Source organism: Artibeus jamaicensis, unplaced genomic scaffold, assembly GCF_021234435.1.
Source record: "Artibeus jamaicensis isolate MK-2021 breed Jamaican fruit bat unplaced genomic scaffold, CSHL_Jam_final contig_233, whole genome shotgun sequence".
Lineage (NCBI taxonomy): Eukaryota > Metazoa > Chordata > Mammalia > Chiroptera > Phyllostomidae > Artibeus > Artibeus jamaicensis.
Window position 1 is genome coordinate 15,046,232 of NW_026521486.1, and position 141,570 is coordinate 15,187,801.

The 141,570-nt window shown below is 40.8% G+C and overlaps 2 protein-coding genes and 2 long non-coding RNA genes across 5 annotated transcripts; 1 reads left to right on the top strand and 3 right to left on the bottom strand.

Annotated features, from left to right (window-relative positions):
- Nucleotides 1-399: 399 nt before the first annotated feature.
- WASHC3 (WASH complex subunit 3) lies at nucleotides 400-45,497 on the top strand. 2 transcript variants are annotated; one of them, XM_037160347.2, is made up of 7 exons: nucleotides 400-558; nucleotides 1,124-1,222; nucleotides 7,909-7,974; nucleotides 9,724-9,831; nucleotides 13,537-13,644; nucleotides 32,852-32,916; nucleotides 39,426-45,497. In XM_037160347.2, exons 1-7 carry the CDS (start codon nucleotides 508-510, stop codon nucleotides 39,508-39,510), a joined length of 582 nt encoding a protein of 193 aa, XP_037016242.1. In that variant the 5' UTR covers nucleotides 400-507; the 3' UTR covers nucleotides 39,511-45,497. The 2 variants fall into 2 exon arrangements, with proteins under 2 accessions (XP_037016242.1, XP_037016241.1); XM_037160346.2 differs by having other exon boundaries at nucleotides 13,534-13,644; nucleotides 39,426-45,493.
- Nucleotides 13,639-49,980, bottom strand: LOC128626845 (uncharacterized). The gene is made up of 3 exons (XR_008390945.1): nucleotides 49,920-49,980; nucleotides 24,973-25,051; nucleotides 13,639-13,796 (listed from the first exon to the last, which is right to left on the bottom strand). It is a non-coding gene; the product is annotated as an uncharacterized LOC128626845 (long non-coding RNA).
- Nucleotides 49,981-80,266: 30,286 nt separating this feature from the next.
- Nucleotides 80,267-86,111, bottom strand: LOC128626846 (uncharacterized). Its single transcript, XR_008390946.1, has 4 exons — nucleotides 85,544-86,111; nucleotides 85,344-85,438; nucleotides 84,958-85,244; nucleotides 80,267-80,967 (listed from the first exon to the last, which is right to left on the bottom strand). It is a non-coding gene; the product is annotated as an uncharacterized LOC128626846 (long non-coding RNA).
- Nucleotides 86,112-102,209: 16,098 nt separating this feature from the next.
- On the bottom strand, nucleotides 102,210-140,979 carry DRAM1 (DNA damage regulated autophagy modulator 1). Its single transcript, XM_037160401.2, has 7 exons — nucleotides 140,453-140,979; nucleotides 124,309-124,376; nucleotides 122,403-122,545; nucleotides 114,239-114,416; nucleotides 109,122-109,180; nucleotides 105,376-105,468; nucleotides 102,210-104,375 (listed from the first exon to the last, which is right to left on the bottom strand). Exons 1-7 carry the CDS (start codon nucleotides 140,581-140,583, stop codon nucleotides 104,331-104,333), a joined length of 717 nt encoding a protein of 238 aa, XP_037016296.1. The 5' UTR covers nucleotides 140,584-140,979; the 3' UTR covers nucleotides 102,210-104,330.
- Nucleotides 140,980-141,570: the final 591 nt, after the last annotated feature.

Consider the following 141,570-nt stretch of genomic DNA (forward strand, 5'->3'; position numbering starts at 1 on the left):
AGTCTTATTTTCTCTTTCAGGACATAAAGCACGAAAGTCTTAACGAGATTCAATCTTTCTATTCCCCACGGGCCTAGCAGAGTATCTGGTATTTAGCAGTAGGAAAATATATGTATTTCATTAACAAATGACCTATTTGACTAACGCATGAGTTATTTATATAACAGACAGCTAACCAGGGATAACCGCAAACGGACCACAATTTTTTACTTTTCCTTTTTGCTACATTTGAAAGATTTTGCCGCTAGAACTGCAGCATCACTCGACTTTGCACCCCTTCGTCGGACTTTACAATCTGAAGCTAGAACTACCAATCCCAGAATGCTATGCGATGGGAGGGGCTCCTCGATAACCGCCGCGTGATTGGCGAGCAGAGGCATTTCCTTCCGGTAGGAAGGGCCCAAGAGGTGGGGACTTGGGGAGACTTCAAACGTTAATACGGAGTTGGATGAGCCCCATTGGGAAGGGGTTTGTGGGTGATCCCTGGGTACCCCGCCCGCGGAGGAGATGGATGAGGACGGGCTTCCTCTCATGGGGTCAGGCATAGACCTGACCAAGGTTTGTAAAAGAAGGATCTGGACTTCCGGTGAAATGGGAGGAGGATGGTGAAGGGACGCCGGTTTCCAGGGAGACCCGGTCTCCCCATCTCCTGCCCTGTCCCTGACCCGGGGCTTCTCTTCTGCGGTCCTCGGGTGGGAGAGCCTCACAGTTCCCCGTGAAAAGGGGACCTTCCAGAGCTGTTTAAAGGCTCAGTGTGCCTCTCTGAGCCTTCGCTTCCCGTGTCACGAGTCTGCCTGCTCAAGGGTGACTCACTGGCGACAGGGGCCGGTAGCTCCCTCTAACACTACCTCCTTTATTGGGCCCGGAAGTTTTTTTGTGTGTTTATGTGTATTGTGTTTCCCGGCAGTTCTTACTTGTGAATCTAGCGCCCGGTCTGGAACTTACGCAGCCTGTATCATCTTTGGACCCCCCATCCCTACCTCCACCCTTTAGGGAAACAAGTGCTCTTCAAAGTACTTCAAGGGACTCATCACACAGCAAAACACCCCTTGTTACTAATATCAAAGGGATTGTACACTGTATGTTCCTCCTGTACGAATTACGTATTTCTTTTACATAACAGGTGCCAGCTATTCAACAGAAAAGAACGGTGGCATTTCTAAACCAGTTTGTGGTGCACACTATACAGTTCCTCAACCGCTTTTCTACAGTTTGTGAGGAGGTAGGTCCTGTGATAGTGACTTAATGAGCAGCCTAGAAATCACTTAGCACGTTTGAAGGCAGCAAATGAGTAAAACAAGAATTACACAGTCCATTCCCATAACCATGATCTTGTCCCTCGTTTATTATGTTAACAAACTAAATCCTCCTTGATTCTGTTCCATCAATCCTGTACCCCACCTCTGCTGAATTTTCCAGAGGACTTTGTGAAATATTTCAGGAAGTCTTACTGTAATTAAAGAAAAGAAAAGGAATTCCAAAATATCACAGTTGAAAGCATTTTTTATTTTCAAATCAGCTGTTTGTCTTACCCCAAAGACTTACATTTTTAGGTACACATTATTTTAGTTTATATTAAAATTATGCATTCCTTGACCAAAAAAATGTTAAAGAAGGTAGCCTAGAAACAACATTGGCATCAAACATCGTTATGGAAATAAAAATACTGTCTGCAAAAAATGACTTGTGAAGTGAGGATTAAGTATTCAATTAAAGATTAAGTGTCAGATCCAAGGATCTCCATCTTTAAAAAAAATAAAGGCAAAAAGAAAGTGGGGAGAAAAATGGGTTGAAATTGGGCTTACGAAAGGAGAAAGGGGTAAGATGAGATAATTCACAGGTGAGCAAATTAGATAAACAGTATCCTGTTCATTCTGCATTGTATTTAATGTAAGTATAGCCTTAGCGAGTAGACTTTTTGTTAGATGTGTTATCATTAATAAAAATTGCATGGAGTCAAGAAAACTGTTTTCACTTGTAGATGCCAGGTGCTGTTTTTGACTAGTTATCAAATCTCTTCTGTCTTCTAAGCATAAAGGAAGTGAAATGATGGAGTAAGATACTCAATTCAACATATTCTATCTAACAGGCCCAAAGACTAGGAGCTTGCTTCCCTGGATTTTATCTTCCAGTGCTGCCTGTCTAAGTGGGATATGGCATTGAGTGACTAAAAAGCAGTTAGCCAAGGATTTACTCCTCCATTTTTTATGTCAGGGTAAGGTAGAGAAGTATCTGGAGAGAGGCTATTCCAGGATTGTTAGCACAGAGGAGCAAATACTCCATCCGTGTACTTCTCATCACCAGTTAAAAAATAAAACCAAGAACAACCAGCAAACACACCTATGAAAGCAACCTGATTGAGCTGCTCCGGGCCAGCGATAGTCCCTCACCTCTGTAGTGGTGCCTGATGATTTTCACTTCCTGAGGAGTGAGTGCCGTTTACAATAATCATCTCTTATTCAGTGACTATCAGAGCCTCGTGATTCATTCTTTTCTCCCTTTCTGTTCCTCTTCAACTTCCCCTCAACTGTTTTGAATATTTCACTATTCCCTAGTTCTTCCTTGAACTCTAGACACAAAACTGGAACAAAAAGTCATGAAATATAAATGTGTATTGCCTTTTTCTTCCTGATGATAATCTAGTTTGACTGTAACTCATTTTTTACAATCCATATTTCAGCAGTTTGGATATAGTTGCGGGCTGTTTGCTTGGTGTAATGACAAAAACTAATATTTATTGTGTGCTTATTCTGTGCTAGGCATTGTTGTAAATGCTTTATATGAATTTAATCATCATGGCCCAGCCTTTTGGTAGAGGTCCAGATTCCTCTTTTTTAGACATACACCAACCAAGATGTAGAGAGCTTTAAATCATTTGCTTAGTCATCCATTCACTCATTCAACATATATTTGAGTGCACAGTATTTATAGCTGCAGTAGCTGCTCTAATTTTCCCATACACAGCCAGAAGTAGCAAAGCTGGGATTCCAACTCTGATCTATCAACTGGAAAAAGCAAATATGTCTCACTGTTCTGTTATTTTTAACTGGAAGCAAACTGGGGTGGGGGAGGATCAGTTCTTTTTTTTATAGTTGTTGTTTTTGTTTACCACATAACCTGGTTTGAACTAAAGTGAAACTGTAGCAACTTCAGTCACTGCTAAACCAAACCTAACATTAAATTTCAAATAAATTGCTGGGGCACTCGTCATTACTAAACTGGTTTTTAGATTTCTCTCAAGAGTACTCTAAATAACAAAGAGAAAAGTAAAGAACCTGACTTTTTAAAAGCTTTCTGGATACCAGGCTACTTTGTAACTTTAATGACTGGAACCAGGATAGGAGAGAAGTTAGAACACAGAAAGGAAAGTAGTTGAATCAGACCCAACTTACAGAGTTACTTAGGGTCATCTCTTCTTCCTTCGTAAATCCCCAGTAAGCATTTCTGCTCTGGCCCTAATCAGCAAAATCTTACAGAGACTGAACATTTAAAGGGAGATGAGGGCACAGTGCAATACACTATGCGTATTGCAGAAAAAGCTCAGCAGAAATTGAACCTTACAGCGAATTGTAGAGTCAAAGGTACACTGTAAACAGGGCAGTCAGATGTGTTATTCTTAAACCTAGAATACTGGGTTTTTAATCATTTAAAAAACACTTTAAAATCTTAAGTACAGGCAGAAGTGCTTAGAATTTGCACATAACCTAAAAAACTACAGTGCTTCTACGTCTAATTTTTAAGCCTACCATTGAGTTTAATCTTCAAATAATGTTTTGCTTCAAATCCTTTTTACAGTCATATGTTTACAGCTGCTTTTACAATGGCTAGGCCTACATGTCAGTTGAAGCTTAATGAAACAAGTAGTACCTTCCCTTTCTGGATCCTAGGTCCATCCCTGTTGTCACATACGACAATATTTCTTCTGTTTTTATGCTGAGTAGTATTCCATTGTGTATGTGCGTGTGTATGTGTATATATGTATACACACCATATCTTCTTTATCCACTCATCCACTGATGGACTCTTACTTAGGTTGTTTCCATGTGTTGGCTGTTGTAAATAATACTGCAGTTAACATAGGGATGCATATATCTTTTCGAATTAATGTTTTTATATTCTTTGGATAAGTACCCAGAAGTGGAGTTGCTGGATCACATGGGTAGTTCTAGCCTTAATTTTTTAAGGAACCTCCATATTGTTTTTCATAGTTGCACCAGTTTACATTCCCACCACCAGTGGATGAGGGATCCCTTTTCTCCCCCTCCTCCCCAACACTTGCCATTTGTCTTTTGGATGATGGCCATTCTCACAGGTATGAGGTAATATCTTATTGTGGTTTTGATTTTAATTTCTCTAATGAGTGATGTTGAACATTTTTATGAGAAATTATAGATTTTTAAATTAAATTACATTTTTTTCAGATTTGTTCCCCCCTGATCTACAGGGGATACCTTCTAAGACCCCAGTGGGTACCTGAACCTGTGGATAATACTGAACCCTACTATGTTTTCCCTGCACATACATACTTTTGCACTTATAGGAAGCCATTGATAGCTTCTTGGCTTGCAGATTGCCAACATCACTGCTCTTGCCCTCTGGAGCCATTTGAACTGGAGTACGGATGACGTGAGCATAAGCACTGAGATATCGTGACAGTCAATATGATAAGGAGACAGCTGCTAACTGACGAGTGGTCAGGTCGCGTATCCAGCATGGATACGCCGGGCAGAGGGATGATTCACATCCTGGGAAGGACAGCACAAGATTTCCTCACACTGCGCAGAAGGGGGTGCAATTGAAAACTTAGGAATTGTTTGTTTCTGGAATTTTCCATTTAATATTTCAGACCATGGTTCACCATGGGTAACTAAAACCACAGGTAAGGGGGATAACTGTACTTCACAATTACAGTTATTAAATTACGTATCAAGGATGTTCAGATACATTATTATAAATTAAAATATACTGATGTTTATCATTGTCTTCCATGTCTTGCATGAATAAATCATATAATCTTGTTTTATTTTTTTTAAAAAGGTCACTTCATTTTGGTGACTTTTTGATAAAGTAGATGGAAGTAAGTAAAATAACTACCAAAGCCAAAGATTGACATACTACATGAATCTGCATCCAGAAAAACAAAATGAGAATTATTGCTTCAGAGAGTACAGTCATCCCTCAGTATCCACAGAGGATTTCTTCCAGGACCCGCACAGACCCCAGTATCTGGGGAGCCTCCAGTCCCTTATGCAAAATGGTGTTGTATTTGCAAGTAACCTGCAGACATCCTCCTTTATACTTTAAATGATCTCTGGATTACTTAAACTACCTAATGCCAGGTAAATGCTCTATAAATAATTGTTACACTGTATTGTTTAGGCAATAATGACAAGAACAAAAGTTGTTGTCATTTAGTACAGTACATATTTAGTACAGACACAAGCACTGTAGTCCTAACTAATACTTAGTGTCAGCAGCAGCACGACTTTTTTCTTCCTCAGTAATTTTGATTGTTGGTTGTTCGAATCTGAGGATGCAGAACCTGCAGACACGGAGTGCTAACTCTGCAAGCTTTTTGCCCAAGCCTCTTTAATCTTCCTTATCAAAAAGTAATTTTCCAAATGAACATTTTCATTCTTATTTCCTATTTACTAAGACTTGTATTTCAATCCTTAGCCTACCCCATATGAATCATTTGAGTGCTCATTGAAGGAAGGACTGTTTAGTTTTATGATCTAAGCCTAAAAAAATGTAATACCAATTTTTAAATATGAATCACTGACAACTCATTGAAAAGCAGTTTAGTTTTATGATCTAACCCTGAAAAGAATTCAATACCAATTTTTAAATAATTCCAGCTAAAAAAAATGTTTTAGGAAAACATTTGATCAGAAAAATGTAATTCCCTCTGTTTAGCACGGTATCATCTTCATCATAGTAAGAAATGGATTGGCCATTGATTAGCTTTGAATACTGAAAATTTTGTCTATGAACATTTTGGGAATGTCCATCTTTTTTAATTAATAAGCTTTGTTTTTGGAGCAGTCTCAGGTGCACAGCAACACTGAGCAGAAAGCACTGAGGTGCCCGTGCGTCCCCTGACCCCCCCGCCCCCACGTGCGCAGCCTTCCCTACTGCCGGCCCCCCGTCAGCGGGGGCGTGAACTCATCACCACCTGTGGCATCATGTTTTAACAGACCAGAATTCTTTCAGAACAATGTAAAATTCTTTTAAAAATAGTATCTGGACTTGCAGTGTTTGAGTTCAGAATAGTCTACCTGTTTGAAGACTTAGTTTTCTCAGCTTAAAAGTTGTCATAATAATAGTTCCTACTTCATACATTTAGTGTGAGATTTCAAATGATATATAAGTAAGTGCTCAAATGTTTACGATGGTGATTTTATGGCTTAGAATATATACTTATATAAAATATGTCAAAACATAAAGATTAATTTTTAATTCATTGTTTCTTTTTGTGTTCATTTACTGTCATAAAACCAATGTATGCATTTTAAAATAATTAGAAATTACATTCAGTTCACAAATAATTTCAGTGTAGGATTTCTGCAATTAATAAGCTTCTCTAGTGAACTAAAAGATTGACTCAACTGGCCAAACTTTAATTTTCATGATTTTCAGGAAAACACCTATAATTTGGAGAGGAATCTATCTGCATGATGTTTTATAAACCTGTATTGCACTTATATAAAAGCCACACTTATATAAAAGCCTTCTATGAACAAATCCTAGAAATCAAAGTTAAACTTAGCTTTGAGTGCTATCATATTTTATTTCTAAATTACAACTTTGTAGATACCAAGATGCTCATCTTAAAAAAAATAGTGTTTTGTGAAGAAGCACTAACTACTTTGTGCTGGCTTTCTGGTTGTTGTGGTTGTTGTTTTTCTCTCTTTCTAAATGTGGACAAAATGACCATTTCTTGGTGTGTTAAAATCTGCTTATGATTGGGGGTCTTGATAATGTCCCAGAAAGCAGCCAAAACAGCCTGCCTGCCCGTTGTGAACTGGCCAGCTGCTCTTGCACTGTGTCACTGAATATAGTGACGTGTAGGGTTAGGGGGCTGTGAGTAGATGTTCTCATAGATGGTGTTTGTGATGTGACTTTACTGTGGCGATGGTAGATGATGATAGATAGATGGATAGATAGATAGATAGATAGATAGATAGATAGATAGATAGATGATAGATAAATAGATAGATAATTGTACAAAGTAACTGGAGCATGGTAGGCCTTTGGTCTAGTTTATCTGAGATTTTGATGGTAGATTGAATCCTTTTACTTTTTTAGAACTCTAGTTTTTTTGTTTGTTCGTTTGTTTTAATTCTCACCAACATAAACTGCTCACTTTTCAACTTCATCTCCTTTTACTTTTCAAACTTGAAAAGTTTGAATTTAGGACTAATGCTATATACTTACATGTTTAAGTAACTTATAAAGGCAGATACTATTCCAGGCTACCTTGTGTTAATTTTTATTCTTGTTTTCTGTGAGGAATTTCTTCATTCATCAACAAATAATTATTAGGCTCCTATTAAGTATCAAGTACTGTTCTGGGTACTGGGGTTGCAGCAGTGAACAGAAACTGTCCCAGGATAAGTTTTCATTCTGATCCCCCATATTGATTATGGCTCTGATAATGAGTTTGATAAGACTAGAAATGCACTTCTTATCTGTGAATACAGTTTTATAAAAAAATGTGAAGCATGCTGATGAAAATAACAGAATACCTGAGTTCCTATTCCCATTCATGTAAACAAGAAAGTATAGTAGAAAATGACAAGTACTTAAACCATAGTTTTTATTATTTTCAGTTCTACCCTATTTATCCTAATATCCTAATAGTTTATTTTAATCAGAAGTTATTCTTTTGTTTCTAATGTTTTCCAGAAACTGGCAGACCTTTCCCTTCGTATCCAACAAATTGAAACAACACTCAACATTTTAGATGCAAAGGTTTGTATCTTAAATAATTCAGAATATCAACTTTGCTGTATACTCATCAACTGTCTCAGTTATACTTAACTTTAATTGCATTGGGGAATGAAATAAACTCAGCTCCTGTATCCTGAAGTAATAAAGTGTTTTTTACTTATTTTTTCTAAATTCATTATAATTAAAAAAAGGAAAGATACTCATGAACTTGAGTCTGTTTAAAAGTACTCATGGGATGAGGTTTCTTTCATTATCGTAGTCAAAAGCATAATATGAGTAACATGTTAACAAATCGAGCTGTTACATAGTTTACTTCATTTGATGGAAAATTATCAGTTATGTTAATAATAATTATGTGATAACAGTAAAAATTATATAACTTGAGATGTCTCCAGAGCAGAATTTGGAGTCAATACCAGCCATGTTGTATTTGCAAATATATTAAAAACTAATAAAATATATGCATTTTGAGGTCAGAAATTACAAAAGATAACTAGTAAAAATAGAATGTTGTTTTGATTTGAAAGCTTGCAGATTTGGGTTTTTTGCTTCTGTAGAATAATAAAGACACTAGTGTATTTTTGTGACTTTGTCCTTTTATCAAAAAAATTAACCTGAAAAAATACTAAGTATTTATGAGGAAGTAAAATGACAGATATCTTTAGCATAAGGATCAGGATGTCTAGTTTGTACTTTTACGTCTTCTTGTAGACTTCAGTCACTGTATTTCTCTCAGAACATTTCTCTGACTTAGAAAATTTACCTGGCCTTGAACATATTCAAGAAACTCTAGCTGCCATACCCACTTGGGCCCTGGCCACTGTGCTAAGTACTGTCGTCAGTCAACAGTCCCCAATGAAAATCACTGCTTCAGTTCTTCAGTTCTCATTACCAGTGGTTTTTCATTATTCTTTATTATGATTATGTGTCTTTTTTTTTTTCATATTTGGGGAATTCTTGAGTCAGAGCCCAAGGTCACAAGTAAAGTTCCTATATGGACAAGTTAACCTTAATTATTTCCATGGTCATAGAGTTAATCTCCAAAATTAACCAAACATTTGACAAATGTTCATCATTGATACCAAGATGAAATCAGAAAAGAGGGTTTGCATGGATCTTGTGGCTCCAACATGAAATGCTTGACCGCTGACAGCATGCCCGTTTTTTTGTGCAGGAACAATAACACGTTATAGTAACATTCAAAGATAAATGTTTAAAGAAAGAAAAGTGAGCTATGTCAGACATTAAAAGGTGAAGACAAAAGTTTTGTCATTTCTCAAATAATTGAAAGTTGAAATGTGCTACCGAGTACTTTTTTAACAATGTTTAGTAATGATCTTTGTACAGCGTCTTTGTGAGGTAAGGATTTTTTATCCCCACTCTACAGGTGAGAACATCAAGGCATAACAGAGATTTATACAAGGTCATATGGCTTATGACCTAACCCAGGCACCGACTCCAAAGCCTACGCTCTCATTTCTTACACTAGGATTTCTTGTATTTTCAAAGTAATTTTTGGTTTAAAAAAAAAGTTATAAGCTAAATTAGACTTGTAAAAAATTGTTCAAGAATATTTTATTTATTAATGACTTTTCCTTTTTAAATAGTTGGTAGCATGGAGAATTTCACACACCCAAAATGAGGTTTTATAAACTTGTTGCTACAGGCTTAAAAACATAGGAGAGCTATTTAAAACACACACCTGGAAACTTAGAGTGTTTAAGTACCTAATATCATCCTCACATACCGAAGTTAACTTTCTTTTCTCAGTTATCATCTATCCCAGGCCTAGATGATGTCACATGTGAAGTACGCCCCATAAGTGTCACCAGTATCACAAATGAATCGCGTGCTGAAACCACTTCAGAGCAATCACAGGTAAGTATTTAAGTTCCAAGAAACATGAGCAGATCTTTTGGTTGCATCAGACAGAGCAATGCAGCATATTGGATGGAAGAAGTTAAATAAAAGTATAAAACTTTGAATAGTAACATTTTAAAACCTTAAGGTAGGAAATGAAATTTGAAAGAAATTAGCTGGGTTTTTTTTTAATATTTTGAAGGGGTTCCCAAAGTTAATATTTTCTTTGCCTATGACAAAGCAACTTGATTTATACAGGACTAGGAAAAATCTTGAATATAATTATTTCCTTCAAGACCACTATGGACATTTTTTCTAAGTTCTCATAAGAAATGTTCTTTTTAAATGTTTAAAAACTTTCAAATATACACAATAATAAAATAGTACAAGGAATGTCCAAGTACCCATTACCCAGAGTCCCCGGTTAAGATTCTGCGGCCATTGCCTTCATCTCTGTTTCATCACGTGCTATAGTGAACCCCAGGCATCATGTCTTTTCATCCCTGTGTAACTCATGGCGCATCTGAAATGTTCTGACATTTTCTTGCATAAAAGCAGTGCCTTTGTCATGCACAATATAATTGACAAGTGATTCCATGGCATCATGTAACCTCTTGTTACTCAACCTTTGCTCCAAGGACCAGCAGCACGATCATCACCTGGGGGCTTGTTAGAAATATCAGGCTCCACCCCAGATTTGCTGAACCGGAATCTACATTTTAACAAGTTCCCTAGGTGATTAGTAGGTTCTTGAAATTTGAGAGATACTGATCAAAGAAATACCAGTTGTCTATGTTTTGGATTTTACATTTGGGTCTCAAGCCTTAATGTCCATTTATTCTCTGTATAAGTTTAAATTATGTATTTTTATTTCAAGAAATTAAAATTGAGAATAATCTCTAGCGCATCTTACTACAGATTATTAAACTTGGTGGTTAATTAATTAGAGATATTAAAATTCAATATAAAATCATCCCAAACTTGGTGTTCTACCAACTAATACCAAACAAGTATACTTCTATCTGTATGGGATTCTGCATTTGCACCTGGAGGTATTTTCACATGATATTTTTTAGATCATTATTGTGTTGACTATGGTGATAACGACTAACATGTAAAGGGTACTTATGTGAACCAGGCATACTTCTAAGTGCTTCTCATAAATCAACTCACTTAATCCTCATAACAGCCCTACAAAGTAAATTCTGTCATTGTTTCTACTTTACAAATGTGTCAGTTAAGGTACACAGAGAATAAGTAACTCGCTATGGGTCAAACAGCAAGTGTAAGAGCTAGAATTTTAACTCAGGCAATCTGGTGCCCAAAGTCATAGCTCTTAACCTGCAGCACTATCATCACCTCTATCACCTACGCTGAATTCATTAAATGTGTTTCACCCATGTGGTCCGAGGCACTGTAGGAGGAGCCATATATTTAGATAGATCAGAGATTTTTGTAATGAATTAGATGACCATTTACTTAACAATGAGATACTAGAAAATTTAACATCCATTTCATTAATATAGGAAATTCTATTGTGAGGGCCATTGGAATATGTATAATGTGCAAGAGACAATCCAGATGTTGAGTTTATAGGCCCTTTCTATTAAATATGGACTACCCCTGTTCTAAAACAAGACATAAAAATTTAAGAAGTGTTTGCACTCTTCCTAGAAGAGTGGATACTAGCTGTCATATTCTATAAAGTTTTAAGTGTATTTGTATAACTTGGAATATTAATTTTTCAGGTGTTACTATGCCATCTGTAATACACCTTTTAAAACTTATGCAGTTGTATTCGTCCTGCCTACATAAGGTCTCAGAAAAATTATTATGAGTGATCACAGCTAAATTTTCTAAAATTCAGAATAACCTGATATATCTCTGGCAATTTTATTTTAAAATTGCATATTAATTCATTTGGAGGATTTATGATGTTCTCTTGGTTTCCTGAGTTTTAAAATGGGGTAAAGTTGTATATTGATTAGTTTAATAAAATAACTGTTTATCATGTTCTTAATATCATATCAACTTACTTCTCCATTGTTATTAATTGGTATATTTTTGCAAAACATTTTGGAATGGACTTAAGTATTGCTTAATACAGCATTTCCATTGGCATTACAGTCAACTTATCAGATAAAGGATAATAATGCACTTTTTCTTAATCATCCATTCATTGTGATTTCTATATATGAGTCAAAGATCCAAGCTTTGCATACTGATTTTTCTGCAACTTTAATTTCATGGTTCAGATTTCATCATTACTCACAATAGAACATCCAATTGTGCAGATGCAGATAAAATGAAGGACAGTTGAGAGATATGATAGAGGATTTATTGGGTCATTCAAATAGCAAAGGTGTAAGACCTGACATAATTAAACCTTGTTGAGGTCTTGATTAGTAGGCAAAAGTTAATGGCTAAGTTTTGAGATCCAGAGGGCCTATATGTAATTATCATTTAGTCTGGTGTACTTTTGTATGAGCTTATTATTCATAACTTTTTAAAAAAAACATACTTGGGGCTTGTTTGCATTTTTCATTTATTAAATGTTTTAGGCTTTTTGTATTTATTTATTTTACAGATGAATATATACACACATACACGCACATACTCCTTTTTGTGCACTTAATGTGACAGTAGAAACCTGAAGGATTTTTTGAATGTTTCATTTGCTTCAGAGTGTTTGACAGATTTAATTTATATTTGAATTATCTGAGGAAAAACTGTAATACATAATTCAGATTTATATTTTTAAAGCTGAATATTTAAAGATATTTTTTGATTTGTCTACATTTCAGTATAGGTATGTGGACATGAAATTGATTTCATACTGTTGAGGAATTTGATGTTAATATACAGATAATGAGTGAGGATTCACAGAAATAAATGTGTTCTAAATGTTTAGTTTGATAGAGCAAGCAAGAACTGTATAGACAGTCCTAGCGTTGCACTTGGGGCAGGGCTGCAGTATGGACAGGTTTTGGTCAGCATAGCTCCGTACAGGTTTTGGTCAGCATAGCTCCGTGAGAGCCGTCTGCCCGAGGAAGGCATCTGTCTCCAAGAGACCGTTCCCCAGTATCCTTCACTGGGAGTAGTAGTTGGTATTTCATCTTAACCACTCTGTGGAGAACGTTACCATTAATAGTTCCTTCAGTGGCTGAAATACACAAAACCAGATCATTTTGTTTGAAAAATGAGTTTTTTCTTCCACAAATTCTCTAGGCATTGCTTTCTGAGATGTTAGAATGGCCGTATCAGTTTCGAAAAAGATTATTTTGTGAATGAGGACTTCAATTGTGTAGATGACACTTAGAAAATCGATTCACTGTGCATTAGAGTCGAACAGTAGACAAATTGAATAGTTTTATTAGCTTTATTAGAAGTTTTATTAAAATAATATGTCCACTGATAACTCATCTTTTTTATAGCTCCCTTGGGAAAGTAAAGCAGCATTCTAATTTTTTAATTCCATAAATATATTTGCATTTTTAAGGAACAAAATAGTGTTATTAAGTGTAGCTTCCTCTAAATCATATTTAAGTATTTATAAATATTTGGAATCATATATCTTATCATTAAACTTGGTATTTAAATTTAAAATATGATTTTTTCTGATATCTATTGCTTTAGAGTTGTTTTAAAAATCCCTTTAAAGTAACATGATGGACCCCTTTTGTGAATTGTCTAAAGATTTACACGAAATACTCTCTACAGCAGAACAGTTTACAAGACTCTGGACCACAGGAAAGTGAAGTAACAGCAGCAAATATCTTAACTGTAGCCAAGGATCCAAGATATGCCAGATATCTCAGAATGGTTCAAGTGGTAAGCTGATTTGGTCTGTCTTCTCTGTCCAGCAGCCTTGTTTGAAACTCTTATCCCTGGAGGTTTCATTGCGATTTTTCAGCCTGAAGAACTGCTAAACCAAGCGACCAATTTTCTACTCTCTTACTTCTTTCCTATGTTCAATCCATGCCCTGGAAAAAAGTAACCAAAAGTCAGACCTTTCTAATGAAAATTGTTCTCACACTTCGAACTAGAAGTTTAATATAGACTTACATAAATTTTCTTGCTTTATACAGTTATCATTGCAAATCTAGGATGTAGCAATGGAGGAATGAAAGTGGATTCTTCATATGGCTTTAGCTTAATTCCCATATGCTAGCACAAAAAATTTTTTGTATATTTTTATTCTGAATTTTGTCTATCAATGGTTCAGTTCTTTGAAAACAGCATAAATCACCCTTTATAGCCAGTGTGGCTCAGTTGGTTGGAGCATGGTCCCATAAACAGAAAACTCACAGGTTCGATCCCTGGTCAAGGCACATACAAGAGGCAACTGATTGATGCCTGATTGATGTTTCTCTCACGTCATTATTTCTGTCCCTCCATCTCTTCCTCCCTTCTCCTCTCTCCAAAATCAGTAAACATGTCTAAGAGCATAAATCTTTTAGCCATATAACATAATGATTTTCATTTATTATATGATTTTAGACTTTATATTTTTTCTAGGAAATCATTACATGGTATGATGCCATGGTATGATCTGCAGTTGTATATAACAGTAGAAGCTCATTTCTTTCCATTCCTGTAAAGGTCCTATTGCAGTGGATGAAGGAGCTGGCAGCCCACTGTTTTTCTGTTCATTAAAAAAGTGATGTTTTTGTACCGTTTCACTATCAGGCAAAGGAAGTGCCGATACTAAGCAAGAACAGTTCCCTTTTGCCATCGATGCATTCTTTACCAGCAAAGTAATTTAAACAAATAGTATATGGCAACCAGAAAGAGTGGCTTCACTCATTTAGAAGCTGCAGTGTTGACAGTGGGAGGAGAGAGTGTCAAAGCAGTGGGCTTGTCGCTTCCAGAACTCTGTCATTGGTCAAAACCCGGGACTCTGTCTAATCTGTAGAAAAAACTGAACCGGACTTTGGGACGAGAATATACCAGGTTCTTTTATTGTAAGAATAAAGCAGAGATGGTTTGGTATGAATCATGATAAATAAGTTTTTAAAACTAGAACCCAGGAAAGCTTGAGCTGAGCTTAAAATATGAGCCGTTAAAAACTGTGTTTGACTCTTTCAAACAAAAGAAGGGTTTCAGAGTGACTCTGGAAGCCTTTTGGTTTAGTCTCTTCTTGTATAATGCATGTAAAGTATGAAATAGGAGCATCGACTTCTATACAAATGCCTGGACATCTTTGATAAAAGATGGTATCTCAGGATAACTGTTACATTCTTAATGCATTTATTACTTCTGATTTTACAAAAATTTTTAAACTCTTATTTTTCTTTTCTGTTTAAATCCACTGTCCATTTATTCCACAAATATTTATTAAACACTTCGAGGTGCTATAGTAGGTATCACCTATATCTATTTAGACAGCTAAAGTTTCCAGACACCACTTAAAATTATTTTTATTAATTACTTAGACTGATTCCATTGTATTTCAGAATTACATATATCATATGTGTGTATAAATATAAATATATATATATATATTTAAACTACTCCTTAAATATCCATTCTTCTATTCGTATGGCTTTCTATCTCACTAGGAGTAAAAATCAAATTCCTTCACAGGCCCCTGAGATCCTGTACAATTTAGCTCTCCCCTGCTCCCTTTTTGATCTTTTATCTTTGCTTATTCAGCTCAGCTCTGCTAGCCTTCTTGACGTCCCTTGAGTAAATAAATGGACAGTCTCCTCTCTCGGGGCCTTTGTGTCAGCTGTTCTCTCTGCCTCAGACACTTCCCAGGTATCTTCGTGGTGTACACCTTCACTTCCTTCAGATCTTTACTCGTGTATTGCCTTCTCTCTGGCCTCATTCCTTTAACCCCTGCCTGCTTCACTGTGTTCATGTAACCTTCCAATAATATGTGAAATGCTACTAGTCCTACATACCATGTTTGTATACCTCCCTCCGCTGGAATATAAACTCTGATGGTGGAGGGTTATTCAGGGACTGCACCGTTCCCAGTTCCTGGAACAATACCTGACACGTAAGTGTTTACCAGTGAATGAACATGCCTATATTTTTCTCTACACAATTTTACCTTTCGCTGGGTTTTGGTGTAAATTTTTCTCTTTTACACTAACTCAGTGGTTTTTTGTCAAATACAAGTTCCTGGTCCCTACTCTACTAAATTAAAATCTCTGATGTTGGGACTTCGAGCTAGAGTACAAATATTTCTTTTAAATTCTGATTAGGAAGTGCTTAAAAATATTTCAACTTATATTAAACATCATTAAAAACTTTTATTTAGAAACATTTAAGAAAGAATAAGTAATTATTAATTTTTAAAGAAATCCTATAGAAGTACTTCAGCTTCAGCCCATTCTTTCTGCTTGGTATCCTGAGTATGAGCAGGGGCTTAGTTTCTTCTGCCTCAGCCTTTTCTTGTTTTTAGCCCAATTTTCCTGTTTTCAGTCCTTTACCTCCCCTCTGCTTTGTTACGGGTACTTCTAATTCCTCAGTGTTTCCAGGGTCCTGGAGGTACTGCTGCTTTGTGGCGTGTCCCTCTTCAGGCACAGAGACTTGGCTTGTCTGTGCTAAGTCATCAGTCGTTCTTTTATCTGCCTTTAATTTCCATGTTATTGTGGTTCATATATGCCTCTTAGTCATTCAAATTGGAGTTTGGGCCTTACTGTTCAGAGGTAGTTTTAAGGGGAGCAACATCTTTACACTGCCATCTTAAAACTGCAGGTTCATCCAAGTTAAATTTAATTTTATTGTTTTTAGTTTACTGTGCCAGCCTGGATCCCAGAACCTTATTACCCAACGTTTGTTTCCTACCACTGCCTGTCCTGAATTCCGTTCTTCGTACCAAACCACAAGTTCTTCCCGATATAAGCTCCATGCTTTTCCACCGCTGAATCTGAATTCCCTTTCTCTTAATTACTGCGTGCCCAGATTCTACTCCTCTAACATGTTCCTGTGAACACTTCCTCCCAATCATCACAAATTCTGAACCCACCATGACATAAAACTAAGGTAATATCTCTTATCATTGACCTTTCTAACCGTGTTATCTATATTTTTTATGAAACATACAGCTTCATACCCTATCCAGTGATTATTTACACATATTTTTCTCCTCTATTTGATTTCCCCAAAGGAAGTCATGAGAGGAAAAACTAGATCTTGATTCATCTTTGTATTCACTCACTTTGACACTTGCCCATAAAGGTGCTCAATTAGTATTTACTGAATAAACTATTTTACCCTGATTTTAACTCTCCCTTCATGTCACCTGAAAATAGATGGAAATGCTCCCATTTCTTCTAGTTACTGATCTAAAATGTTTTGTAGAACCAAACCAAGAATAGACCAGGTAGTGGACTTTCTCACCATTGACATGAATCCGCCAGTCATTATCTGATTGAGACGTCTATAAATCCAATGTATCTCCTGTTTCCTACGGATATCGTGAGTGACTGAAAATGTCCAACCACAGGTGTAGGCTACATGTTTGACAATGTCCTTGTCTTTCCTGGGTATGGTCACTACCAGAGTTCCTGTCACTTCTGCATCATCATTCAGCTCTCTTTGTTCAAATGTAAGTATGAACTAGTTAAATCAGTTCCCCTCAGTGCTTCCTTTATCTGTTAGGAAAGGTACAATTTTCAGCATATAGAAGTTTATCTGATGCTCCTATTTGGGAAAAATTAAGCTGCCATTACATCATGTTTGTATTTTAATTATTGCACTTGTTTGCAACATGTTACAGAAACTCATCTGGATGCTGCATCTGGTCAGGTCACCAAAAAGAATGCTTCATCTGATACGATTGCCTTTTTTTTAGCTTCACTTAGGGGTTCCTTTATTCCACATTCAAAAATTTCCATATAGCTGGATATGTACTGATTTATAGGTATTTTTCTCCTTCCATAGTAAAACGTTGTAAGACATGCCTTTCAAATGCCAGTTCCCACTCATTAATTTCTTCCATGTGTTAATGATTCTTGAGATTTACTTACTTTGAAATTTCATGTTTGCTCTATACAAATAAACACACACTTTTATTTTAGGCCACTGCACTTGTTCTCTCTTTTTTTTTTTTTACATCTCTCTTAATTTCCTGCTAGTTCTTTTCACTGATATTTTTTTTCTCTTGTCATTGAGGACTTTTAAAATTAATTTTTTATTGAGGTAACGTTGGGTAATAACATTATATAAATTTCAAGTATACAACATTATCATTCAGTATCTATACTCGATTTTGTGCTTACCCTCAAAGTCTAGTTTCCATCCTTTACCATATATTCTTTTCCCTTCCCCCACAGCCCTTGCCTCTGGATAGCACCTTTCTTTGGTCTGTATCTCTGGGTTTATTTTTGTTGTGTTAGTTCATCTCACTTTTTTGTTATGTATCCCACATATAAGAGAAACCAAAGGGTTTTTGTTCTTTTTGTCTTCATCTAATTTATGTCACTTAGCATAATACCCTCAAGATCTTTCCATGTTGTCACAAATGACAATATTTCCTTTTTTATGGCTGCGTAGTATTTCATTGTATATGTACCACATCTTTATTTAGCCATCTATTGATAGACACTTAGCTTGTTTCTGTATGTTGGCTATTGTAAGTACTGCTGCATTGAACATAGGAGAACATACATATTTTCAAATTTGTGTTTTCATAGTCTTCTGGATAAGTACCCAGAAAAGGAATTCTAGATCATATTCTTAATTTTTTGCAGAACTTCCATATTATTTTTCATAGTGGCCGTACCAGTTTACAGTCTCATCAACAATGTATGACGGTTCCCTTTCTCAGCATCTTCTCCAACACTTCAATCTTGTCTTTTTGATAATCATTCTAACAGCTATGGGGTCATCATTGGCTTTATATTTTTTTATTTGCATTTCCCTAATAATTAGTGACGTTGAACATATTTTCATGTGCCTATTGGTCATATGTCTATTTTCCTTGGGAAAATGTCTATTCATATTTTATGCCCCAAGGACTTTTTCTCCCCTTTGATTTCAGTTAAAAGCCCCTTGATCGTACCTGTGGGTTTTGCTAAACATAATCTTTTGGTTCTTCTAACCCATTTAGCACTTTTCCAGGAGTATAATCATTTTAGCGTCGTAAGTCATCACCAGAAATACTGTTCTTCTGCAGCATCTGCATAGCTGGTAGCATTCCTGTATCCATATCTTCACGGAACGGTAGCGCTAACCGGAAGCACTGATGAGAGTATCACCCTGTTCTAGAAAGTACCTCACAGAAGAGTCATTAGAGACCCATTACAGTCTGTATCATTGAATCCTTCGATTGCTGCCATTGACGAGGGAAAAATCTAGATAGTTTTGTATCTCTGCACTTCAGGATGGTGAAGTGTCTTCCTGTTTTCTGTATTAGTCTTCTAATCAGATGTTCATTCTGCTAAGGCAATTCTGTTCCTTGAGTGTGACTGAGAACAAACAGTGTTCAAAGGGAGATAGGAGGAAAGAAAAACAAATACAAACACTTTCTGTAAGGATGAACCTAATCCCAGTTAATTCTAGAGGGTAGCTTAATTATAAATTGCCTTCACAATGCTGGAAAGTGTTCCATTTTCCCAATAACATACAGATTTTTATTAAAATACCCAATTTTTCTTTACCTCAGAAGATGTCTAAAGTTTTTATAGCTTATTCACTACTCAAAATTTGGTTTTAGTTATTAATGTAGAGAAAGACCAATATCAGCATAATTCATCAAATTAGTTGTACTTTGTTTATTGGTATAGTCTTGAGTAGTTGATCAATCACCCATTGTACACATTACTACATGTTACCAAAGCTGAATTCTAGGAGCCTACTTTCTGGATAGGGGATTGCTTTTATTAGCAAAAAGGAAGCTAGCGTGTTCTTAAAAACAAACAAAAAACTGTCTTCCTGAAAAAAATTACTATACACCAAGGTTTTAAAAATCTAAGATCCCCCCGAATATTTCTATACCCTCAAAAGAGAATTAACAGTGTCAGAAGTCCTTCTAGCTCCTAAAGATAATAATAGGATTTCTTTCATTTGTTCATTGTCTTTATATTTTTATCATTTGAAAATGAGTTGTTCCATAACCAGATTCTTACTTCTGTAATTCCACTTAAGCTGAGTTTATCTTTTTCCAAAATGTAATATTCTTTCCTTCAGCATCTTAATATTTACCAGGCCCTCAACCCTCTTGCGATCACTTCTCTTGCTTCCTTTCCAAATTATTGTTTAAGAACCCATCTTATTTTCTCTAGTAAGATAGAGAGTAGACAAATGTTTCTCAGGCCATTTTAATGTTTCTGTTAATATAAGTTCGCTGACCACCCATGTAGTGATCACCCACTTCAGATAGGAAGACATATAGGAGATCCTACAAATTACAAATACAGATTTTTTTAAAAACTTTTAGTCTTCTTAAGTATCAGTGAACTATAATCTTTTTGGGGGTTTTTTCCTAAGCTGCCACAAAAACTGCCTTTTCTTGGATCTGGCTGTTTCCTGGAATGTACTGCTTTTATATTTGCTTTGCTTCACTGTCACATAACCTGCAAATCAGTTTTAGAACCTCGGTAGTTAAAACTGCTTAAAATATAAACTCCTTTGACTATAAGCCAGCAGAATTTTTCAAATGTCACAAGTACCAGTTTGCAGAGAAATAAGCAGCGCCTTGTTTTTTGGTCTCCATACCTTTTCCTATCTGCTCCTGGATCACTACCCTCAGGGAGATACAAGAAGGATTACAGTTCCAGAAAGGAGCTGTTTCTGTAGGACATCTGAATGCCTAAGAGTACACCCAGATCTTTCCTCTGTATTTCTGGGATGCAACATGACACAGTTTCTAAGCTGTGTCATACTATCCTGTGTGACCATGTTCGGGTCATGTCACCTTTTAAGGCTTCAGTTTCATTACACGTAAAACGAAGTCTGAAGCTCTCTCTAGATTTATGATCTATTTAATTGATCCCCAGATTTGGATCTCATTATTAATGAATGTTCCTGGAACACCTGCTGGCATTTTCTGATTTTTTTTTTCCTTTTTAAGCAATTTTACATGAGATTTTTCAGTGAGTAATACTGTTGTGTTCCAAATGTGGCAGATAATTGATTCTGATTTAATGTTTGTTGTCACAGTAGTGCAGCACAAGCCTTTACTAAATCACATATTGCTTTTATAACTTAACTGGAATTGTGTATGTAGATCACTTTTCCAACAGTTCCCCCCCCCTTTTACTGGCAGAGCTTGGTGAATCCTTTGCCAGTAATAAATTGTGCATTGGGAAAGTCCGACTTCTACATTAAGAAGCTAATGACTTGGATTTTTTGTAACCAAATTTGCCAAAACAGTCTCTTCGGACCCTTGGACTTTCTTAAAGCTCTGTTTTCTTTGGCTGGCTTACAGTGTGAACTGAATGCTCTCCTTGGTTCTGGTGCTTCTGGTGCATCTGTTGCCAGCAGTGGATATTGGCCTGGGAATGTGACTTCCATTTCCTAAGGACAAAGAGTCTCCAACTGATTATTAAAGATGTTCACCAAAAAGTTGTATACCTTGGACCTTGTAAAACTAATCAAGCATGAAGTAGAGTGCACTTTAGAGAAGGTGTAGTTTTTGTAAAAGTAAGAAGGCATTTAAAACCTTATTTGAGATAGGACCCCAGTGTGACTTTCCGTGGTCTGGAGAGCCCCAGGGTAAGTTCCTTATCACTGATCAATAGTATGGTCAAAAGTGATTCACTTATAGTCATAGCTGTGGCAAACACTGGTATGGATTTAGTTTGACAACCGTATATCATTTCTTTTTGTACTGCTTTTGTAAAATTCCATAGGTATAATAATATATGTTGTGTTTCCTTTATAATACCATAGATTTACTAATCAATACCAAAGTTAGTATTGTTTGAGTACATGTAGGTTTGGGTGTGGCAGACAACATTTTGTGGTATTTCACACTGAAGATAAAACCATGTATAAAATGATTGCTTTCCCACACACAGGAATGCAGATAAAGAAAATAATGCAAGTGAACACTTGTTTAATTAATTGCATAATTTAGCCAACTCTGAAAATTGAAAATGGAAAATGTTTTCTTCTTCCTATCAACTAAATGGTTGGCCAGGTGCTTTTGATCACAGCTAAATGAAAGAAGCAAAGCTTAGCGTGATGATATACTATATCAGTAGTGTTTGAGTTGGGTCAAATGGAATTCAAGTGACCACAGTTAACCTCTTTTTTCAACATTCTGTCTTATATCAAATGCAAGGAAGATTAGAGAGGAGAGATTTCTCCTATGGCAGAAAACTGTGACACTTAGCCACTACTGGGAGCTACCTATGTTTTGCCATGGCCTGAGTGTCTAGAGAAGAATCTAGAAACAGGTGACTTTTCTAGTATTCTTGGCAAAGAATTACCAAAGTTACTTATCTCTGCTAAAGATAGTGAACTAGCTTCTAAGGAAACCATGTGTGATTTTTCAATATTCTGGTTGCCTTTTGAATTCCCAGGTTGCTTGAAACTTTGGGAGCTCAGAACCAGTCATACTGTGTACACATTCAGTGTTGACAGACATTGCTCTCAAGTGATGTACTTGCCCTTCTGCTTATTCTTTGCTGTTTTATTTTTCTTATGTTTGTTAGTTCGAGACCAGTACACAGTGATACTGCTAAGTTCAGGTTTTAATTCCTGATGTATGACGAAGTTAGTACACTGAAGGGAAGACATGTGGTAGTCAGGTACTATTATGTTAAGATGGTTGTCAGTGTCCATTTGGTAGTAATGTATGCACCTGCCTTCCTACCACGGTTACCATAATCATACAGCTCATAATATTTAATACTGATAGCATAGCTTTCATTGTAGTTATGCTCAGGTGGCAGTTAATTACAGTGGAAGGTTTGATTTGTGAATAACCTGTTTCCAGGAACTAATTATTCAACCATAACCTATTTATTTATGGTGCTTATAGTGTCTGGGAAAATATATTTTGAACTGTGAACTTGACTCAGGAGGGTTTGGAATTCTCAATCTTGTTGAAGAATTGTCACATACCCATGATACTATACATAGAGAACCCTAAAGATTCCACCAAAAAGCTACTAGAAGTGATAAATTCAGTGAAGTAGCAGGATACAAAATGAATATCCAGAAACCAGTTGCACTTTTATACACCAATAATTATCAGAAAGGGAAACTACGAAAACAATTCAATTCATAATTGCTTCAAAAAGAATAAAATACCTAGGAATAAATTCAAGCAAGGATGTAAAGACCTTGTACTCAAAAAATTATAAGACACTGAAGAAAGAAATTGAGGAAGATAAAATAAGTGAAAGCATATACCATGTTCATGGATAGGAAGAATTAACATCATTAAAATGTCCATACCACTTAAGGCAATCTATAGATTCTGTGCAATTCCTGTCAAGATAACAGTGGCATATTTCACAGAACTAGAACAAGTATTCCAGAAATTTATATAGAACCACAGAAGGCCCCAAATAACAACAGCAATCTTGAAAAAGTTCGAACAAGATTGGCACAATCATGCTACCTGATATTAAACTATACTGCAAAGCCATAGTAATCAAAATAGCGAGGTACCAGCATAAAAACTGACACATAAATGAATGGAACAAAATAGAGAGCCCAGAAATAAACCCACACCCTTAAAGTTTATTTACATTTGACAAGGGATACAAAAATATAACATGGGGTAAAACTAGTCTATTCAATAAATGGTGTTGGGAATATTGGACAAGCTATGTCCAAACAAATGAAATGAGACCACCTTCCTACACCATGCATGCAAATAAACTCAAAATGGATTAAAGACTTAAATATTAGACTTGAAACTATAAAAATCCCAGAAGAAAACATCGGCAGTAAAATCTTGGACACTTCCCACAGAAATATTTTTTCTGATATATCTCCTCATGCAAGGGAAACAAAAAAATGAACAAATGGGGCTACATTGAACTAAAAAGTTTTTGCACAGCAAAAGAAAACATCAACAAAATGAAAAGACACCCTGCTGAATGGGAGGACATATTTGCTGATACATCTGATAAGGGCTTAATATACAAAATTTGCAAAGAATTTATAAAACTCAACACCAAAAAAAAATCCCCCAAACAATCCAATTAAACAATGGACCAAGGACCTCAATAGACACTTTTCCAAAGAGGACATACAGATGGCCAATAAATATATGAAATGATGCTCAATGAGATATCAATGAGCTAACACCTTACACCTGTCAAAATGGCTATCATCAATATAGCAGCAAACAAGTATTGGCGAGGAATGTGGAAAAAAGGGAACTCTTGTGCGCTCTTGGTGGGAATGCAGATTGGTGCAGCCACTATGGAAAGCAGTATGGAGTTACCTCAAAAAGCTAAAAATGGAACTGCCTTATGACCCAGTGTTTCCACTTCTGGGAATTTATCCAGAGAAACCCAACACACTCATTTGAAAAAATATATGCACCCCTATGTTCATTGCAGTGTTAGTTACACTGGCCAAGATTTGAAGCAGCCCAGGTGTCCATCAGTAGATGAGTGGATAAAAAAGCTGTGGTACATTTACACAATGGAATACTGCTCAGCCATAAAGAAGAAAGGAAGTCTTACCCTTAGTGACAGCATGGATGGACCTGGATAGTATTGTGCTAAATGAAATAAGCCAGTCAGAGAAAGACAAGTACTATGTGACTTCACTCATGTGAATCTAATGAACAAAATAAACTAACAAACAAAATAGAGACTGTATATACATAGACAAAATAGAGACTATATACATAGAGTACCGACTGATAGCTGTCAAAGGGGAAGGTGGGGTGCAGGTCTGGGTGAAAAGGTGAAGGGATTAAGCAGAAAAAACAGAATGTAAGAAATATCTTCATAGACAGAGACAACAGTATGGTGGTTATCAGAGGGAAAGAGTGGTGTGGGTGATAGGAGAGGGTATAGCAAGGATCAGTGGTCATGGAAGGAGACTTAACTTGGGGGGATGAACACAATACAATATAAAAGAGAGGACCCCCAAAACAAAATTTATGTATTAAAAATTGTGTATTTATTTATTCTTATGTTTAAACTTTAATCACCTTCAAAGTACTCTCCATATGATGCAATACACCTATCAAGACTTTTGTCCACTACTCAAAACAGTTTTTGAACTCACTGATTTTGATGCTTTTGACTTTTTTTGTTTCACCTCTTCCACATCAGCAGAACATTTCCCTTTGAGGACTTTTTTCATCCTGGAAAACAACAAAGAAAAGTCACTTGGAATGGATCCAGATCTGGTGAATGGGAAGGGTGGGGCCATGGGGGTCATGCTATTTTTGGTCAAAAACTGCTGAATACTCAGCACTGTGTGGGCAGGTGCACTTGTGAATCACCTTCATGAAATAGGCAAACACGTTGAAAGAGTCTTCAAATTCACTGAAGCCAAATGCAGCCTCTCACAACAGTGCCAACTGGTACACTGACACAGATGGGTTCTTAGAACACTCACCTAGCAGGGGAAGCCTGTACTTCATGGGGCTCACCCTGCAAAGATAATTCTTTTGGGGGGCCCCCCTTGTAGAGATGATGTATTGTAGAATTGTATAACTGAAAGCTATATAATTTTATTAACCAGTGTCATCCCAATAAATTCAATAAAAAAGAAAAAGAACTGTCACATGCCAACAAAATGGTACACACACAAATGTCAAGTCTTCATTTGAGTCGTAGAAGGATATTTGGTTACTGTGCACTTGAATTGTATGTCTTTAAATAATGTCAGATAATTAAAATTACTTTAAATTTGAATATACTTTTTTGCTCTTATGTTTGAAGAGAATACATTTGTTCAGGAATATATTCTCTATGTTATATTTTTATGTCAGTGACATATTTAAAATAATAGAGATAATGTATGACAGCTTCTATGAAACAGACCTTTTCAAGCAAAACATGTAGTTCTTTATTTCAGCTTATTTATTTTGCTAAATATCTGTAACATTTACTTCATTTGTTTTAAATTCATGGTGACACCATACCTCTGTTATCTTTCTCCACAAAAGAAAGAAAAGGAAGGAATATAAACAAGCAGGCAAACACAGAGGAAGGAACTGTTAGAGGGTGAGCTTAAGGTAGTTTTAAATTTCATAGGAATTTCCTTTAAATTATATATAAAATGGGAAACAACAAAAACAGGGGCATTTAGCAGAAAAATGTATTTGATTCTGGACTTGAGTTTTTCATTCCAACTCCTTTAAAGAACTCCTCAGCCCTTTAGAAGTTGTGACAGACGGAACATTACTGTTTAGGTTCATAAGGAAGCTTTTGAAGATACACACTGACAATGAGTTATACTTTGCTGAAATGTGTGGTATGAATCTTTTACTCTTCTCCAACTTTGATTTCTCAGTGCCGTTCTTTCTTTCTTACTGACTACCTCTGCCTCATTTATATAAGTTCGTCACATAGAAGTTTTCCAAATTGGTGAGGAAGTAATAGTAACGTAAATTAAATAGTTGCTTACTTCCGTTTACTCCTTTCAGAAATATTGTGAATCTTACCTTGAATATAAATTTGTCTAAGATTGTGATTAATAAATGGAAGAAAATGTAAAGACCAGAGTTGCAAATGAGCTATCGTAAGGAAGTGGACTCACTTCAGGTGGGAAAGACGTGTCTTAGAGGTTTTAGAGCCTGTCAGCTGGAGGAGGGCCTTTAGCGCCAACTTTGGACAAGGGTCTCAGCTGGTGTAGGCATTCAGTGTGGGGCGGACACTTTGTGCCTTGACTTAACTACAGCCATGTGAGATGGCAACAACGTACTTCATTTGTGGGTCAATTTATTGGTTATTTTACAATTTGGAGAAAATGCTAATATGTTTACTGTATGCTTTTAAAAGAAAATAGATTTTAAAATATTTTATTGGTAAAACTGAATGAGAATTATATATTCCTCTACTTGAAGATACCTACATTGTTTTGTACTTATCTTAATACTGCAATTTAAATAAATATTTCCCGACGTAAGTACAGCTCACCAGAGCTTTCATAGTATAATAATACAGCATCTCAACTTTCCTTACTCTTTTTCTAGTCCAGGTTCACAAATGACTTTTATTCAGGTAGTTGGGTAGACACTACGCTCATGACACAATAATATCAGATTCAGGGCCCTTCACTGTGGTTCTGTGGCCACACGGAATGCCTGATTCTGGCCGTCTCTCCTTGAATACGTACCTGTGGATCTCTAAGGTCATTGTATGAGTGATTCATAATGCCTCAGTTCACACTCATTACCACCTTTGAAAAATTTGTTTGAAAACGAATTATTTGTTCAAACGAAAATATGTTTGAAAACTAAGAATTCCATTCTTTTATTGCTGTATTTGGAGATATTTCTGTAAATCCTCTTGAATAGGTACATAGCGTAATGAGTTTCCAAAACCTTGATTAAGAGACAGTCTGAACTTACTACACTTTTAAGTCAAATAGTGGATTCCAAAATGACTTGCCATAAAAATTCTTTTAAAATTTGTATTCCTTAAAGTAAATGTGCAATTAAATTTATAAAATTCTAATCAATGCATGTTTTTAAGAACAAATATCATTTGAGTGAAATGAGACTTAGCAAAGCTACGATGCCGCTGAAGTTCTCGTACTGGAGTTAGCGCATAACTGGGACTATCAAAGCAAGTCTTTAAATTTTAGATGTTTTATATTATAGGGGAGGGAAATGGGTCTTCCAAAGCACCCATTACTCTGAGACTTAAAAACAAACTTGAATAGCTACAAAATGCAAAGAACACACTATGCACTCTTGGTCATTGACTTATTTTGACTTAGTTGTTGACTAAGAGTGCATATTTATCATGTTACAAGAATATCTAGAGGAAAAAAGCAATCACTGGGGAAATTGATGCAGCTATATTTTAAGTCTCATAATAATAGACCCCTAACTTCTTGAAGTAATTTTTAATGGTTTTCTTGATAGGCATTTAGGTTAACCTCCTTGGTTCCCATGCCAAAAAGGCACAGGTGGATCTGCTAACATGTATTCATTTTATGAATAAGTAACAGTAACCGCCTTACCAACCTCCTGGGGGCTCTGGTCCTGGCTGGTATAATTTTGTCTATTTTATCACATGATTTGTTCCCTCATCTTTAAAGATCCCTGATGCAGTCAGTGAAGAATACTTTCTCCCTATGAAACTCTTAGCTTCTGTTGAAACAGTCATTGACAAAAGAGTAATTTGCTGTAGCTCCATAGAAACCACTGTGAAACAGTACCAGTCAAGATTTGTGAGCTTCTTTCGTGTCTACATATATGATTGCAAATTAATGACCCTTTGAGGCAGCAGTATCAGAGATAATATTAGAGCCTATCATTTTCTATATCTGTACTCATTAGAAATAAAGTTTTCCTTTTTTAGATGGCCATATTTGTTCTACAGTGATGAAGAGATTTATTTAAATTAATTGTGTATCCCTTCACAGAAAGCTTCTAGAAGGAGAAAAGATTATTAAACATACACTTGCTTTTGTGTCACAGTTTGTTCGATAAACATGTATCTATTGTATAGAATATTTTATCTGAAAATTTTTCCTAAACATAACACCCTACTAATCTGTTTTATAAAATGCAGTATAAATATTTTAAAGAGAGCATTATTGACTATCAGAAGGCAAAGACATGATTGGATCCACTTTACTAAGTTAAAATTTAAGTTAAAAAGGCTATCAGAGGACTGCCTGCCTTTTTTTCAACTCATAGCCTATTTTCAACTCCTATGCATTCCATCTCCCTGAAAATAAAAAAGGCATTCTAGCCACCTACCAACTCAGTAAGTATTTATGTTGACCTGGTAGGGAAAAAACTTTATAAACTTCCTATTTTCCATCTTTCAGAACTGAACTGTTGTGATTCAAGCTCATGAACTAAGAGGAAAAACTCAAATAGGAGTTTTTGTTATTTTAAAAAAGGAAAACCATCTCTATTAGATTAAAAAGGGTTTTCCTCCTTCTAATTTAAAACTGTAGGAAAATTTCAACATGGTTTATAAAGGAATTTAGTAGCTTGGATTTCATTAACACAATAACAAATAAATGTAAATATTGGCAGTCCTAAATAACCTTCAGTTTTTGTGATGGGAGAACCTAGTATTTAACTATCAGTGTTGCCATCATAATTTCATTACTGTAGCTTCTTTGCACAAATTCTCCAGTGACGCACATCAGACATGGTTTTTTGGAACATCAGACTTATGGCTGCCTTCTCTCTTCTTCATTACTTATGTTGGACAAACTGCCATTCCACTCGCCAAAAATAACCCCACAGTTCAGAAGGCTTCAGTTCTCAGGTCTCTCGTGTCCTCCTTAGACCACCAATAGCCTTGTTTCTTGGAGATCAGAAATCGGACACCTCTTTTTGATGTTTAACAAACCAGAGTGTTCCTTAACCTCTGAGGATGGATACAGCAAAACAACAAATGTTCTAAGCAACGTCACCAGAAACAGAAAATCTGTTTGGAATGCATCCTTTGTAACAGACCAAATTATTTTTGTATCAAACTTTATATTTGTATTAAGCCGATAAAAGTCAAGTCTCTAATGGGGTAAGATATTATAAATTACGTGTATTTTCTTTTATCTATATCTGTACAAAACCTACTGAAGAGTTTTTAAGTCTTTGTTTTTAAACACCTATCCCATCTTCAAGACTCACCTCAGGGAATCCTTTGCTAGGTCTACCATTGCCCGTAATGCAAGTTTCCGTTATAAGTTTCATGGTTGTATTGTGATCACATGTTTAACCCATCTATTAGACTGTACTCCCTGAGGCCAGGGGCTGATTATATCTTTATTTTCTCAGCATAAAGCACTGTGCTGCCATAGTGATGTTAAACATTGAGGTGTGTGGGATTTTTGTATCAGAATTCTACTGCTAACCACAGTAAGTCGACTCCTAACCACTCTGTCAGAACCCTGAGACAGAATAGTAACATCCTCAGACCACGGAACAGACAACTGCAAAAGAAAGCAGGGAACCTTAACTGGGCTGATGCCCAGAAAATTCAGGGTAGGCCTCTGAGAAAGTGGACTGGGGTATCAGAGCTCCTAAGGGGCCTCTTCTGTACCTTAGGGTCAAACCCGAGTGTCACAACTAGCTAGTGACCTGGGAGGACCATACAACAGCAATGGAAAGAGCATGCAACATCAGTAGGTCGGTGTGATCTTTGGCTCAGCTCACCCCTTCTACCACGTGAAATAAAGAGATAAGAGGGAGAGGGTCCCAACGGTGTGTGCAGCCTTTTAAAGCACAGTGACCCACCCCGACTGGTATGGCTCAGTGGATTGAGCACCAGCCAGTGAATCAAAAGGTCACTGGTTCGATTCCTGGTCAGGGCACATGCCCTGGTTGCAGGCCGAGTCCCCAGTTGGGGGTCTGTGAGTGGCAATAGATTAATGTTTCTCTCACACATCGATGGTTTTCTCTTTCCCTCTCCCTTCCATCTCTCTAAAAATAAATAAAAATGAAATCTTTTAAAAATATGTAGCACAGTGACCTGACTCACTTTTGAAAAGTGATATAATCAAAGTCCTCAAATATAACTCATCAAATTAGTGTTTCCTCATCTTTTGGGATGATGTAAAGAGGAGGCATTGACAAATGCACTTGATCACATCTTCTCCCTTTAGAACTTTGTGAGTTTTCAATAAATGTTTATCAAATCAGTTCCCTTTTCAAGTAAATTTATATTTATTTCTGACATAGCCTTTCTTATTATTTTGATGTTATCCTAAACTTTGAAATTCACATATTCTCAATGTTTTTATGACTATACACTTCTAAAATTATCATTACTTGGTGTTTATATCGATGTAGGGAAGATGTATAATATAGTCTCAGCAGTTTTTGAATTCTATTTGACCTTTCTGCATGGAATTAGACAATTTGCTTATAAAAAACATTGACAAAGCTATATTTCAGATTAGAAAGCTCTGAAACCTTTATTTGAAAAGAAGTTCATTAAGTATTGTTTAAGTTATCAGTATTTTCTTTAGGTGGTAGAAGAGTAAGAATATAATACCCGGCTGCTTCTATACAGTACAGTTACCATGTTTTGCCATGTATAATGCACACTTTTGTGCCCAAATTTTTTAGGGAAAAATAACAGTGTGCATTATACATGGATATCATGATGCATACCATGGGCACAATCCCTGTGTAATGCACAGGTAAATGTGGGTGCACATTATACACAGCAAAATATGGTAGTAATAGATAAGTGCAAATATTTGATTTGGACCGGGTAACATCGATTCCATTAAAGTCAATTAAGATGTGCACCTCGTTAGATTATTGACCTGCTAATTCACATACTAATATAAAAATAAAATAAGAGCTATTTTCAATAATAAGCCCTCTGAAAGGTCTTGTTTTAGGTGGTGTGTGGAGACATAAAGGAGGTGGTTTTTAGCATCCATTTCTTAAATTTTTTTCCAGTTTCATTGAGAAGTAAATGAAATGTATCACTGTATAAGTTTAAGGTGTACAGCATGATGGTTTGATTTACACGTACTGTGAAATGATCACCACCGTGCGGTAGGTTTAGTTAACATGTATCATCTCATATAGATACAGTAAAAAGAAAAAATGTATCCTTGTGGTGAGAATGCTTAGGATCTACTTTCCTATATTTCAAAAGCAATGTTAAATTCAGTCCTCACGTTGTAGGTTACATCTCTAGTACTTATGGTATGATTTTTGTAAATGGGAAGTTTCTACGTCTTGACAACTTTTCTCCAATTTTCATACCACCTCTGATAACCATAAATCTATGAGTTCGATATGATTTGCTTTGCTTTAATTTCATGTATAAGTTAGATGATACTGTATATGTCTTATTTTGACTTATTTCCTTAGCATAAATGCCTTCAAGACCTATCTATATTGTTGCACATGGTGGGATTTTCTCATTTTTCGTGGCTGAATATCTATATCTATATAGATATAACATCTATAAATTTATATCTATAAATATATACATATGCCATCTTTATCCATTCATCCATCAAGGGACACTTAGATTGTCTCCATGTCTCGGCTATTATAAATAACGTATCTGTTCAAGTTCATGTTTTCGTTTCTTTTCTCAGAAGTGGAATTACTGGATCATATGATAGTTCTATTTTTAATTTTTTGAGGGCTTACATACTGTTTCCCGTAGTGGCTACACCAATTTATGATTTCACCAGCAGTGCACAAGGCTTCCCTTTTCTCCACATCTGCTTTGGCATTTGTTATCTCTTGTCTTTTTGTTGATGACCATTCTAAAAGGTGCTAGATGATGCCTCATTGTGGTTTCAATTTGTATTTCCCTGATGACTAGTGAGGGTGAGCATCTTTCATGTAACTGTGGACCATTTAAATGTCTTCTTTGGAAAAATGTCTGTCAGATCCTTAGCCCATTTTTTAATTGGATTATTTGTTTTCTTGTTATTGAGCTATACACGTTTCTTCTACAATATATTTTGAATATTAACCCCTTATCAGATTTATGATTTACAAATATTTTTCCACCCTGTAAGGTTTTCTTTCACTTTGTTGGTGGCTTCTTTTGCTGTGCAGAGCCTTGTAAGATTAATGTAGTCCCACCTGTTTGCTTTTTATTCCATTGCTTGTGCTTTAGCTGTGCTTTCTGTAAAATCATTACCAAGAACCATGTCAAGAGGCTTTTTCACATGTTTTCGCTAGGAGTTTCATGGTTTCATGGCTTACATTTTAGTCTTAAATCCATTTCAAGGTAATGTTTGTGACGAAAGATGAGGTCTAGTTTTCTTCTTTTACATGTGAATAGTCAGTACTTTCCCAGCACTATTTATTGAAGAAACTGTCTTTATTGAGTAGTCTTGGCTCCTCTGTCAAGTATTAGTCAACCATGTATGCTTGGGTTTTATTTTGAGGCTCTCATTTCTGTTCCATCGATTTATTTTTCTGTTTCTATGGAGGCATTTTTAATAATTGAATTATTATATTGTGGTTTTTTTTGCTTAGGGTGTTCCATTGATGGCAATAAGAAACAAAATGATATCAGAAGGACTAGACCCAAATCTTCTTGAGTAAGTAATTTGTCAAGATGTTGAATTTATCAATTATATTAAAAAGATTTCAAAAACACTATTTTTCCTGTATAGTGTTTTAAAGTTGAGTGAATCACCTTCATAAGTAATGTCTCTGCTATGTTACAAAAATGAAACAAAAAAAAATTAAAATCTGTCCTATGCTACTAAAACCAGTCTTTGTACATTTAAGGGAAGGTGCGATAGACCAGTGATGAATAAATCCAAAAGAGATTGAATATTTTTAACTTTATTTGTATTGTTGACCCTATCGCAGTTGTCCTCATTTTCCCCCCTTTGCCCAGTCCTCCTAGCCCTCAGGCCATAAAAGATGGAATTTGGTGGCAGTTTTGTTGCGCAGCAGTAGTATCCTCAAAAAGCAGGGTTTTTTTGTCTTTCCTTTTTTTTTAATTATCTACCAGATTTTTGTTTAATACCTTAGTATACAGGAAATGTCCTCCACCAAGATCAAAGTTGAGCTAGAATAAGAAATAAGTAGGGCACAGTCTCTCTAGATCTACATGAATGGTTATTATGGACACCTAGATATCAGTTTTTATGGGTTTTATAAAATATTTTTTAGAAGTGTTGAAAACTTATGGCTCAGAAATTTGACAGTAATTTATTCCATCCAAGCAAACCTGCCTACAAAGCTCATCTTGGATAAATATGTATCATAACAGACTATTCAGAGCTCGTCTGTTTTGCAAGTATCTAGATACTTGTAAGAGTCTTTCCACTCTGGGATCTTAGTTCACCCCAGTGCATTGAGCTGTGTTATCCAGGCATTCACTTTCTACTAGCAGTATACTACTTCAGAATTTTTCTTGGCTCTCAGCCCTTCAAGAAAATGTGTACATTTTAGAGGTGAAACGCCATTAGAACAGTCTTTTTCTCATATCTTCTAAAATATGAAATCTAAGAACTTTTTAAAAGGCTGCAAGAACAGATTTCCAACACGTATCTACATTTAGTATTGGAGGTATATCCAAGGAGCAGACAGTTAAAGTGCAGTGGCGCAGGTTGGAGATTTAAACTAAAGCATCTCCAGGATATTAGGCATTTGTTCTGGAAGTTCCTTCTGACGCAAAACTTCAAATGGAGATGGACTGTGACATGTAGTTTAATGTGAGTTGAACATGTGGGTCCAATCCATTTTGGTACCACTTGTAATAATGTATGTTATAACTATATTTAACCTTGACCGTGACCTCTTTTTTGCTTCTGGAAATACACAGTAGACCTCTATAGTAACAAAGCTAAAAGGTCCTTTAAAATGCTGCTTTTTTTCTCTAGAGAAAAAGTAACAAATGGAAAACTAACAGTCCTATAAGAATCAACATATTCTGGATGTACAATTCCTTTACCACCTATTGGCTTCATTTTATCCCTTGCCCAAACTAAACCTACTTCATAATCCTTTACTTAACCAACTACCCTCACTGGCAACTTGAAAGTCTTCCTTGATTGTGCCCTCTTCTCTACCCCCTACTACATCATTGTCTCATTAAAATCCTTTATATCTGACCACATGCCTCCATACTCATTGCTGTTTAGTTCAAACTCTCACCTCTTCTCACCTGAATTATTATAATAGCTCCTGATTGGTTTCCTCTTCTCTTTTACTGTGTCACTAAAGCCTGAGTGTTTCTGTTCATACTTCATTCTTGCTTCAAATCTTTTTGACTCTTCACTACCTTCAGCATGTAGTCCGACATACAGAATTGCATTGAAATGCTTTTCTCATCAAGACCAGATTGTCTCTCAAGCTTCTTTTCTTGCCACTCTCCCATAACCACCTCTCTTGTGCAGCTTGACAAACTAGGGCATCTTCTCTGAATGTATCATTTTCCTATACCCTTCTGGTGCCTTTGAATGTTTGCTTTCTTCTGCATGGAACTTCCTTCCCCCATCTTACTGGCTTGGCTAATTTCATATTCTTCAAGACTTCATTTAGGTGCCCTTACCCTGAGAAGTCCATGGTGACTTCTGAGGGGAGAACTCCCCAGACCTTCCCCGCCCCCCCATCCTTCCTTGATATATCTCACTTAGCAAGTTGAAGGGTATGTCATTGTCTGTAAATGTTAAGAAACATTTGGTTCCAAGGTGGTGCCAAGTTTTAGGGTAGAATTCCAGTAACAGCAAAAACATCGTCTTACACGAACACTGCTCCTCAACCACAGCCTGGAGCCGGAATTCTGACCCATTACATTACCTCATGAGCCCAGGCCATTGGTCACAAGGGGCACTGGTTGGAATTGGGGTGACTCACCGTAACCAATCAGCACTGCTACCAGCAGACCAGCTCCAACGACATTTAGCTAGATATGATGGGTGGAATGAACTGCCTTGTTAAAAAGGAATTCTGGCACTTCAGGGACCATGTTTACTTAAAAGTTAAGGAGCTGCACTTTGGAGGAAAGGTCTCAGCTGATGAAGGAGAAGAAAATGTGCCACCCAAGCAAAGAGTGTACTTTTATTTAGAATCTTAGGTACATGTTAAGCCTCAGCCAAGAACTTTCAGTAAAAGATTGTTCTGTTTTCTTTTTTCTTTTAAAGTATAAACTACTTTTTTATTAGTCTTAACTACCAAGACAGACTCATAACTTTTAGAAAAAATAGTCTAAATCTATCTGCGCTGAGCAAAGAGCAAAGCGGAGGCTAATATAGAAATAAATACTGATCAGAAAATACATTGTAATTTGATTACATAAAATGTTAGTAGCTAAGAGTATACAGTTTTAAACTAAAACAGTTTACATACTAAAGAAGAAGAGAACCTGGCTCTTTTCCTAAAAAAAATGACTGTCATTGAATTTTAGGAAGTCTGTGAAATTGGAGAAAATGCTTAATAATAACCAAATAAATAGTATTTGTTTGCTACTTCTAAGTAATTACTTTTTTTAAGTCCAAGTTTTTTAAAATAGTTCTGTATAACCAAGAATTCTGTTTAGCTTATAAAAATTAGTTTTCAATTCCACTGAAATAAAAAAATATATGTGAGAGAGTACCTTTGTAACCATTATACTCAAAAGAGTTTAAAGGAAAAGAAAATGGAAAATTTTAATCTGTTTTACTTTTGTATTCAGAAATACAGAAGAAATGAAGTACACCTTATAAATTCTATCAATCAGTGCTTAGATTTTCTTACCAGGGGAAAGAAAAAGTTTCTTTCATATCCTTTTCTGTATTTAGATTTACATCCCAGAACTAAGATTACTATGATTACACAGTAATTAATATTTTTAGTATAGGATGCAGACAGAGATTAGCCTCTGGACTTCCCCATCAGCAAGAGATGAAATCCATAATGGTTAAGGCACAGGCTAAGGCATATTTTAGAAATGATCAGCTTGCTTAGGTTCAGATTCTGCCCTGCGACTTTCTAGCTAAATGACCTTGGACTAATTACCTAATTTCTCTCTGCATCAGTTTCCTTATCAGTAAAATGGGAAATTTTTAATGATGAGGAAGAGTTCATCCATCATAGAATTGTTCGGATTAAGAAAAAAATAAGCACTTAGCACAGTTCTGGACAAGCAGTAAATGTTCAGTAAATGTCAGTGGTGGTTTAGAAATGGTTTAATGGAAGAAGATGCCCCAAGTTCTAAACAATTGGGTTTACCAGGCTTTTGGATCAAAACTGGTTTATGATCCTGTGGTTGTAGGTAACCACTGTGTTTTCAACAAAGACATATTTAACATACACAGAGTAGTTATCCTTCTGAATTATATTGTTTTCTTAAACTGAAAAAGTCTGTATTTTAAATGTTGTAGTAATGAATAGACTTTTGAAATTGAAATTCAACTAGTCATATCCAATATTAATAGAAGGGGAGTTTGCAGCATATTGATTTGGCTAAAGGAAGCATATAATTGAGTTCAAGTTACTGTGCAGACTGAACAGAACCAGCTCAGTTTGACAGATACCTCCAGCATTTGCCCTGGAGGTATCTATTCAAAAGCTTTATTCCTTTCCCCCAGACTTTGGAATCCCCCAGACCAATCTTACGGTTTTCAGAAATGAAAGTAAATACCTCAGCCTGCTTGTTACTGAGACAAGAGGCAATTCATTACTGTTAACTAAAGGGATAATGAAAAGCAAGAAAACTTTCTGTTAATTATATTCAAGTCCTGTCCAACAGACTTCCCTTCTCTGTAAGGGAATTCCTTATCTGCCACTGACCTTTGCCTCCTGCTAGCAGCAGCGCAAGGGATCAAAGGTTGGGTTTGGGCTGACTGAGGATAAAATAGCCTCAGTTCCCCAACTGGACAATTCTAAAGGTAGGTTTTGTGTTGGTCCCATCGTTTTAGTTCTGACTGAGCTGAGTTCCCATTCAATTTACTTGCCAATCCTTACCCATTGGCAGGCATACTTGCTAAAAAATAGAGTACAGGAAAAAATGTCAGAAACGTGATTGGTTCAGTGTTGAAGACCTTGATCTCAAGAGAGAGAGACAAAAATATCAAAAAGGTGGTGTTAAAAAGCAGTTGTGGTCTGCCTATGGCTAAACTTCAGCTGTAAAACAAATCATGGGAATGCAGTGTATAGCATGGCGATTATAGTTAATAATACTCTAGGTATAGTTGAAAGTTGCTAAGAGAGATAGTTCTTAAAAATTCTCATAACAAGGAAAAATCTTTTGAAGCTATATATGGTGATGGATATCAACTAGGCTTATTGTGTGATCATTCTGCAGTATATGCAAATAAAACATGTTCTATGTCTAAAACTAATACAATATTATGTCAATTTATCTCAAATTTAAAAAATGAATAAAGGTAGACAATAATAAGTATTGGCAAGGATATGAAGAAACTGGAACACTTGTGTGTGTGTAAATGATACAGCCACTATGGGAAACTGTATGGCAGTTCCTCAGAAAAGTTCATCCTAGGGCTACCGTGCAATTCCGCAATCCTGCTTCTGGGCATCTACCTTCAAAAAGTGAAAGCAAGGACTCAGACATGTGCAGGCGGGGGGCAGGTAAAAATGGGTTTGCAGTTGTGAGTATGCAAAACATAGAATTTATTCTTGTGTTATTACTAATTTTTGTATTATTTTCCGTATGAACAACTATAAGCCTACTTTTGTGGCACGCTGTAGTTGAACATTCTTGTTCATGGCGGCATTATTCACAGTAGCCCAAAGGTGGAAACAACCCAGATACCCATCTACCGATGAATGATTAAACCAAATATAACATATGCCCACAGTGAGCCATTATTTAGCATTAAAAAGGAAGGAAATTCTGATATGTGCTATATAACATGGATGAACTTAGAAGGCCATCATTATAAGAAATGAAATAAACCAGTCACAAAATGACAAGTACTCTATGATTCCACTTACAATAGTCAAATTCAAAGACAGAAAGTAGAATAGTGGTTGCCAAAGGCTGGGGAGAAAGGGAGGCTGGAGAGTTATTGTTTAATGGGTATAGAGTTTCAGTTTTGCAAGATGGAAAGAGTTCTGGAGATGGTGGTGATGATTACATCACAATGTAAATGTAAAATAAATGACTACTTGAGAATTCCAAACTTAGTTGTGCAATTTCGGTGAAAACTTGTATTTTATATAACTTTTCCCCATCCTTCACATGTTACTCCTGCCAAAAATGACCTAGTCTCATCTGCTCCTCTACCGCAGTGTGCCTCATGCTCTAGTTTCCGAATGTGCAGCCTCATACCCTCCCCATGTTTTCTCCTTTACCCAGTATCCCACCCCCGCTTATTCCCACATTTGTTGTTTCTAGCAAACTCCTACTCACATCCCAAACCCCTTCACAAGTGTCCATCTACTTGCCTGTTTTAATGACTATATTAACTTTTTATTTTGGTTTATTATAGCACAGCCATGCAAAGTTGAAGCTTAACCATTCTCCAATTTCCTTATAGTGCCTAGTGAATCTTTGAGACACTGTTTTTACCAACTCATACTTTTATATTTATTTTCTGAAGATAAAACATATAAGTGAAAATATTCAACATATATGAACAATCTTCACCAGTAGAACATTTCTATATTGCCTGTGTTTCTTTATAACCATTCCTGAACACTCTTCCATTATAAAATTTCTCCCTGCATCTTTCCTGAACATGAAGATTTTCCTCTTCTTTCCACTGCTAGCTTTTCTTTCTCTGTAGTTCAGGACACTTGGAGGCTGCATGGGTTTAGCCCTGGTTATGCCAGCCTCCCCAGATCGCATCTCTGTCTATAGTCGGATCTCCATGGTAATGAGAACCATAAAGTGCTGAAGTAGCACACTGTGTAAGGACTGGCAGGAAAAGGCAGTGCCACGGCCCGTACAGGAATAGTACTTAATCCCCATGGTGCCGGAGACGCCAGAGAGACGAAAGCTGTGGTGGAGAGTGGGAGTCTCGCTTTGTTAAGGGTGTAGACTTGGCAGATTTATTAGCAGCAATATTCTAGGACGAACCTAATTTATAGTTAGCAAGTGCTTTTTTCAACTGGAAAAACCTTAAAATTTTTTTTCCTTCTCTTTCAGAAGGCCAGATGCTCCAGTGCCTAATGGAGAAGGTGGAAAAAATACAGAAGAAAGCTCAGATAGTGAATCTTCTTTTAGTGACTAAGTTTAATTTTGATAACCATTACATATACACATAAAGGCATAAATTTACATCCTATTGGAAACAACCTGAACTTGAACTCTTCTTCACAGAAACAACAAATAGCCAAATAGTCACCACCAAGCTTTCTCTGTGTAAAAGTAATAATAATAAACCACTTATAACCTCACAATATGTCTTAAAATAAAGATCCCTGAACTGAAAAATAAAGTAGCCTAAAAAAGTTCAATTAATGCTATAAATACTAAGAATAGAAAATTGCAGGGATGCAGTGAGCATTTAATATAAAGTCAGTGTGAGGTTAGTGATCAAAAATCTAGATGAAAAAAGTGAACTTGGCTCAGACAGTTATTCAGTTTTCAATGAATATTTTAGCAACAAAAGTATGTGCATTTGTATCATACAACTTGTTAAAAGAAATTTCTGGCAGAAAATAATATTGGATTGAAGTTTTCCATGGCAACTTAAAGTTTGTATATCATAAAAGTAAGGCTATGGAACTTACTGGTAGTATTTATTAACTTATAGAGCTTTTCACCACTTGGCCTTTAGATATTATTACACTATCAAAGCTAGACATTCTTATTTATTATTAGATAGAAATTGAATAGAAGGTAATTTCATTGTAGTTTAGAGTGAGAACCATCATTGTCATCAGCTTTTTTGTTGCCTACACAGGAAAAAATATATTCAGTCTGCACAGGTTTAAAATGTTCTCACCTCACCTTGCAAATAATTCTTCATGAATAATTATTTGCACACAATCTAGAAAATTTCTAAAATACAGTTGACCCTCAGCATCCATGGGAGGTTGGCTCCAGGAAGCCCTGCAGGTACCAGAAGCTGTGGATGCTCAAGCCCTTTATATAAAGTGACAATACTTGCCAGTAACGTGCACACATCTTTCCATATACTTTGAATCATCCCTAGATTACTCAATAATACCAAACAAAATGTAAATGTTAGGTAAGTAGTATTTATTTTGTTTAGGGAATAATGACAAGACAAAAAGTCTTTATACTCAGTACAGACCCAGCTGTCATAACCCTAACTACATAGTACACCTCAGCAACAGTGTAAATTAAAAAGACATATTTTCAGGCCACTGTTGGTTGAATTCACAAATGCTGAATCTGCAGATACGGAGAGCCAACTATACTTACATGGAAAGATATATAAATGCACTTGATGAATGGTTCTTATTTTAGTATAGGCTACCTGAAAGTAGACCCTGAGAAAAGGACTTAGATGTATGTAGGTCATTTGTGCAGTGACTCAAGAAGCAAAAGTGAAAGAACAGAGATTAAGAGGGGGCGGGAAATCCACTCAAAGGTGTATTATCATTTGCCATTTGGGGCTGATGTGCTCCAAGCCCTCCTGAGAAGCTTAAAGAATGCTCCCTACATTGTCCTCCCAATACAGATGGGATCATTTATGGACCAGTTCCATGCCCCATTAGTTGAGAGTGACCTCCAGAAGCATTAACTACCCCTGCACTTCCGGACTCTGCTTTTGTATGAGAAAGTGGAGGCTTCCCCAGTGTTGAAAAAGGACTTGGAACAGAAAGCAGAAAGATGTATGGCCCACACCTATGGGATTTCACCAGCAAAAGAAGGAAAAATCTGAGCTCAGAACTGTCTAGTGCAGCTGTGGCTAATCTCAGAAGTCGACAAGGGACGTGTTGTGGAGCCAGAGGTATTTGCTGTTGTTTACCCTTGCCTGTTCAGAACTGCTTGAGTCCCATATTAAGTCCACTTCATCACCAAGTCTGTAAGGTGATGGCCAGCCAGTGTATAAAACTACACAGGAGGATTAATGAGACAAACTACATTTCCTGTTGCTACAGCTGAACCCAAAGCCAAAACTCACATTCATCATCACCGCCGCCACCCATTGGAAATTTTCCTTGCTCTCTGCCAGAAATTCTAGTTTGATTGCCTGGTGTAGTGACCCAGACCTCCATCCCTTCAGGGATCTGGGACCTTGGTGACTTGGCCCTTTTTAGCCTATGATCATCACAATTGTCTGCTGTGCACACCAAGCCTGGAAGCGTCAGACGTGCCCAAATTACCTGAGTTCCAGACATATCCTCCATCTTGTAGTCACAATTCTAGCTCATGTCAGCCAGCATATTAACTCTTTTTTTTTTGCCTGTTGTCCCATAGACATGAGCAGTCCAATGGGACCATTTGGCAGCAATAGCCTTTTGGTTACTGGGCTCGTGGATCCTAGTAGTTGGGGACATGGCATGATATGGTGACCTTTGGTGTGGTGTATGTATCACATCCTAGAAAGCAGCACCCCAGCCCTGTACGATGTCTCTGAGCCGGTACCTAAGGTGACTCTGTGTAACAGGACGTTTCATTGTTCTGTTAGACTGAGTGCTTCTGGACAAATAGTGTATATGGTGGGACCACGGATCAAATCATTTATGTCATTCTTCACTTGCTACAAAATAGTTCCTTGATCTGAGACAATGTAATCCCAGATACCGTGTTAGTAATAGACATTCCATAGACTATCAGACAGTAATGATGGCCAAGTACTAGGGCAAGCCCATGGAAGAGTACATATTAGTTACAATAGGAAAGAATTGCTTCTTCTTCTGAGGTAGAAGGAAATTAATACCAACAACTTGCTACCAAGTGGCTGGTTAATCTGAAGGAATGGCACCAAACATTGGGTCTCTGCTGCTGATCATGTGTTTGGCAGTGGCAGTAACTAGATGACCTCTACTGAGAGAAAGCCCAAGCTGTTGGGCCCATAATTAGCCAACATGTCTGCCACCACCATTACTCCATTCGTGGGCGTGTTGTTTAGGCCTGGAGTAGTCAGGGACAGGCTGAAACCGGAAGGGATCACTCTGACCACCTACTCTTTGCCTCTTCGGGGGAGTGCTCTTGTATTGAGAGTCCATGATACAAAAGTCGGTACACTTTGCCATGATAAGAAGATTGTGTGTATTCTTAACTCAGGCTATCTCCTTCTCCATCATTGTTCACTTATCAAGTGCACTGTTTGAGGCTCTGTCCATCAGAAAGATTTTTCTTTCACTGCCAATCCTTAGGTCTACCTCTGAGAGAGGCTATAATGTATAAGCCAGCCATGTCTGGCCCACACCAACATGTCCAGCATAGCTGGCTGGTTCATCCAATTCACAAGGACCACTTTTTCCTTCTCTGTCACCAGGTATAATAATATTGCACACATAGTTTCAGTCCTTCACTTCTCCCTGTCTTCCATGTCCTGTGCCATAGAATCTTGCATTGCCTTCTCATCCTGGGTGCAACATTCTGCCTCACCTTTTGGCTCTGAGCTTAGCCAAGTGATTTCCTCTGGGTCAACAGAAAGTCAATAAATCTGGTCCAAGCAGAGACTTGAAAAATACTTGGGTGATTGGTCTTGCCTTCTCTTCTGCCTCTGCCACTGACATAGAACCTGATTGGAATAGTCTGATGGAGAATGAGAGATGTGGTGTTTCGGTCGCTCAGCAGCCAATCCCAAGACATGAGCAGGTCCAGCCAAGATCAGAAAATCTGTCTAGTGAATTTCCAGCTGGCCCTAGGTGTGTGAGTAATAAATGCTCATTGTTGATTCTCCTAAAGATTTTTTGGTTTTTATTGTATAGCGTTAGCCTATCGATAAGTAACTGAAGCAACTAACCATAGGGAATCCCCCCATGAAGTCATAGAAGTAGTTGACTAAGATGCACAAGTGCAAATGAGGCAAATGATTTGGAATCTAGGCCATTTGTCCATAAAACTTACATGTACACTCTAGACTTACTCAGGCTTGATCCCAAATGTATTACTTCCAACAGATGATGGATCGCTACTGTCTCCTTTTGATTTGGTGAAACTGATAACACCCTGCTCATGATGTGCAACTCCAGTTAATCATTTGATGTCACATATGGTCAGATTTTCAGTTTCTGCTGGGCGCAGAGCTGTGCTGTGGCCAAGGAGGTAATGGTCTCTGTATAGACTGCCAGCGTAGCCTTTTGGCTTTCGGCACACCCTAAGATGATCGTTGGCTGATCTGAGTCAGTTATTTGTTCAAGTCCTCCAAGGCAATTAACAGATGCTAGCTAGTTCCACAATCCTCTAACCCCAAATAATTCTAGTGACACAGCTTCTACATAACCCATTGCCTCCCCCAGGAGATTCTTAGGAACCGTAATACACACCAGGCATGACCACCATCCTGCTCATCTTAGCAACAAATAAGGGAAGTGATCCAGTTCCAGGACCCCATCCTAGGGGTCTGCTTACCAGGGACATTCTCATACAAAAGTCCTTTGTTATGTTCCTCCTAAAAAGAACCTTGAGACAAATACTTGAAAGCAAGTAGTTTATTTATGACCTAATTCCAGGAAGCAGGAGTGAGAGAACAGGAAGAATGATATAGGGAAGAAAATACAACGTAAGGGTATGTGATCCAGATTGCCATTGGGGAGCTTGGGACTTGATTCCAGGACCAGGCACCATGTCAGAAACGAACAAGTCCTTCCCAGAGTTGTCTACCAGAAGGACCAGAGGCTGAATCATCTGTCCACTAGTCATGGACCCATCGGTGGAAGGCATTACTCCACTACATTTATGCGACATACTGGTATATAGACCCAGGGGGCTCCCATAGCCTTGGGAATGACACTTTGTCACAAAGTGGAGAAAGGGGGCGCTTATTTGAGACGGGTTGCTGTCACCAAAAGGTGAATCTGAGATTGAGTGGAGCTCTCAGCTGTGGCTGAAATCCAAGGTGGGCCCGAAGGATATTTTGTAGGCGCCATGGCAACAGCTACAGACATGGCTGCCTCTAAAATACCAAAATGTCCTGAACTTACTTTGATTTAAAATGTATAATTTTCTTCTTGGATATGAAGACAAATTGGATGGTAAGCCACACTCAAGATTTCCAGAACTTTTTCCTTAAACTTTTTTGTTTTTAAAATCTTCCAAAAATGACCCAAGGATAAACAATGACTAAATCTATATCTTTATAGTCTGTTGCAATTATAATACAATTTTAAATGTTTTCTTTTACACATACCCCGCAGAGCTTTTCTGTGAAACTTTTATATCTGAACCAGAGCATGGCTCCTGGAAGAGAATAAATTGTGTCCATGTGCGCTTGAAAAGTGCCCAGACAACATAACACTTAGTGAAACTTTTGTTTCTGATCAAGTGCTTCACAAAAACAAGCTTGAGTTCCAGGATCCATAAAGAGCTTAAATTCCCACAATTTAATTCTTTAATAGCTGCTTCAATGGTGCCAAGACATCTTTTCGAAAACATTCACTCTTACCTTTCTTGTTGATAAGACTAATAAACAAAAGGATGGCTACTAAAGCCACCTACTTGTTAGCTAGTTTCTAAAATTCTTCCAGTAAATAAACTATCTTCCCAAATCAAGGTCAATATTTTCCATCAGCTGCAACTTGCCACTAGTTATCCTGCTTAAGGCCATTGTTAATATAACGAGAATGGTTTGCGTGACTCCTGGCGGCCAAGGAGAGTGGACTGGACGAGCATGTGTGAGCAATGACAACCTTGCTGTACTAGTCAGTGGGGGCAGGAGATGCCAGTTGAGTGAGCACGTGTACTGTGTGGCTGTCACATTCAAAATGACTGAGCGAGGAGAGCAAAGAGCATGCTTCAAATTTTGCATTAAATGTGAACATTCCTTCATGGAAACTATTTGGATGATTCAGAAGGCCACAGCTAGGGGCAACTAGTGGTTGGCAACTTCATTATGACAATGCACCTGTTCATGCATCATGTCTCATGCAAGATTTTTGATGAAACATCATTTCACCCAGGTCACTCAGCCCCTCTATGGCCCAGATTTGGTGCCCTGTGATGTCTGGCTTTTCCCAAAACTAAAACCACCTTTGAAAGGGAAGAGATTTCAGGTGATGAGATTCAGGAAATTATGATGGGGCAACTAATGGCGATTGGGAGAACTGTGTGATGTCCCAAGTTGCCTAATTTGAAGGGGTCTGAGGTGTCATTGTCCTATATACAATTTTTCTTGTATCTTGTATTTTCTTTAATAAATGTCTCTATTTTTCATATGACTTGGCTGAATACCTTCTGGAGAGACCTCGTATATTGTGATGTCATGCTATATATCTAGCTTAAAAGTAAACCCAGAACAGCTAATATCAAAACATTTTATTAAGCCTCTTGGACAATAAAGAAAAAAATCCTTTGGGTATCTAATCAAAAGGGAAAAAAAGTCATTTCTAAATGAAGTGACATTAGATTGTCATCAATTTTTTGATAGCAATAGTTTATACTGAAAGACAATGGCATAACATATTTAAAATATCTAAAGAAAGAAAATGCATGCTAAATATTTTACATCCAGCCAAACTAAACTTCATAATCAATTATAAACATATAATGAAACCATTAACCCTAGAACTCAAGAAAACAACTAACGCAATTTTTAAATGGGCACAGGGGTGATAGATGGAGTCTTGACTTCGGGTACTGAACTCACAATACAATATCCAGACTGTAATAACACAGATTATTTATTATTATAGAATTGTACACCTAATACTTATATAACTTTATTAACCAAGGTGATCCCAATAAACTCAATTAAAAATGGGCACAGGACTTGAATGGGTACTTCCCCAAAGAAGATATATGAATGGCCAATAAGCACAGGAAGAGATACCGAACACCACAATCATTAGTGAAATGAAATCAAAACCACAATTAGGTATCACCTCACATCCATTAGGATGGCTATAATAAAACAAAACAAAGGATGTGGAGAAATTGGAGCCCTTGAACTTGCTGGTGGGAATGCAAAAGTGTGTGGCTGCTGTGGAACTAGTACCACAGTCCCTAAAATAAATTAAGCCCAGAACTGCCACATGATCCAGCAGCTCCACTTCTGGGTATAGACCCAAAAGAGTGAAAGTAGAGTCTCAAACAGCACAGTTCACAAAAGCCCAAGGGTAGAAACAACTCAGATGCCCATCCTTGGGTGAATGGATAAGCAAAGTGTAATACAAACATACAGTGGAGTGTTAGCCTTAAAAAGGAAGGAAATCCTGATAACATTACAACAGGGATGCACCTTGAAGATATGATAGGCCAGACACAAAAGGACAAATACTGTATCATTCTTCTTGTATGAGGTATCTAGAGTAGCTGAATTTATAGACACAGAAAGGGTAATGGTAGTTACCACAGCTGGGGGGGGGGGATAAAGAATTAGTGTTCAATGGGTACCAAGTTTCAGATGAGGGTGATGAAAAAGTTCTGGAGAAGGATAGTGGGGTGAAGGATTGCACACCAGTGCGAATGTACCTAAAGCCACTGAACCGCACACTTTAAAATGGTTAAACTGCTCAATGTTATGTATATTTTACCACAATTAACAACATGATTAAAATCATGCCAGGACCTGAGAACTTAATTAGGGAATGGGTTCCCATAAAATCTTCCCTTGAAAAGGAGACAAATGAAGAAACAAGGTTGCAGCCGAGTTTAACGAGTACCATGTGCTAGATTGCTGTAAGTGCCCAGGACAAAGATTTATGTGTTTATATAACGAATGACTATTAAGTGCTAACTACGTGTCAGGTGCTGGTATAGGTGTCCAGGATACTGCATGAAACAGACCAAAGTCTCCACCTCCAAGTAGCTTGCATTGTTATTGGGGTAGAGAGACAGACAAATGAGTAAAATATATTGTATGCCAGGTAGTGATGAATACCTGCAGAAAAACTAAGCAAGGAAGGAGGATAGCATAGAAAGGGTTGGGAGGCATTCACAATCTAGCAATGGGGAAAAACAAATACTTTTTAGAAATCAAGATGAATGCTTCATAAGAATACATATGGAATATTTTACGGTGTACCGAGGAGGGGCATCTAATCCCAGTTTAGAAAAGCTGACTGTCAGGGAAGCGGTGTCGGATCTGAGCACTACAGGAGTCATCAGCAGGAGGGGGCAAGATCCGGGAGAAGCACGTGCGAAGACTGTGATAGATGAGATGCCAGAGGTCGTTGGGAGAACCAAGTAATTCAGTATGAAAAGAGAGGTGAGGCTGGCAGGATAAGGCATTGTGGAGCATGAGAGGGAGATTGAGTTTTATCTAAGTCTATGCAGAACTATCAAAAGGCAAACAGAAAGTAACATAATTGGATCGGATTGTACTTCAGAAAGATCACTTTTTTTGCTGTATGGACCTGATTGAAAGAAATCAAGACCAGAAGCAGGGAGATATGACTAATGTATTCAAAAGAGAAATGATAGAATTGAATTAAAGCATGGGCTGTTGGGATAACAAGGACACCGACTTGAGAAATGCAGGGGAACAAATCGACAAGATTTGGCGACCAGCTACATGTGCGGTTTGAAGGAGAAAGACACCAAGGATGATGCCCAGGTTTAAGGCAATAATGACTGGATACCATTTACTAAGTTGGGTGCAGAAGACAGCACATTTAGGATAAATGATTTCACTTGAGACTGTTTACTTTGGAGCACTTGGGAACCTCCAAGTGAAGCTGTTCAGTAGATAATGCAAGCCTGAAATTTAGGGGAAAAAAATCTGGGCTGAAGATACAGATTTGGAAGTATCAGCCCATAGTAGATAAATGAAACCATGGACATGAATGAGCTCCTGAAGGAAACTTGAGATATAGATTGGGAAGAAGGCCAAGGAAATAAGCAGGGGGAACACACGCAACTCCTGGCACAGGTGGAGGAAGAACAGGCCAGTAGTAAGGGTGTTAAGACATGGTCAGAATTAGGAGGAGAATAGGACCTAAAAAGGATGGTGCCATGGAAACCAACATCAAAGAGTGGCTCAAGTGGGAAGGAGTGGCCTCCATCAACATGGGCCAGGTAGCATTTATCACACTGCTTACATACCTGTTTGACTTTCCTGCCAGACCTAAGTTCTGGCGGTGGCATTTGTAACTCTCACCATCCTACATCCAGCTCCAGGTACACAGCAGATACTTCGTATATATTTTGTTGAATAAACAAAAATTTCAGCCATTGTTTCTTTCAATATGTTTTCCTATCTCAACTTGCCTCTCCTCACCTCCTGGAATTCCCATTACACATATGTTAGGCTGCTGGGCGTTGTCCTACAGCTATTTATTTTTTGTATTTCTTTTTGGATAGTTTCTATTGAAGTCTTCAAATTCACTCATCTTTTCTTCTTGCTTTGTCTACTCTGCTGTGACTCCCAGTCCAGTTCAGTTCACTTCTAAACTGTGCGGGTTTGGCTGAAGTCTGTTTAGATATGTTCCATTTCTCTCCTTGTCACACTGCTGCTCTCCTCTAACTCCTAGAACATAGGAATGTACTTAAAACAGCTGTTTTAATGTCTTTGTCTACTACCTTCATCATCTATGTCATTTCTGAGCCTGTTTCTACAGATTTTCTTCTCATTTTTGGATCTTATGTTCCTGCTTCTTTGCATGTCTAGTAATATACAGGGTCCAGCAGAAGTACCGCCATTGAGTGTGGTTGGTAGGGTACGTGAATGTCTCACACGAGATGGACAGCAATTTGAACATTTCACCTAGAATGTCACATGATGTGCTTAAGTGTGATACTGTTATGTTACCAAATTACATGCTTAGAATTTGGTAATAAAAGATTTTTGTGTAATAAACAAGGGGCATAATTTGTGCTGCACCCTATAATTTTTTTAAATTTTATCTTCCCTTTACTATTTCTATTCAATCTTATTTGTCTTCGTTTCAGTGGTGATTTTTAATTTACTGTCAAACATTGTATGTTTAATATTTTGGGAGGTCCTGGATATGTTAGTAATGTTTTCAATATTCGGGGTTTTGTCATAGGATATAGTTAAACCACTTGGAAATAGTTTGCTGTTTTCGAGGTTTGCTCTTAAACTTCTTTTGGTGGGTGAAGAACAGCCTTTAATCTAGGGCTAATTTGACCCTACTGTTGAAGCAATACTTTCCTGAAGGCTCTCCACAGTTCCTAATGTGTTAAGAAGTCTTTCTGCCCTGGCTAGTATGAATATAAACTATTCCCAGCCCTTTGTGTGTCCCAAGGATTGATCCACCGCTCCTTCCCAGTGGCTTCTTTGTCCTTGATAGTTTCCGCAAACCCATGCATTAACTATTATTCAGCTAAAAACTTAAGGGGACTTTCCCTGGCTGGCGTGGCTCGGTGGATTGAGGGCCAGCCTGTGAACCCAAAAGTTGCCAGTTGGATTCGCAGTCAGGCGCATGCCTGGACTATGGGCCAAGTCCGCAGTTGGGGGCATGAGAAAGGCAACCTATCAATGTATCTCTCACACATCAATGTTTCTCTGATTCTTTTTCTCCCTCCCTTTCCCTCTCTATAAAAATAAGTAAGTAAAATCTTTTTAAAAAATAAAACAAATAAACGAATACTTACGGGGACCCTACGTGGATATCTGGAGCTCTCGCTCGTTGCAGCTTTCTTCTCTCCAGTGCTCTGCCCACGAAGTCCAGCTGCCTCGGCCTCTCTGTACTCTGAGCTCTGTCTCCACAGCTCGAGATCACCACGCTCTGCTGGGTTTCCCTTCCCTGTGTATCGGCCTAGAAACTCTCCAGGCAGCACACTAGGGCGATCATCAGGCTCACCTGGTTGGGTTGTTCCCCTGCTTTTTTCCCCAGAGCTCTCCATCTTCCACTGCCTGTTTTCCAATGTCTGAAAATGAGCTTCAGGGATTTTGACCTGGGTTTTAGTTGTTTGAGGAGGGAGGGTAAATGTGGTCCCTGTTACTTCTTCATGACCCTAAGTGAAAGTTCAGTGCTTCAGCTTGAGAGCTTTTCATTTAATTAAAAGGTCTGCTCCTGGGAATTAAGATGGCATATAGAATGGAGCATGGCACAGAGTAAACATTCAGTAAATGTTTTTGAATCGATGAGGTCCTCTTTTCTCTCAGCATTGCCCTCAATACAGTATTTCCCTTTTCATTCTAATCATTTCCCCAACATGCCAAGAACATTATCAATTCTCTCCTCCAAAATACAACTATTCTCTTCTGCATCCATCTTGGTGTGGTTAACATTCACCCATAATATTTCTAAAATGTTTAGGGGGAAAAATCTTAAGAGACGACCTCCATAAACTGAAGGTGCCTCTGGCTGACTAAATCTACCGATAACTTCAGGAGCTGAAGCTCGAATCAGTCATGTTACCCATGAAACAGTGATCTAATCCTCTAAATTTTTCTCGGAGGAAATGCTTCATATGCCTCATCAGCCTAAATAATTTAACCTGGCCCCAATCTAGCTCTATCATTTATGGCCTGCAGACTAGAAAGAATTAGAAATTGCTAGTATTGGAATTAATTTTGTCACTGCCAGGCTCCGGGGCTTAGCACTCAAAATGTCTTGAGTGAAATCATCTCCTAAATCAGCTCCCATTTTATTATTTTAAAGATTTTATTTATTTGGTTTTAGAGGGGAAGGGAGCAGGGAGAGAAACATTGATGTGAGAGAGAAACATTGATTGGTTGCCTCTCACACACGCCCTGACTAGGAACTGAACTCAGGTCTCTTCCCAGACTTGAGAACCAAACCGGTGACCCTTCACTTTGTGAGATGACACCCAACCCACTGAGCCACAGCGGCCAGAGCCAGACCCCATTTTAGAAGGAGAAATACATTTCAAAAGTAAATACATTTCAGAGCTAGTAACTGTACTAGCCCATATGGGGCATTTGGGATTCTCCCACCATCCCTACAGTGGGTTCTTTCATCCCGATTAGCACATTTTCCTTCTGAAAAAGGGACTGACGTGACAAGAGCGGAACTACATAGTATATCAGCACTAAGAGACAAAAACTTCCTGCTCACTGTTCACAAATCAGATGCGGAATTAAATGGAAACACTTTTGAAGTGAAAATGATTTGTTGAGGCGACATATTCTCCCCAGTTAAAGTGGAATGTGATGTAGGACAAGGGTCCCACCTGCTAAACCACAGCACAAGTGGCTTATTACCCCTGCTTTTAATTTACATTTTATTTTTAATGGAATTTGTTGGGTTAACATTTGTTTGTGAAACCACACAGGTTTCAAGGGCACAACTCAATAAAACACCATCTGCACACTGCCTACCACCCCAAAGTCTCCTTCTGTCCCCTTCCCACCCCCTCTGCTCTGGGTCTATGAGTTCTGTAAATATGCTTCTTGTTTAATCCCTTCACCTTCCTCACCCTCTCACCCTCTCGTCCTTTGAGAGCTGTCACTCTACTCCATGTGTCCATGCCACTGTTTCTATTTTGCTCATCAGTTTATTTTGTTTGTTATAAGTATTGCTCAGAGAGGGAGTTTTTCCCCACTTACTGTCCCAATTCTACTGTTTTTCACTTTGGAATAATGAGTCTGGATCTCTAAGTCCTAGAAGAAGTAGTATCATTTAAACAACTTTGCTGACAGTCCCCAGGTTCCTAGGGTTTATTACTAGCAAGACAGATAAAACTTGGGAGAATTCTACGTTCAGAAAGGTCTGGAGATATTTCTTTTCAGATTTTGATGGAAAAGGATTAAAGGCTCTGCCTATTTGACTCACTATTGAGTCATCGTTAAGACACAAAATAGATTTTCTGTATAATATGTTAATACTTGAAAATTTTTTTCTTTTTCTTTTATTTTGTTTTGTTGTTCAAGTAGTTTTCTGCCTTTTCCCCCACCCCTGGAAATTATATTCTAGGTGAAATATTCAAGTCACAATGTGGTTCTCATGTACACTGGACTCATAATACCCATACCTTTCTAGAAGTTCGTGACTTTCTTCCACCTTCTCCCTTCAGACAATTAAAACTGAATGGGAAAGAAAGGGGTCTCTTAGAGTTTCTTTTCTTTGAGTAGAAGAATTTGTTTTCATCTTTATGAAATACACTAGCCAAACAGGAAAATAAAGCAGTGATAGTTAGTTGTCACAAAACAGAACCCTGTAAAGTTAATTTATTAAACAGAACTTTAGTTTGATTTTATGGATGAAGAAGTGCTGAAACATGTTGACCACAGAACTTCTGAGGTGCAGAACGGGATGCAACATGGGGATAAGAGGGCTGAGTTTAATTTATTTCTCCCTCCTTTTATTTGTACTAATAATTTTGGGGCAGAGTTTTTCAGCATCGGCTGTAAGTGTTAGGCCAAGAGATTTTAGTTGACAGAGGGTTGCAACATTCACTACGCAGGAAAAATGGGACAAATGAAAGTCAAAATAAGTTTCTCCTCCTGGAACTATTAGACAAGTGGGAACAGCTTGTTCGCTAATTGCACGGATGAAGTCATTTTTGTTGTACGGATATTAAAGGCTCGACATGAGAATCTTTCAGGTCCATTTTGCTCTGCTATATAATGCTGGTGACAGGTATTTAGGAACTGCCTGTTCTGTCCCAAAGGTTCACTGTCTGCAGGGCACTATCAGGCTGTCTGCACACGGAGTTAAGCTGCTGCCAGCTGCTTCGAAGCACAGCAGACCCTCCGTGTGGCCAGCTCGCCTCAGATTGCAATTCTCCCCTTTGGATTTATTTCGTAGTCATCATTTAACTTTTGGGGGAATTTTTTTTGCTTACTTACACTTCAAAGTGTAATAAAAAATTGCTTTCTTTTTCTTTTTAAGAGACCACTTCTATTTTTTTTAATTATTTGCTTTTAAATGCAAAGAGCCTTGCAAAACATAGTAAAATGCTTGATTTCTCAGATCCCGCCTAAGTTTATTTTCATTTGCACAATCAGTTTCATTTAGTGGGGAGTCCTTGGGGGTCTTTCACATCCTGATAAATACTATCACACCAAACATTTAGAGTTATAGGGGGTTGTTGGTGCGAAGCAGGAAGGTTCTGCAAAATTAGAGCAAATCCATCTAAAGATCAGTAGTGGGATCGGATGTTACGGTGAGTTTCCACTAGCACACAAGTTAAAAACAAAAAGGAAGCCCTGTGGGTGAATTCAGGAATGTCTTTTCTGAATACCTACCTGCTGTTCACCAGTCGGAAAGCAAAATTATCCTTCAAGTACTCTGGTTTTTTAGAATTTGCAATTGCTAATCAATGTTGTAATAGAGATTCGGCCCCAAGCTCTTTGTAGGAGTGTTCTGCAGCAACCTCTTCTTTAGAAAGGCCGAGTCTATTTAAATATGTCGGACTATCACTTGCCCTGACATGAAGGTAATTAGTATGAGAACTTTTGCCCTTCCATCTTGCTCATCTTTTAATGGCCCCAAATAATGAACCGTTGAAACTTTTTTATTTAAATAATTTCTATAATACGCCAACTGGGCAGAACAAGACTGCAGTTGCACTAATCTCCATGGAAACATCAAAAGGCAGATAACAATTCTGGACAGTAAACAAGAATGAATGAATCTGCTTATTGTATTTTGACTTTGTTCTTAGTGCACGTGTTGGCATCTTCTCTACAGGGGAAAGGTAGGATAAATCAGAAGAAATAAAACAATTTTAGTTACGCAAAAGGAAATAACACTAAACTTTTTCACAGTAGTTCTGTCCAACAAAATAACAATGTAAGCTACATAAATTATTTTAAAATTTCCAGTAGCCAAATGTTTAAAGTGAGTTTATTTTAACAATACATTTGATTGAGTTCAATAAATTAAACTGTTACCATTTTAATATATAACCAGTACAAAAAGTATTACTGAGATGTTTTACATTCTTCTCCTTACTAAGGCTTTGAAATCTTGTGTGTATTTCATACTCATGGAAAATCTAACTTTACTGGTCACATTTCAAATGCTCAATAGCCACGTGTAGCTAGTGTCTACCATGGTGGACAGAGCAATCCTGGAGAGTAGTACATATTTACTATCTTTTTTAAAAAAGAAGAAATACAGTCTTTTCAGTAGAGAATTCTTACAGGTGTCCCTTGGACTTTTAGAAACTACATTGGCTCCACAAGACCTGACTAGTTTCTTTCCAAAATTATGCCTCAGGTGCTCCACACACTTTAAGGAAACAGGTCCACCAGACTCTGGCAGTATTTTGCTTCCCTGTGCCTATTGTATTAACATTGTGCCCCAAGCCCAAACCAAATCTTCTGACTATAGTATTCATCTTCTAGAGCCCTTTCCACTTCAGGGCCTATGGCCCTGCAACCTACTGCAAAATCTGATTTGAATCCAAGAGGAAGTTCGTTCAGGTCTGATGGGCCCAAATCTATGTCGATCCGAACAGCCTATCAATCAGCACACATTCAGTGCCTGGTCTGGGCTGGGCACTGCCTTAGTCATAACCTCATTTGCTCAGGTCCTCATTTGCTTTCAGCAGCACTGGAGTGGCATCCTCAGCTCTGCCTCTGCCCTACTGCCTGTGTCCCTGCTTAAACACATTTGACTGATCTGCCTTCCCGAAGGATCTCTGAGATGGCCTCCGCTCCTAGTAAAGTCTAAACTCTCCAGTGTTGTATATACGAGGCCCATCCCACCTGGCTCCAACCCATCTTCCAAACTGCACCTCCCCAATTCTCTCCACTCATGCTCCAGCCAAGGGGCTTCTTGCCATATCACTCTTTCATGCTGCAGTTATATACCCAGTTTCCTTTTCCTAGAATACCCATTTTTCTCTTATTTGCATGTCAAAAACCTACTCATCTACTCTATAAAATCCAAGTTTGAATCCTGGCTTCCCTACTTACTCTATGGAAGAGCCTGATAATCTGAAAACATCTATGTTTCTGATGTTAAAAGTTAAGATCTGTCTTTTGTTGGGGGGGGGGGAGTTTTCTTAGTTTGTTCATTTTTTTGCTCACTTGCTGTTCTATTTTGGAGGGAACCACAAGCAACTCCAATAATGCTCAACCTTCGCATAGTATCAGTGCCCCATCTTCTCCACCCTCTTGGGGGAAACCAAGTCAGAGCCTTTTTCTTAAGTTGCCTTTGAAAGCTATTTGAAAATCAGACTGAACAATATTCATGTCAAGAAGAGACTAAAAGTAGGATGTGGGCCTTTTAACTCCTTTTTGTGGCTGAGTCCATGTAAGCACTCCTTTTGTATTTGTTTATCTCTTTTGGTGTTTTTCAGATCAGTTTCCCATTCATGCTTTTGATAGCAGAGCTGTCAACAATCCACTCTCACACTTCAGCCCACCCCCAGTCAAACAACTCATCATCTCTTTAAACCTCTTCTTCTGGACTCTCTCAGTTCTGCAAAGATCATCACTTGGAGTTATACGCAAAGTGTTCTTCTCTGTCACTCCCAGCAACAAGTAAGTTGCCAAATCCTCTTATTCTATCTCCGCAGCATCTCTGACAATCATTCCCTCTCTGCTACCCCCACTGCCAACGTTCTAGTTCCGGCCCGTGTTGCCTTCCACCCATACCCTCAGAATCACCTCCAGCCGTTTCCCTTCAACTCCTAAATTCCATCATCTGCCAAGATTTCTAAAATGCAGGTCTAAGCATGTCACCCCCCAGCTCAAAAACCCTCAGTTCCTCCCCATCACCTGATGAAGTCCAAATTCTTTAGCCTGACATTCAAGGCTCTGAAAACAATATAATGTTATAATGTGATTTCCTCCTACTTTGCTTCATGTTCTCCAGCCAAAATGTACTCGTTGTCTCCCAAATACACCCTGCCCCTTGTAGCATCTGGCCCTTGTCTGTGTTATTCCTCTCTCTTCATACTTCCACAACTTTTTGCTGATAGAAATATAACCGCATCCTTCAAGTCCTAGTCAAAACTGTTACCTCTTCCATGAGTCCTTCTGGATTTTCCAACAGAAGTAATCTTTGTTCCTTGTGTATACTTTACTTCTGTTATGACCCTTACTACAATTTACACTGTAAGCTTATTTGGGTGTGGATGTGTGTCAACACTTATCTCTGCTCAGATTATAAACTTCATTTCACTGATTCAACACATGTTTATTGAGTACCTACCATGCACTAGGGCAATACTGAAAATAGTGAACAAGCGAGGCATAGTGTATCCACTTTTTTGAGGGCCATCCTGCGGCACCTAGCATGCATCTCGCACTTCGTGAGCACTCAGTGATTATTTTCACAAAACATGACTGAATTCCTAATTCATCTGAAAAAATATTTCCGGAAATTTTTATTTTTCAGTCCCAAAGAGTAAGAATATTAAGTCAATTAAAAAGTCTTCAGAGCAGCTGATCTGGGGGCTCACAACATATACGTGTGTGCCTCTTGCATCTCTGAGCCATGGAGACCCTGGAAAGTGCTCAGACATAGCCCTTTGCTCTCAGTTTACACACGTCTAACAGTAACAGGCATACCAACAAACATGTGAGCCTGCGCCTTTGATTTCCAAACTCATTTTGGAGGAGAAGCAGAAAATTAGGAGCAGGGAGTAGAAATGGCAGAGTCAGTCCCACAGGCAACCATGAGACTGAGGGTCCAACAGCAAGAGAGGAATGAAAAAAGATAAAAAACAAAATAAAATAAAACAACACTAAAAACACAGTAATGTGCAGCCCTTTGGAACAGGGACAAACAGTTCAGCATACTCCTCAGTGTTAGAGCACAAGACTACTTTTAATGACAACCCCCGGCCACCAAGCCAGGCGAGGTTTACACTGCACTGTTTCAGAAGGCAGGGACAATTAATGTATGGGGAATGTTTCCATCCCAGGTAATTAAAACTCTTGGTGCTTAAAAGGATAGATCCCCAGTTATCTATTAAACTCACTTACCTAGAACGACTCCCTCTGCCCCAACCCACAGGCTCTGCAGCCAGAGTTTGGTTGGACTTCCTTACTTGACTTGATTCAGTTGCCTCAGAACTTTGTTGGCTCTCAGCGTCTTACTTTGATTTTCATTCATTAAGTTCTGTTCCTGCCTTATCCGTACAATACTGTAAAAGGACAGATGGAGGACACAAAAGATTTGTATAGTCTGTACCCTAAGCTTGTCTTGGGGATGCTTAAGGTCTAGTTGAGGAGATATGACCTATATCCTTGAACCAACTGAAGGACATGGTAGAGTGAGATGTACATAAGGGGATAGTAAAACAAACTTTGCAAGGAAGAAACCTTTTTTTGGAAACAGACAGGGAACTAATCACAGAAGATTTCTTAGAGATGAGACACTGAGCCAGAAGTGGAAGATTTGGGAAGGGCATTTTGGGTAAAGAAAATAGTACAAATTGGAATGCATATTAGGCGTAGGAAAGAGCAAATTGTGTGCAGGCAACGGTGAAGAGCCAGCCTGGCCACCGGGGGCTGAGGGGCCCTGTTTGGGAGTAATAAGAGATAAGTTTTTATACAAATTTCCACAGTTTTATACAAATCTCTGACATTTTTCTAAGGTCATGGCTTAGTCTGCTCAGGCTGCCATAAACCACCATAGACCGGGTGGTTTAAACGAAAGAAATTTATTCTCATAGTTCTGGAGTCTGGAAGTCCAAGATCAAGATAGCAGCCGATTCAGTTTCTTGTGAGAGACTGCTCCCTGTCTTGAAGATGGCCACCTTCTTACTGGGTCCTCACATGGGGGAGAGACAGCAAAGTCTTTAGTGTTCTTATCAGGACACTAATGCTATTATAAAGCCTGACCCTCAGGACTTCTGCTGACCCTAATCACCTCCCAAGACTTCATCTTGAAATGCCATCACACTGGGGTTACCAGGGGTGTGCAACCCGCAGCCCAGGATGGCTATAAAGGTAGCCCAGCACAGAATTGCAAAATTTACCTAAAACTTTTTTTTGCTCATCAGTGTTTGTCTATTTAATGTGTAGCCCAAGACAACTCTTCTTCTTCCAGTGTGACCCAGAGACACCAAAAGGTTGGACAACCCTCCAACACAAATTTGGGGAGGGTAAGGGGGATTGAAGGTAGGGACACAAATATTTAGTCCCTAGCAGGTCATGTGAATCTAAATCTCTGTATCTTTTGAAAACCAAAGAAATCAAGTTTGATGTACAGATTGGTACACTATCTTCAATCATGTCATTTTTTTAATCTAGAGACTTTGTGCAATACCTAGTTGCAACCTACAAAGTTGACTTGATTTGCTTTCTCTAAGTTCATTTTACAAATAAAATCATAAGAAATGCGAAGTGTTCCTTTGGTTAGAAGCTCTGGACAATCCTACTTCTAGAAGATATCATCTCGTGCAGCGGGTGCACGAGAAGCTGAAGCTGTGGGTGATTGTTGACAGATTCATGAGTAATTGGGTATGAACGCAAATAATGACCTTACTTTCTACAGCTTGTTAACTGGTAAAGGCTGGAGATTTATCAGCCTGCGAAAATGAGATTTTAATAACTGTGTTTTTACCTTTCTCACTAGACTGTAAAGTCTGGGAAGTTGGGGTAAGTGTTTTCCCCAGAGTCTAAACTATCACCTACCACAGAAATGAGACTCAGTGTTAAATGAACAACTGAATAAATGATTGAAGGCAAAACAAATTAATTTAACATTTGACTAAAGCGAAATCGTTTATTTCTCAAAATTAACTTAGCCTGAATTGGCTGAGATTCTTGTAACTGGTGGATCATGCCTTTTTAACAAATTAAAAACAAGCCCCAAAACCAGGGATTTTAAAGTAATTTTTTCACAGGCATGTCCGTTGTGAATCCAATACACGTATCCTGCTGAATTGGCTGCTTGGTGTAATTGAGAGCCAATTTCAACGTTCGCATGACAATGAAAATCTCAAGCTTAAATTTATTAATATGTTGCCTTGGCAGAACACCAGAGCTCTTAATAGTAAAATATGGAGAGAAAAGATATTGGTCTCCAAAGACTTGAGTATGAGTTTGAAACTAAACTGATGTTGTTCTTAAAAAGATCTTTCATAAGGAGACATAACTGTGGAGTTGTGAATCTAAAGCCACTGAAATGAAAAATAACCCGAAGGACAGAGAATCAAAGTTTTAGTGTGGTGTTTAGTTGAAAGGCCCAGGGGTCAAAATATGTAAGTGTTCTAGGGCCCACCTGAGCATCAATCAGAAAACTCCTTATCTAGACACACTTAACAAATAATTTGCCAAATACACTGGGATATGAAGCAGAAGCACAACATATCAACCAGATGGACCCCGGGAAAGGAGAGCACACCCTTTCTACTAGCTGTGGCTACCATTTATTGAGCAGGTACCAGGTATCTGTCCAGAACTATGTCAAGTGCCACGCAGACTTTTCTCATGCTTATAAAACCCCTGTTGAGCAGATGAGGAAACTAAGGATTAAAAACAGGCTAATTAAATTACCCCAAATCAGTAAGTCTGTAAATGGCAAAGGCAAGATTTTATTTAGCCCTTGCTATTGTGACCCCTCTTATTTCACTGCTGCTCAAAAGGAGGTCTTTGAACTGATAACATCAGCATCACATGGGAACTTGTTGGAGATCAAAGTCCAGATCCCCACCCAGATCTGCTGAGTCACAATCTCTGGTTGTGGGGCCTAGGAATTTGCTTCAACCAGCTCTCTGCTCTACTCCGTATCCCCAAACTTTAGCCAACACATACATTTCATTTGGCCAGCGCAGATTCTTACAAACCCAGGAAATTAACATCAATCCATTTCTCGACTTGAACTATGAGAACAGTAGTTATCATACCAGCAATCATAATTTCCAACAAACAGAATATATGAAATGAGCCTTAAGGAAAACAATCCAATAACATTATTATCCTCTTCAAATATGAACAAGGGCTACTGTAATTGGAATTCTTTTAAGACCTGACTATATATATATTGATTTGGGACAAAAATAGTAATCACAGAGGTCATTCTAAGCTGGAACAGGTAAAATATATTTTTAATATAAGCCCAGAAATTAGTATCTTGAAAAGAGGGCGATCACAACTATCAGTGTGCTTCGACAAAAGTAGAACACAATTCATGAAAGTGGCAATCAGAATTCCAATCTAATGCTATGAGTGGTTGTCTTGCCAAATAATAAAATGTATTGACATACTGCTGAGCTATCATTGGCATGTTATATAGACATTGAGATTTTCTAAGCAGAGTCACTGGAAGTCATTCAAGTATTTATAAGAGTGGAATGGGTAAACTGGAGACGTTCTCTTTCAATAAATTTTTCGTTCCAAACTCCTTGATGAGAAAATATTTGGAATAAAAGCACAATAGATTTATGTACAGACTTATATGGCTGAAATTGATTTTTGTTTCTCTGGGAATTTAAGAATCTTTTTAATAGTTGAGAGCTGGTGTACAGCTGCAAAAGGTTGGCTTAACACAGAGCCAATATTTATGCCTTCCTGATAGAACAAATGAGAGTTCTCCCTCTGTTTTCTATCTTACTTTTATGTTGAAAGCCTGGCAACGCTGGGACATAATACTTATTTCTTCAAAATGTTTCTAAATTGTTGTTCACTGTTTTGTATTTCATCTCAAAGCTGCTTTATTTATAATATTATTAAACCTCAAAGAAACCCATATGGTGGAAGAAAAGGAGAAATTTTGCGATTTCACTGTTTTATTCTTCTTTAATAGAATTTATGTGAAACTGAAAATTGTTCAAGTCTGTTTTTTATTCTCAAGAAGTATGTCCATGTCTTGCAGCAAGAAGGCTCAAACAGATGGGTAAATTATATTACACAAGAAATTGTGTGGCTGAAATATAATTCTGCACAAGTTGCCCTCTTTCCAACAGGTATATAATGGTTATGTAGGTACTTGCCTTTTCTATATTTAAATAAAGCAAACCCAGCCTCACAAAATACAAACATATTTTTGTCCAAATACAGATTTAGCAATATTGCTTCTAGCAGTACCTTAGATTCTTCCTTATGTATTTACTTCTGCTACTTAATATTTGCTTAGTATACCTGAGGATGTATTAAGGGCCAGCACTCATATGATTAGCACTCAAGTAACTATCATTATTTACATACATCTGCTGAAATGACAGAATTTGTCCATAGGCAAAGCAATTTTTGCTTTCTGGGATCTTATCTCTCACTACCAAAGTTTTGATGCAATATGCATCACCTTTCAGAGAAGAGAATAAGAGTGGGAATCCAACAGGTTAGTATAATGTACTGGTTAAGATCTTGGTTACAGTCCTCACCCTGCTGCTTACTACCTATGTGGCCATGAACCAGTCACTTCAGTTTCATGTGTCTTCATTTCCTATCTCATGGTCTGTTGTGCAAATTAACTCAGAGAGTGCTTGGGAAAGCGCCTGGTGTGAGGCAGGTGGTCAGTATGTGGTAGCCGCTATCACTGTTATTCTCTGAGTCCTTCCTATCACTTGTAAAATGCATGCAGTAAACAAACAAATAAACTTTATGGGATTTCTACTGTAGGGAAGGCTGGAGGTCCCATGAAGTCAAGAACCATGTATGTATTTTTGCTATTGCATTCTAGCCCATAGATGCCTGGCATGCATAAAATTTTAAGGGAATGAATGAATGAATTATATATGTAAAACATTTGACACACTGCCTGGCACAGGGCAAATGTTCAGTTAATGAGGGCTATATTAAGTATTTGTAACTATTTTGTGGAATCCTTTAAAAGAGTCTGACCTCTTTCCCTAAACTTGGGGAGTCTTCACTACCTGGAACTAAGACCCCCAAGAAGCTCTATCTGGTGACATGATGGACTAACTCCTAGGCTTTGACTAGAAAAAAGTTCTTGGTAAGAATGTTGGGCCAGAAATCAGGAGATTAAGATTCAAGTCCTGACTTGATTGTTTCTTTGTTGTGTGGTCTTCTACTTGTTTGTGCCAATCATTTGCTATTTCCTATCCTCCCAACTGGTCAAGGGGGTGTGTGTGTGTGTGTGTGCCTTGTCTTCCTATATAAGAACTACCACATCTTGCCCTGGCTGGTGTAGCTCAGTGGACTGAGTGCCAGCCTGCAAACCAAAGGGTTGCTGGTTCAATTCCTAGTCAGGGCATATATCTAGATGGCGCGCCAGGTTCCCAGGGGGTGAGCAAGGGGCAACTACACACTAATGTTTCTCTCCCTCTCTTTCTCCCTTCCTTCCCTTCTCTCTAGAAATGAAAATAAATAAAATCTTTTTATAAAAAAGAACTACCACATCTTAAGCACCTACTTTTTGTTAGGCACCATTTTAGAGAATTTTCTAATTCTTTCAACAATCTTCAAGAATTACAGATGAAGAAACTGAATATAAGTAAGTGCTTAAGTACATGATCAAATTTAAACCACGGTAATTGATGGAGCCAAAATTTGCTCCATCAAATTGGCTCTCATCAAAGCCAAGGCCTTTCTACACTATACTGTCTTTCAAACAGCTATTTGCCTTGTCAAATCTCAGCAGTCGAAACACTTCCCTAGAATAATAAGTGTTGAATAAAATTTGAACTCCCTCCTCACAGAGTTGTGAAAATTATAGGTGCTTATTAAATTTATGTTGAGTGAATAGAAAAAAAGGGGGGCATATTGAGCCTTCTTCCGTTTTGTGGCTTCATTTCTCTCCGAGAATTCATTTTTTAGGATCAAAACAGGAAGTGGTAAGATAGTCACATGAATACAAATAATGGAGTTATTTGTTAATGGAGTTAATAAACTAGTGCCACACTGGCTTTAAGGCATTAAGGAAGTCAAAGCTTAGTCCCCTGTATTTTTTTCCAAAAATTCAGTGGGACCGAATATCAGATTACCATCCTATACAGCTTCTGCAGACAGCAGCTCGCTATGGAGGGCACAGACACTAACCGGGCCAGGGATCACGAGGCCCTTTTGTATTCTACCCCAAGGAACTTCCTCTGAGTGTATCACAGTGTATTTTAGAAGAAGTTGATCAGTCCTTTGGTGTTATTACCACTCATATATACAGTGTCTGGCAAAAGTAACGCCTGCTTGAGTGTGGTTAGTAGGGTAATATTATGGGTATAATAATTTATAGTTTTAATTTGAACATTTCACCTAAAATGTAATGTGCTGTGCTTGAGTATAATATTGTCATGTTACAGAGTTACAGGCTTATAATTTTGTAATAAAAATTTTGTAAATGCTTTTTATAAATGTTTTTATAAATGTTTTTATAAAACAGGAGCATTATTTGTGAGAGACACTTTATTTTTGAAGACTACAGACATGAGAAATTTCTGACCAGGTCGTTATTTCTGACCATGGATGCAAGAAAGTTCACATTTAAATGAGGGTAATCAATGCAATTTTGACATCTTTACTGGGTAATCTTTTGAAAAATGGGTGGTTATGGCCAATCTAGGACGGTTGTGTTAAATTTAGAGATTGTATGAGGCAAGTTAGATTGAAAGCTGTAGCAAATCGTTCCAAACTTTCAGGAGCTTTACACAATAAAAATTTACTTCAGACTCATGCAATAGTGCCATGTGGGTATCCCTGGTCAGCCAACGATCCCCCCAAAAAGCATCTCAGGGTCTCAGCTCCTTCCTCCTTATAGTGCTACCACCCACTCTAGATCTTCACTGTCCTCTTCATTAAGCTGCAGGATGAAAGGAAAATGCAGAAGATTAAGCAGAAAGTTCTTGTAAGCCAGGCCTAAATACATACCGCTTCCCACCCACATTCCTTTGGCTAGAATTCAGTCATCAGGACACATCTAACTGACAGGAAGACAAGGAAAATTAGCCTAGGTGAGTGCCCATTGAGAAAACGAAATGGGTAGAATGAACATCCAGCAGTCTCTGCCACAGCGCTAAATGTACATTTCCCACCCAGCATTATGGGGTTAGCAGTGTTCCATGTAAAGAGCCAATAAGAAATTGCTCTTGTGCAATTGGTATATACACAGTATAATAACCATTATCTGAAACACTATATGGTACAAAGCCAAGTGTTAATCATGGGCTGTGATTAATAAGACATGATCTTTCCTTCTAAGAATTTTGCACTAAAATAAAGCTCCCAATCAACTCTAAAATAGAAAAGAACAAAATAAAGGTGGAAGTCTTTGGTAACATACCTTTGTTTATATTTTGCCCTAACTTTAAGCCCCTCAAGACCAAGACCTAAGACATATCTTTCTGTTTGTGGTCTTTATTTGGTGCCTGGCATATAGTAGATATTATAGAAGTGTTTTTTTTTTAAGTGAACACAATCATGTTGAAGGAGTGCAGAGAATACAGTAACTACTTATGACTGGGCATTTTTATAAGTTGTGCATTGTACAGCTCTCAGAGCTATGAGTCACATTGTACTCATTGTGAGTGGCTCTCCTTAGAGTTGTGTAGTACACAACAAGCTCAGCTGTATGTGGTAGCCCTTAGGAAAGGAGCAACCAGAAAATGCACTGAGGAGATCATGAAAATTAAACTGGACTTTGAGATACATGAAGGATTTCTACATGTGAACAAGGAGAGAAAAGGCATTCCAGATGAAGGAAAGAACCCATACAGAAGCCCAAAGTCCTGGAAAGGCAACTGGTAGGCCAGTTAGTTACCTGAGAGTTATGCTGAGACAGGGATGAAAGGTGAAATTACTTTGTTGTTCAGTAATGAGGGTTGTTGACCACCGCACTGAGAAGTGTGAATTCCTTCTGGCAAATGTTCAAGAGTTATTGCTGTTTTTTGAAGAATAGATAAAATGTGAGCCAACTCATGTTTTAGGAAGATCATTCTAATTACCATGTGGAAGATGGATTGAAGAAATAATAAGGAAGGTGACCATTATCATAATGCATCTGAGAGATGATAAAGACCTAACTAAGGCAATGACACGGTGGATAAAAGAAGAGGACAAAGAGGACTTTATGACTTATTGGATGCTCCAGGTGAGAGAGAAGTGAAATATTACTCCAAGGTTGAATTGGAAGACAGTCAGGGCAATTAATTGCAAAAGAGAACAGGAGTTTTAAAGAGGGAGATGATATATTCAGTTTAGTGTTTGAGGCACCAGCAAGACATCTACAGATTCGAATCCCAGACTTAGGAAAGAGGCGAGATAATGTCTGAGCTGTCAGCCAAGGAAAAGGGACTGAAACCATATCAGCCATGTAGACAGTATAGGGCAGTGGCTCTTAATGGGTTTGTGTGTGTGTTTGGAGTGGGAGTGGTCTAACTTACCTACTGTTGAATGAAAGACAAGCCCAAAACATAAGTGCTTAACACAAGCATTTATTTTGTTCATGATTCGGTGGGTCAGGAATATGGGAAAGACTAGGTTGGGTAGTTTTATTCTACATTCTGTTAGCTGCTAGGCTGGGCCTGGAGAGTCCACTTCCAAGATGGCTTTTCACTCCTACATGGTGCCCCCATGCTCTACAATACAGGGTCTTATCCTTGGCATGTTCCACATGGCATAGGTCTCTCATATCATGGTGGTCTCAGCACATCTAATCACACTTTTTACATTTCATTGGTCAAAGATGTCACAGGGTCTGACCCTGAAGAGGTTGAGAAATAGACTCCACTTTGTGATGGAGAAAGTGACACAGTCACATTTCAGGAGGGGGTGTGGAATGGGAAATATTTTGGGGTCATATTCGGAAAATACTATCAGCTACAGGAGTGTTCATCAAAGCCGAAGTCACCTAAACAACTTTTCCAAATTATAGCTATTATGTTTCCGAGTTTTTAGCAGATTCCAAAAAGAATTCTGACCAAGGCCCACCAGTGTAAAACAGCAAGAAAAAATGGCTTGGTACTGAAACATAAAAGGAAGAACAACACTGAATAGAGCACTCCTGCTGATAGACCAAAGGTGAAAAATACATGAGCTAGCAGCATTCTGGGAAGCAAAGGAGGAAAGAATTTCAAGGGGGGGGGGGTGTAGTCAGAAGAACCACATAGCAGGGAGTCAGTGAGGGTGAAGAGAACTAAGCAGAGGCTGCTGAATTTGGCTTTAAGAGTTCTCCAGGCCTCTCTGAACTCTGTTTCAGTTTGGGGTTGGAATCAAATTCAGAAGTTTACCAACTAAGTCTGCAACCAAACCCCCACCCCCACGCCCAATACTGTGGCTATCCTCATGAGATCCTATTTGTAAGGATGAAAATCACAGCTATAGGTCAACAGCACCCAGTCTGCAAATGAGAAAATGTGATGAACATTAAAGGCAATTAAGGTGTGAATTTCAAGAAAATGGGGACAATTTTCTCTGTTCCTCCCTTTTATCTCTACAAATAAGGTGGTTGGCAATTAGTTTGGTGCTTTTCTCCACTTGGTAGATCAATTCAGAATCATATGGTGTATCAGCTAGCTCTTACTGTGTAACAAATCACTCCCACTTAAAGGCTTATAATCAGAGAACAGCAAATTACAGCCTTTTGGCCAAGTCTGTCTTTGTAAATATTGTTTTATTTGGATATAGCTGAGTCTGTTCATTTACATATTGGCATTTATCTGTTTTTGCACTATAATCAGCAGAGGGGAGTTACGACAGAGCACATGACTTGTGAGCCTCCAATAGTCAGGATCTGGCCTTTTAAAAAAGTTTGTTGGTAGCTAAAGAACTTATGACACGTGGACATGAACTAAAGGTGGGGAATGTGGGTGGGAGGGGGTATGCAGGGTGGAGGGGAATGAAGGGGGGAAATGGGACAACTGTAATGGCATAATCAATAAAATATATTATAAAAAATAGTTTGTTGGCTTCTGCTTAAAACAATAAGTGTACATTATTGCACATGAGTCACCTGGGCAATTTTTCTGGTCTCAGCTCAGCTCATTCATGATCAGCTGTAAACTCTGACAGTCTGGGCTAGGCTCTGTCAGATGTGGCAGTTGACTGGTCGTCAACTTCTCTGACTCTAGCTGAAGAAACTGGGATCTTCTCTATAAGACTTTTTGTTCTCTAGCAGGCTAGTCTAGGCTTGTCCTCTCATGGTGGTAAGAGTCCAGCAGAACAAGTGGGAGCACATAAGGCCTCTTGAGACCAGGGCTCAGAAGTGGCACACCTTCCACCACATTCTATTGGCCAAAGCAAGTCACAGGGGCAGCCCAACAGTCTACCTCAAGACGGGAGGCAATACTAAGTCACATATCAAAGGCTGTGGATACAGAAAGCATAGAGAGTTGTGTCCATCTTTGCAATCAATCTACCAGAGTCGAACACTCACAGTCTGCCAATTTGGAGAAAACCAAATTTAGATTCTATCTTGGCTGTGAACTCACTTCGTGACCTTACACAAGTCCCTAAGTCTCTCTGGGATTCAGAGCTGGGATTCAGCTCTGAATTCTATATTAAATCTAAAAGTGCCATATTCTGCTCTTGTTTGCATTCAAATGTTTATTTCCTTGAAATATGTTTAACGAGACTTGAAAATACTTTCTGTTTTCTAATGTGGTATTATTTGAGGCCAGCATAAGGGAAAACATCTGCTTTTATTTCATTCCCTTGACAGGGACTCTAAATATTTGTAACTTACATGAAAAAAATTACAACAGTCATACTGGGGTTCTTTCAAATGTGGAGAAAGAGAAAAGGTTTTGCAAATGAAAATGATGGAAGCCACCTTACTTGGAAAATAATCTGAGGATGGCGTTTGCTCAGAATGTCTCCAAAGAGTCCCCATGGTCCTTGCCTTCCCCAGGAAATCCTGACTGGTGGGCAAGATAAGAGAGAGGTAGGTTAATAAATTCTCTGGAAAGTGCTGTAAGAAGGGTTATGAGAACTGGTTTTGCTTTATGCTCGTCACTCCGCCTCCAAGTGAAACTGGTAGGACAGTGGGGTAAGCCTGGATGTCCCCGGAGCGGTATCCTCCCACCCAGCCCCCAACAGGGCCCTCCAGGCATCTGCCTTCAGCAAAGCCAAGTCTAAAACAGAGTTTACACAGCTGGGCCTGGGTTTCGTGAGGATCTTCATTCTTTGTAATCTGGCTCTCTGTGCTACTTTGGGATACCTCTGAAGATAGGGAGACAACTTAGCTCTAATCATCAAGAAGATTACTATTCAGCCCTCTCATTTCCAAATCCAAACCCTTTTACTTCAGCCTGGTCCCTTCCTCCATCCCCCTAGTTACTACTTTGGGCTCATTTCCAACTACTTGTCTTGTTCATATTTTCCCTTCCTCCTCTTTCACCTTCTCTTTCTCTTTTTTAAAGCTTAATCAGAGTCCAGAACCAGGCTAAATTCTGCCTTTCCCTGGATCTTCTCCTGCTGACTCCAGGCCCCTGCGGCCTCTGCCACACAGGCACGAACTTATACGATAGGCAGACTGAGTATGTGCTTTGGAGCACTTGTAAGTCAGTGGTCTCACCCGCCCCTACCCCCTCACCCTGCCTCACTGCACAAACACAGAAACCCCCCCAGCTTTAATGGATGTATACAGAATATTGAAATGAAAAACTTTAGAAAGAATTCATTTTAACCTTAGCATATGTAACCTTTGTGACATTTAAAACATAGCATTTATTCTACATTACAGAAGGAGAAGGGGCAAAAGGGGGTACTTTTTCAGTTTAGAGTCTCGAGTTCTTTATTTTGTACTGATCTCTCCTCCGAAATTAGGTTGTGCTTCTTGTGTTTCCCACAGACATTGACATTTCATTGTATATTGTCATGTGCTGATGGATGACTTAGTGGCTGAGCTTGTGGATTCTGAAGGCAGACTGATGTGTTGGAATCTTGACTCTGACACTCACTAGCTCTGTGACTTTGGGCGAAGCATTTGTGATAGTTAGGCTCCAATCATAGCTGTCATCAACTCCTTCCCTCCACTTGGACGTGAAACTTGTTTCCCTTCTCTCGGCTCTTTCTGGACTGTAACTGCTTTGACCAACAGATCATGGCAGAGACGATGCTCTGGACTTCTGAGCCCAGTCTTTAAGAGAACTGGAAGGTTGTACTTCTTTCTTCTGGGAACGCACCCTTTGTGGAGTCCCGCTGCCACCCTAGAAAAGACGATGGAGGGGCACAGATGTGCCCCGCTCCCCACGGACATCCAGCACCCACTGCCAGCCATGTGGGCAAGGCAAGCCACCTTCTTCAGCCCAGTTGGACCTCCAGATGCATGCGGCCCCAGACACATAACAAAGAGCAGAGGGACTGCCCAGCTGAGCCCCATCCGCCCAGAACCATGAGATATGCATGGTGGGTGCTTCAAGCCATTGAGTTTTGGGGTGGTTTGTTACATGGCGATAGACAATGGAAGCAGTATTTAGCCCCGCTTAGATTTGGATCCTCCCACTGTAAAATGGGGTCAATAATGGTATGTTCCTATTTTATCAGATTATGTTGAGGGTCAAATGAGATGAAAAGTATGGTAAGTGCTCAGTGATGTTATGGCTATTTATGCTATGTTATGCTACTTCTCATTATTTTTTGTCATGCAAGAAAAATGGTTCAAGAATCAGTGCAGGAGGTGGTGGGAGCATGGGAGAAAAGGAGGGTATTGAAAATAAATGGAGCTAATATTTATTGGAGACCTACTATGTGCCGTGGCCCATCTGAGCTTTTACATATATGATTATGCTTGCCTTTACACAGAAGTTGTGTTTTTATCCTTAGCATTAAGTGCAGGTTCAGAGAGTTTAAGTAATTTACCCAAAATCCCACAGCTAGGAAGTAGTGCAAGTGTGTTGCAAAGTGGGCTGTCTAACTGTAAAGTCCATTTTTCTTTCACTCCCCCCAACATTTGGAACAGAGGGGTTTCCTGAGATCATTCAAAGTACAGTGACTGTTTTCAGTGAGAAATTACATATTCAGCCATATCCTGTGCAACTCAACCGATATTATGCCTCTGATAGGTATACTGAGGAAAATAAGAACATCTCCCAGAGTCTTTTACTCCCAGTAATAAATTATTACAACTCTAGTACCAGGAACATGAAACCAGTTATTTAGCTTATGTCACTTCTCTGAGAAATCATGTCCAAGCGTGTAAAGCTATACTTCCTTTTCTTTCTTTCTGAAATACCACCTTTAACCTTCTAGGGAGGATTGTCCTTAGACATGTGGCTGCTTAATCTGTGAGAGGTTAACTTACATTGAGAGCCACTTTGCTTGGTAAAGTCAGCACAGTGCTGATAAGAACACCTAGCCCTCTCAAGCCAGGCTTCTTGAGAGCTGGGTGGAAAGCCCACAACAGATCTGGGCCCAATAGTAAAGTCTTCCTCAAATCTGAGAACACTCACCTCATTTCTGCCTTCTCAACCTCTTACGTGCTCCCTACCCATGCACTTTCTTTTCCTTTCCCCAGTCTCTTGCAAAACCTTATTCCAAAATGTCAGTCAACCGTCACCTAATGGAATCAGAATTTGCCTCACAATCACAAAACCTCCTGGTCCCAGGCCCAGTCATCCTCCCACCCCACTACATCCAGCATCCCAAGATGACCTCCCAGCCTCCATGATGGAAGAAGACATTTCAGAGCAGCTTTATAAATGAAGAAACTCATTCGCTGTTTTTTCAAGGGACCAAGAAAAGGATGTTACGAATGAAGAAAAATGTTGGTGGGTCATTGGCCAGAATAGTGAAATTCGAACATGGACAATTAATTTAAGGATAATATAAACAGGTTTCATTATACAGATTCTAGGAATATGATATGAATAGTCTGTTGTTTTGAATCCTACAGTGTTCCTCCCCCTGCCGCACCCCACCCCACACCCCACCCTGTTACTATGAACTGCTGTTCTCCCTCTCACTACTCTCTGCTGGCTGTTTTCTCCACCTTCGTGTGCTGTCCGAGTGCAGATGAACTCACTCCGGGATTGGCCTCCCGTGGTTGCCTTGCCTACATTTATGCTGGTTTCCTATTGTGTTGCCGAGACACATTTTTAAGAGTTTCATTATGTTAGCTTTTTTCCTACTCTCTAAAAAAATGGACTTTTCAAAGGGATATTAAAAATCTTTTTGTTTAAAGAAATAAGGTTCTTTCTAGTTCTTTGTCCTCTTTCACAATTACAGACATGTAATCCATAAGGAATCCATTAATGTGTAAGAAGCTTTGAAGTGGTTAGATGTGTGTGTGCGTGTGTGTGTTTGTTTGTGTGTGTGTGCGCGCGCTGTTTTTTCTTTTTCTCCCAGAATCTTGCCGCTGCCAACCACTGATTTAGGAATGTGTAGGGGTATATGCCAACTCAATAATCAAAATCATTTTGGTACTGGGAACCCAACCACAGTCTCTGTAGACCAGTGGAATTCATGGCTCGCTCCAGTTTATTAAGTAATAGTACCAACAACATTTTGAATAAAGAAGAGTCTGATAAGATGTGATAGAATGTCAGGATAATTCATTCTGATTATAAAACAATGCTTGTTTTGAATTTGAAATACACAAACAGCCTGCTGGCTTGTGGCTTTCTTCCCTGACCTGGTCTAGGAAGATGATTCAGAGCTCACTTCAGGAAAGAGGCTCAGTACAAACTGCTGGTTCTCTGCTCCACACACATCCCTGTTTTTATTCCACAAATACGTACGTATCTGGCACCAACTGTAGGCCAAGCATGGGCCTAGGCATTGGAACCACGGTGATGAGCAGGATAAACACAGTTCCTGCCACGTGGCACTTCCTGAGGGGAGTTATCTCAGCTGCAATGGACAACTTGCTGTTAAGACATGTGAGGCATATGTAAAACATGTGAGTAATGGTGAAATGTGTGGGCTCTATAGAGTCCAACCGAACTGGGTTCTGATCAAGACTATACCATTCCAAGATGTTTCATCTTGAACAATATATATGTAGTTTCCCTAAGCTTCAGATTTCTAAATTGCAACAGTGCTGAGTTCATGGGGTTGCTTTGAGGGTTAAGTGAAAAAAATCCTCGTATAGCTTTTAGCAGACTGCCTGGTTGATAGCCTCCAGCAGCAGTAGTAGTAGTAGTAGTAGTAGTAGTGGCGGTAGAAGTGGTAGTAGTCGATGGACTACACTGACCCTTGGCAGAAAAGGCTAAGTTTCTTCACCCTTAGCATGGCAAGTTCTTGGGTCCAATCATCACCAGGAAGTCACAGATCATCCCACCCTGGGAATCTCTTCAATTTGAAGGAGGGGGAATGACAGTTTGCCCAATGCTCAGAATCACATCCTCTGCTGCTAAAGCTGCAGTGCCTCCTACTGCCCATGGAAGGAAATGCAGCTCCTTTCTCCCCAGCTGCATAGCCTTCGGCTCCACTGTGATGCATGATTGCCATACCTAACCTCTCCCAGAATGGTCATGAGGTTTTCCCGGGCAGTGGAGGCTAATCTACCCACGCTGCAGTGCAGGGCAGAAAGCTGTGTCCACCTCGTTCCTCTGCACTGATGCCCCTCCAGCAGCTACCTCTTTAACCCAGCAGCAGAAAAAAGCTCCCTTGGTTTCCATTCTAGGGGTCCAGACGCAAAAAGAACCCATCATGGCTGTCTGCCCACTCTCTTCCCTACAAAATGCGCAGGCACAGAAAGTACCCCGCCCTCCGGTTCATCTACCCCTAAGGGCTAGTGTGTGGGAGGAGAGCAAATTTGAATGAAATAAACAGGAGTTTCCTCCTGATAGCAATAGTTCCATACAACCAACACTCATTGAATGCCTAATTACCTATCCGGTGCAAGAGAAGAGACAAATCCCAGCCATCCTCTTGGTAGCTTAGCAAGAGGTTGGCTAAGCACATCTGTGTTAACTCAAAGAACAGGCTGCTGCCAGAAGCTGATCTCTGAAGTTTTATTCCATCTTTGAATATGACCGCGTGCTCAACCAGGAAATTTCCGATATTAGAGTGTACCAGGTGATTTCAGACATCCTTTTCCTATAAATCTGTGGAGCGGTACAGGGGAGGGTCCTCCCCCTGGCGCTATCTCTGGCATGCATCCATCCAGCTCTGGTTGGTCAAACACACACCTCTCCTGTCGGAAGGTGGCAGCCCAGGGCCCCCATGCCTTCTGCTGCCTCTCTGCATGGAAACTTCTCTTGTAAATGATAGTTCACTTTCTGGTGCATGTCTGTGCTGCCTTGGTGTGACCCCAGGAAAGGAGCCAGCATGCATGTGTGAAGAACTCAAGGTCTCTACCCACTAGGGATTCACAGGCTTGTGGCAAAAAAGCAAAGGCAGTAATAGATGCAAATACACTTACAGGCACTTCAGATGAGTCTTTGGCCGCCTGCTCCTGCACCCTACTCCAGGCAGCAGGTTATAATCTTAACTATGATACATGCTTCTGCCTGATCAGCCCAGTCCTGTAGGATCACCAACTCCGAGTTGGTCCCATACCTGCACTTTTCTTCTCCAAGGGAAAAAGAAGCCCCCACAAATGACTGTATCCGACAAGCACCTCCTCTAGAAACAAACTCCACAGGAGAAGATATTCAGTAAAGGAATACTAATTTTTGCAGGGGATGAGCCACACCTACATTGACTTCTTTATGAAAATTAACAGAAAATGCTAAGCTTTTGCTACATCCACAAGTAATGTTTCAATAGGAGCAGACACTCCAGGTGGAGGGAAGTGTGGCCACTGGTCCTTTGAAGTGAACAGGCACACCTGGGAAGTTGCTCGGGCCTGGGCTGCTGAGTCCGGGTTAGGCTTGTGCATGCATGCAGGGCTGAGGGGAGAGAGGGTGCTGAACTCCGACTTACTCCTCTCTTAGCCGATTTGCATGGTGTAAGCACCGTGAGCAGTGGATGTCACACTTTCTTCTGCGCGCAGGTACTCTTGACCCACAGAGCCTAGAGGGGGCCACTTTCCCAATTGATCTGTGTTGTTGGGGTGGGGACGGGGACAGGGGGGCGCACTTTTAAAATTGACATTTGTTTGTGCTAGCAGGTGCCTCAACTTCCCTCAAAGTTTTCAGGACTTGATATTTCTGAGGGCAAGTTGGATACAGGGCACCTGACTGCTAATAGTTCAAAGTATCCCCCATGACCCCATTTAGAACCGGCAACTTTATAAAGGCCTTGAACTTACCTTTGGTTCTGGTCTTCTACCAGGAACAACCAAGGAGCTTTAGAGAATTACTGACCCTGTTCATTAAGGCTTTTTTTTTTTTAATTAAATGTTTTTATTTTGAGATCATTGTAGATTCACATATAGTTGTAAGAAATAATACAAACAGGTACCATGTACCCTTTACCCCAAGTTTAATTTTTTAAAATAACATTCTTTGAGCCCTTGTTCTGTGCCATGCATCAGGAAAACAAAGACACCTGAGCTGGGACCCCTGCCCCTCGGTACCTTATATTCTTATGATGAAGACAGACACAAACAATCTCTCTGGTGAACTTTATCATGCAAAGTGCCAAGAAGGAGTGAGCATCTTGTAGAAAGAGTCCAGGGTAGCATCCTAGGGGACAAGTAAAAGGTAAAAGTTTTTCGGGAGAAATGGGTGTTGGAAGGATTGTCTGGGGGGAAAAAACCCACAGGCAAAGCCTCAGAAATATGAAAGAGCATGGTGTGTGCTGGGAGCCATTCAAGTAATTCAGCATGGATAGGAACAAAAATTCAAAAAAGAAAATTCAGAAGCATCTTGGGAATAAGAAGGGAATGCCGTGTGATCTTGACCTCCCACATTCCACGCTGGAAAAATGAAAAACAGATGGAAAATACACTCCCAAACATGGCTCTGGGAGAAGCAGGAGGGAATCTTGGTCCAGTTTGAGGAGCCCACAGAACCCTCACTTCCAACCCTTTGGCTATGGCCCGCTTCCTTCCACGACCTTCACCCAAAGCCAAGGGCAGGAAGTCTAGCTCACATACTTTTTCTTATGCACAAAGTTAGCAGTTGTAATAAAACAGGGTGCCCCCTCTACCAATCTGGGCTACCACATTGGGGATGGGTAGCCGCGACTGCCCTTGGCTCCTATGTGGCAGGGAGAGTGTCCAGAACTCTCCCAGGGGCCCAGAGAAAGACACAGAATGTAAGGCGATGGTATAGCAGAGAGTGGCTGCAGGGGAGGCCACCAGGGAGACCACCTGAGTTGGGAATCAAATGGACATTCCCCATCCTTAAAGAAACATGCAGCTCTGGAGAGCTGAAATGAAGCACAGTGATTGAGAGGTCTCCAGACCATGACTAAGCTAAGAAACAGAAAACCTGGAGTATTTTAGTCACAGATGTCTGCAAGGTGCCAGTAAAGCAAAGAGCAACCAGGTACACAGGCAAATCATCTCTTCAAATATGGAGCACCATGGGACTAGAACACACAACCTAGCTCCCACCTGCCCACCTCCACAGCGACGCAATAAGCAAAGCCAGATACTAATAGGCCATTGGAAGCCAAGACAGGGAGTGGATACTGAAATACTTAAGTGTAAGTGTCCTTGTTACTCAACAGGATGGGGCTCATAAGGAAGATTAGGTAATATATAAAAAAATTAGATAGAAAGCTACATTTTCTTTGGAGAAGGAGGTATATTATTTATAAATGATCAACCCCCTCTGTATGTGGTTTATGAACATGCCTGGCCAGGTTGGTTTTGGATGAAACGATTCTGTTTTCATTCAGGATGGCGAGGATTCTATGCAGAATGGTGACTCCTGAGTCATCCACACTTGCTACCGGTGCTAAAATTGTCTCTTCTTGAGTAAGAAGAAGAAACAAGGTCTCTTACCGAAGAAGAGACACTTTTACCCCTTTATCCAATTTTGCTCCCTTTTTTACCTCTCCTCAGGTCTAAATTGTTGGCAACCCTGGTACAACCCCGGAAAGCGGGGACACAGCCTTTATCAAAGGACTGGGTCAGCCTTTGCATCTGTGCCCTGGTTTGCATCAGGACAACCTGATTCTGTGACATCCCACCTTATCACTGAAAGCGAGTGAGAAAGAGACAGTGCTGTGGGACAAAGAAGAAAGCCGTATCTGTTACGGGCAAGGCTTAGGATTTGGTGACTGACAAGTCAATGAAGGCCTTATTTCTCAGTAAAACAGAAAAGTACAAACGGAATTTTCTTAGTGAAGTTTGCTGTATTAACAACAACAACAAAACCCAATCTTGGACACTTGCAACAACAATGGCTTATTTCCCCTCCATGCTCCACGGAGGCTAAGGTGGGCTGTGGTCTGCACTAGGTCCTCTGAGCAAGAAAAACTGGCTCTCCCTCCTGTGAGTCTCCCCTGTATTCTCATACCACTAGCACACTCACACTCTGACAATAGATGTGGGAGTGTGGGTTAGCAGGCTGGCCAATTTGGGGATAGTATTAGATTTCGCAGGTTGAGGGTTCAGCCCTACAAGACAACCCCTAGCACTGCTTGTGATTTAGAGTCCAGTCACAAGTGCAGGTTGCCACCTGGGCTTCTAACCAATCAGCTACACATCAGAGGTTCCAACCGCCCCCTCCTCTGGTTTGATTAAATTTGTTACCATGAACATATTTGTGTATAGATTTTTATCCAAGTTTCTGTTAATTCATTATAATAGATTGGTGGAAGAAGAATTATGGGGTCAAAATCTAAGCCTCTTTATAATTACCAAGTTTTGAGCCAAAAACATTGTAGCAACTGGCATATCTAATGAAAGTATGTAACTACTCATTTTATGCGCCCCCACTCACCATCAATGAGTGTAAGGTTTTTAAAGTTCTTGTGTTGATCTAATGGGAAAAATTCACTTAAATTTTAACTTCTTTGCAAACATGAGGTTGATGTTTTCTTTCAGATATTGTTAACAATTAAGAATTCTTACACTCTGAGTATATAATATATTGAATTATTTTTATATTTTTCTACATTAAATTAAGTCTAATTCAAGTGCCCCACAGGGTAACATTGGCAGGAAGCTCCACACCAGCTATCTTTCTCAGTTTTCTTTCCCTCTCTTAGACAGAAGAAAGCCTGGAGGCATCAATGGGAAGCATGAAGATGGGGAACTCTGCACCAGTGCCCCAGTTCCCTCCAAGCTGGGTTCAGGGGAAACTAGATGAAGAGGAAAGTCCAGCTGGGTTCCCGCAGCCTTGAAGGTCCAGTACTCACACATAGACACACCTTCTTTGGGTCAATCTACCTCAGAGGCTTTGACCTGGGCACAGGTCCCCTCTAGCTCATATCTTTAACCATCTGTTGCTTATCACTATCATGGTCTGTGATGTCACAAGAAGGCACAATGCAGACTTCTAGTTCCCTTTTCTTGAAAGAGTTATAACTTGGGAAAACGTAAGTGTGCCATGTGGGGGATGGGGGTATGAGGGGATGTGACAGGGATGACGAGGTTATGCATGATGCAAAGTGCTTTTCCCAATGGTGTGAGCAGATATCTCAGAAGACAAACAGGGTAACTGTTAGAAGTGTATAAATGGCAAACAGAGACTTCTAGTCAAGATGGCAGCATAGGTAAACAGCTCACTTCCTCGCACAACCATTTCAAAATTACAACTAAACTTTAGAACCATCAGAAATCTAGTTGAATGGAGGTCTGACAACTACAGAATTAAAAAAACCACATCCATTCAGATGCTAGGAGAGGCACAGATGCCAAACAGGCTGGTCCCACACCCACACACAGTAGATAAAAACGCAAGGGAGTTATCTTGGGAGTGAGGAGTCCCAGCTCCACACCAGGCCTCCCAGTGCAGGAAGATAAATCTCCATAACTTCTGGCTGCAGAAAAGCAGGGATTGAGTTGGTGTAAGAAACTTCTGGAGTCCCAAGCAGTTCCTCCTCAAGAACCCACAAACAGATTTACTAAGACTCACTCTCTCTGAGCTCCAGCACTGGGTAGCAGCTTAAAAGGCACCAATGGCAGATAGGGAGAAACTGAAGTCTCTGGCATCAGGGAAAGAGTTGGGGGACATCTTTTTCCCAGACAGAAAAGCAGGCAGAAGGCATTGTCCCTTTCCACCACAGAGCCACAGAGCCGGCAAGTGGACGCCATATCTGAAACTCCATCAACCTGTCTAACACTATTTGTCCCACTCTATAGATCTCTGGAGACTCTGTACTACCCAAATTATGGTCACACTCAAGCTGTTAACAATGAATTTTCCATATGAATGCCTGGTCTTGGCTCATGCTTCACAACATTCTAAATCCTCTCAAACAAGCAACATCCAACCTCAGTGAGCCCCCAGCCTCTATACCTTTTGCCAAGTGGTCCCAGGCCCAGCACTAATAAAAGCTGGCCTAGATTCACAGCTTGGCTTTGCCTAGGAATCCAGAAGCCCAGAACAAGAAGCAGCCATCTCAGATTGCTTTATACCTGAGGCAGATTGGCTCCAGACAAAACCTAGGTGGGAGCTGACCTCGGCCACCACCACACAGGAAATCCCAGAATCTGTGCATCCAGTGGACAGCTATAGATCTGCCCCTACACAGATAAGTCTCCACAGAGGGCTGAGGTTGGTGGTCAGTGGTCAAGGCCAGTCCTTGTAGCTGACCAGCCTGGGCAAATCCCTCCCATTTACCTGCCAACAGCAACCAAGCCTCAACTACAAGAGGAAGGTGTACTCAGCCCACATGGAAGGCACACCTTGAGTATTCAGCTTAAGAGATAGGGGTGGCTGTGCCACTGAACCCTCCAGGACACCTAGGGCATTAGGCCACACTACCAAGACAAGGAGTCATAGCAGCTCTACCTAACACATAGAAACAAACACAGGGAAGCTTCCAAAATAAGGAGACAAGAAAACATGACCCAAATGAAAGAACAGATCAAAACTCCAGAAAGGGACCTAAATACAATGGAGATAAGCAATTTATCAGGTGCAGAGTTCAAATTACTGGTTACAAGATTGCTCAAGGAACTTAGTGAGGACCTCAACAGCATAAAATAGGTACAGTCATAAAAATAAAGGATACACTAATTGAAATAAAGAACATATTACAGGGAAACAACAGTAGCGCGAATAAAGCTGAGAATCAAATCAATGATTTGGAACACAAAGAAGCAAAAAACAACCAATCAGAGCAACAAGAAGAAAAAAATCCAAAAAACAAGCATAGTATAAGCAGCCTCTGGGACAGCCTCAAGAGGTCCAACATTTGCAGGATAGGGGTGCTAGAAGGAGAAGAGAAAGAGCAAGAAACTGGAAATCTATTTGAAAAAATAATGAAAGAAAACTTCCCTAATTTGGTGAAGGAAATAGGCATGCAAGTCCAGGAAGCACAGAGAGTCCCAAACAAGATGGATACGAAGAGACCCACTCCAAGATACATCATAATTAAATGCTAAAGGTCAAAGATAAAGAGAGAATCTTAAAAGCAGCAAGAGAAAAGAAGTTAGTTACCTACAGGGAAGTTCCCATAAGACTATCAGCTGATTTCTCAAAAGGAATTTTGCAGGCCAGAAGGAATTGGCAAGAAATACTCAAAGTAATGAAAAGCAGGCACCTACAGCCAAGATTGCTCTACCCAGCAAAGCTATCATTTAGAATTGAAGAGCAGATAAAGAGCTTCCCAGACAAGAAAAAACTAAGAGTTCATCATCACCAAGTCATATTAAATGTTAAGAGACTTAAGAAGAAGAAATCAGAATTATGAACAATAAAATGACAATAGATACATATCTATCAACAACTGAAAAAAACTAAGCAAAAAAAAAAAAAAAAGAAAGGTGGAATTGTGAACACAGAATTTTGATGGCTGCCAAATGGGAGAGGGGTGTCAGGGAATGGGTAAAGAGGTAAGGGGATTCAAAAATACAAATAGGCAGTTACAGGACAGCCATGGGGATGTAAATTATATTATAGGAAATGGAATAGCCAAAGAATTTATACACATGACCCATGGACATAAACAACGGTGGGGGGTTGTCTAAGGAATAGGGGTACTAGGTGGAGGGGAGCAGAGGGAAGAAAATTAGGACAACTGTACTAACATAATCAATAAAATATAATTTAAAAATGGTTAAAGTCTAAGAAATCATGAAACTGTTGAGTCATAAGTCATCATCTTTCTTCTGTAACCAAGAAAGCAATCACAACATTTGTATTGAGTTAGGATGGAAATACAAAGGCAGCTCATGAACAGCACCACTTCATGGACACTTACTATCAAGCCCCTCTACATTCATACCCCCCACCTCCACTATTTTTTCCATACCGCACCTTTGAAAAAGTTGTACTTCTTCCAAATGTCTTGGGATGTGGGTTCGGTCAGTCAATGAGTCAACAACTGCTCTCACCACTTGGGGTGGTAGGGGTGGATCCCCAAAACCCAGTCACTGTTGATTATCTCCAAGGAGCATATATAACTGTCTTCAACTCTCCTTTCAGGTAAAGTAGCTGAGCGAAAAAGCCAAATCCTCCTGAAACCCACTACCCAACTACCCATGGGCCCACCTTCCCTGGTGTTACAGTGGTCAGCAGTGCAGGGGCCAGCTTGCCTGCATCTAAGACAAAGGAAGAACCTCTAAGAAAACACATGAAGGCTGCTAATGCCTAACATGTTACAAGGCAATATTTGCTCTGCTGTGTGTATTATGATAAAAGAATGTCGGCAAATAAGGAAATGGCAACAACTCCCCTCCCCCACCCTCGCCTGAGCTGGAGCAGTGAATGCAAAGTGAGCAGAGGAGTGGGGGGTGGGCCCCCCCCAGAAGGCAGATTGGGGACCGGCTCAGCTCTTCTCTGAATTTGTTGCTGGAAGAGAGAGGGGTTTTACTCTCCCCCGCAGAGCTGTTTTACTCCTCCAAGTCTACTTGTGGTCCTTTTGATGTAGTTACTCCACCACATAATCTCACATCTCCTTGAAGTTCAACTTCAGTGAAGGGCTCTGAACAAAAAAAAAAGCAGATCTTTTTAAAGAACAGAAGAGTCCAGAAGCTTCTGGGTCAAACAAGCCACTGTCCAAACTGACAACCTGCTCTCCAGCCTACAGGATGATAAAACTTCACAGACGGGGGTGAATTCCACGTCAAGAATGCCTGCTTCTGAGAGCTGACTCTGATTGCCCTCATCTCCATTAACAAAAACAGATGTGTGTTCACGAGTAAACATTCAAGATCAATATATACTCCTCTCTGCCAATCTAGTTTGGCACTTCAATATGAGCAAACCGTCTGAGAAGCAGAGTGGAACTTTTCTATAGCACTGGTGTCGAGTGACGGGACTGCTATCTATGTAGTAAGTTAACTGTTATATTAGTTATCTATGGAATAGACTTTTTCTGTTTCATGGGGAATGATTCGAGCTATGGTAAATCTCCTGACACGGAAAGAATAACAATTATTCTCTATTAGAAAACAAGACAGTGAAATATTTAAGAGCCTGAGTTGGAATCCTGGTCCAGGTGTGTACTATCAGTGTAAACTTGAGCAATTCATTTAACCTGTTTCTGTCTCTAGGTTGGAGGTTTTAGTAGTACGCATTTCCTACCTTGTCAGCACTAAGCACGTAAAAGTGTGAACACATTCGAAGATTATTTCATGGCATGACGAAAGTAGGATCCAAGAAGGCTGGACACCTAAACCTTCATACATCCTTTCACTGAATATTTATTGAGTATCTACAGTGTGCCAGGTAGGGATACAACAATGATGATAAAAGATAAAACTTGAAGTCATCATGACATTAGAATCCTGTGACTCATCTGCCACCCTCCATGTGACCCTCCCGTCTCACTCAGCACCCTGAGCATGATGTTTCTCAAAGTTAATTCAACCTAAGAAACACCTGGCACTCTTGTGCAAAGACACTTTAAAAATCTCACCTTGTTCTACTGAGCACCACAGGGTGACACTGACTTCATTTCGTCCTTTGCAAAAATAAGGAGCAGAGCAATCCCTGCCACATGCTTAGTGTGTGTTGTTTCAAGTGAAATAGCATATGGAAGAAGGCGTTGGAAGCCATGGAGTTACTGCCCAGTGTGTGGCATCCAGGCTCCCTCTCTGGGGGTTCAGAGAAGCCAGCCAAGGGCAACTTAGAGCTTGTGGTCTGTCCTGGTGTCCTCCCCACCACATCCTCCCTCTGGACTCTCTAGGGACATGACTCAGAAGCCATCTCCCAACCTCATGAGCTCATGGGTTTCAGACTGGAACCAGCGTCAAGCCTACCACCACAATGGACACCTGCATTGTATTCTGGGAATGGCTATTGCAAGGTTTCAGAGGGACAGTCAATGTTTATAACTGTGTTCAGAAAACAGCTCTGCCTTCTCTTAGTGCCTGCTGAAATGGGAGATGAACCCAACAATTAGAGTGGTGAACTTCAGTGTCTCGGTAGGTTTCCATCACCCAGCCCTGCCCTGCTCTGCAGTTTCATCTCCCACTCCTCCTCCAACGTCTCCCTAGCCCGTCTACCTCTCCCCTTCCTTTAGTGATGTAATCCTCCAGTCTTCACCTGGCCAAAAAGCCACCCAGAATAACAACTCCATTTCCCACCCCACAGCTACTATAGGATCAGTAAGATGTAGGCACAAATGGCATGTGGCCGCATCTCAGAGCAGTCCACAACAAACAACTGGTGTGTGTTTTATCCCTTTTCTATCCTGCCCCATCCTGCATCCTGCTGTGTGTCTTACAGATGTAATAGCTAAAGCTCTAGCACCTATGCTGGTTGTCAGGGATGAGACTACGTATGAGTAGCACCAAAATAGAGAAGGAGCCTGGAGCTCTGAGCACCAGGTAGAGCCGAGCCTCATGTCTGGTCTTGAACTATCGACCTCTGGACTTCTACATAAGAGAGATACAAATTTCTATCTAGTGCAAGCCACTGTTATTTCAAACTTGTGTTACCTCCAAAGTGGTATTGTTTTGCATATGGACATTATTATTACTTTCTAGAGTTATACTTTTAATGCATAAACATAAGCCTAAATAAAACAATATATATAGATATTGTTTTATTTATATAGATAAAACATTTATATAGATACAGAATTAGTACTACCCATGTATGATGTGTTTCCTTATTTTCCCCTCCAAAATTTGGGCAAAAAGTGTTCATTATGCACAGCAAAATATGGTATTCCTTAATATTATCAAAGTTGTCTTAGACATTTTCCTCTTCTCTCTCTAAAATGCTGCTTTAACAAATTAACAAAAGGCTGTATAGGAAGAGAAGCCATTCCTCCTTCTTCTTTTAAAAAAAATTCTCAGCCGAGGATATGTTTATTGGTTTCAGAAAGGGAAGAGAGAGAAACATTGAGCAGTCGCCTCCTGCACACTCCCCAGCTGGGAATTGAACCCACAACTTAGGTATGTGCCCTGTCTGGGGATTGAACCTGCAGCCTTTTGGTGTATGGGATGACACTCCACTCAACTGGGCCACCCGGCCGGGACCTTATTTTCCTTTTCGTTTCCACTAGTCAGTCATGGCAACCAAGTCTTCTGTTCTCAGTAATAACGCAGCACGTTTACATGCGTCCTAACTGATCTCGTGCTCAGGAATGTGGTTTCTGGAATTAAAATCCAGAATCCTGAATTCTAATCAGGATTCGATTAGAATCCTGATCAATTCAATTACTTATTAGCTCACTGCTATCGGTAATTTGCTTCACCCTTCTGACTCAGCTGAAAAATGAGGCTAATAATGATAGTATCGACCTTCCAGGATGAGGAGTGAGCTAATATACATGAAGCTTAAAACATGAAAGCCTGACACATAGTAAACACCCAGAATTTTTTTAAAGTGTACCCAGAAAAAGGAAGATGGAAGGTTATTCTCTCAACCCAGAGGTGGGCTTTATTTTTAGTGCTACAGGAACAGCAATGGTGCTAATAGTAGTATCTTTACACTTTCATGGAGCACTTTGTAGGAATCTTTTCAACTAGAGTATGAGTTATGGATTACTATTTGCATTCCACAGAGAAGAAAATGGAAGCTTCAGAAAAGGAGGTTAAGCCTCAACTGGTGTGGCCCAGTGGATTGAGTGCCTGCCTGTGAAGCAAAAGGTCCCAATTCAATTCCAAGACAGGGCACATGCAGGTTCCCCAGCTGGGGGCGTATGAGAGACAACCAATCAATGTATCTTTCAAACGTTGATGTTTATCTCCCTCTCTTTCTCCCTCCCTTCCCCTCTCAGAGAGAGAGAAAGAGAGAGATGTAAGTAATGTGCCAAAGATCACGAAGCTAGTAAGGGCCTGTGATAGGACTCACACCCAGATCTTTTAGCTCCAAATATTTTACAGTTTCTGCAAACCTTCACTTGCTCTTACATGCAAGTTGGTGTACTGCTGTGTTCTATAATATTCTTCTATCATGCCCTACACCCATATATGTTTGCAAAAGAATTGCCAGGCTGCATTTTTCTATTTGTAAAGAATCAAAGAGGGTGCCCAAATTTCCCCATGTAAGAAATGTTGTCTTCCGGTTCCTGACAGCTCAGATGTAGATAGGCTCTATCTTTGATCGCACACAATATGAGCCCTAGAATATACTTTGGAAAGGGGATCAGGTCAGAACTCAGCTCAGGAACAGGGTGAAAGAAAAGCCTTGATCTGTTTTGATTACCATATGGATGATGTGGCTCGGTTCTGAGTGACAGGTATTTTAGGCTCACCCGAGATGGGACCCAGAGTGGAGTGTCTGGGTGGGTGTGAGGCTTCATGACAGCGCATGTGTTTTGAATTGACAATTGTTCTAACAGAAGCAGTTTGGAACCAGGGCTGGGAAGCTGCTGCTGCCTGCAGTGGTGTGGCCATTTCCCATGTTCCCTGAGGGCAGGGTCTGTGGCATCTGGAGGGATTTAAGTTAGATGCCGGGAAGAACTTGCTCACTCTAATGATTTTGAAAGGCAGGCACAACTATGGTTGTGGAATATTACCTGGCAAATTTGAAGAAAGTATGGTAAAAAAATCTTTCACACATAAAGGATATGGCTTGAGCATCATCGTAGTAGAAAACAGGAAGAACAAAAAGCAGTGGCCCTGGCTGACGTGGCTCAGTGGATTGAGCCCTGGCCTGTGGACTGAAAAGCTGCTGATTCGATTCCCAGCCAGGGCACATGCCTGGGTTTCGGGCCAGGTCCCCAGTTGCAGGTGTGTGAGAGGCAGCTGATTGACGTTTTGTCTTCACACATTGATGTTTCTCTCCCTCTCTTTCTCCCTCTCTCTAAAAATAAATAAATAAAATATATTTTTAAAAGAACAAAAACTAATGGTGTATAGTTATGAGAAGCCCAAACAGGCCTGAGTTTAAGCCCTAGCTTACCAGTTCAGCGACTTGGGTCCATTTCCACAACCACCCTGGTCCTCTATTCCCCCTCTACAAAAAGGCGATCGCAGTGGGCCGACCTCTGAGCGTGACTGTGAGGCTGAAAAACAATACGTCCAATAACGTGGGAGGTGTCCAACATACGGGGGTGAACAAAAGTAGGTTTATATAGTACAAATAAATAATACAATACTTACTAAATAATAATACAGCAATAAACTGCTCGTGTTCTCACAACTGTAAACCAACTTTCGCCGGCCCCTGTGTATTCATGTCATCCTTTTCTCAGAAATCTTTTCCTCTTCTGCGACTCTGTGCTTTGGCACTTCCTGGAATCCTAAGGCACTAGGAACTTTCCAAAGAGCTTAAACTGCTTCATTTCCAGCGTCCATGCTCTTCCCAGCAGTCCTCTCCGAGAGAGGTGAGTGGTACTTTTACCTGCTGGCCCGGTAGCCCTGCTCCCAGCCCAATTTTCCCACCGTTCTTAATGGGACAAGAGTGGGATGTCAAAAACGAGACCCTCCATGCAGCGTGCAGCCAGGGTGGGGCGTGACTGTTGCCTGTGAGTGTTTGTCTGGGGAGATGAGCACCTGACGTCTCCCAAGGGCTTGGGAGCAGGCTCCGGGGCAAGTCAATGGAAGGGGAAGGCAGCTAGAAGCTCAGGGGTGGGCCAGGCTGGTACCTCCCTGCATGGCCTGGGGACCCCGGCATCCTCATGTATATGATGAAAGCATGAGATCAGTTGATACTGAAGACCCTCCAAGTTCAAAGTTCCTCTGAGCCTGCAATGTGGAGAATTCCCATCAGAGCAACGTGATTCTTCTGTCCTCTGTTACTTTTCTCTTAAAGAAAAAAAATTAAGTCTATGTAACATTTCTTTTCTAAGTGGGAAGCTATGTGTAGGGGCACAATGAGGGGAGGGGGAAGTAGACAATGAGGGAGGGTGTAGAAAAAAGTGACAAGATCACCTTAGAACCAGTCACTCCAATCTGTTGAGTTGACTTGAGTAGGGAGGTCTACCTGCTTCCTTGCAGGAAAATGTCAAAGAAGTGGTAGAAAAAGTTATATACAGTTCTTTTGCCCCCAAGCCTTGTATAGCCTGCCACCTCATTCAGAAGTCTTACTGTGTGTCTTAGGCCCAAAGTTTATAAAAAAATAAATTAATTAAAATGAACTTATATCCGGATCCTGTGGTCCACAGCTCTCATCACTGAAGCTCCATCAGCACATTTGTCTGCCTCTTCACAAGGTGGCATTTTTACCCAAGAGAGGAATTCTTCAGCGTCTTGCTTGGCGGGAATAATCCTGGCCGCCAGCTTTGTGGGAATGCAACTTGTGGGTGAGGCCTGAGGCTCTTGATAACAACTTAGACCCGGCCTTTTACATCTTGGCTATTGCAATAGTCTCCCAATTACTCAGCATGCCCATCTATCACCAGATCAAGTTGAGCACACCTAAAACCATCAGCCTCGCTGCCGTTGCTCAGGTGGGGACAACCCATGACATCAGGAGAGACTAAAGTACAAGGCTGCCTGATGTTCAGGTTTTCCTGTATTCATCAAGATTCAGCGAGAAAGGCCTTTAGACTTTCACAAATATAAGTACAATTCAGGGATTTTAGCAAAAACCTTTAAACAGCAACCTAAAGAGAAAGCTTTGTGAAGAACTATAGGAAGAGTCAGGTTGTTCCAGGAAGCAAAGCTGTATGGGCTAGGTGGCCTCTCTAGGTAAAATTAAAGGGTAAGAAAGGTCTCCCCGACCGCAGTAGGCCTGGGGAATTCTCCTGCTTGCCATCACACTTTCCATGAGGATGTCAACCTCAGAAAGCTCTTGTGAAAGGTTGTCAGAGAAGGGTGAGGCAGGGCTAGAGCGGCACAGCAATGGATATTCTCTCGGAGTCCCCTAAATCTCATGACATGCAGCCACAGGGCTGGACAATGACATGACAGGCAGCTACTGGCTGTGTCATATCACAACAGGCAGCCACTATTGTCAGAGGGAGACATTATCATGAGAGAGAGCTACTATCATGAGAAACAGCTTCAGGGGCCAAACTATGTTGATTGTAATAAGGGGGAAATACAATATGATCTCAAATGGAAAGAGCCTAATTGGTTTTAAACTCAATATTTATTTATTTATGTTATATTTACTCCATCAATGTGTGGCAAAAAGTTTGTAAGAAAATGTAAAAAAAAAAAAAGTCTCCTAACATCTGGAAGACTTGGAAGCAGAGTCAGAGGCATCTAAACCAATAGTAGAGGCCAAGGAGGCCCCTGCCTGTCCTGTCCCTTACAGGCGGGCACGGATCCTGCAGCAGACCTGCTGCACGGGTGGGGACCACCTACCCTGCAGCACCTCCCCTCATGTGCCCGCCCACTCTGGGTGTAGACAGCCCCGAGATTAGAAGGATCTTTATTTTCTTGACACCAAGATGTCATTCCCATAATTATGACCTTTGGTTTATGATTTGCCTTAACGTACATATATGTCCAATCCTAAATGTATATCCTCAACCGGCCACTTAGCCAAGAATTAGCCCCGGAGGGACCGGTAAACCAGATGACTATGCAATTTAAGAAGCAAGTGTGTAAGGGTGAGGTGGCAGAGTGGGGGTGGCACCCGCACTGTCAGGGGCGCTGGGGAGACAGCAGGCAGCAGAGGGCTTTGGCCCTCAAGACAGGGCAAAAGAAGCATCTAGTGGGCCAACCCTGTGTTCCCTGCATCTCTTCCCCCACCCACAGCAGCCCAGGCACCAGAAACTTCTATCTGGACTAGAAGTCAGGACATTTAGATCTGGTCTCTGCCTGTCTTAACTTGGGAAAATCAGTTAAGCTCTTTGTACCTCAGTTGCCTCACCTGTAAAACTGGGTTAACTATGTCCAGTCCCTCCACTTTGTAGGATGGTGTTCCGAAGCAATGGGATTCGTAGGAATTGTAGCAGGAGTACAGGTCTCTAGGCAGAAATTTCAGGTAACACAGCCTGTCTCTGCTTCCGTTTTACTTTTCAGCCTTTGGTTTTCTTTGTGTTATGTGAAAACTTATTTACAATCTCTTGTTTATACATTTTAAGGTACCTCATATTCTGTTTTGAAATATGGTGTGGATTAAATATAAACATATACATTTTTAAAAAAGAACATATCCTAATACAGTTTGTTGTTTTCTTCACCTGTAAAAATTTTTGTCTTCAAAATGACAGAATCGATGAAGGAAAGAAAAATTCCTTTTTAAACTGCCAGCCTCTGGTCCAATAAGAATGTCTACCACCAAATGGAGCTGCCCCCAAGTGAACACGACCAATGGCAGGCAGTTGAAAAGAGCTACTTCAAAGATCATTTTCTATCTCTAAACCTAAAGGGCAAAAGGGCTGTTGCCCATCCTGATTTTCTCCCATTTTTTTCTCCAAAGGAAGAAGAGGGAGACAGATTCAAAAGGGAGAGGAGTTGGCTCTCACTAGCTTTCCATTCAGTTGGAAAAGGAATTGCTTTAGTTGCTACATCTTGGGTTTTGCCTTTTCTTGCCCATTTTGGAGAGAGGCGGCCCTACGGCAGTCCACGGGTGCCCCCTATTGTCCATTTCAGGAACTCACAGGGCTGTGTGTACTGCAAACCCCTGTCAACAGCTCACCCTCTCCATTTTTCTGATGAAGCAATCTCAGAAATTCAAAATAGTGATTCCATCTTCCATTCAACAGAAGCAGTTTACAGTGGTTACATTATTATTTCATAGAGTTATTATTAAATACAGAGTGTTAAAAATGATCTTTAGAAAATATTTAGCCAATTGCTTTTTCCAACCTAAGTACAGGTATTTGTACTTAGTACTTGTACTAAGCAGTACAAGTACAGCTCTGAGAGATATTAGCAGTTATTGTATAAAAACTAAAGGGAGGGGTAGGAAATGCAGCATTAAACAAGCATTAAGTAAATGTTAAATGATCAGGCTCTTTTTTGGACAGCCTTTTCAGAGCCTGTAATATGGGTCCGTTGTCTCCCAAGGGGAAATGCAACTTCCCAATAGTACTTGACAACAGAAACACTTTTTAGATGAACTTTTTGCAGAGCTAGTTGAGAAGATACTGGGAAGTGCTAATAGAATCAAGACGAATCGTTCTACGAATTCGGAAACTGAGTCCCAGGGAGGTGCCAGTGACTGGATGGTAGTGGAGCCACTGGGAGGACCCGTCATCAGGAGGGTCCCACACTCCCAGAGCTGCTCCTCCACCAGAGGACCCCTTACAGCTGGTCTTCAGCATTTCTGCCCCCCTAAAGCATGTTCCCTTGGGGAATGGGAAACGGCATTGCCTTCAGCCAAGGACACTGGGAAGTGAGGCAGACCCCTTTTAAGCATGTTCTAACTCTTCGGAGAAGAAATTGCTTCTGGTATTTTTAATTCAATTTCTCTCTGTCTCTTAGGAGGACTTTATTGTTTTATAAAAGGCCTTAATTCAACAAATGCTTATTTGTGCATACAGCTCTGTGCTAGCTGAATGATGCACAGATGGGCAAGTTGATATAGCACTTGGGGTAAGAGCAAAGGTTTGGAGGTCAAGTTTCTGGGTCTGCCACATCTGGTTGGGTATATTTGGACAAGTTATTTGTCATATTTAAGATTCAAGAAAAGGGGATAACTTGCCTGTCCATTGACAGATGAATGGATTAACAAATTTATATATAAAATATTATTCAGCCTCAAAAAAGAAGGAAATCCTGCCATCTGCAACAACACGGATGCACCTGAAAACTCATGCTAAGCAAAATAAGTCAGACACAGCAAGAAAAAACCTGCAAGACCTCCCTTATGCGTGGATCTTAGAAAGTTGAATACATAGAAGTAAACAGCAGAATGGTCATTACAAGGGGGTAGGGAGGTGGGGAAATGCTGGTCAAAAGGTACGAAGTTGCAGTTATGTGAGATGAATACACCTCGGATCTAATGTACAACATCATGAATAGAGTTACTAATACTGTATCAAATACTGGAAATGTGCTAAGAGAATAAATTTAAGATGCTCTCATCACAATGAAAGAATAGTAACTATAAGAGAAGATATGTTAATTAGCTTGAACATGGTAACATTTCACTATGTACATGTGTATCAAATCCTGTTTAACCCTTAAATATATAAAATTTTTATTTAAAAAATCAAATTGATAAGTAAAGGACTTAGACTTACTATCTGTTAAATAAGAATAGCACTAATATCGTCTTCAAAGAATTGTGCCGAGGGTTACATTAATAAGTACATGCAACATGGTCAGCACAGTGCCCACATAGACAAGTATTCAGTAACTATTTTGTTGCTATTATTGTCGTTGCTAGGATTCTTGACATTGACATTAGTTATTACGATTATGGTCCCTGCCCTCAAGGACTTAAGAGCCCTGCTGGAGAAAGAAGACAAACACACCTGGAAACTTCAAATAACAATAAAGGAAATGGATCAGAGAGAACAACGAGGTCTGTGTCACTTGCCAACTCCAGTGAGCACTTGGTGGCCCCTCGAGGGCTGTGTTGAGAAGAATTCTGGGTTTCCAACAGTGTCGATGGGAAAGAGCAACAATGTCAATTAGTGATGTTTTTCATGGAAATAGGGAGTGTGGATACAAGGGTATATGGCATGTACTTGCCATTCTTCAAATGAATGAGGAAATTCCAAGTGTGGCAGATGAGTCACAGCAGTCACCTCTGGAGGAGGCAGGATAAACTGGACATGGAGGATAAGCTTACTACGAAAGGAAGGAGATGAAGTAAGGCAGGGAGAGATAAGTGGCACCAGGAGTTTTGTGAGCAAATATGGCAAGGATAAAACCTACACAGTCCATCTGGGTGGTAATGAGTAGACCAGCCTGTCTAGAGAAAAATTTAATGCTAAAGATGAACTCTACAATATGGTAAACAGAAATGCTGGCCATGCCACATCAAGTAAGCTCTTCCATTGTGCCCATAAATTTTCTCATGTGCACTGGACCATGTGCCTAGATGTGAAGTTCAGAAAATGTGGACACCAGTAAGTCTCTCTAACCACCTTCTCCACCATGGAGCTATCAAAGGCTGTTTCCCATCACCCCTGCTCTTGAAGATCACCCTTTGGTGTTCCACCTGTGGCTGCTGGTCAGGGCTTATCACTCACTCCCTGTGCACCTTAGAAAGTCCTTACCAATTATTTCCATCCTGCACAAGATGGCCTTGCAGCCCCAAGCACCCGAGTTTCTGAGCAAATGCACACATGGATAAAAAGTCATTGAAAATGACAAATGAAGAATCGACCTACCAGAAACACGCCTGTATCCCTTGTGCCTTCTCTATAATCAGCACTGTGCTAGCTCTGGGGGTGGATTTCAAAGAGCTGTTTATTAAAACCACAAATAAGGATGGGATGTTATGAAAAATTAGTCACCAGGCTTCATAACTTGGCATGAGATTTTATCCGTCCATTCTTTTTCATTGAGTATCACAAGGCAGACAATTTATTTAGGACTTGTGAGGTTGTAAGTGCCAGAGACCTAACTCAAACTTAGCTAAGCAAAAGAGGGGGTTATTAAAAGAATTAACGTGATGTCTTTGAAACTCAAAGACAAGAACATGCCTGGGCATGGGAACGCCTGAGACTGGGAATTTAAGGACCATCCAGGACTCCGGCCTCTTCTCGTCTCAGTGCCTCCTGTCACTCTTTCATTAGTTTCATTCTTCATTCTAGCTCGTGGTCAGCTTTCTCCAACAGGTTAAGCATGTGGGTTCCATAGCTCCCAAATTTACCAGCATATCTAGCTAGTGTTGGCCACTGGAAAGCCACTATCTCAATATTCCCTCTGCTTCCAAGACAAAAAAAAAACAAAACAGCGAAATACTCAGTGAAGCAGTTCAAGTCAGGTCAAGCCCAATGACAAAACAAAATGGTAGCCCCTGGGGGCACCACAAAGGTGGGGCCAAGGGAGAGGCAACTTCTGGGTGTGGGAGGGAGAGGGGCTGGGCAAACAAAACAAGAGGTGCCTGTTAGATCTTCCTTTCTTTGCCAACTCACTTCAGACATCAGCCAATGAGTTCATTCATTCCACGAGCACCTGTTCGCTTATCGAGTGTCACTATGGGCCAGGAACTGTACTAGATTTCAGAGATGAAAAGATGACTCACGTGATGCTTCTTAGAGTGTTATGCACTCAGAGATAAATACATACATTCTTGGCTTAGGACTGTAGGAACTTACTGCATTACCTAAAGAAATACGACTATGGATGTGAGATATGCGAGCTTGTACATATACATATGTAACAAGTGGCAAGCACTGTGCTATGGACGATGAAAGTTAGAGAAGGTAGAAGGTAGTGGGTTCCATGAGGCCTGGAACATTCAGGGGAAGCATCTTGGAGGGGACAATATTTTTGTAGGATCTTTAGAAGGTGAGGAAGTTCTCGTTTGTGGCTGCATGTGTCTAAAGGGCAGGGTTTTCACAACATCGCACTCAGTGAGGCCCTCTGCTCCAGGCTCTGTGCATCTGGAGGCCTTCTGGAATGCAGCCGTTGGCCAGTGTCCCTGTCCCTTCTCGGAGACAGGACTACCACCCACAGCTCTTCTCATAGCCTTGTTTTTTATTGCCACGGCTGTTGGATCAAAGCCTCTGAGTTTGATGCAAGTTCAGAATAATTTCCTTCAAGGATTAACTCATCTTTCTGGGCTCGGGAAGCTACACAAGCAACATCTGGTACAGCCTGCAGAGGGATTCTTCACCCAAGGAGTTTCAAATTTCAACATGTGAGCCATCCTGCTGAATAAACAGGGAAACTGCACGCAGAGGCCTTATCTTGTAACGAGAGCTCTGGGTAACACTTGCGGTCATGTTTTGCACATGACTGTAATAAATGGGGCAAATTGTAGCAGGTTCTTCAGCACTTTGGTTCTTGCCAAAGAGACTAAATTTCACACTGATAAGGTTGAATCCCCCAGTGGGTTTTCTCTGGGGCCATTCCATAGTCTGTTAATAATATCCTCCCTGTGCACGGACCAGCCTCCGGGCTCACATTTTAATGCAGTTACAAGGAATCTCTCGGTCAGTTTCCTCTGTCAGACCAGACCCCCTCTGTCCTCCATGTCTGCCCAGGCCTCCTAGAAAATTCCCGGTTAAGACCATTTCCTTGCCTCTTGTTAAATCCTGGTTTTATTGCTCTGTGCTGTGTTTTTGATGGACCTGGTCCTGCCTTCAGCATCTCATGGGTTATTCCCACCACTCCTGGAGCTCTCCTCAAGGTCGATTCCACCTTGTTCTTAAAGGTGAAACACTATAGTAGCTAATATAGTTGAGTATTATGTATCAGGAATGTATTATTATTCACAGGGGCCTTATTATGACCACCTATGACTCACCAGTAAGGAAAATGAGACTCAGAGCTTGACTGAATTGCCCAAGTACAAGATATGAAACCAGGTCTGTCTCACTCCTAAGACTGTTCTTTTTTAAGGGATAAATATAAGGCCCAAAGCAATGGTCAATTCCCCCACATGACAATCCCCCCACTTCCAAGTGAAGGAGGGAGAGGAAAAGAGAAATGAGGAAACCCCGAAGAGCAGAGGCTTTGAATTCAAAGGAGAATTTTGAGACATGGCAAACTGTCTGAAGACAGAATAGGCTGAACACTTTTGAGACCATCGGCCTGAAGAAGGTGGTTGGCAAATGTTTTCAAGAAATACTTCAGTAGAGCAATGGGTCTGGAAGAGGTAAGTTAGTGGGTAGAACAATGCAGATTGCAAAGGAAAGAAAAAGCCACTAGATAGAATATGGAATGGGGTGGCGGGGGGGCAGATGCTGTTCTTTATCTATTGAACTTGAAACTCCCGAGAGGACCCGGGACGTGTTCTAGCAAGCCCTCCAGGGGGTTCTGAGTCTCACTAAGATTTTCAAACCACTAGTACAGGACAGAGTTCTGCAGCCTTGGCTGCACATCGGGATCACCTAGAATTATGGTACTTCTGCCCCATTTCCTGAAATTGATCTCATTGCTCTGGGAAGTGGGGTTTTACAAGCTCTCCATGTGACTCTAATATGCAGCCAGAGTTGAAAACCACTGCTGCCGTCAATGAGGAGGTGGAAGGGGTCCTAACAGCCATGATGCTGTGCCAGGCTTTGTGTGACGGCCGAGCTCTTCGGCTCCCATGGGCATAGGAATAACCGACCAAGCTCCCAGCTCCTTTACGAGCATGCTCCAGTGAATCCTTGTGACAATTCTGTAAGGCAGGTGCCACCACTGTTCCCATCTTACAGATAAAGACGCTGAGCTTCCAAGAAGTTACGTGACTTGCCTCAGTGACCAAAGTGCACACTAGTTTACAAAGCCCTGGTCTGCAAGAAGTGGCAGAGCGGGAACTTGAAAATCAAGTCTTCTTCGACTCCAAAGCACTCGTTCCTTTTCTTTAAGTTGTAGCAAAGCATACATAACATAATGATGACCACTTTCACCATTTTAAAGTGTTTGATTCAGTGGGATTAAGTACAACTGCAACATTGCAACCATCACCACTACCCATTTCCAGAACCAATCATTGCTCTCAACAGAAACTCTGTCCCCACGAAGCAATCCCCCACTATCCTGCTGTCTGTCTCTACCCATAAAAGTATTTGTTCTAAATCACTGTGTTTCCAGACTTGGCTCATGGAAGAAATGGAGGTCCCAAAATAGATCAAATGTTTTCTTTGTATAAGGGTATCTCTGAGTTAGGTGAGTCCCCATCCTGTGCTCCCCAAACACTGAACAACTTGTCATTTCCACCGAACAGCACATGTGGTCTCCTGCCTCTGTGCCATAGCACGTGAAGTTCCCTTCACTATATGTGCCTTCTCCTGCCTCCCTTTCATTTAGCAAACTCCATCTTCTCTTCCTGCAAGTCTCCCTCCAGGCATGACCATTCCTGAGGATCTGAACTAAGTGCTGCAACTAGCCTGATGCCAGAGACCAAGACTTTGCAAACTAACGTGCACTCCTATCACCTGGGCATCTTGTTAAAATGCAGATTCAGATTTAGTGAGTCTGGACCTGGGCCCTAGGCTTCTACATTTCTATCAAGCTCTCAGGTAACACTTATGCCACTAGTCCCTGGGTCACACTTTGAATAGCAAGATCAGAGTACAGTGTTTCACCATGACACATGTCCTGTAGTTTTCTTGGCTGTGTCTCCACTCCCCCTGAGGGCAGAAACACACATTATTGTTATATTCCAGAGCCCAGCATTGTGCCAACCCAGAGTAGCTCTCAGTAAGTGTTGAATGAATGAATGATTAAATGCATGAATGAGCTCACAGGCTGAAAGGGCGAAAAGGAATCAGGTCTATGAAAGGCCTTGTCGGCCACACTAAGGAATCTGGAATTTATCATGAAGCTATGGGGAGACAATGAAAGATTTTAAATAAGAGGGTGACATATGAAATATGTATGTGAAATATGTAGGATGTATTTGGAAGGACCAGGACTAAGATCAAGGAAAACAATAGTGAGCTACTGCACTAGTCTGTGCAAAATACGAGGGCCAAAGACAGTGATGGTGGAAATGGAGAGGAAGAGGGTTCAAGACCATGCAGATGGGCTGGCCACACATCTCCATTTGCTCCAGACAAACTCAGTTTACTCCAGGTACACTTCTGAATAGTGCCCAGTTTGGGATGGTAATTACCTGTTCACCCTGTACACAGGAGATAAAGTTTATAAAATAGGCAAAAGGGGTAGGGAGTCTAGGACAGGACTCTCAGAGTTTCTGCCCTGGGTCACCCAGTGGATGGTAACACCATTCTACAAGCTAAGCAGTGCAGGAGGAGGGCCAGTGGGAGAAAAGATTTTTCTTTAAAATTAAGTTCAAAACAGAGTCATTAAAATGTGTTAAGTAAACTGCAGTACATAGCATGACAAAAAATCCAGCAAAGACACAAATGGCTGACATTTTGGGCACACCAATAAATGGTATTATGGAATTGAGAACATCCTCCCTACCACCACCCACCCCCTTCGAAGCTCTGAATTGCATTAGTCTCAGAATAATTTATCATCTTAGGAAACCTGCCCTATTCTGCCATCAGACCAACTTCAGGTTGAAAGTCAACATGGCCAATTAATTCTGGGTTTCCTCACTCCCCATTTTCTCCTCTCCAACTCAACTGGTGTGTCTGCTTCCAACAACTAACAACTTGTATCTTCAGGATTAACTGGATCACAGTTGACTGCGGCCACTTAGGCAGCCAAAATAACAGCATACCTGCCAAGGCCTGGTTAACTGAGTCAGAAGAACATCCCCTGGTTTGACCTGAACCAAAGGTCGGGGAACATTGGAATGTTCTACCTCATTTATAAGCCACATGACCCCAGATTCTTACTAATCTCTCTTCATACTTGCCAGCACCTAAGCTTTTTTCCTCCCCCCACCACATGTCAACAGGTAGGTAATTATTTAATAAGCCTCAGAACATACCTTTGCTTCTTCTCTTGGCCAGAGAGACCAGGGATTTTCCCAGTCTCAGTTACAAGGTGGCTCTTACTTACGGGTTCCAAGTGCAGTCAAGCAGAAGAATAAATTCACCCGCTAGAGCCTTTTGAGGGAACTTTCAAACACAACTGTAGCTTTTCAAGTATTAAGAGGAAATGACAGACTGAACTGAGCTCAGTATTCATTTTAATTCACGTGTTAAAGGCTACATTAGCAGCTGTCAAATCACTGGCTGACTCTAGATACATCACTCTGCGCCTTAAATCATGTGTCTTGGGTGGCACCCAGTACTAGCTACTCTGGGCTGACCCTGAGCAAAAGGCTCATTCAAGAAGGTGAAACGGGTCCTCAGGGCATTCCTATCAGTTGTGCTAATTTAGCCTGAGGAGCAGGAGAGCTGGAACCCAGGACTCAGAGAGTCTTGAGACCTTCTCTGCTTCCTGCTGCTGCGGGAGGCTCAGATAACTCTGTATCTCCTGGGGGGGTCTCAGGCCAGACCTGGACCCCTACAGGTGTGAACCCTGAGGACACCTCTTACCCATCCAGGGAGCAGCCAAAGCCTTTGAGTCCCACTTTGATGTCCCCCTTGGGGAGCAGAGAGCAGATCTTTCTTTCCGAACAGAGGACAGCTCAGAGCCTCTCATGGCACCAAGCAGAGGAAAAGCACATTAAGAGTTGAGTCCCAAAAAAGCACACCTCTCAGCTGCCTTAATCACACTGTTAAGCCCCCACCCCACAGCCTCAGTCAGTGCTCCTCCTCCGGAGTTGTGTGTGAGTGCTGGAGAGCTAACCTCAAACGCCCAAAAAAGACCGGGTGTGGCAGACAGCCCTCTCCACGGTGCTCCTACTCCTGATACCCACTCTGACCCTCTGGCCCCTGGCCTTAGATGCACAGAGTTCAACTAGGACCTGCCCTTTTGAAGCAACAACCCAAACATTTCACCCATTTTTCTCAACTTACCAGCTTAGGAACTTCACTCCTCAGTGCCTCGTATTCTATGACCCCAGAAAAGCTGACAAATGAATTCATAATCACGTGATGATTGTTGACGATTCCATTGTCCTCTTAGAAAAGGTTGGCTGTAGGAGTCACAGCTCTGGATCCGGTCCTAGCCCCAACATTTGGTTCTTGGTGACCGCCTCACTGCACCTGAATTTCCTTAGTAACTATAATGTGCCTTCAGTATGGTAGGTGCTCAGTGTTAACAGAACCTGAGCGATAATGCAAGCAGGTAGACAAATGTCCTTGGTGGTTAAGCCAAAGTCCCTGAATACCTGGAACTGAAAAACTTAGGATGCTTCCCCGTAGGTAATTCCAAATAATACTTGCTTTGTCAAAGTAATAAGAGGCTTTTTCAAGACAATGAAACTACTCTATGTGATACCACAATAGTGGACACATGTCATTATACATTTGTCCGTGCCCATAGAATGTACGACACCAAGAAGGAACCCTCATAATGTAAACTATGGACTGTGGGTAATGACAATATATTGATGTAGGTTCACCAATTAGAGCAAAGGCTCTGATGGAAGATGGGGACCTTTGGGGAGGCTGTAAATGTGGGCTGGCAGGGGATGTGAGGGAATTCTGTACTTTTCACTCAATTTTTTAAAAGATTTTATTTATTTATTTTTAGAGAGACAAGGGAGGGAGGGAGAGAAACATCAATGAGAGAAATATCGATGCCTCTCAAACGAGCCCTGACAGGGGACCAATCCCGTAATCCAGGCATGTGCTCTGACCAGGATTCAAACTGGCGACCTTTTGCTTTGCAGGGTGATGCCCAACCAACTGAACCACATGAATCAGGACTTCACTCAGTTTTACCCTGAATCTAAAAGGTCAAATTTATTAATTTTTAAAAATTACATAAAAGGTACAGCTAAATAAAATTAAAGTCTATGATTTCTAATTTTTTTAAGTTTCTGAAAGCTGGAGTTTCTTCTTTTTCTCTGTGTACCCTGCACTGCTGCTGTCCCCCACTCACAGGGTCATTCTGCACGGACCACCCACCTACAAGGTCAGGAAGGGTCAGGCTGTGGATTCCCCGCAGGTGTTCTATAATGATGCATTTGTGAGACATGTTCCATCTGCGGGAAAACGGAATATTCTGATCGATGGCTGATGTCTGTAAAAACACAATGTTCTCAAAAAGATAAGGATGTGTAAGTGATGTGCCAGCCCTTCAGAGAGATACCCAAAAGAGGAAGTGTGTAGAAAGGGGTCAGAATTAGAAAAGGTAGGGCCAAAATATGAGGTTATAATAAAAAGCCCAGGAGACCTAGAGACACTCTTGACCATGAAAAGGAGCCAGAGGGTGGAGATAGAAAACAGTAGAGTCCTACTGTCTGCAGAAAGGGGTGTGAACAGCCCTGCCCTCCGTCCCAGGTGTTTAAATAAAAGGAGAATGAGAGGGAGAGGGTTTAGAACAGTGACCAAGTCAGCTGGCCTCTGTCCCACACTGTCTACAGCACAACTGACTCAGATGAATCAATGAGTCACCCAGGAAAAGTGATCATATAGTTGGCATTCTCAGTTTAGGAGACTGTGTGAAATAGTTGGGAAGATTTTCCAATAAAAAATACTCAAGTAGAAAGATTCTAAAAGTAACAGACGGCAGTGGTCAGACTAGAGATACAGTTCCCATTTGTCCCAGCATTCCCACTTATGGGAATTTCTCCCACAGAAATTTCCTTGCACATGTGCAATGATGTATGTACAAGGTCATCCATCCACTTGCAATTGCACAAGTTTGGAAACCACGAGATTGTTCATCAAGTGTTGTCACCAAAGGAAAGTGAACTTATAGCCAGCATCCTCAATTTAAGAGAAAGTGTGAAAGAGTTTAAAAGATTTCTGTGATAAAAGCCCAGTTCTCCCAAGCTTTTTATGATCTCACACTTTTGTCCCTACCTTTTCAAATCTTGTCCCTTTTCTACCCACTTTCTGGTTGGGGTATCTCTTTGAAAGGCTACAGATCACTTACACATCCTTATCTTTCTGAGAACATTGTGCTTTTACACATCAACAAATGAGGGCACAGTCTTGCGATGGAATACTGCAAAACAGAACTAGGAAATGAGGATGCTCTCTATGTATTGACTGGGAAACATCTCTAAGATAACTTGCTTAGTCAAAAAAAATGGCCGAAAACTACAGTATGCCACTTCTGGGATAGAGGTTAAAGGGAAAACATTTTTAAACATGTTTCTGATTGTATTTTTAAAAAGATTTTATTTAATTATTTTTAGAGAGGGGAAGGGAGAGAGGAAGAGAGGAACAGAAACATCAATGCGCGGTTGCCTTTTGCGCACCCTCTACTGGGGACCCGGCCTGCAACCCAGGTATGTGCCCTGACTGGGAATCAAACCAGTGACCTTTCAGTTTGCAGTCCAGTGTTCAATCAACTGGGCCACACCAGTCATACTCTGCTTATATTTTCATAAAAAGTGGGTACCAATAAGGAGAGTGAGTTGAAAAATGTGGCTAGAGAAAAATACAAAGGTTTTTCACAGAATCTTGTTTCGTATTGTCTTGATTTTTTGAATTGTGTAATTAATGATTTGAAAATTTTAAATAACAAATGGTTCAGAGAATAGGGTAAATGTGAACAGTTGAGTCCTCACTTATCTAGAAATTTTCTTTCTACCTGATGAGTCCAGGTAGCAGGAGTTCACTGTATGTGTATGTTGTTGATTCTTCTTCAGCATTTTCCAAGTATTGAATTGTGGAAGTCACTGCCACCCCACCTCCAATATGAGCTTGGCATCCTGCTGCCCTTCATTTTAGAAGAAGAATCTGCTAGGGATGACCCAGGGGAGCCAGAAGCTTCTCCTCCAAGGCTTGAGGCTGCGGTTGCTCTCTTGTGCAACAAACAAGACACAGATGCATGACACTTTGGCCTGGAGAACGTGGGGCACAAGAGTCTGTGTGTGGGGAGACGGCTGGGCTTGCTGATTGCCAGAATCGAGGGGTGGGAGAGAATGGGGTACCGCTTATCGCCCTCCCACTCCTCCTGCCTCAGTCCAGCCCAGACGCCAGACCAGCATGTCTCCGCTCGACTAAAAGATGGGAACCTGGGACAATGCCACATGTTAGGGACCCCAAACACAGCGCAGCGCTGATGTACTTAATTTGGTTTGTGAAATGTAATTTCTGTGAAATCCTCTCTGTGAGTGTTTAAGAAAAGAAAATGACCCGCTTGATTAGAAATCAGGAAAACGATTCCCCAACTGGAATCTGTTGCCATCTGGCAGTAGACTCTCTTGCAGGTCATTGAACTTCTCTTTGCCTTCCTCATCTGAAACATGTGATCATTAAGAGCCTGACCAACCCTACAGAGGTTAAATAAGAACACAAGAGGTTTGAAAAAGTATAAACATAACTTTTGAAGTTAACTGAAGGCATGCTTATTACCTACATGGCTGACATTTTCTGTTAAACTAAAAAGGTTGTCAGCAAGTACAATGTGGTTCACACTGAAAGAAATTAGGTGGGCTCTTTGGACGTGTGGGGGTGGGGCAGGGAGGCTTTAATTCCACAGCTGAGTCTTGCTTTGTGTTTTTCAAGATCCATTTCCCAAACTTCTCTTCTGAGAAACAACTTTCATCTACCATCAGCCTAGTAGTTTGGACGGCGTTGACCCCTCCTGCTCCAGAAGTGGACATGTGGCCAAGGTCTGACTACTCAGAGCATCCTAGCCTCTGGGGCTACAGGAAGCGCACGTGATTCAAGCCAGCCAATCACAGACACTGAGTTTCAACTCACTGGCTGTTGTTGGAACTATTGAGAAGATCTCCCTTCCACTAGACAGGCTGTGGGCCTAGGATCTCACTCTGACTGGGGGAAAGCGGGCCTGAGAACAATGCCCACAGAGTGAAAAGCAGAGGTGACTCGAGAGAATAAATGGAGTCCTGGTGGCACTTGTGAATCCAACCATCCCTAGAGCCAGCTCCATCCTTGGACCTCTGTTACTTGGGTGCATAGATGCCCCCCCCTTTCCTTTAACTAATTTGAGTTGTATCTCAACCATGAGAGTCTTGACTGATGCATACTGATGTTCAAGAATCTCTACAAAGGTGCCAGGTGGGTACTAGAACGATAGGTGAGGATTGCTTCATAAATTATATAATTGTCTAACCACTGTGGTGTGCACCTGAAGCTAACATAAAATAATATGGAATATGAAATGCAATTAAAAAATAAAAAAAATAATATAATAAATCTCTACAAAGATGAACTACTGTGCCACATGCAAAGCTACATGAATTAAGAAAATGTAAGGTTTAAACCATACCTTTACAAAATCTAATAAAGCCTAGAACCGTTTCCCTGGTAAATACACATCATTGTACCCAGGTGACATATTATAATTTAACAAAGACACAAATTACTAAAATAAAGAAATACTTCATTTTATTTTACTCTTTCAGCCATGAGGTCCAAAGAAATGCAAGTTCTTGGACATTGTAAATGACCCAAATGCAGATCAGACCAGCTTTCGAGGTTGTATGAGATCAGCAGAATGTGACTGTCTGAAGGGAATTCTGGCCTTCTCAGTTTGCCAAGCCAGGTGTACCATGTTGTCTAGCCTATGTACCAATTTCTGCGGTGACTGTCCAGCTTGAAGAGAGTTGTCAGAGAATGGTGAAGCTCAGACAACTGAAACACTTACAGTGACCAAAGCAAAACAGTCAAGAACTACTGGTGCACCACTTAACTAGTAAATCAGAGTAAAGCTCACTAGTCAGTACTACAAGTGTCCTGAGTCATTCCTTGATTTGTTCACTCATTCATTCCTGCATTCAATGAGTATTTATTAAGCACCTTCTGTGTACCAGGCAATGCCCGGTTAAATGCTGGAGTTATAAAGATAAAGATGAAGGCACACACTCTGTCATCGAAGAGCTCCTAATCTTATAGCTCTCAGAGAGATGAGGAAGTGAGAACAACAGTGCATTATGGGAAGTGCAGTTGATAAGTCTGTTCGAAGTGAGGCCAACCAGGAATGCATTCTACTACAGTACAGTCTCCTCAGTAAACGTGTGGCATTCTCCTCCTCTTCAGAATAACACCTGCTTGACATGGCTTTGATCAGTGTTGCAGTTCCAGTGTGACTATGGGGATCCACAGCATTATGACAAGTTACAACAGACCCAGAGATGGTTATCAGGTTCCCTCTGCTGAGCACTTGGGGGACACACAGTTTGTCACTGCAGAGGTGGCTAAACGCTGCTGAGTCTCACCCTTCACTCACTCAACAAGTAGTTACTGGGGAGCCATCGCGGGCTCACCACTCCCAGGTCCCCTCCAAGGCTGTCCAGGTGGGCTGCTCTGCTCTTGGCATGAGCCCTCAAGGGTGGGACACAGGTTTGTGTCTGGAGGGTCCAGGAAGGAGAGTTCTTTGTCTAATTTTTCAATGCAAGCATTAAAAATTGCAAGGCATACATTTTCTGCTGGAAGGACTTGCTTTTCATTCGTCATCTGTGATTTGGGCAAAAAAGGCAGAGTGTGTAGGTCTTGCTTAACAAAGGGCCTGATTCGCCTTCCCTATGGTGGGCAAACATCCAACCACAGGCACTAAAGGAGCAGCAAACAAACTGCCCTCGGTGGCCTCTCCTTTCTCCTCTCTGGGACCTATGTTCTCTTCAACATGTTTACCAGCATAACATGAATTCAGGATGAGAGTATCAACTTCTGAGCCTTAACTGTATTATCAAGTTATGCCAGTGACGATACAGGGTGGTTTTATAAATGGTATTTTTAATGATTTTTCACAGGTTGGCTTTGCAGTTTAGTATTAAGTGAAGTCTCCTTCCCGGAATCTCTTTTCCATGAATGCCCACTTACAAACTGCTAATCGGCAGCAAAGGAAAAGCCTCCAGCTCTGTGAGCAGAACAGAAATTCAAAACTGACATCTGCCACGTTCACTTTAGAGTTAATGTGTACAGTGATATTAAGGCTTTTCAATAGAAGCATTTTGCCTAGTTCATCTAGAAATCAGACTGTCATAGTTAGTGTTAATTTATTAACTAAGTCTTGATGATCACTATAAATTGAATTGTACAAATGCCCTCATGATATAAAATTATACAGCTCATTCTCTAAAAATGCACTTTAAAAATATCCTGATTTTACCTGTTAATAAATTTCTCATTTAGTGTATTTCCAGAAACGACTCACACACAAAGAAATAACAGAACAGAATCTGTAGAAAAATAAGAGCTCTCCTTTTTTCCTTAACATCTTTTTGTGTAATGAATGTGTGAATATGAAAAAGTGTCAGTTTAGAAAATTGTAAAAACATTGCTACAATGCCATAGTGCTCTACATTCTCTAGGAAAACATACCTTTGGAACTAGTACAACTATTGGGAATTCTTAATGAAACGCAAGTCCCGGAGGAGCCACAGAGGCCGGCCACAGGGCAGCTGCATTCAAGCCCTGCATGTCCCCTGCGCCGCTTCTCAAAATCGTCTGCACCTTCCAATGACTAAAATATAATTCTTCTCTCTTCAAATGTCATCGTTGATTTCTGTGGAAATCCTTAGAGTGACACTCTGTTAAAAAATTAAGGTTTAACATAAGGTAAACAATTCCAGTACTGGCTATGAAACTCCCAAAAGTTTTGCTGCACCTAAGACAGGACCTCACTATGGTCTGTGCTGAGTTCGAGTTGGGGCCTCAAGAACTGTCTTGCCTTTCTATACCCTTTTAGCTAATCCCAATTACTTATTTCAAAATGTAGGCTTTTACCTGTGGCCAAATCCGATAGGGTCCCACCTTCTCTTGGCTTTGGGGACATTTTTTTTCAACAACACACTTTTATTTTTTATTATTTTTTAAATTATTTTATTGTTGTTCAATTACGGTTGTCTGCATTTTTTCCCCACCACTCTTCCACACCCCAGACAAACCCACCTCCCTCCCTTGCTTCCACCCTCCCCCTTGATTTTGTCCATGTGTCCTTTACAGTTGTTCCTGAAAACCCTTCTCCCCACTGTCCCTTCCCCCTGCTCTGGTTATTGTTAGATTGTTCTTAATTTCAATGTCTCTGGTTATATTTTGCTTGCTTTTTTCTTTTGTTGATTATGTTCCAGTTAAAGGTGAGATCATATGGTATATTTGTCTTTTACCACCTGGCTTATTTCACTTAGCATAATGCTCTCCAGTTTCATCCATGCTGGTGCAAAGGACAGGAGCTCCTTCTTTCTCTCTGCTGCATAGTATTCCATTGTGTAAATGTTTATTATTTAAAAGATATATTTCCTATTATTTGAAACTAGTAAGTGAGACCTCAAAAAGAAAATAACTAGGATGTATAACTCTAAGCATCAAATGGCAGAGGACATAAGAACATGTCACTGGCTGAAGAGTTGTTTAAGCTGTTTGCCTTTGGGAATGAACTAAGTTGCACAATACACATTTTTTTTTTCAAGCACATAATGGTAAAAAGAAAGAAAAATTGTGCTCTTGTATTTTTATGCAAGAAATTTGCCATGGATTTTTCAAATTCTAATTTGTCAGCAACTTATAGCATTTAAACTGATAAATACCTACCTGGAAATCATGGATGAATGTTAGGAAGTAGAAAATAAAACCGAAGGCCACTGTCCACTCACAGATCGCACTCACCACATGATACGCATAATCCTATTGGCAACCAGAAAGAATAAGAATTTAGCCTCAACTGATTCACTTTAGTGGCTGCACTGAAATAACGATGAGAAGGTCAGACCAGAGGAAAAAGCTGTCTGGTGAGCATCAGTCAACCCCTTGAGGAAATACAGCAAGAAGCAAGGCACCTGCCCAATGAGAATGTGGATGCCATTATTCCAAAAGCACTGTCTAGTTTTCACTGCTCTGGCTTTAAGACTTGTCTATAGCCCTGACCATTTGGGTGCAGTTGGTTGGACATCACCCTGCAAAGTGAAAAGTTACCCATCTGATTATTGGTCAGGGAGTGTTGGAGAGGCAACTGATGGATGTCTTCTTTCTCACATTGATGTTTCTCTCCTCTTTCTCCCTCCCTACCCTTCTCTCTAAAAATAAATAAATGAAATCTTAGAAAAGAGACTTGTCTATATAATTTCAAAAAGCAGAATAAGGACCACAAAACCGGTAGGACTACGAAGCAAATATGGACCCAACACAAGACAGAACTTTCAAACAAACCAGGACTGGCTCTCCAGAGACTGGAAACCCCCAAGTTGAAAGGAATTCAGGGAGTGTGCAGTTTTGCCAAAGACTGAGTATATGTATCTAGAGGAAATAGGCTAATTGTCACCACCGGGTTCTGTGTTATCTGCTGCTACAGAAAATGTCAATTCAGCAAATACTTCTGCTTAACATTATATGTAAACATACCTACAAAGCAAATGTTATGAGACATCTATACATGTTCACTGACTATCTTCTTGGAGGTAGGAAGAAGCAAATGGATGTCAAGAATGAGAATGGCTTTAATCAGAGTTCCAAGGCCAGCTGTTATGGAGGCCAGGAGATTAATAAAAATAAATGAAACTGGTCATTGCAAAAAGAGAGGGAAATGGGGAGCCCACACTTATAGCTCAATTCCACTTTTACCAAGTGGGGAAATATACCACTGTTGTTTTTTTAAAAAGTAAAACCAAAATGTGTGTGTGTGTGTGTGTGTGTGTGTGTGCGCGCGCACATCAGGAGATTTTTAAACACTGGAAACAACTTTTAAACACCATGTAAGTAAAAACTAATGCCTGCATTTCAACATTACACACTGGCCAAATTAGGCCTGTGGACTGCCAGGTCTGATTTCAAATGATGACCTGTTTGGGGTTTTTTCCCCTGCTTTGCTTTCTGCTTTGCTAAAGATCACAAGAGTGAATACACAAATGTGCTGGATTGCACGTCAGTTCTATGGGGACAGTTGTCCTCTTCGATCCAAATTTCATCTGCAAAGATTAACTGAAGCACATCAAACTCCGAGACACCTCTCGCCACTCCCACCATGGACATCACCACCCACCCGCTCTTCTCATTGAGGTCCCGCTAGGGAGAACCTGACCTACTTAGATTAGGGGTTAGAGAACAGAAGTTGCCTCCTTCCTTTGACAACACCAGGGGATCCGCCCCATCCCCTTATCATCCTGGGGACAATGAAGGTGGCTTATAAAATTTCGGCAGAAATTTCTTTAGCATGGTATTAATGAAAGTGCACTGAACCAGAAGCCCAGAGTCCTCCACTGCCCATGCGTGAACGCAGGCATAGCTCTAATCTCCTTGCTACATAAATTGAGACAATGACCTTGTAATTCTTGCCCTCCCTACCAAGTAAATCAATGCACAGGATGGCGTCTCGAGAGCTCTAAAGCAGCACTCAGTAGTTTGAGGCAGTACCCAAATGCTTATTCCATCCAGTGAACTAATGCAAAGGATTATCTTTGCATTTATTGATACTGCAAACAGAGGGTAATCCAAGAATGGCATAGTAATTTAGGAAGTAATAGAAAACCAGGTACTTTTCAGATTTTTAAGATTAAAAGTGAAATGGAAAATAAAAAAGATTTTCATTGCCTAGGGATACGCTTTGATGAATCCTTCCCAGCAGCTGATTTTTGTTTGATTTGTGGGGAAAGGTCTCCCCTCAGTGGTTGAAAAGCAAAGTACACCCGAGGCGGCTCTGCTGCGCGGTCTCACTTCCAGGAAGCACTTTCTTTGAACTTCTGCCTGAATCATTCTCTTCCTCAACATCTTCAGTCTCTCCCTTGTCTGCTGTAGGCTCACATGTCAGAATCCTTCTCTGACCACGCTGTCTCCTGTAGCCTTCATCTTATGTCTCCTCTTCCTCTCACCTCCAAACCTTCATTGACAGCTGAGTGAGTGAACCACTCCTCTTACCATTTCATTAACCCCCAGCAACTGGCTTTTAACTCCAACATTTCTTACTGAAACGGCTTTATAAATACCATCATTAAGTCCACCTGCCCCTTGAAAAAACAGTCCTTTAAAAAAAGAAAAAAAAAACACTCCTTTTTGTTCTCTCCCTAACTCTTCTCTCTGGAGGAATCACCCATTCTCACATGGCATCTAGAGGATCCGCTGTAATTATCTCACGGCAGGAGTCCACTCAAACCCAGGCAGTCAGTCCCAGATGTGGTGGTGCGTGGCCTGGAAATGACCACGCACTCTACGCTCTGGTCACTCTCACTCCAAGAGATGTCTAACCCCATGCGTCTAACTGGACATTATTCCTTGATGTTTTACTACAGCCCCAGATTCAGCAATTCTAAAATCAAATCCATCCACACCTCTTCTTCCATGAAATAATTTATCCCTGTTAGGGAACTGATTTCTCCCTGTTCATGGGAACAAATTCTTTGGTTCACCTAAAATGTCATCTTTTGTTTATCACTCACCAGTGCTCAGCAAATATTTTCTCCCTATTACTTCCAATCAGTCAAGGCTGATCTTGAGTTGAAACCTGAACTGCTTTCTCTGCCATCCTAACTCTGGGCTCTCTCCTCTTCAATCCATCCCAGCCATTGCTTCTTCTTCTCTACTTATTTATTTTTAGAGAGAGGGGAAAGCAGGGAGAAGGAGAGGGAGAGAAACATCTACATGTGATTGCCTCTCTCATGCTCCCAGCTGGGGAATCTGGCCTGCAACCCAGGCATGTGCCCTGACTGGGAATCAAACCAGGGACCTTTCGGTTCACAGGCCTGCCCTCGATCCACGGAGCCACACCAGCCAGAGCAATCCCAGGTGTTGCTTCTAACAAATATTCATCCGCTAATACTCTTTCAATTTACTTCCCTGTTCAAAAGCCCTCAGAGGCTTACTCTGGTCACCAAACTCAAGCATGAGCCTCTCTGTCAACCTCTTAAAGCCTGGAGCAAACTACTCCCCGAAATTGTACCCCTGACTCTATTTATGTCTCAGTCCACCCTGAAGCGAGCTATCCACTTACACGGAAGCTGGTCTTCTCTGGTTCGCACGCAGTCCACGCTGCCCGTGGCGCCCATACCTCTTCACCCACATCGCTCCCCTACCCTTCTCTTTTACTAATCAGAAAGGAAGTGTTTAAGAGAGAACGGGAATTCAAAATTTTGAAACTAATCCCAGGATGCATTTGAGATAACCCAATAGCTAATTATGACACATGAATTGGCAAATAATTAGACAGTGAGTTAATTACATGCCACATTTTACTTCATATTTTGCAACTTGTTCAAAGAAATGACAGTAATTGTTTCTAAGAAGTTCACCCAGCCACAACCTCACGTAGCCAGGTTTTTTGACAAGCATATGGAAAATGACTTAACTCTTACCTTTTCTTTCGGATTCCACTCCAGCTTGGTTATGGAAATTAGGGAAGCACAGACAATCACTAAAAAAGGGAAATTTGTCAAGGAAAATAAGTCCTTCAATGTTAAGACTACATTATTCATCCAATAATATGGTAAGCACAGTGTTAAAATGTTTCACCTCACACCCATTAGGATGGCTACTATTGAGAAAACAGAAAAAAAATGTTGGTGAGGATGTGAAGATATTGGACTCCTTGTGCCCTGCGGGTGGGAATGTAAAATGGGCAGCCACCGTGGAAAACGGTACAGAGGTTCCTCAAAAAATTAAAAATAGAACCACCAGGTGACCCAGCAATTCCACTTTGGGGTATATTCCCAAAAGAATTGAAAGCAGAGCTTCAACATATATTTGTATATCCATGTTCACAGCAGCATTATTCGCAATAGCTAAAACTTGGAAGCAACCCAAGTGTCCGTTGACAGATGAATGGATAAGCAAAATGTGGTCTATACACACACACAGTGGACTATTATTCAGCCTTAAAAAGGACAGAAATTCTGCAATATGCTACAACATAGATGGATCTTGAGCACATTATGCTAAGTGTAATAAGCCAGTTACGAAAACATGAGAACTATGTGATTCTATTTATAGGAGGTACCGAGAGGAGTGAGAACCATAAAGACAGTAGAACAGTGGTTCCAGACAACAGGGGGAGGGGACAATCAGGAGTTGCTGTCTAGCAAGCACAGATTTTGTTTTATAAGATGAATAAATTACGAGTGGAATGATCGTGGCTGTACAACCACTGAACTACACACTAAAGAAGGATTAAGGTGGTAAGTTTTGTTTTGTGTACTTAAACATAATAAAATGTTAATACCAACATTAAAACCTGCAATTAAAACAGGCTATATCAACTTCTTATAACCTCAAACCTTAAATTCAATGATCACAGCAGTTAAATACAATGTGGAAATACAATTATTTCTTAGCAAATGCTTTTTCGGTTATGTACAGCAAAACTTTAATCTGTGGCCACATTTTGCTCAACCCTGCACATCTCCTGATGTACTGTTCCCTGTTATACTCCTTGTCCAAATTTGGTCAAAATGATGGACACAGCAGTCCAAGATGCGTACTTTTTGAGCACCTTTCTCCCAAAATAATGCTTTTCCTGAATAAAAATATAGAATAAAAATACTTGTTTTCCTAAAATACTATCTTTAAGGCAATAGCTCTAAGGAAAAATGAACGTTTCAAAGTATCAAAATAGTATAAAGTACTGTGGCTCATATACAAAAAACAAGCTACAGAAGTCAAAAGACAGATGTCTGTCAAGTAACTCAGTATAAGTTGAGCCCTTCCTCTCAAGCCCCAAGGGTTTTACGAATCGGAGAGATATGCCCTACATCTGACCTTGGAGCCAGCCGAGCAATGCCAGGGCCTTGAGTCTGTGGCCACCGTGGACAGGACTGTCTGCACAGAGGCAATGGCATCTACTTTGATTGAAGGCAAAAGAGAAAGTTAGGAAGAAATGAGATGCTCTAAAAAAGGTTTTGCAAAAATTTAGAAATTCAAGTGTGACATCAATGCCAAGTTTACAGCTTCCTGTGAACTTGGAGTCAGCACCTCCTCTCCCTGCCCCACAACCCCGTATTTTTCAGCACTTAACACTTCTCAGTTTTTCAGAATAAAGGAAGTAGAACATGTAGCAGATTCTCTGGTCTTTCTATGATCATGCTTCTGTTTCTAACAGTTTTAAAGCCTCTTAATTCTTTCATTAATTTGTTTTTTAGTTCCATGTCTGGGGACCAGGGACCATGTTACAAGGGGAGAAGGTAGAGGCAGGGAAAACTCTGGCCAAACGGACTTGGTTTCAGCTCACAGAAACGTCACAATCTTGCTGAAGGAAGCCCAGGGCTGTCCACACCAGAGGGAAGACTAGGGCACAGTGATGTGGCAGAGGAAAAAGAAGCCATTCAGAGTGGAATGGGGTTTGGGGTGTCAGGGGGGCCTTCACGGCATTGAACTTAAACTGATTTATGAAGTTGGAGGAGTCCTCTAGAGCAAAGCTGTCAGAAATACAATGCAGCCCCATGTGTAAAGTTTCCTACCATAGTAGCTGTGTACTAGGCAGTTAGTCACGAGCAGAGTAGGAACAATAGGCCAGGCACGGATGTCACCAGGGCAGAAAGCACCAGGCACCTGGCAACAGAAAAAACTGGGAAAACAAGGACCTTGCCCTCAGGGTGACCCTTCCTCTGGTCTTGTGGTTTAGACCCTCTGACCTTTCATATCGCTGGTCATGCAGTTCAGACCTCCCTCTGACCTTGCCTCCCCTAACATGTCACTCAGCATTCGGGGTAGGATCCCCTCAGAGGAGAAACAAGGGGGCCAGCGAATAGCCTTATGTGACTACCTTGCAGGCCACTCCCTTAAGCATTAAGTCCTTAGGACAATGAGATGCTGACCCACATCAAATGATCTCAGAAGCAGAGCCTCGGATGTGTTGACCGCAGAGAGAGTTTGGTCAAACTAGAGATAACACCTAGGTCTCAGCTGTGTTTCGGCTCCAGGCCCAGAGAAGCAGCAAGGCCAAGAGGGACATCAAGGACGAGCTGTGGTGACTGACGATCCCCTACCCAAGCACTGACCAATCAGTAAAAACCACAACCCTGAAAGGACATACCTAGAAAAGCTGAGGAGTGTTCTGTTGAAATCCTGCCCTGGGGCCATCCCTAAGATCTTTGCCTTTAGAGAGAGGATAAAACCCCTTAGAACAGAGGATCCGGCTCTCTCTCTCTCTCCCTCCCCTCCAGCCTTCCTCCTTCCATCCTTTCCTCTCTCCTTCCAGAGCACCTTGCCTTTCCACCTCTCCTTTCTCCAGTGAGTTCTCTCTGTCTTTTTCCTAAGCTCCAAGGGACCCTTCTTTTGCCTCCGTAACTTGTTTCCTGAGCCCACTCAGCCCAGCTGGCTCCCTTCTTCTGACTCACTTCTTCTACAACCCACTTCTACCCCTATCACCTTCTAAACAAACTTTTGCTTGTATCTGAGGCTTGGCTCTGAATTCTCACTGAGCCAGAACTCAAGTACTGAAGTTGCTGAACTGAGATCCAATTGCTGGTCACATTCCGGTGCCATTTTACCACTAACAGCCACATTTTAAGAAAAGTAAAAAATTTTTTTAAATCATTTAAATAATATAGTTCCTTTAATACAAAAGACCAACATGGTATCATTTCAACATGTAATAATATAAAGAATTATTAATGAGATATTCTACACCACAGCACGTCTCTATGCAGACCAGCCATGTTTCAAGTGCACAATAGCCACGTGTGGCCTGTGGCTACCATAGTGGCTGGAAAGAAAGGGTGGAAGGTAGTACTCAGCCAGGAGAAGGGCAGAGGGTAAAAGCAGAGAACAGGAAACAGCCAAGTCTCGGGGGGCTCAGAGAACGTGTCTCAAGCCAAAGAACCTGGACTTTGTGCTGTTAGTTATTTTGTGAAGGTAATGCTGTCGGAAGTGGTGCAAGACAGTTTACCAGGAAGGGCTTAGAAGCCTAATTCTAAGGTGCCTCGGTTTCCTCAGCCATTCAATGAGGCATGACACAGAAATATTACAGTAAGTGAAGCACAAGTGTTTTAAAGATGTTTTGAAATATTTGTAAGTATAAATCCTATGCTAATGTTTAAGGAAAAAGATGTCTTCATATGAATGAATTAATGTGATACAGGGACATACCCTGTTTCTGTGTAAGACTGCGACCCCTTGGCAAGGCTCATAAGAACCCTCTAGAAATGGGAACTCATAGTATGTGAAACTCTGAGGCCGGAAATGCTTGCTGTACTAACACTCCCTCTGATTTTAATATTTAAAGACCTGTCTCCAGAGTTGGAAGCAAGAAAAAGTTTCCTACATCAAGAAACTTTGCCTTTAACACTACAAACACCTCTGCTCTGAATTTTACAACTAAAACAAGCTAAAGGTCTGAAGGAAATATATTCGAAGAGAAAGCATGAATGTCTCCAACCCACAAATAGAACAAGAAAACTCAGAAAGAACCATATAAAGAACCAGGGTAGATATTTTGTAGTTAAACTTCTCAACACTAGGATTTATTTCCTCTGTGCTTAGAAAGTTTGTAATGAAAAACTTCCTTCCCTAAGATGAAAACCAAACCAAGCCCCAAACCATACACAGACTTCACATTTTGTTTCGCTTCTATTTGAAAAGTGCAATGCAAAGCTCAACATCGGAAGCACATGGGATGCTACCACATGAGCTTGCCCACTTCATACCATCATCCAACGCACACTGACAAAATGGCCACTAGAACAGTTCCCATTTGCCTGTTACATGAGAGGAATTACCATTTTAATGACCCTGCATTTTTCTCTGATATGAGTGCAGATGGTATTTCGAAAGATGGGGAATTTTCCACCCCTTGAAGACCAGAACTTTTTTATATTATGTGTTAAATCCCAAGAGAGAGGATGAAAGCAAGAGGGCTTTCATTTCCTCTAAATCAGAGCATACAAGTCTGATAAACTTATATTTCTTTCTCACACTGCTGAGTTAGAAAACGAAATTTTGAAAATGAAATCAGTAATAAAAAGGAAAGGCTACATGTGTTTTAATTGACTTAAAAGTCAATATAGAGCTTTTAGAAACCTCTTAATGTGGACAAGGAAGTCAACTCATCTAGTCACCTTCGTGCAGGGAGAGGGGAGAGTCTGGCCCTCTTGGGACTTCACAGGGCTATTACTTTAAGTACAATGCCAATATTTGGTGTCTCTAACCAAGCACTCCAAAGAAAGATAAATATTTTCCCATAGCTGGTGAAGCCGACCCTGTTGGAAGGAAAGTAAATAAAGACTGAAGTTTTCCGAGATTTTTTCCATCCTCCTTTCATAACATTCTTTTCCCTGGAGATTCTTTTGATCTAACCTGACCCTGTTGAGACATTTTTCTTAATGATTTACACTTTTCTCCCCGTGGTTCTTCTTCTGAAGCACATGGAAACTTGGCTGTTAACCTTTGCTTTTTTTTCATGCTTTTTTTCCTTTTGCTGGGGGCAAGGTACGGGAAGGCGTCAAGCTTGTGAGGACACTGACAAGTGTGGAAAGGATACTGGGGATGACCGCCGCACAGGAAATGGCAGAGATGGCCATCCGTACGTGGCACGTGGACAGGCTGTTCCACTGAGGACACGACTTGTAGGAGATGATGGACTGCAGGAGCGTGTACATCACACCGCAGACAAAAGCCAGCAGGGCGCCGCCATCATGGACCACCGGGACAGCTAACTCCTAGAGAGAAAGTCACACGTGTGCGTTACTCCACATGAGCCTGTCCACACCGTGATCCAAGCGCTCACGCGCTCCAGGCTATTCTAAGCCATCTGTTGTCACAGATGTATCCACCTGTGACAGCTTTTACACAATTACCAAGAGAAAAGCCTTCCCCCATGATGATGTAAATGTCCCACAGTAAATTTGGGCATGTGGGACAAGGACAGAGTAACATCAACCTTAAAGGTGGCAGCGTGGTGTTGAGTGGGCTTTGGAGCCTGGCTGACCTGGATAAAAAAAAAAAATTATCTTGACTCCACCACTGGGGTCTGTGACCTGGGTTTAAAACCTCAATTTCTGACCTGTACAATGAGCATAACAATGTCTGCAGTGCAGGTTTGCAGTGCAGGTTATCTGACCAAGTGCATACAAAAGTACATAAAGGTGCCAAGGGGGACTCGGTGTTTTTAGGCTCCCTGCTCCTCAATAACGTCTTTGTCCCTCCCAAGCCACCCCAATGAACACACAGTTCTAAGTAAAATCACTGCTCTTGCAATGCACTGACAACTTCAAATCAAGTCCTGGCCCGGGCACCCCAGCCATTTCAACAGGGAAGCAGCCCTACACCCGGTCTAGGCAGAAAGTTGGCTGTTGCCCCCAAGTGTGGTCATAACTGACCCACTAATGAGCTCACATTAGGCCCTTCTCAAGTGTTCAATGGGCACTCACCTTCCAGAACAACAATGATGTTTAGCCTGAATGACTGAGTCTCTACTTGAACTTAAAAATTTGAATTTTTCAAAAGGGGAAGTTAAAGTATTGTCCAAGAAAGCCTCTTTTGGGCCCCAGTTCCCTGTCCACCAACTTCTCTTTGACCACCCAAGTTTCCACAGACCTACCATGTTCTCTGTTCAGACTGTTCAGAAAAAAAGTATTAAGTATTGGCTCCCTATTTTGATACAGCCTAATCTGAATTTCTTTTGGCTCAAATGGGCTCTTTTTAAAAAATCTTTATTCTTCAAATGGGAAAGGGAGATTTTTGAAAAAATATTATTTTTCAGGTATCAAAGCTAGAAATATAGGAACTTGAAGCTAGAAACTTGATTTGTGTTATAGTTAAATAAAAGTGCATGAACATTTTACAACAGAACATAAATTGTTCCCTTGTTAGGTATATTCTGTATAGGTAGGGTATGTATAGATTTAGGAAAGTTATACATGAAAAATAAAATATATTCTATGCCTTCTAAAATGTAGATATACCTTTAAGTACTTGAAGAATTAAGAAATATTTTGAACTGTATTGAACTTTACACTTAAAAATGATTAAGATGGTAAATTTGATATTATAGGTATTTTATCACAATTAAAAAATAATAATAATTGAAAGGAAATGAAATCACTACCTCAAAAAAATATCTGTACCCCATGATCATTACAGCATTATTTATAATAGTCAAGACATGGAGACAACCTAAGTGTCCATTATATAGACACACACACATAGTCTACCATGGAATATTATTCAGCCATAAGAAAAAAGAAAAATCTTGCCATTTATTAACAACATGGATAGATCTGAGGGCATTATACTACTAAGTGAAATAAGGCAGAGAGAGAAAGACAAATGCTGTATGATCTCACTTATAAGTAAAATCTTTAAAAGAAAACTGAACTCATAGATACAGAAAACAGATGGGTGGCTACCAGAGGTGTGGAGTGGAAGGGTGGGGAAATGGGTAAAGGTGGCCAAAAAGCGAAAACTTCCTGTTAAAGGGCAAAACTTTTCATTTATATCATGTATAGCATACTGACTATATTGAATAAAAGTATATTTTTGAAAGTTGCTAAGAAAGTAAATCTTTTTTCTTTTATTTTAAGAGAACAAATCTTAAAAGTGCTCATCATAAGAAAAAAAATTGTAACTATGGGAGATGGTGCATGTTAACTAAACTTACCGTGTTGATCATTTCACAATCCATGCATATATGAAACCACTGCTACACACCTGGGACTAATATAATGTTATTTTTTTAAAAAACAGTAAAAAACCCAATCAAGGAGAGAAAAGACCTGTACTCAGAAACCTACAGAACATGGAAGAAAGAAATTAAGGAAGACGCAAATAAGTGGAAGCATGTAACATGTTCATGGATTGGAAGAATTAACATCATTAAAATATCCTCACTACCCAAAGCTATTTAAAGATTCAGTGACATATTTCACAGATATAGAACAAACATTTCAAAAATGTATATGGAACCATAAGTGATCTGGAATAGCTTCAGCAATTTTGAGAAAGAAGAACAAAGTAGGAGGGATTACAATACCTGATATTGAACTATATTACAAGGCTACTGTAATCAAAACATTCTTGTACTGGCATAAGAACAGATACATAGATCAATGGAACAGAATAGAAAGCCCAGAAATAAACCTATGTCTCTATGGTCAATTAATATTTAACAATGAGGACAGAAGCATAAAATAGAGTAAAAATAGCCTCTTCAATAAATGGTGTTGGGAGATCTGAACAAGTACATGCAAAAAAATGAAACTTGATCACCAGTTTACACCATACACAAAAATAAACTCAAGATAGATAAAAGGCTTAAATATAAGTTATGATACCATGAGAGTCCTACAGGAGAACATAGGCAGGAAAATTTCAGATGTCCCATCCAGCAATATTTTCACCCATATGTCCCCTAGAGCATAGGATATATATAAAAGAAAGAATAAACGAATGGGACTACATCAAGTTAAAAAGCTTCTACACAGCTATAGAAAACATCAGCAAAATGAAAATGGAACCAACCATATGGGAAAATATATTTGCCAATAATACCTTGGACAAGGGTTTGATCTCAAAAACATATAAAGAACTCACACAACTCCACACCGGGAAGACAAACAATCCAATTAAAAAGTGAGAAAAGGATCTGAACAGACAATTCTCCAAGGAGGAACCACAGGCATATGAAAGGATGCTCAGCATCACTAGCCATCAGAGAGATGCAAATTAAAACCACAATGAGGTACCACTTCACACCGGTCAGAATGGCCTCATAAACAAATCAACAAACAATAAGTGCTGGCAAGGATGTGGAAAAGGGAACCCTAGTGCTCTGTTGGTGGGAATGCAGACTGCTGTGGCCTCTGTGGAAAACAGTATGGGATTTCCTCAGAAAACTAAAAATGGAACTGCCTTTTGATCCAGCAGTTCCACAACTAGTATTATACCCTAAGAATCCTGAATTACCAGTACAAAAGAACCTATGCACCCCAATATTCATAGCAGCACAATTTACAACAGCCAAGTGCTGGAAACAGTCTAAATGCCCATCAATAAATGAGTGGATCAAAAAACCAGTACATTTACACAATGGAATACTAGGCAGCAGAAAGAAAGAAGGAGCTCCTACCCTTCTCAACAGCATGGATGGAAGTAGAGAATATTATGCTAAGTGAAACCAGCCAGGTGGTGAAAGACAAATACCATATGATCTCACCTATAAGTGAAACATAATCAACAAAACAAACAAGCCAGCAAAACAGAACCAGAGACATGGGAATAAAGAACAAGCTGACAGTGACCAGAGGGGAGTGGGGAGAAGGATAACAGAGGAAACAAGCGGAAGAGTCAAGTCAAGGAACATGTATATAAAGAACCCATGGACAAGGACAATGGGGGGGAAGGTAGGATTGAATGTGGGAGGGGGAGCGGGTAGGGCAGGAGCAATGAGGGGGAAGGGGACAACTGTAATTGAACAACACTAAAAAAATTACAAACATAAGAAATGTTTTAAAAAACAGTAAAAAAATTAAGAAAACAAATCCTTTCTACTCCTTGAATGTTAGGCACATTTGGTCAAGGGAAATAAACAAAAAGCAAGGCATATACTGCTGAGTCATTTTCAAGCATAATCGTCTGAGAATCCTAGTTCTTTCCACTCTCCATTTTTTTTCATGCTAAGTAAGTCAACGTTCTGAATTTACATGCTATTTTTTTCCTCCCGCCAGCACTGTCAGGGAATTGGCTTCTTCAGCCCAGCCCAAGTCAACACATCCTTTAGAAAATTAATCTGCAAACTGGCCGGCCCCCACATTAACACTGCCAGTTCAGATCAAAAGGTCCTAGAGCCCTGGCTGGTGTGCCTCAGTTGGTTGGAGTGTTGTCCCATAACTGAAAGGCTGGGATTCAACTTCCAGTTAGGGCACATACCTAAGTTTCGGGTTCAATCCCTGGTCTGGGCACAAAAATTCCCATTTCAAGCACACACGGAAGGCAACTGATGGATGCTTCTGTCTCTCTCGCTCTCTCTCTCACACACACTTTCTCTCTCTCTCTACAAGCAACAAAAAGATGTCTTGGGTGAGGAAAAAAATTCTTTTTAAGGCCTTTGATTGAATGGGAGTTGTATTTGTAATGTGCCTTTTTCACTGTGGCGTGCATGCTTTGTCATCAAAGATGCCTTTTGAAAGCGAATGATTCCGAGATCAGGCATGAATCTTAGATAGAAGATAAGATGAATACTTAGTGCCCATTTTGAATCCCTTTTTCAAAACACTTTTGTTCATTGAAAAGAGAGTAAAAATAGAGTGTTATGCTTTGAAAAACCTGACTTTTCAAAGATGGAAACTTGCCGAGGAAAATTACAGCATGGACAGAAATTGGTGAGGACGTACTGAAGAGTAGCCATCCCACCCACCAGCTCAGGAAAGGGAGCTGTCCTCGAACTCCTGATAAGTGCAATTTAGTTCCTACTCAGGAAAAACCACCAGAGTCGATGCTCTCTCTCACCCACAGATCTCTAACTCTTCTCAAGGTAACAGCTCAAGCTGGTCTGCTCACAGCATGCAGAAAATGAATTACAGGATATCAAACAAGGAAGTTGTAAAGCTATTTATGGGAACAATGACAAGGCAAACACTTTGGTCTCAGGAAAGCTACTGACTCTATTTCTGGTTTTTGTAAAAATGTAATCACGTCATGGAAGCCTTAAAGAGAACCAAGAGTTCAATCATCTAACCATCCAAGTTTTCTTCTGAAAGTCTGCCCTTTGTGGCTTCAAAATCGACAGGTGTGTCATGAAATTGAGTGATTTGGAGAAGAAAGTGATTAGGATATCAGACAGTGCATGGTACCCCCTACTGAACAATTCAGATCCACATTCTACTAGACAAATGATATCCTTCCAGGTCTCTCCACTCCTTTTTTTTTTTTTTTAATTGTGCTTTCTGATGCTAGAACTCGGGATTGTGGCACGCTTTTTCCTCCCAGAGATTTCTTCATTGTAGCATTGAGGTTAACTTTTTTCTACAGGCTCTAGACAGACTGCTTCGCTGCAAGGGCCACTTCTGCCTTTACTGCTCATATGATCTTGGGTAAGTATTAACTTCTCTGGGCTTCCACGATGCCATCGAAAATGAGAGAAAAATTACACCACTATCTTCTAAGGTCGTTATTAGAATTTTATGAGTTAAAATATATGAGTTAAATTATGTGGGTGAATGCTTTCACAAGTCTGTCACATAGAAAATTTCTAATACAGGTTATGAAAAAAATGCACACAGGCATAACGCATAAGGAAATGTCACAGAGTCTCTGCTATGTGGCCAATGTCACATGCAACCATGCATTGCAACATGATGTATCTGATGTCACCATGTAGGGACAATATGACAGGAGACTGAGCTCTCTCTCTCTACACCAGCTATTTTCAACTGGTGTGCTGCACAGGTGTGCCACAAGAATTTTTAAAGTATGCAATACCTAACTATTTACTCAGGAGCACTGACCTCTTTTCCCTTAGATTGTCCAATAAAAAAATGACAGGAGCCAACACAATGAAAGCCTTCCCATGTGAATGAATCAAAATTACATCTGTTTTTTTTGTGTGTGTGTCAGACTGGCAAAAAAATAGATTTCTGGGTGTGCTGCAGAATTTTAATAATTAGTTTCTGTGTGCCATGAGATGTAAAAGGTTGAAAATCGCTGCTCTGTACCAGAGACCTAGCCTCTCCCTGACAGTCTGCAGTGCCAGAGGCAGCAGAAGACAGTAGCTAGAGATAATATTCACACAGTACAGACCTCTGGCTGGTGAAAGATAACATCTTGACCTAAGTTATGTTTCAGTTCCTGAGCCCGAAGATGGAAAGACCCCTGGCTACTTTCCCATGCGACCGGACAGGACTCTGGAACAGACCGCAGAACTATCCTCAAGACCTGAAGAAATGATTCATGACCTTCACCTAATCTCCAACCAGCTCTTAGCACAACCCAAACCCTTAACCCATGCTGTCTTGCGGTTTTACCTTACATAATCTGTAACAGACACGCCGTCGGCGAGTTGGTTTGTTTAGAGGATGAGCCCCCTGTCTCAGTACTGGCCAATTCAACATTAAACTAGTTTTTTCTTTGTAAAAAAAAAGCACGAGAATAGGAAAGTAAAATGGAGCCAGAAGCAAATTGAATTAACAAAATACCTTCCATGAAGCCCTCTACACTTGTTTCAGGAAGGCTACAAGTTTGGTTCTTACCTTTCTAGCTCTCCATGTGAACAAGGTCACTACTAATTACAGGTTAGTAATACCCACAAGTGGACACTAATTGGCCCTGAGAACTGACAGTATATCCCAGCCCACAGGCTGTCCTGAAGACACTGTAACTTGAGGAAGGGTGCCTTCCCCTCAGCCCTCATGACACAGCACAGAGTTTCCCAGAGCGCTTGACTATAACGTCCCCTCCCCTTCCACTAACAGATGGCATCCCTGTGAGCCGTGCGGAATAGGTGGTTCTACGAGGCCCCACATGGGGCAGATGAGACAGAGGACTCTGTGACAATGGTCCACCTTCACGGAGGAATGGACATTAGCAAATGAATGGAAAACAATGGTGTGGGTGCCGGTCTGTGCTTATTTATTATCCTCACGGATCAATACTGGGGTGTAGCACCCCCGGGGCTGCTGCATCATTGTGAGGATATGTACATCAGTAGTGGACTAGCAATAAAGACTGACACCATTTTGTACAAATAAGAATCACAAAAGATTAACCCACTTCTGGTGGGAGAAAAGTTAAAGGTGTACCCCTGGGCCGAACAAGAAGTCGTCCTGAGTAACTTCCTTTCTGCTGCCGCAGGACAGAACAGTGATGGAGAGAGCAGGACCGCTCTAGTGTTAGCCTATAATGATGGACCTGGGATGACTGTGACAGCCACCAAGTGCAGACCACTGGTCACGGTACGTTATCTCAGCCAATCCTTGCAATTCCCACAACAAATGTCTTTTAAAAATATTAAACATTGTCTCCATAGATAAATAAATGCACGCTTTCTGAAAAGAGACTTTGGGATGATAGGAATCCACAAATTAGAGTAAAACGAGTGGGGGTTTTTTTCCAAACACTTGACATGGTGAGTCTCTACTGAGCAGACTCCGCAGTTGTCATCATGTAAGATAGTCGGCTCCAGTGGGGCCACATTTTGGCTCAGCAACTAATTATCTGAGGCACCCTGAGCAAATGATTTCACTTCCATGGGCCTATATCCTCATTCGAGAAAGAGAGGAGGTGCCGCTATTTGAATTGAACACCAAAAGTTAAACCACAGAATCAGTACACACACACACACACACACACTCGTACACAGACATCTCACACTCTTGATGAAATCATTACAATGGCTGAAGTAGCTCTCCCAACACATCAACCACGTCGATAAGAACACGGAGCGATGTAACGCCCATAACGTCATTCAAAGCACACTCTCTGTCACGATCATGCGTGATCACGCACACATCCACCCCATCACTCCCAAGTACCAGGCAGGACTGAATTTCAAATGGTATTTGTTTCTAAAAAGCAAATTACCCCAATTGTTATAAACCCATCAACTATCTGATAGCTACACTGGCACAGGCATGGCTGTTGTGCTGTTGCCTCTCTCTTCCAGACACACAAACTCCATCACCACCAATAGCAAAAACAATTTCAGGTCATACCTGAAAATTGGCAACAATGCCCATTCCGATACATCCCACCAATCCCAGAACTAAGGACACCAGGTTAAAAACAGGAGTGCTGAAATAGCTGGTTTGATTCTGCTTTTCCACTATTTTGTATCTTGTGTACATTGTGGCTGCACCTGAAAAAGAAAGGTACAGTAGTGAATTGTTATTATTTGACCATTTAGAGTGAAAAACATAGAAATGGCTTTGTAGTGCTATTTTTTACTGTGTGTCTTCAATCTCCTAATTGCAATAGTCTTCCCACTCACCCGCTCCTGCCCTTCCTCATCCTATCATGTTCCCTACCCAGTGTGATGGGTACACACACCATTTTAGCTGTTATCCTTTTCTCACAAATGTGAATTTACCTTATAGAGAAACTCACATATATATGCAAAGATATATTTAAAAGGATATTTGCTTTAGCATTGCAAATTCCAAAATCAGAAATAGCCTAAATGTTTAACAACAGGGTACTGATTAAATGAAATGTAATACACCCATGAAATCGATAACATGCATGTGTTAAAAGAATAAAGTAGATTTCTATGTACTGAAATAATGTGATGGCCATAATGTTTGTGCTGGACTTTAAAAAGCAGGCTAAAAACTAATCATATATCATAGATTTTTAAACAAAGATACGTCAGATTCTACCTTGCCTAGGAGCAAAAATCTATTTATCACTTGCTGGTAACGAAACAATCTGTCTTCTAAATCTGGATGCTGGACAAGGATAGTGTGAGAGGGCACTTGAACTGATGGACTATTTCTACTTCCCCTCGCTCACCCCACAACCTTGGGAGCAGAAGACCACAAATGGGGTCAAACTTTCTCTCTGCTAAGCAGGATGAAAAAATTCCAAAGGTGCCAAGTCACTAAGTAAAGCTTCCAGTACTTCTGTCCCTTCCCACCTATACCGATAGAGAGGGACAGAAGGGCTGGTTACATAACAGGCCCTTGGCAAACACTTAATTTTCTGTGGGGGTTCCTGAAAGGACAAAGAGAAAGAGCCCCCCTCTCACATCTGTAGATGTGTCCTGCCATCGGCATCTCAGGGGCACTTGAGGAACTGAAGAGAAACATCACACCTGAGTTGGGGACAAACTTCCCCACTTCCCCTCTCCCCTCTCTCTAACAGGTGAGACAACACCTTAGTCCATGGTTCGCAAGCTTTAGTGAGTATGCAAGTCCCCTAGATGGCTGGTTCATGGCGCATGCGCTTGGGCCACACTCCCAGAGGTTCTGATTGAGAAGATCTGTGGTGTGGCCCCGGAACCTGCATTTTCACCAGCACCCCGGTGATTTTCGTGGGCGTTGCCTTCAAAACACAGTCTGAGAAACATCAGCTTAGACATTGGCTAAGACATTAGCTTAGTCTTTGCGCCTTACACAAATATGTTGGATAAAACCCCCAATTTTTAAAATCAAATTACATTTAAAATCCACTTGATAATCTTGTGGTAAATTGCCAGGTGAATTGAAAAGTAGTGCTATGAGGGCATAAGTAACTTTAGATTTCAGTTTATATTAGTTTCTCAAAGTAGAGCAAAGCTGTGGTTGCATAAGCTGTACTTTTAAAAAATGATACACACCAAGGATGAATCTTGATGTAAACTATGGACTTTGGCTGATTCTGAGGAGTCGGTGCAGGCTCATCAACGAATGGACCACTCTGGTGGGGGATGCTGATAACAGAGGAGGCTGGGGGAGGGAACGGACTATACGGGCATCTTTACCTGTGAGTTCATTTTGCTGCGAGCCTAAAACTGTTCTAAAAAATGAAGTCTGTTAAAAAGATAATGATTAAAAAAATCATACATCCACGGTGAAAAACATATTTGCCTTCCTTTAAGATTGTATATTTTTCATTTATTTATAATAATTATCGTGTACTTACCAAGAAATGCAGAGAAGTTTATCATAAATCCAAAAATTCCACTCTCTGGAGGTGTTGTTCCTGTATCACTGAGAAAGAGAGTAAATACCCGAGTTATTAAAAAGGAATTCAGTTCTGACCTGTGAGCAGGCATGTCGTTGGCAGGTTTTATAATGTGTCTCTTCTGGGTGTTTAGTCACTTTGAATTCCAAAGATTTTGGCCTGATTTTGTTCTGAAATGTTTTCTTTTTGCCTCTGAAAAAATCTACGATTCTTTTTTTCTACCATTTTTTTAATTGTAAAAAGCTAGGAAATGCTTAAAGTGAATGGTGGTGGTGTTTCTGAAATGGTCAAGCTCAATAAACTTGACTGATTATGTGTCCACTCTTAGTGGAGAGCTGAGTGTGACTATTTTGGGGGAAATGGTCTAAAGTCACATTTGAAAAATCTATAATTGGAATATTAAATATCCATAAACACATTAAATTTTTTTAAATAATCTGATTTGTGCACAAGCTTACAGTGCTGAAAATGTAATCATGAAGAGCTGAACTATATTATTGATATGCATCAATACTTGGGAAGAATAGTGTGTTAAGTGTATACATTAATTGTGATAAATTATTTTAACAAAAAAAATCATTTCTATAGAACATTTTTCAGGTGCAGTCTACCAATTCAGTCATTAAATGAGCTGGAAAGTAGTGTTTGACAGGTTCTGTCTGCTATTGATCAATGCCAAGGTTTAAATTTTTACATTGCCAAGCTGCCCACATGAAGCAACAGTTGAAACTGATGACAAATGACCTCTCAATAGGAAACAACTCGTACCCATCTTGAGTGTTTCCATGTTTTAAAACAGCCCTGAAATATACATATTGAAAGACTGACCACCTTGAGAAGATGCACTTTGAAGTGTTGGAAGAATTCCACAAGAAGCCCGTGTGCCCAGAAAGCAGCAGCCTTTACAAACGCAGTGTTTGAAGAGTAGAGCGTGCACTGCAGGTGGTACTCTGGTGTCTCAGCCTTGCCCAAGTTCCAGTCTCACCAGGTCCCAGCCCCTCTGGAGTCCCAGCTCCATCACCTGCCCAACACCCCACAGGCACGCAGGGAGCCTGGGTGCTGCTGTTGCTGCTGTTGCTGCTGCAGTGGCTCTCCCTGGGCATCACCCCGGGTGAGGAGGAAGACCCAGCCTACTGGAACCGCCAGACAGCCTAGGCCCCGGACACCACCAAGAAGCTACAGCCCACCCAGATGGCTGCCAAGAACCTCATTATCTTCTTGGGGGATGGGAATGAGGTATCCATGACAGCAACTCAGATCATAAAAGGACAGATGAATGGCAAGCTGGGACCTGAGACCCACCCCCCATCCTTCCCCCAGGCCAACCACGGACCAATCCCCATACATGGCTCTGGCCAACACATACAATGTGGACAGACAAGTGCCAGACAGCACAGGCATGGTCACAGCCTTCCTGTGTGGGGTCAAGACCAGCTTACCAGACCATTGGTGTGAATGCAGCCACCTGATTTAACCAGGGCAACACAACACATGGCAATAGGTCACCTCTATGATGAACTGGTCCAAGAAGGCAGGGAAGTCAGTGGGCGTGGTGACCACCACGAGAGTGCAGCCTGCCTTCTCAGCGCACACACCTATGCACACACCGTGAACAGAAACTGGTGCTGATGCCGACATGCCCACCCCCACACTGAGGGAGGGCTGTCAGGACATCTCCAACACGCAGGTCAACATGATCCTGGGCAGAGGCCACAAGTACGTGCCTCCCAAGGGAACCCCAGACCCGGAGTGCCCTGGTGATGCCAGACGGAGTGGAGTCAGGAAGGGCAGGAAGAACCTGGTTCAGGAGCGGCAGGCCAAGCGCCAGGGTGCCTGGTATGTGGAACCGAACACTGCTCATTCAGGTGTCCTGGGACCCCTCTGTAACACATCTCATGGGCTTCTCTAACACAGAGGACATGAAGTATGAGAGTCACTGAGACCCTGAGCAGGACCCAACCCTGATGGAGATGACAGAGGTGGCCTTGTGCTTGCTGGGCAGGAATTCCCGAGGCTTCCACCCCTTCATGAGGGGGTTCTCACTGACTATGGCCATCCTGAGGATGGAGCTTACCTGACACTGACTGACAGTGCCAATTTCAGTGATGCCTTTGACAGGGATGGCCAGCCAGCTCACAAGTGAGAAGGGCACACCAACCCTGGTCACTGCTGACCACTCGCATCTTTACTTTTGGTGGCTACCCACTGCGGGGCAGCTCCATTTTCTGGCTGGCTGCAGAGGAGGCCTCAAATGGCAAGGCTTACACCTCCCTCCTTTAGGGCAATGGCCCGGATTTCTCACTCAGCAGGGGCTCCCAGTCCAATGTCAGCGACAGCCAAGGCAGCGACCCCAAGTACCAACAGCAGGTGGCTGGGCCCATCTTACAAAACCCATGGGGGCGAGGACCTGGCAGTGTTCGTGCTTGGCCTGCAGGTGCAACTGGTGCACCAGCTCTGCAGGAGCAGAACTTCGGGGCACACATCATGGCCTTCTCCACCTGCCTGGAGCCCCTACACTGCATACACCCTGACAGCCCCAACCAGCTGTGCCCCGGGCTGCTTATGCTGCTGCTGCTGGGGACCTCACGCCCTGACCACCCCACCCTCCACTCCTGGGTCCCCCACTGCATTGCTGAATCACTCTCCAACCCAGGGTTAAACCTCCCCCGGACCTTAAGCCTCAAACCCAGAATCCACCTCAGGCCCCTACATCTTGACCTTTGCTTGCTGGCATAAATGAGCCTCAGCTGGCACAGTGCTGTCCCCACCTTTCCCTGCGGTGGCCAGACCATGGGGTACCTTGGAGTCTGAAGCTGCTCTGGACTCCCTGCCCCCAACCTTAGCTACCCAACATTAGGCACTTGGCACCTTGGGGCCCCTCAGGGTGGATGGTTTCCTGTCACCCTGCAACCAACCCTGTGGGCACCTTGCTGGCCCAGGGGGCTGCTGGGGTCAGATATCCCTGCACTCTGCCTGGGCCTGGTACTATTACAGAGGAAAAGATGGAGACACAGAAAGGAGAGAGACCTGTCTCAAGTCACTTGGCTACTAACGTGGTCACTCCCAATGCCCATCCAGGCTGGGAAAGCCAAGGAGCTCCATGAATTTCTGGGTGCAGGGCAGACAGCCCTGGAGTAGCCCTTGCTCCCACCCCAAGGCCATGTGGGTGCTGGCCTTGGACTTGGGAACAGATTCCCTGCCCTCCCCCAGATATCTATTCTGGGAGGGACACAGGAATAATTAAATAAACTGCTACACAATGTAAAACATATATATTAATATATACATATATGTAAATATATATATTTAAAGAGTACAAAAGTTTAATATTCCCCCTTACAACAAATACGTCTATTCTCAATTATTTTAGTCTGAAGTGTTCAGAATTTAACATTACCATTTTTCCTACAAAACAGCCATTTTCTCACTAAAGAAATGTTGAGGTGGAGAAGGCTGTAGAGGAAGACGGCCTTCTGAGCACACAACAGGACACCTAGTGGGCGAGAGGAGGGGGCTGGAACCGGAAATGGGAAGAAGGTAGTGACAGCTCAGTATCCTTGGACAGAACTTTTGCTAGAAAAATTCATTCTCTCAGGGAAATCAAGCCTTCTATTCTTGACCTCAGGGTATAAAAAAGCAGCTACCAGGTGAGCCATGCATAAGGACAGGTCTAGAATAATCTGCCATGTGCCAGAAAAAAACTGTTTGCCTGTCTGTGGAGAAAGGGAAAAACAGAAGGGTAGGGAGGATATGGAGGGGGATGGGTAGTTGGGGGACAAGGGTGTTCTACCAGGAGATGAGAGACCAGACTCAGGGACTATCTGTCCAAACACAGCAAACCCAGATGTATGTCAAGGGTTCAGAGGTGCAATCTACATGACATCAAACAGGCAATCTGAAAGCTCAGAATTTCAGAATGGTGTTTCATTCTTTTTTATCTGTACCTTTAAAATCATACAGGCAGAATCAGCCCTGGCTGGTGTGGCTCAGTGGATTGGGCGCCAGCCCATGAACCCAAAGGTCCACCAGTTTGAGTCCCAGTTAGGGCACATGTCTGGGTTGTAGGCCAGGTCTCTGACTGGGGGCGAGAGGCAACATCTCTCATGCATTGATGTCTCTCTCCCTCTCTCTTTCCCTTCCTCTCTAAAAATAAATACATAGATCATTTAAAAATAAATAAAAGCAAACTATATAGGCAGAATCAAAAGTGCTTTGCAAACAGTCATTCCACATGTATTTTTTGAATGAATGACTATCAGAACTTGCAAAAAAGTGACCTAATAGATACATACCACTTACTGAACATTCACTATGTACAGGCACCATTAGATGCTCACGGTACATCATCTCATGTCATCCTCACAATCTTGAGGTGGGTCCTACATCAACCTCATTTTACTACGGAGAAAATTGGCTATTAGTGAACTTACATACCTTGTTCAAGGTCACAGAGCTATTGCATAGCAAAGTCTATATTCCAATCTGGATGTCTGACTCCGAGACTTTCCTGCCTTCACTGCGCTCTACAGCAAGGAGGAAGAAGGCAACTAGAAGAACCCTGGTGGTAGAGTGAAGAACAAACACTGATATGCTAGTAAATGCTTAACAACCTGCTCTAGAGGAAGCCTGACTTGGGGCACATTTCCATGGTATAAATACTCCCAACACTTCAAAATCCAAGCGACCAAAATGTAGGTCACTGAACGTGGAGTTGGGAAGCAACGCACACAGTTGGCTCCAAGCAGCACTCACCAGCTGGCTCCTGGGAAAGAACCGTGATGATGGGGAGAAGGGATCATCACGCTTTTGCTGTGTACTAGGAAGGTGTCAAGCAGGCAAGGCCTCAAAGCTCCCCAAATGCCATCATTGAATTATAAACATCTTTAACAGATATTCAGTGTCATAGTAAATCTGATCTTCTTTTAGAATCCTGAGTTCACAACACTTCCCTCAACGCATGTGGACCAACCAGACTACTTTCCTATACTGGGCACTGCAACATAGTCCGTGCTGACACCAAAAAGTTGGGGGACATGTTAAGGCATTCATGATGGGATGTGTGATTCAATGCAACCATCTTTTTAAGTTTTCTATCTGACCCTGGCCAGTGTGCCTTAGCAGATTGAGCACCAGCCTGCAAACCAAAAGGTCGCAGTTCAATTCCCCACCAGGGCACACGCCTGGGTTGTGGGCCAGGTCATGCAAAAGGCAATCAATTTCCCTCACATATCAATGCTTCTCTCCCTCTCTTTTTCCTTCCCTTCCCCTCTCTAAAAATATAAATAAATAAACAAATAAAGTCTTTATCAAATAAATAAATATTTATCTGACCCCACATATAACTATAAAATGTATCCATTCATCAGCGAAATATTTATGGGACACCTACTATGTGTTAGACACACTCTGAGACATAAATTACTCATGCTGTCATGTAGGAATTGTCAGCTCGTGATTTATTTCTGTTAAAGTGACAAAATGGTAACTCCTAACAACACCCAGTGAAATTTTGCTCAAGGATATTTCAAGAAACCTTGCCAAGCGGCAAATAAAAAGGCACTAATATGTTACATCATAACTAAACACTGCGCCGCATCTTCTGCCTGATGTTGGAATCCAGGTAAGCCTAACAGCAAGGAGGCACCAAGGGACACTGTGGGCACCACTCTCTGTTTTATTGTCTCTTAAGCTCAAACTAAATGATCTCACTGTGAAATGGGACAACCGTAATAACATAATCAATAAAATATATTTCAAAAATTATCTCATTGTGCAAAAAGGAGGTCCTGGTTTTGGTTGGCATAGCTGCACTTCGGTATCTGAGTCAAGAAAGTGGAGAACGAGAGGCAAAGTCAGTGCCCTTCCAACCGAGCAGAAGTAGTCTCTTACCCCACCCAACTCCCACCACCAATTCTGTACCACGTGGCTTAGGCAATATGGTTCCAGTCCTGTCTCAGTCCCATCTACCTCCTCACTTACCACCTTGCAAATGAGGCACTTCTGAAAATTGCAACAGGGATAGGAACTAACAAGTTCATTTGCATGTGGCTCAGAAGCTGTTGAGGCGGCCGTGTGTACACAGTAGTTTCTGGGGTAGGTTGTGCCTAGGAAATCAGTTTCCTTCTCTATTGCCTTTATTTACATTTCTACAAGTTCATCATGAAAAATTCCAAGTTATTTGTCTAACATCCTTCTCCAAACTTCTTTTTTTATCTTAAGCCAGTGCCCTTGATGCTCAAAAGAATGAAAATAATACAAAGACATGTATGACAATATAAGCTTGGTCAAATCTGTTCTTTAAATCTTTGGACATATGTCATTCCATTACTCCAAAGCCTGGAATCATGGTTTATTAGGTGGGACTGAAATGACAAGATGCAAAATTATCTGCATGCCCAGACTGAGGCCCTTTGGTTGCCCTAAAACCCTAGGCCCACTGCTTGGAAGATTAATCAAGACTTAGAACCTAGATAAACACTTAATACACCACTAGTAAAAGAAGACCATTCCTTCCTCTATTTTCATATTTAAACACATTATTTAAAAGGAGTAAGCACAATACTAAGAAGTTATTACATTTTATTAGATATTTCTAATTATTAGGGTTAACTTTTTAGCAGTTTCACCTGGTGACAATTATTCTAGACTGAAGGGCACTGTAAAACTACAGCAACTATTTTTAAATGTAAAAAGAATTTCCTACTCATGCATGCAAAGAACTTGCTCTTTCCACACACTGCCTGCACGCAATTTTCCCTCTGTCAATCTGAGGTTCCTCTGGGTTCATGCAGCAGTTTTTAAGAATTGTTAAGCACTACCTAAGGGTGGGCAACTGTGCCAGTTAATGGGGCTACCAAGATAAAAAGATAATTTGCTGTCTTCAAGAAGCTTAATATTTAACAAAAATTCAAGGACTCATTGACCCAACACATAGATACTGATTGCTTTCTATGTAACAGGCAACTGAGTAGGCATGAAGAATGTAGCTGTAAATGAAACAGAGAAAGCCACTCTTTCCTGGAACTTATAGCCTTGGCTGAGTAGCTCAGTTGGTTAGAGCATCGTCCTGATACACCAAGGTTTCAGGTTCCATCCCTGGTCAGGGCGCATACATGAAACGACCAATGAATATATAAATAAGTGAAACAAGGAATCAATGTCTATGTCTCCATCTCTGTCTCTCTCAAATCAATCAATAAAAATACATTTAAAAAAAGAAGATAGAGGGCGATAGGTGAGCCACCTACTTGAAACCGGGTATTCCGGGAAGACACTTGACTGAAATAGGATATTTGGGCCAGGAAAATTACAAGCAGAGAGAACAGCAAAGTCAGAGACCTTCAGGTGGCAATATGTTAGAGGAACTGCAAGGAACTGGGTGTGGCTAGATGGGAGTGAGCAATGATGTGTGTGCGTGTGTGTGTGTGCAAATAGGGGTCACAGACAGCCCTGGGGGTCATGGCTGTGCTGAGGACTCTGAATGTTACTCTAAGCATCATGAGCAGCTGGTGAGGGCTGAGAGCAGGGAAGTGACATGAAGTTGATGTTTTTAAAGGATATTATAAAAAGATTATAGAGGTGCAAGTGTAGACCAGGGAGACCATTAGGGAGCCCCATCGTATTACCTGACCCAGCAGGGGATGGGATAACTTGAATGAATGATAAACAACAGGCAAGTTTGAGGCCACCTTTTATTTTACTTTTTTGCCTCTAACCAGCCCTCACAAACTGTTTATCACATCTCTACATTACACACAAAACCCAGCACAGTGCCTTGTGTAGACGGCGATGGTGCATAAATATGCTTCGATTAGACTTGAGTAAGAACTGATCAAGAGATGACGATGGCTGGGACCAGAATGATAATAAAGACAGAGGTGATTAGAAGTGAAATTCGAGGTTTTTGAGGGAAGTCTCTAGACACCATCCTGCTTGGACTACACCTGCTAGTATTACAAAAGAAAAACAACATTTCCTCAGTGCTTACACTCAGCCCAGCACATCTCTCTTGGCCTTCACAACACTACTTTTTTTTTTTAAGTACTCATTATCACCATCTTGAAGATCAGGAAACTGCGTCCTTAGAAAAGTCACTTGCTCAAGGTCACATACGTAGTTAATGGGGAAGCCAGGCCATGCATCTAGAGCTGTCTAACGCCAATGGACATGACTTAGGAATGCTTCTCCGCTGTGCTCTACTGCATTTCTTTCTATGATCACCTATTTCTATATGAGCATACAGTATTTACAACCAAGTTGGCATCAGCCATTTCTTCTGCAGCCATTACTAAGTTGTCCTTGACATGCAATAACTCCACAATGCACCAAATGCATTGTGATTATTGTCAGGCAAAGAGGACTAGTAAGTGGAACATTGTTCTTTTAAGTTGAATTTAAGCCCTTACATTTAAAAGCCATCAGCTCTGCAACAGTGAAGACTTTTGAGCAATACTCTGTCTTTTTTAAAAGTAGGAGTAATGGAAGAAAAACATTCACAGTTTTATTTAATTTAGTGGGGAGGATTTTAATGTAATGAAGTAATCGTGGAAAATTAAATCAAACAGAGAAATTATATATTTACCGTTGACTCAGGAGTCAAACACTGCATACACTGCATCCATTACCTCAGTTAATTTTCAAGATGTAAAAGCTTGGGATCTGCAATTTTGCCATTCTGCTTTTCTTATAATTAAATAAATTGGGTCATGTTTTCTCGAAGAAAACATTAAACTATAAATTATCATTTAAAAGAATGATACTTTTAAGAATTTAAATAAAAAATGATATGTATCATTTAATCTTAGCTAAAAGTTTCAAATGGCATGCCTGCCTTTTCATCCTTATGACATTGTGGCTTAGAAACCACTTTCTAAGTAATAACCACTGCACCGAAATGTCATTAACACTGTGTAAGAATACGTGACTCTACGCACACTGACCTCCTTCTCCAATTATTTATTATCCCGAACCCCACTGTTATGGTGGAACAGAAAAACAGATGCCACCATTGCCTGAAATTCAAGGTAGTTAGTAATCAAAAAAGTTGATTTGAGCAGGAAGTCATTAGAGATTGGATGGATACATACACACCACAAACTTAGAAAAATACAGTCACTTGCCTACCTGCTGATGTTAGGCCAACATGAGTGCGAATCCACTGTCTGTCTTTTCACTATATAATAAACCACACCTCCTCTGAATCACCTCATTTCCAGGTTTGGTTTCTTTGGAGAAAAACCTTAGACATTTCTGAAGCAATCTAAGTGCAGAATCTTTATAGTTTCTTTTTTTTTTAACAGTTTTTATAAACCTTTACATTTGTCATAAACACTACTAAACAGACTGCAATTTTTGACTCGTCTCTTTTGAATCTGTCCAAAACATTCAACCAATTTTTCTTAAAAACTATAATTCTCTTTTTTTAATTTCACAGTTTATGTATATTGAGTTAAAGGATGTCATTACGATAAAAAAAATAAAGTGGCATAAACACTTCTGGGAACAATCACAGATGGCACTGGTAAGTGTACAAAGAAACTGGTGAATGAAGCAAGCAAGCAAGCAGCTCAGAGTGGCCGCTGCTGGGGAAGGTTTTCAGGGTCCACAGGCCTTAGTGTACCTTTCAGAGAATGAGGTTGTCAGTTAAACCAGCAAATTCATTAAGTGGAGGTTGATTAGGAAAGCTGTTATATGCAGAGATAAACCAATCACTTAAAATTAGCCCTCAACTAAATGCCCTTTCCTACTTAAAACCAGCATCTATCCAGACCAGTGTGGACTCGCCCCTTGATAATACTAGCAGAATTGCTTGCAGAGAATTTATGATGTCCTTGGGCGCTGGTGTTAATGAGTTCTAAGTGGGTTCACGTGTTAATTCATGGAGGAGATGCCATTAACCCACTTGTCCAAAGTCCCACAGCTGGGGTATATGGTAGACTTTTGTTCTAAACAAAGTTGTATGCTCTAAAGTTGTTCCTTTATCCAACACACCATATTCCCTATCACTATGATTACCAAAAGTTGTAAATATTGAACATAGTGAATACTTACTAGGTGACCCAGTGTTCTGCCACCAGTCATTAGGGAGGGCTTACGGTCATGAGGAGAAACAAAGGGAGTGACCAAAGGCCACACTCAATCCAGCAAAGAGCACTTGCACAAAAAGCGGGACTAGGCTACTAAAAAGTAACTAGGAGGTAGAATTGGCAAAACTTTAAAAGTAAAGGGACTCGGGCCCTGGCCAGGTAGCTCAGTTGGTTAGACTGCCATCCTGATAGGCCAAGAGTGCAGGTTCTATCCCTAGTCAGGGCACATACCAGAATCAACCAATGAGTCCTGGGTAAGGTGGTTCAGTGGATTGAGCACAGTCCTGCGAACTGAAAAGATGCAGGTTTGATTCCCAGTCAGGGCACATGCCTAGGTTGTGGGCCAGGTCCCCAGCTGGGGGTGTGCAAGAGGCAACTGATTGATGTACCTCTTGTACTTCAATGTTTCTCTCTTTTTCTCCCTCCCTTCCCCTCTCTATAAAAAAACAAATAAAATCTTTTAAAAAATTAAGAACTGACCAATGAAAGCATAAATAAGTAGAACAAAATTGATGTTTCTTTTCTCTCCCTTCCCCTAAAAATTAATTAATTAATTAATTAATTAATTAAAAAATGTAAAGGGACTCAGAATATTCTGGAAGCATGAGACAGAGCCAAAGTAGAAGATATAAATGAGAGTGGCTTTCAATCTGGGAGGAGTTGATTGATAATAGTCAAATTGATTACAAAGTGAAGTTGCCAGTCTTGTAAAATATGGAGAATTTCAGAAGTCAATAGAAATGGTGCTGGAATCACAACCAAAGTTAATCAACAGTTAATGCTGGCAGAATCAGTTAACAGTTGAAGAAACCGAGAAGATTAATAAACTAGGCATAAATAAAACATGCCCATATGTTGTATAATAAAACAGGCCCATGTGTTGTAAATTATCTTAGTCAGCATTTAGTCAATATTTACTAAGTACCTCCTACGTGCCTGGTACTGTCATAAATGCTAGGGAAGCAGCAGTGAACAGACCCTAAACCTCTACCCTCATGGAACTTTTGTGTGCGAGACAGACAATAAACAAGATAAAAAATCTTTACCCATAGATTAAGAATGAATATTGAAAAAACTAAAGTCAAAACATCCCTGCAAAAACGGCAGAATTCATTTCCACTTCAGAAGACAAGTGATGAAATCATGGACTTTGCATCTTGCAATCATAAAGCAGTATTGTAAAATTATGTAGTCCTTCCTCAAAAAGTGAGCACCTGAATCATGGTTTTTGTTCATTTTAAGAATTTTGGCTATTTATTTTGTTTTGTTCATTATAAGAAGTGTTCATTGTAATGAATTTTGTACAAGAATTAGTACATTGTGATTGTAACTTAAATCTTTTTTATCACCATTTATACCTCCTATACCCTCTTCCACCTTCCCCCTGCTCCCTACAATCACCACATGTGATTGTTAACCAAATAAGACTCAACTCCTTTACTTTGTTTACTATGTTATATTATCCCCCCTGTTAAGTGGCTTAACTCTAGGTGACCCCGTTTTTAGCCACCAATCACCAAGCAGGGTGTGTGCTCATGAAGGGGAACAATGGGAGTGACCAAAGACCACAAACTATCCAGCAAACAGCATTCAACAAAAAGTGAGACTAGGCTAATAAAGGAAGTAACCAGAATGCAGAATTGGCAAAATTTTAAAGGGCCACCGAATATTCTGGAACTATGAGACACAAACCAAAGAAAATGTAAAAGAGAGTAGCTTATCAGCTAAGAAGATTTGATAAATAACTAGTAATCCAAGATAGCCTGAAGGATTTTGTCCCAGAGGGAATACAAAAACTATAACAAATTAACCAGGGCGGGACTCAAGAATGTAGGTGTAGCCTTGTAAAAATCTAAACTAATACTTTCTGATTGGCTTTTGATTGTCCTTGGTTTTGACATCCTTGCATTAATAGCCTCACATACAGAAATACTGCACTGTGTAAATATTCCAACTTGTTAAATTTAGTAGCTAATTGTTTGATGTCTTCTTTGGATAGAGCATATTTATCTAGTTAGTCCTCTATTCATGGATATCTGTAGGGTCCCCAACCTTTTGCTGTTATTAGCAATGCTGCCCTGACTGGTGTGGCTGGGTGGGTTGGGCATCGTCCCACACACCTAAAGGTCAGTTTGATTCCTGGTCAGGGCACATGCCTGAGTTGTGGGCCAGGTCCCCAGTTGGGAGCGTGCAAGAGGCAACCAATCAATATTTCTCTCACACATCTATGTTTCTCTCTCTCTCTTTCTCCCTCCCTCCTCCTCTCTAAATAAAATAAATCAAACAAATAAATAAAATACCTGATAAAGGTACTTAGTTTGAACGTCATACTGGGTAGTGGTCCTCCCTCGGTTCTGGCTCTTAATTAAAACACACCATTTGTTGTTGTTGTTTGTTTGTTTGTTTTGAAAAGAAAAAAAGCTTTTATTGTGAAGTCTACTGACCAGGAGACAAGAGGCAGGCCTCAAATCTGTCTCCCTGATCTAGGGACTGGCGAGATTCAAGGGGTTTCAGCACCAGATGCTCCTGGACAGCAGACCTTCCTTTCTGAAAGGGTTCGGGAACAACGCCATCATGGAAAAGGAGGTTCATCTTAAAGACAGATGGTCCGTGACTTACGATGGTTCTGCTTTTGATTATTTTACTTTTCAATGTTGTAAAAGCCGTACGCCCCAACTCCCAGTCAGACACTCCATCCATCACCAGGGTAAACAAACCACACTCTGCAGTGTACCATGTGGCCATTGTTGTAGTTCAATGTTTCGAACATTCTTCAGGCCCAGTGTGCTGTCAGCTGCATTAGTGGTTTATGGTGAGGACCCAAACAACCATTCTGTTTTTCACTCTCAGTATAGTATTCAAGAAACTACATGAAATATTCAACACTGTCATACAAATAGGCTCTTAAAATATGACTCTGCCCACCTATAGGCTAATGTATATGTTCTCAGCATGTTTAAGGTAGGCTGGGTTAAGTTATCATGTTCTGTGGGCTAGGTGTACTAAAGGCATTTTCAACTTAAGATATTCTGGGCAAAAAAAAAGGAGCTCTATAGAAAGTAACCTCACAGGGTGTTCTGACCATAAATTCCTAAACAGGCAGCTCCCGGAGAGTCCTCACGCCCCAAAGACACAAGCACAGACCTTCTTTAGTGAAAGGTTTTAAACCAGCCCTGCCCATTGTTCTTGTGCATCAGGGTTAACACACCTTTGAAACACCAGCAATAATCCTGTTTGAAAGGGGGTATCTATCCTCAAGAGAGTACATCATCTTGTTAACTGTCCTGTAATCCAATCCCCAAGTTGCTTCCTCCCACCTTCATGTAACCTTCCTTATGTTCTCTCCTTAAGTTTAAATGTGTAAAAGAAACTGAAAAACAGCCCTGACTGATGTACAGTGGCTTGAGCGCTGGCCAAACATATACACCAAAGGGTTGGTGTAACCAAAGGGTCGCTGGTTCAATTTCCAGTCAGGGCACATGCCTGGGTTGCAGGCCAGGTCCCCAGTAGGGGGAACACAAGAGGCAACCACACATTGATGTCTTTGATGTTTTTCCTCTTCTCTTTCTCCCTCCCTTCTCCTCTGTCTAAAAAATAAATATTTTTTTTAAAAAGAAACTGCAAAACAGTTATTTTCAGGGGCAGTGAGATCTTATTCCCAACACATGTTGTCAGCTTGCCTCAAATAAACTCGTATAAAAAGTCTCTACAACATAAGAAAAACAGCAATAAAATTTTTTTTTAAAAGTCTCTATAGGCTTGAACATCTGTTACATTGATCTTTTTTGACTTAAGCTGGGTTTATCAGGATATAACCGCAAAGTCAAGGAGCATCTGTACGTTCCAATCACTAATCAAGTCTTCCCTAAAGTGATCTGCCCTGCCCTAAGGGGAAGAATAACAATACCCACAGTGAGTGCCAAAGAAATATCAATTCATCAAATATGGAGAGCCTTCATGAATCTTACACTCCAGGGGGAAGACAGGTAGTCGACATAATAAGTAAATCACATACATGGTTAGAGGTGGCAGGTGCTGAGGTGAATACTGAGACTGGATATGGGCAGGCCTGACACATTTAAGACGCAGGAAGGAAGCCGGTGTGTTCAGAGGAAGTGGAAGGAGGGGGTTAAGGAGGAGTAGGAGGTACTGACAGCAGAGATGAGTTCTAGAAGATAAAGCTGAACATTTCTGGGCAAAATTGCTAAATCTGGCACTACCATCAGGTCTGGCGCTACATCTTGCCCTCAAAGACTCGGTTTTCTAGGAAGGGCTGAGGCAATCCAGTGCTTTAGACGCTCTTGTGGGCAGAGAGTTGACAATTTAAAAGCCTCAGGCGCAGGCAGTAAGCAGGCAAGCCATCCACAAGTTTGTTGTTTGTTTGTAGGCTGATAACTCCTAGCAACAAGGGAACAATCTCATGCCTTTTTATCCTCTAATTCTGCTTTTCCTTAAGGTTTTCTCTCCTAGATAAATTTAAATCCTCTTCCTTGGCCTGTCTGTGATTTGATTATCTCACAAGTGGTTTGCCTTGTCAGCTCATTTCCCTATTTCTGAATATCTTCCATTTCAAGTTCACGTGGTGGTGATATTAATCACAACTATGTCAGTCACCTGTATAAAGACTCAAATCCTGCCCCTGACCACCTAGCCAATGTGTATCTACTGTTATCTGTCCCTTCAGATCCGGGACAAAAACTGGTACTTTTTCTCAATAAAAAGCACGGCGCAGGGAGGGGGGCATTTGAGATCTTGCTCCCTGGCATATGTCATCAGTTTGGCTCAAATAAATTCCTATAAAATTTAAAAAAAAAACATTGTGGGAAGAGAAGCTTTTTACACAAGTCTAAGAGGACCTATCCTGCTTTGGAATCAAGAGGAGTGAGATAATGGCACTTAGGACTGAGATGAGCCACAAGACACCAAGCCCAGGTTTCTGCAGGGGCACAAGCCCGGATGGGAATGTTTGCCTGATGCATGGAACACCTCCTTCTGCACGGGAGAAATCAGGACTGCAGAGGTGCCCTGTCTCCATAATGATCTCTTCCTCACATCTATATACTCTAGCCTCCTCTTGCTTCACCTTCATTTCCCCTTCCTCACCCACAAAGAAAAATAAATTATACACTACTGGGCATAAAGCTGAAGGGCTGTAGGAGAGGGAGACCCTACAGTCTGTATCACCTCCATAAACTTCAGGGGTCACCAACTTTATTGTCCCCTCACCAGCCAACACAGATCTATAGTCATACCACCTGGATAAAGATGAATCATTCTAAAGGCACAGACTTGGGAGCCACACAGAGAGGATCAGGGCATGTGTCGGGCAATGATGAAGTAACCCTAAAGGTGGAGGCCCAAACTCATGGAAATTAAACGGCATAGACAATGTGACAGATGTCACAGGTTGTGGACAAAATGAGGGGTCTCACACTGGGGGCACCGAACCCAGAGGAGTCTTGGGCAGCTCCATCCAGGAGAGCTTAAGCCCGACTCCCAAAGACCTGGAGTGTTGCTTTTGGCAGGGGACGAATCTGGGTGTGAATTCTGCTAGTTGTGACATCAGTGTCACACTGATGGTATTTCAACATCTGCTTAAACTTAGTTTCCTTTCATGAAAAATGAGCCAAACACACACTTCATGAGGATGCTGGGAAGCAGAAGTGAAATATATGAGCCGTTTTAGTGCACACCTAGATCTCCAGCTTGGCACTCTCAATAAATAGCATCCATCATCGCCAAGGATTCCAGAGATTCTGAGCCCTACCATCTGAAAGTTCTGTGTGGTTCTGTCTATCCCAAACCCCGTCTGATGGGTCAGGGTGAAGTCAGGACTGCTCAGCTCCGCAGCTGACCCTATACAGGGGTCAGGATGCAGCCTTTCTTTTCCTCACAGTTAGACCTCAGCCTTTCTGCAAGATGCCCAAGCTGGGTCTGGTTCCCGGCCCTCTGCATCAGCAATGCTCCCTGTGGTGTCTCTGCCCAGTCCCGGCCCCTCCATCCATTCTGTCCCTCACCTGATGTAGGGGAGGAAGGGGTTGACGTGCCCGGAGAGCACAGCGACCACGTAGGAGATGATGAAGGCGGCGGAGGACCAGGTCACCAGGAGGAAGGGGACGAAGGCCATTCCCCTCAAGAAGCACAGCATCTCGACGCTAGGAGTGCGCTGCGCTCAGCTGGGGGCCAGGCGTCGCGCGGCTCGGAGGAGCGGGGGGCCGCCACGTGCCAGCCCGGCAGGCGGCGACCAGGGCCGGACAGCCGCTGCCTTCGGACGGGCTGGACGGGCGGCTCCGCGAAGGCGGAGGCAGGCCCGGCCCGGAGGGAGAGGAAGACCGCCCGGAGGGAGAGGAAGACCGGAGGAGGCGGCGGACGGCTCAGCAGCGGCCGGGGTGGGTGGGGCGCGAGTGGTCCGGGCTTGTTGCGAAACGCGTGAAGTCACAAAGTGGCGGCCCCGCGGACTGGGAGGCCGGCGGCGACCTCCCTGCGGACTCCACGCTGGGGACGCAGCTCCTTTCGCTTTTGGTTAGGGCTCGGCCGGGGGTCGGCGCAGCGGGCTGCGTGGGAGTGTCCGCCTCTGCCCCCGCGGTTGCTCAACTCCCGAGAAACTGATCTCCTCCCCGCCCCTCCTTCCCTCGGGGTTTCCGGGGTAGAAGCCTCGAACACCCCGGGCTTCCCCTCCTGGGTCCCGCCGCCCGCTTGCCGCCGGGGAGAGGGTGGGCAGCGCGCGGGGACCTTCCCCCATCCCGCGGCGCTGCTTCCTCCGCTGCTGGGTGCGGGCTAAGGGTCCGTGACGACTTCGCCGGGACGCGCGGCTGGGAGGTGACCCCCACCTGGACGGTATCCACCTGAAAACCCAGAGTGTGTAGCACAGGTAGGGTCGGGGTGGGGCTGAACTCCGGTCGGTCCGTACTGCCTTTGTGCCGCCCACGGTTCTGCCTTCCACCAGGGCGGACTGGGAGTAATCGTTTCCTAAAAATTAGAATGTCCTTTCCCTCTCTCCAGGCACTTGATCAGGGTGAGCCCCGACTTGGAGCCAAGACCGAAGTAAGATGAGAAATGGTGGCAAACATTTCAAACCCTGCAAGATGGACTTGTGTCCTGGAGGCACTTACAAACGTGGTGATTTTAAGATATA

Coding starts and splice junctions, on each gene's coding strand:
- WASHC3 (XM_037160346.2), top strand. CDS start 508: ATGGATGAGGACGGGCTTCCTCTCATGGGGTCAGGCATAGACCTGACC. Junction 559..1,123: donor CAGGCATAGACCTGACCAAG/GTTTGTAAAAGA, acceptor TTTACATAACAG/GTGCCAGCTATTCAACAGAA. Junction 1,223..7,908: donor TTTCTACAGTTTGTGAGGAG/GTAGGTCCTGTG, acceptor AATGTTTTCCAG/AAACTGGCAGACCTTTCCCT.
- DRAM1 (XM_037160401.2), bottom strand. CDS start 140,583: ATGCTGTGCTTCTTGAGGGGAATGGCCTTCGTCCCCTTCCTCCTGGTG. Junction 122,546..124,308: donor AAACTTCTCTGCATTTCTTG/GTAAGTACACGA, acceptor TTTCTTTTTCAG/GTGCAGCCACAATGTACACA. Junction 105,469..109,121: donor AGTGGAATCCGAAAGAAAAG/GTAAGAGTTAAG, acceptor GGTTGCCAATAG/GATTATGCGTATCATGTGGT.